The sequence below is a fragment of the Lepisosteus platostomus genome, chromosome 11 (assembly GCF_059453375.1).
Source record: "Lepisosteus platostomus isolate fLepPlt1 chromosome 11, fLepPlt1.hap1, whole genome shotgun sequence".
Taxonomy (NCBI): domain Eukaryota; kingdom Metazoa; phylum Chordata; class Actinopteri; order Semionotiformes; family Lepisosteidae; genus Lepisosteus; species Lepisosteus platostomus.
In genome coordinates, this window is record NC_142621.1 from 8,283,042 (window position 1) to 8,408,402 (window position 125,361).

At 39.9% G+C, this 125,361-nt stretch overlaps 2 protein-coding genes and 1 long non-coding RNA gene across 4 annotated transcripts; 1 reads left to right on the plus strand and 2 right to left on the minus strand.

The window, feature by feature from the left end:
- Nucleotides 1-1,151: 1,151 nt before the first annotated feature.
- hmcn1 (hemicentin 1) lies at nucleotides 1,152-113,572 on the plus strand. 2 transcript variants are annotated; one of them, XM_088598237.1, is made up of 107 exons: nucleotides 1,152-1,742; nucleotides 23,842-23,912; nucleotides 25,388-25,546; nucleotides 26,726-26,848; nucleotides 31,601-31,772; nucleotides 32,269-32,375; nucleotides 36,727-36,847; nucleotides 37,679-37,942; nucleotides 38,368-38,512; nucleotides 39,493-39,614; nucleotides 42,634-42,906; nucleotides 46,284-46,425; nucleotides 46,517-46,644; nucleotides 46,981-47,094; nucleotides 48,207-48,365; nucleotides 48,465-48,659; nucleotides 48,971-49,066; nucleotides 52,145-52,272; nucleotides 54,013-54,157; nucleotides 55,423-55,535; nucleotides 58,225-58,384; nucleotides 58,962-59,142; nucleotides 60,133-60,260; nucleotides 64,174-64,446; nucleotides 65,374-65,469; nucleotides 65,862-66,056; nucleotides 66,317-66,447; nucleotides 67,246-67,393; nucleotides 68,104-68,230; nucleotides 68,574-68,728; nucleotides 68,814-69,092; nucleotides 69,386-69,667; nucleotides 70,149-70,257; nucleotides 70,833-71,002; nucleotides 71,511-71,665; nucleotides 72,127-72,250; nucleotides 72,812-72,913; nucleotides 73,347-73,523; nucleotides 73,796-73,947; nucleotides 74,042-74,165; nucleotides 74,620-74,795; nucleotides 75,299-75,395; nucleotides 77,783-77,905; nucleotides 78,618-78,779; nucleotides 79,225-79,506; nucleotides 79,840-80,007; nucleotides 80,262-80,375; nucleotides 80,575-80,661; nucleotides 81,089-81,280; nucleotides 81,711-81,884; nucleotides 82,052-82,165; nucleotides 82,369-82,514; nucleotides 82,901-83,051; nucleotides 83,302-83,496; nucleotides 83,583-83,696; nucleotides 84,019-84,206; nucleotides 84,424-84,520; nucleotides 84,702-84,863; nucleotides 85,752-85,865; nucleotides 86,284-86,486; nucleotides 86,589-86,670; nucleotides 86,850-86,981; nucleotides 87,159-87,308; nucleotides 87,810-87,969; nucleotides 88,081-88,205; nucleotides 88,435-88,618; nucleotides 89,509-89,606; nucleotides 90,512-90,790; nucleotides 91,405-91,601; nucleotides 91,785-91,866; nucleotides 92,170-92,306; nucleotides 93,107-93,248; nucleotides 93,498-93,642; nucleotides 94,258-94,385; nucleotides 94,937-95,093; nucleotides 95,373-95,494; nucleotides 95,770-95,934; nucleotides 96,309-96,416; nucleotides 96,667-96,804; nucleotides 96,930-97,064; nucleotides 97,345-97,614; nucleotides 97,716-97,906; nucleotides 98,068-98,281; nucleotides 98,666-98,800; nucleotides 98,886-99,076; nucleotides 99,341-99,422; nucleotides 100,186-100,455; nucleotides 100,959-101,129; nucleotides 101,805-101,975; nucleotides 102,645-102,815; nucleotides 103,368-103,538; nucleotides 104,183-104,353; nucleotides 104,600-104,770; nucleotides 104,930-105,079; nucleotides 105,372-105,509; nucleotides 105,895-106,016; nucleotides 106,127-106,364; nucleotides 106,831-106,893; nucleotides 107,149-107,268; nucleotides 107,423-107,557; nucleotides 107,664-107,777; nucleotides 108,159-108,284; nucleotides 108,558-108,686; nucleotides 109,498-109,845; nucleotides 110,741-110,860; nucleotides 111,229-111,355; nucleotides 111,836-113,572. In XM_088598237.1, the coding sequence occupies exons 1-107, from the start codon at nucleotides 1,478-1,480 to the stop codon at nucleotides 112,200-112,202; spliced, it is 16,911 nt and encodes a 5,636-aa protein (XP_088454363.1). In that variant the 5' UTR covers nucleotides 1,152-1,477; the 3' UTR covers nucleotides 112,203-113,572. The 2 variants fall into 2 exon arrangements, with proteins under 2 accessions (XP_088454363.1, XP_088454364.1); XM_088598238.1 differs by lacking the exon at nucleotides 109,498-109,845.
- On the minus strand, nucleotides 81,132-85,192 carry LOC148651920 (uncharacterized). The gene is made up of 3 exons (XR_015925196.1): nucleotides 85,104-85,192; nucleotides 83,441-83,800; nucleotides 81,132-81,238 (listed from the first exon to the last, which is right to left on the minus strand). It is a non-coding gene; the product is annotated as an uncharacterized LOC148651920 (long non-coding RNA).
- A 185-nt stretch (nucleotides 113,573-113,757) lies between the features above and the next one.
- On the minus strand, nucleotides 113,758-118,669 carry arpc5b (actin related protein 2/3 complex, subunit 5B). The gene is made up of 4 exons (XM_088598239.1): nucleotides 118,365-118,669; nucleotides 116,605-116,676; nucleotides 115,980-116,156; nucleotides 113,758-115,788 (listed from the first exon to the last, which is right to left on the minus strand). The coding sequence occupies exons 1-4, from the start codon at nucleotides 118,503-118,505 to the stop codon at nucleotides 115,726-115,728; spliced, it is 453 nt and encodes a 150-aa protein (XP_088454365.1). The 5' UTR covers nucleotides 118,506-118,669; the 3' UTR covers nucleotides 113,758-115,725.
- Between the last annotated feature and the right edge of the window lie 6,692 nt (nucleotides 118,670-125,361).

Genomic DNA, 125,361 nt, shown 5'->3' on the forward strand with positions numbered 1-125,361 from the left:
TGATGCATTTTAGGTCTGCCCAATGAAAATTCAGTATTAGTAAGTATAGATCTTGGGAGACATCAAAAGGGATGTCCTGAAAGAAAAAAAGTTTTCATCACAATGTAAACACAAAACTTTCATACAGTGGATCACGTCTGACACCTTACTGATTATTTGCAGGTGAGTTTAATGTTTTTTTCATTGGACCACTATTAATAACAGTTTTACATTTAACAAGATATTTGTGTATATTTGACGTTTTTATTAATAGCAATGTATTCAAAGCCAAGATCTGCCAGCTGTACTTTTGGAAAGAGTACCAGCAGGGGGCGGAAAAGCGAGGAAAATAAAACAACCTCTCCTCAGGTGATGAAGTTCGATTGAAATTGATACCCTGCCACGAAATAAAAACAAAATGAAATGTTTTCTGTGTATGAAAAATGAATAGTGGTATTTGCAATCGATATTTTTTCCAAGTACAATGAAAAAAAACACAACAATTTATCCTTTACACCTATTTTAACCATTTTTGTTTTTTACAACATCGATCAGCATGCTCAACAAATAGGCAGTACGATTTGGCATTAAAAATGATGACCAGCTGCTAAGATACCATTTGACACAGAGTGCCCCATATTCTCAAAGTATAATATATAAAGATATAAAGTAGTTCCATTATGTTATAATTACGGTAGTTCCAGTAAGCGAGCGCGTCTACAACTCTCAGGCACACTATAAAAGTGCCTATTTTCATCTTAGAAATGTAAGAACGCCCAAGGATAAATCAATGATGTTATGAGTGTTCAATCTTTATGTAAATATATAAAGAGAGAGGTAGTATTTGAGGAAATACTTCCCCTCTCCGTTTCTTTTTAAGTCATTAGAAGTAATTCTCTCCTTTTTTGCGTCTGTGAGAACAGTATAGGCGACTGTTATTTGGGATTCTACAATAACTGGACTGAAATGCAATACTCTCTATAAAGCCTATTTCACACAAAAAAAACAACAACAGTATACTGAAGAGTTACTGGGAAGGGTCTTCAGTACATCCGGAGTGAGAATAGCCTACTTCTTTAGAAGTGGGCCTTTTGAAACCCCAAAAACCACCGGTCCAATCAGAGAACAGCTGCTCTGTATAAGGAATCATCTTGCCTTCTTCAGAGCCTGAGCTGAGTGTGGGTTGCTAATCGGGAGCAAGCGCTTCCAAGTCGGCTGTTGCTGTAGAGCACAAATGTTTTACAGGGAGATCAGCTAGTCCCCACATCGACCGAGGTCAGGCGGAGAAACACAGCCTCATTGAGAACAGGGACAGCATCAGAGATCGGCTTTTCAGCCCCGTTGGGACAAAAGTTGAATTGGCATCTTTTTTTTTATTACGTTTTTAATTAGCAAGTCTGTTGACATGTGTTGAATCAAATGTCCTTCTTCACCTCAGGATATTCACCCTGACGTTTTACTTTGGTGCACAAAATTCCACATCGACCAGAGGTCAGAAATGGGCTTAAGACATTTGTCCCGTTTGTGTGTGGCAGTACCGCTCCTGCTGGCACTATCAGTCGCACAGGATACAAGCAGCGATGGAACAAAGGACGAAATTCCAGAGGGGGCTTCTACCTTGGCGTTCGTCTTTGATGTGACAGGGTCCATGTATGACGATTTGGTGCAGGTTATTGAAGGCGCATCGAAGATTTTGGAGACGTCACTTAGCAGACCAAAGAAGCCTTTATATAACTTTGCCCTGGTCCCTTTCCATGACCCAGGTAAGGGGTAATATTCCTAGTTGTGTATAAATCAAACAATTAAAGTGATATTATGCACGCATTTTCATATAACGTTAAATACAGTTCATCATGCACCCATTATTAATACATGTATATTGTTGTTGTTGTTGTTGTTGTTGTTGAAAATGGGATCAGTTTATAACAACGCCTGTTTTAGGTCTGTCCGAATTTATGTCTACATCGGTGGAGAGTCCAGCAGTAATATTTGCTGTAGGTTTTACGAGCTGTCAAGACTCTCCTAAAAACATAGTCTGTAATTTTTGTTTCGCGAGTTATTGAAATGTTTTATTACCCAAATGAAATCTATGTAAATCTGCGTTTGCGTGAATTAAACTACTGCGTTAAGAGCATACCGACCGGAGAATCGTAGAACAGCTGTTTTCAATGTAATTTAAGTAAAATTGCAAAATACCCCACTCGTGTGCAAATTCACTTCTGCCTTCCTTAGAAAAGCTAAGAGGCTAACAAACACCTTGACACTTTAAAGCCGCCTTCAAAACTCTCGAATCTTTTGGTCTCTCGCTTGTATTGTCTTTGCTGTGAATTTAGAACATAAATAATGACGTTACAGTATATGACTATGAAGTGACAATGCAAATACGCTGAGAAATTACAAAACGGCTTCCTGTAACAGCTCCAGGAACTAAGGTGCAAGGTTTCTGTGCAATGTATTAAATGTTAAACTTAACGCGCCCAGCCAAGCAGGTGACAGTGTGGGTGGCGTCGTCTTGCCGTGTTTGTGAAGAATTACTTCGCAGGTAACTTATTTCCACCGGGTGCAGTACATTCACTTTCACTTCTGTTTACTGTATATACTATAATAATAATAATAATTGCTTACACTTATATAGCGCTTTTCTGGACACTCCACTCAAAGCGCTTTACAGGTAATGGGGACTCCCCTCCACCACCACCAATGTGCAGCATCCACACCCTGACATTTTTCTTGTTTTTTGTTTCTAATTGCGAGTACACATTATCACACAAATACCTTTCAGAAAGACCCTAATAATCATGGTGTTGCAGTACAGCAATGTAAAAATAACCGAAGTAATTTGCCAAATCATCTCACACCTTAGAAGAAACAATAATTGAATCTAATGCTACAGTCAGTCAGGTGCTAACCGAGGTCCCAGATACCTGGCCGTATTGTTGGAAGTTATTAAGGAATGCGCTGTATTGTAAACCGGAGAGCACAGCAAAGCAACAGCTGGAAAAGTGTGAGAAAGGTTTGCTGACGAATGGGCTGGAGCTTAACAGCAGGAAAGTGCGAGTCTGCGAGTCTTTAATTAGAAGACAAACAGGGGGAGGGATGCTCCTATCTATCCCACCTTCCCCAAAACAAAGACCTGGCTTGTTTCTTGTCTTTGGTTTAGGGGAGGAGGAAAGGTGTTGTACAGAATTGCTTTTTTGAACAGCAAATGCATGTCAGCGGAAGAAAGCAGCATGGTCACAGTCACATGGGATGCTCCTGTAAGACATTGCCTTTGCAGAATGCCATCATTACATCCGCCGCAGCACTGAAAAGACAGCTTGTCTCTTGAGAATGTGTTCCAAATTGATTTTCCACCTTGGCTTAAGAGCCATTTGGAATTCCTTTCAAGATGCATGGTATCTGGTTATCACATCAAATAACTCTTAGCTGTAACTGAAGCTGGAGGTTTGCAGAATGAAGAGGTGCTGCACAGGGCTCCTGTCCTTCAAAAAGGGTTATGAAGGAGTATTCCAGATGTGTGGGTTGTGTTACTATTATTGTACTAAGATCAGTATGGTAGATTCCTTAAGCAGTTTTGAATGATTTAATTTGTGTTGAGTCTATAGTGTGCCAATGAAAACAAATTGTTTCAGAGAGGTATGCACAGTATATTCAAACATTTTAGAAATGTAAGTGTCTACAATAGCTTTGTACATGCTTGTCATTTTGGGAAGCTTTGCGGAGTACAATTAAGTAGTGGTCTTTCTGAAGGTTAGGAACCCATACAGTAATGGATTTTTTCAAAACGTTTTTTTTTTTGTTGAACTGGAGTCTTTGGTAATTCTGTAGTGCTTTCATAACAACACCTGCTCCATTTCAGACAAGAAACTGGCCGTCATGTATTACACTTTGCACTAACTTATTCTGTAATCACGGGTTGTGTCAGGCACCAAAAGAAAAGAACAAAGTCCCTAATGGAGTGACTCAAACTTTTAAACATTCATTGTCACTTGGAATTCTGGTGTTCAAAGCCCTAAGGGGTGTAGAAGGAACAGGCTTGAGTTCTCTACTATTTGTCCCAGAATTTGTACACATTTTTCACCCATCCATCCATGTACAAACCGCTTTATCCAAAATCACGGGAGAACAGGAGCCTATCCCAGCAACCAATGGGCGCAAGGCAAGAAGCACCCTGAACAGGATGCTAATCCATCGCAGGGCACATATACAATAGGCACAGACTGAGACACGCACACACTTGCGCCAGGGCCAGTTTTTCTAGAAGCCAATTAATCTACCTGTATGTCTTTGGACAGTGTGAGGCAATTGGAGTACCTGGAGGAAACTAATGCTAACATGGAGAGAACAAGCAAACTCCACGCAGGTAGCAACCCAGGGCCTCAGCACTGAACACATTTATCTTATTAAATATAATTGATGTAATATAGTAATTGCAGTACAGGGGTCCATTAAATATTTCTCAAAGACAGAGTTGCTGTGCTAGCATTGCCTTTCAATAATCTCTCTTATTCTATCAACAGAGATCAGTATCCAAGAAATGTAATTGTATGATTTTTACAAGAAGACACCAAAGTCATCCCTTTGTCCATTTTCAAGAACTTCTTAGTCCAATACACGGTCTTGGACTGAATGTCATTAAGTTTATTAATTGAAAACACATTGGTAAGGCGAATAAATAGGATTGTTTTCATTTTTGTTTCCTAGTAAAGAACCTTGACATTCCTTGTCAATCTATAAAACTATTCTTTAAAAAAATGTGTGCTCTGACTGTATAGCTAAAAATAAGGTATAGAATTCTTATAAGGCATTTTGTTGTTGTTAGAGTTTTTCTTTTAATGTGGTCCCAGTTTCCAAAGTTTTTAAATGTTGGTGAATTACATTAGGTTTCATCCCACACTGTGATAAGGAAGTGAAGCTTGTTTTATTTGGCTCTCCTTTAAAAAGGCACAAAACCACAAGTGTCCCATTTACTTTCTAATCTCAATCAGTAAACACATGGAAAAAGATTCAGGGTAGTGGAGTAACAATATGGAAACATCCGTTAGCTGGGAAAGCTTAATTCAGACTGTCAGATACTTGAGTGTATGGCATGTCTAATGTTAATACCCCAAACCAGAGGAACAGTTTATACATTTCTGAGACAGAGAAAAGGCCAATTTAGTATTTCATCAAAGTTATGCGCATCCAGAAATTCTAGCATTTGTTTTCTCAAGCAAGGGCACATCTCCTTTCTCCTGTAGCTGGTCATTACACAGCTGAAGTAAAATCAATGACATTCGCCCAACCACAGGAAGCACAAAGCAGCTGCTGCTATTATCATTACGGTTTAAAAATACACAGTCTTTTAAGGAAGATTACTGTATAAATAGGTTAAGTGGTGTTTCTTGGTGGGGTGGTGAAATTCTGCAATAATACAAAACCAGCCCAGAGGGGAGGTACTACATGATCCTCAGGCAGTGATCACACATGGTACAACTGGGTGGTAGACAGAATTCAGGGGGGAAACAGATGCTTACATAGTGGGAAGAAATGCAGTCCTCAAAGCCTGGCTTGATGTCCAAAGTAAATAGAAGAGCTGTTAGCCTTAGAGAACATCAGCAAGAATAAATCATGAGTCTGTCATGAGATAACACATGGAAAAAGGTCCAGAGGACAAATGTGGAAACTACAATGCCCTCCAAAAGTTTTGGGACAGCAGAACTTTAATTTTTAGCCAGGCCATGCTTCTCAGATGAGGTGGTATTCTTTGGAGCTGTATCTGAAGTTCTATCATGCGTAGTTCCTTTCTTGACTTTAATAACCTTCCCGTCACATTTCTAAAGGTTTATCTTGGTCTTGCCTGTCCATAAACTTTTTTTTCAAAAACATGGTTTGTCTCTGTATTTCCAAGCACATTCAGAAGAATGGTGGAGGTAATGTCATGGCACAGGCTTGGGCATGGAATTGGCTCACTCATTTTTATTAATGGTATAACTAATGGTGGCAGCAGCACAATCCATCCTGAAGTCTACAGAAATATTTTGCATGTATAAATAGAAGAAAATTTTTTCATACTTATTGGGCAGTGCTTCACCAGCATGACAATGATTGAAAGGGGAACAGCAAGGCTATTTTTATATTATGGGTAAGAAAGAATTAGCATTGATGAGTGCTTTTTAAACCACAATAAAAAGTAACATGTACACAGTAACTTGTAAAACCTCCAATTTACATGACAAAATAGACACATTTTTCCTGGTATGCGCAGCGCCATACTCTGCGATTCAGAACGAAGCAGCAGACTTCCTGTGATGTGAATTGTAAACAAGCAAGACTGTGAATACCTCTGTTTTAATTCAATAGAAATATTGCTCTAGATTTCAAGACGGTTTTGCCCGTAAATACTACTTACTTGTTAACTCTGCATGCACATGACATTGGAAAATTTCTGCTGAAGTGTCTGCTGCAAAACCTGTGCTTATTTGCACATACATCGCATTACATTTGTCATTACAGTGACTAGTGAACGGGAAGGGCTGGTTTAAGTCACAATTCTGGCATACTCTCGTGCTCATGGCGAGACCAGTGTTTTGCGAAAACACGAGGACCAAACAGTGCTTTCACAAAGTTTACAATCTTGTGCTTAACTCGAAATTTGTTAAATATTGCGATACCATCAATTAATTCATTTTGTTACCAAGATTTAAAAACTGGTCTGAGAAATTGGGACCGTAGTTCCCCTTTAAAACATATACTGTAGCTAATGCAACCGAAGAGTTCATCAAGGGGGAAAAAAAGTGGAAAATCTTTTCAAAGTGGAGAGGCCAAGTCAATTTCCAGATTGAAATCTAATTGAGCATGCATTTTACAGACTGAAGAAGAAATTGAAGTCAGGCCACCCCTTGAATAGGCAGTAACTCAAAGTGGCTGCAGCAACCAAATACTGACTTTTACAATCTGAAATTTGCTTCAAGTGAATGTGTCCCAACATATATGGTCACTTGAAATTACAGAGTTGCCCACAAAGTATGGTTTTTGTTCTAATATGTTCACTTATATGCATGTAATTACCCAAAATAAAATGTAAATGGTTATGGGAGTAACCATATGGGAGTAGAATATGCTATTGAGGTCAATACCCTGTCTTCTGTCGAGAAATGGCTGATTGAAATCCTTGGAAATAGTAAGCCACTATCACCGAAAGCTACTTTTATCAAACAGCTGTTGGATTCAATCCTTCCTAAGCCTCACAGGGCTGGAATTTACTGCAGATTTTATAACATTAAGCAGAGGGTGTTCACTTTGGATGGGATACACTAGCTCAGGTTAGCATGCTGCAAACACTGTGATGCTTATTTACACACCTGGGTGGATTAGCACAATCAGAGTAAAGTACAGTATCTTGCTCAAAGCTACAACAGTATTGTTTGCAAAACTTTGATCCTCTGGGGTCTTTCTCTGTGTGTTAATGGGTATTTCATATGTCTGTATTATTCTGTGTATGTGCATGGGGTTAAAATCGGTTTAAAACCAAGGTACCATGGCAGTTTATTTTGGCATTTTAAAAAAAATTCTGAGCTTTTCAGCGTTTTCCATCTTTCTGACTTGTTTTGTAGCTTGAGGTTGTGACTGTTACGCAATTCTGTTTAATAATAGTGAAGCTGAGTATTCAGGCAGGTAGTTAGAAATGTAGCGAGCATTTAGGAAATTTCTCTAGTAATCTGTCATTCATAGTGCATCGCATCTTTCAGTTCTTTAGCTAAAACCTCAAAGGATACTTTGTGGTTTTATGGTGAAACAAATATTTTGAAATGGGAGGGGTGGCAGTGATGGATGTCTTTTAAATCTGTGTGTCTTCAAAGGCTATGGATAGTGTAAATCTTTTTCAACTGTCAACGTGTCTAAATTACAAGGATCTAAGGGTTATCATGAACAAAGTAAGCCATGAGACCATGAAGCTGGAATTCCTGAGAAAACAAAAACTCTGACTGTGCCATTCGCGTGCACAGTAATCATACTGTTTCTCATGTGACCTAGAGCATGGTTGGGTAACACAGTCTGTAATTTTGAACACGGTTCACTGTATTGTGGGTACCTGGGGCATCAAAAACATTTTAAATGTCATTTTCCTTTTATACGGTAGACCTTTAACTCAAATGAAACGAAAGATAGATTATGTCATGTAGGAGATTCCCAAACAACTGATTAGTACTTGTAGTTGGTACTATCAAAGCAAGCTAGTCATTTACTAAACTGCATCAGGAATCAAAGGTGTAATCCTTATTCTGGATGATTATGTACCTAGGGATGAAGTTGGAGCATCGTGTGGATTGAAATGTATCAGTTTTCCTGGTTTTGGGCCTTATGTTTATGATAGGATCAGTGCCTTTTATAGTGAAGTTTTACAAGTTTTTGAGGTCAAGCATCCTCTGAGGAAATAGCAGAGCTGTAATGAAGTCTAATACTGAAACTCAGGAGGAGTGCATGCTTGTGTGTGGAATTTTTAAGAGGAAAGTCCCCAAAAAAACCCGTTAAGAAGATCACATTAATAATGACAAACACCTCTGCTTAAATCCACTGTGTCATGGGGTAGTTTATTAGAAACATGCCTGGTCTAAGTTCTGGGAATTCTTGGCTTAATTTAACATACAGTAGCACTCCATGGACATTTAAGCATATCCATTCCAGAAAAGCACTGGGAAAATACAGTGCCGTTCAAATCTCCGAACCAAGTCAGTGACAATTAAACATTTCAGAAGTTTCATGAACCACCATCATAACATCACATTCAATACTTGCTGATCCAACTCAGGGTCACGGTAGCCCATAGCCTATACAGGGAAGCTTTGGGAACAAGGGTACACCTTGGATGGAACTCCAGTCCATTACAAGGCTATTAGCCTTCGAGAACATCAGCAAGAATAAATCATGAGTCTGTCATGAGATAACACATGGATAAAGGTCCAGAGGACACATGTGGAAACTACAGTGCCCTCCAAAAATTTGGGGACAGCAAAACTTTAATTTTTAGCCAGGCCATGCTTCACAGATGAGGTGGTATTCTTTGGAGCTATATCTGAAGTTCTATCATGTGTAGTTCCAGTCCATTACAAGGCTTTGGACTGTGACAGAAAACCAGAGCACCCAGAAGAAACCCATGCAAACACAAGAAGAACCTGCTAGCTCTAAGCAGATAGCTCTCCAGGGCCCAGTCCCGTGAGACCGCCATGCGGAGACAGGAGTTTACCAAGAGGTAGCTTTAAAGGTGGAGATGGAATAGAGGAGTGATAATAATCCTGCTAAATGTGAAAGGAAGAGGGATGTGTGTATAAAACATAGATCTTTAAAAGAATTATGTTGGGGATGATTATGATTTAAAACAGCAGGGGGAAAAATCTTTATCCCTTAAGATGAAAGCATGTGATTCATATCTAGAAGAGCTTGCCTACAGACCAGGTTACTGCTTAATATGTGCCCTTGTCTTCTTTGGAGAAGTCTCATCGTTAATGAAAATTGAGCGAATAAGGATGAAACATATCAAGATTAAATCCATGCTGTCTCTGCACTGCTGCTGTCTTCAGCCGCTGATTTAGGATGATATAGCTTAAGGGAAACAAAGCAGTAACTGTCCCTTTAAGACCTTTTAGGAGATGTGTATTTGAGAATTGTCACACCCGATTTCTTTCTATTTGCTGTATGCCTCCTCAGTGAGGCAATTTTACTGGCAAAACAAGATACCTAACAAGACACATGTCTAGACATTAGTTACGGAAGCATGTTTTGAGTTATGCACATAATGAGTTTTAAAATGATCTGTGGAAGATTCAGTCAGTGCATCAGAAAAACCTCAAAGGCTCATGCTTTTCATCCACTATGATAAATTTTATTTATGCAGTAATTGACCAAATAAGACACAATGGAGGTATTAGTGGGACCAGCAGGGGGTGATCCCCCTGCAGTCTGTGTGGGTCCATATGCCAAAGTATGGTTATGGGGGCAATTTTTCTTCATACTGCGAAAAGAAAGGTGCCTTCCTTCCGATGAGATGTAAAAATGAGGTTTCTGAATCTCCATGGTCATTAAAAATCCCAGGGTGTGTCTTGAAAAGAGTAGGGGTTTAAACCCAGCGTCCTGCGGTGAGCATTATAGCATACTTTGGCTGGCTGGAGGTTTTTGAGGGGAGTCCCCAGAAAAGTGCTATTTAAGTGTAAGAAATTTGTATTATTAAATGTGTAAAAATGTATTTCAAGCATGTGATCATGTATCACCAAATGATGTACCTGCTTTATCTGAGATATTACCAGACTCCTGGGAGTTTTCAGTGAGGTCTGTAAGAAACACCCCACTCTTCTGTAAACTCTCCTAAGAGGCAACATGGGGCATACACAGATTGTGTAAAACAGCATGAGGCCAAGACATGGGGCATGTTGGAGTAGAGTGTCCACAATCCCTTCTTCACCCCATGGAGAATCACAGGTGTGCGAGATTGATTTACGATTGGTGATTCATAGTTGGGATGGTGTAGAATAATGTCTGTTCCATATTGAAAAGGCAGAGGATACTTGTACAATATAATTTTTTTCCATAATTAGACCAGAGTCAGCACTCGTCCTCCACCTGGAGTGCAGCCTAGTTGAAGTGTATTTCAAATCTTTTTATTTTTCATGTAGGTTAGAGTCCAGAGAGTCGGAAACTCCCTTAAGGTCATAGCTCTCACTTGCCAGAGTCCTGGCATATTGTTTAAATTATCGCCGCAGCCCAGAGGAAGCCATTGTAATTTTCATGGCTCAGACTCTGTAGTGTTTTCTTGAACTGGGGCTCGGAATCCCAGGGGAGACTGCATATTGCTGAAACATTTCCTGAGCACTCCAAAGCTAGTTCATTGGCATGTCTGCGTCTGTTTTTTTTTAACAGAGAGTGGAGGCTTTGTATGAGTGAATTTTGAGGACAAGGGCACAGGCCATTGAATCGTAAAGGCTGTGATGCATTTCTGTTGCCCAAACATGGGTTTTCTGTCAACAGCTGTCCATTTTGTGTCGGAGGTCAGCTCTTCAGTTTGCCAAAGGAAGTAGCTGTTTGCATGACCTGGCCAGTACCGTCCAATAGGCCAGGCACCCTTGCAGATTTGTAATTTCTGTATAATTACACTTTGTTTTCATTATGCAGTACAAAAGCAGAGTCAGTCAAAGCAGTCTTGGATCTGGGGTTTGATAACAGGCTGTGGGATCTGTGGGTTTTCTTTGGGTTCTCCTGTTTTGTCCCACCTCTCAAAGATGTGCAGGTTAAGTTTGATTGGCTATTTTATATTCTTACTCTCCGGTCACCACTAGCTCACCAAATGTGCCATCTTCTGGCCTTTCATGGGTTAGGGATAGGGTTAGACATACACATGAAAAGGAAAGTGATGTTTTTGGATAACGTTAGTGAGGGAGAAATACAAACTCTGAAGCACAGTTTTGAATATTTAAATAGAAGTTCACATCTTGGATCGTGACTAATATGAAGTTTCAAGCTCTCTCTTTCCGTTCAGTGCCATTGAGGTGGTGTGCTGGTATTGAATATATCATAGCAGTCTGAATACAGAGACACTAATTAAAATGAATTGTGAGCTGAGAGCTGAGAGTTTTGAATGCTAGTTTTTCGTACTGCTTTGATAAACCCTTTCATTAAGATATAACATTCCATGATGTGCTTTGCTGTAATATTCTTCCCAGGCCCATTATTTTCTAACACTCAGCAAGAGCTCTGTCATATTTTTCTTTTTCCCGTTATCAGAACTTTATTTTCAGGTGAAAATATTTCAGCCAATCCTTTGAGGCAGTGATTTAATTCTTTCACATTATAAGGCTATGTACATAGATATATACATTATATAAACAAAATTTGTTAGTGTTCTTAGGCTTCATGTGAAGTTAATTATCTGTTTAGAAAGTGTATCTGAGTAACTCCTCGTTTTCCTGATGTGCCAGTGCAAAGCGTGGAGCTGGAGAACCTATCCTAGCGATGGCTGTAATGCATACTGTTCACTTGTGGTCTCCCCTGACTTAAAAGCAAGAGAAAATGAGGGGGCCTGCGCACAGACCAGTCCAACAGTAATAGTTTGGTAAAAGTTAAGTATTAATCAAGGCAGACTTTTAAGATGCCGAGACAGACACAGCTTCAGGCCTCGCGGTGGCTGCTTTGCATTTCCATATAAGCACTAAAGACTGGGGAAATCGCTCACTGGTGCTGCTGCTTTCAAGACTAAACAGGACTTTAATAAGTAGTTTCCAGTGTCAAGCAGAGCATGAAAGGAAATGTGGATTTTTTGTGCTTTTCCATTAGACAACAATGTTGTGGAAGACTGCATTGGGTCCATTGGTGTGTTTAGTAACTCACAGAGAGATCTGCTGAACAGCACCTGACTTGTAATTCTCACACAACAACACCTTGCTGCTGATGCTCGGAAGCTGTGCTGCTAAAGGTTTAAAACAGTGTTTTATAATATCAGGCACATTCTACCTTTTGGAAAAATGTCCTTAATCTCTTTTCAACTGGTGTGTGTTTTTTTCATGCTGTACAAGTGCACAAAACCACTGGTCAATTGTAATCTCTTTAATCTGCTTTGTCAGCTGGGGAGCACGGTGATGCACTGGTTAGCATTGCTGCCTAGCAACACTGGGACCCTGGGTTCAATTCTGGTCCTGGGGGGCTGTCTGCATGGAGTTTGTATGTCCTCCTGTGTTTGTGGGGGTTTCCTCCAGGTGCTCCGGTTTCCTCCCGCAGTCCAAAGCTATACTGGTAGGTTAATTGGCTTCTGGGAAAATCGGCCATGTTGTAAGTGTGTGAGTGTATGCGTGTGTGTGTCTACCGCGTCCAGTGTGTACCCTGCCTTGTGCCCCTTGCTTGCTGGGATAGGTGCCAGTTCCCCCGTGACCCTGAATTGGATGGAGCAGTAAGAAAATGGATTGGATGCTTTGTCAAATAAGGTTTTCATGCAGATGTATTGTGCTGCCTTTATGATGTATGACAAATCAGCATCAGTATTAAATAATTAATCAGTAATTAATACTAAATGCAAACTTTGGGCTTTATGCTTTCCCTCTTTGTTTAAATGTTGCACTGTGGTCCATCTTCTGGTCTTTCTTCTGATGTCTGACGTAATCTCCCATTAATTTGTTGTTATATAAAGCTTATGAAGTCAAAATTCCTCTGTTGTTGATTTACACTCTGATACATGGTGTGTGTTTCTTTTAGAATTTTGCCTCACTGTGTATTTCTCCAAAAACTGACAATGTAAATTTTTTTGTCTTTTGGTTGTGTTTGTAATTGACGTTGTTTGGTATTTTTCACTATGTGATACTCTTCACATTAATTGGACTAGGAGAACAACTTAACATAAAAGCATATGCAAAACAAAGCATTCACGCAGAAGTTTTTAATTTTAATTTGCTGTCTTTTAAAGTTTTGGAGCCAGTATATCTGCCAAACCTGCTTAGGATTTGCCTTACTTTTCAGTGTGCAGCATGGAGGTTTTGTTTGTAATTGCTTACATCTGCCCTCTTGGCTTGTTTGCTGAGGTTGTTTCAATTCTGCATGTATTAATCGGTGAATCAAAGGATGCATTTGATCAGTTCTGTCTTTGTTTTTAGGAGATCAGTCTCGTCATGATCTCCAAACAGACTTCCTATGAACGACATCCCTTCACAAGATGTTGTCTTTGGAATCAAGAGACTATTTTGGTACAGTAAACTTGAAGGAGACCAGAGTATCCTCCTCCTGTCTCAGTGAAGGCACACTAAAACTCATTTTAAAAACAGGCATACCCTTGAACTGTTTTACTCTTCAATTTGAATTTGGACTTTTTGGACCGATTGACATTGGTCTTGGAAACCACTTAATGGTTCAGACATCTTTGCAACAGTCAATGATAGAGGTGATACAACTTTCTAGAAATCCTTTGTTTTGAGTTAGTCATGGATATATAGATAGGTAGAATCATGCTTTGTAAAAAAATCTATTTTACAGACACTTTAATGATGAGCAAGAATGATGACAAGTAAATAGATTTTTATTATTTCTTATAATGTTCAGGAGGCTCATGATAATAGAAAATGCATTATCATCAAAGATAAATCCCTGTTGTTGCTTATTCATCTTAAGCTGGCATTTCTAATTTTGATTTAGCCACTAGTATCTCTGAATACAGTTTTCACACCTTTCATGCAAAATGCAATATTTCTACACAACTGTTCTCATCGTTTATTGCTTGGTTTCGAACACAGAAAGACTTTTTTTTATCTTTTAATGAGTTAAAAGAGTACTCAATAGTAAGTGTGTCAATTTCTAGATTATTTTTGCCTATTCAATATACAGTATATCATAGATTACAAAAGGCGTTAGTATGTGAAGGCTACATACAATATGATGTGTTTTTTAATATTAGAGACCTATGCTCTTTTACAGAAATTAAGTATACTTATTTTTATTGTCTCTGCAGTTTTGTACTCGATTTCGATTGTATGCACAAACCTAGTTTTTGTGCTTCAGTGTTTGTGTGTACTTCCGCTATTCACAGACTGTTAAAATAATTCCATTAAATTTATTCAGGCTCTTTAACAGACGGTCACTCATCCAAGTAGGAAGTTTTTCATGTTGCATAAACATCTGTATTGCCAACATCTGCATTTGTTTATTATCAAGGAAAATCTAAGTTGAGCTTTAGCCTAGTATTCTTTGGGATTCATATCAAAGGATTTGTGCAAACACTACGTGACTTTAGGTTGTTATTAATAGGTAGATGGCATGGTGTGATAGTATTTTTAAGGATTGACAATGAAGAATTGCTCTTTTTTGACCAGTGGGACAAAGTAAATGGGGCACAGATATTGAGTTCTTTATTTAGAATTTATTTAGATATTGAGTTTTATTTATTCATACAGTATATAGACAACTTCAATACTTCATGACCTTTAACATTGTACTAATGCAATGAAGTAAGAAAGCTGAAATTAGTTTAATGATGAAAAACCGATGCATCAAAACCTACCTCATGAATTAAAAAAAGTCTGAAAAATGTTAACATTATGTTTGTCAACGTACATGAGCAGTTTAACTGTTAAAGTTTAGTTAGTTAGGTCAATGTTCAATATTACTTTTGTATTTATAAAAACTGCAACTAAAGGAGATATAAAGACAGTAGTTGTGATCCCTCTGAGAGATCACAAAATGTGGTGCTTTTAAGTACTGAACAAAGCAAGAATTCTGAATCTGACTGTTGAGAATATACTGTTGGTATATTCTTTCACATTATGTGGCGATACTTATACAGGCCTTAGGTTTTTACATCAGCCCCTTCTGTAGCCTGTTTTCTTTTACATGTTTAAGTGTCACATAAACCTCATCTTGTTACCGTCACACCCTGCCTGCTTGCTGACTCTGCAGCTCACCTTACATAATAGGTCAAAGCACAGGATGAAGCTCCAAGCTGTGTTGAGCCGTTCCTTGTGGGTTTTACTAGGTTGTAGTTTAGTGATGGTGGCCTGAAGGATCTCAGAATCATCCTTCCTCATGAAGACCAGAGAGATCCGTATAGAGCATGGCTCAGCAGTCAAGGCCAGACCAGTCATTTGTACACAATTAGAAACACTCTCCACTTGAAGAAACAGGCCCCAGGGCATACCGTGACTGAGCCGAAACCTGCTTCATTTCCTCGTTACTGATCCCCACCTTCTCTGGTAGTCAAGGAGAACCCATTAGCTCTCTTCCCATAATGCAGTTCTTTTTATTTATGTTTTGTTCACAACTAGAAGTTCATACTGATGATGGTAAAAGGATATTTATGAACTAAACAGAGCATCCCACCCGCGTTTTTTTTTTTGCTCTTCCTACTCAGAAAGATCTTAAAGTATGAAGGTCTCGGAGACTTTGCAAATCCTAATATCATGTGTAAACTGTATATGGGTGAATTCAGTAAATCATGGTGACTTGGTAGGTAGTTGGTATACTCCAGCTGAAGAAATCTACATGTCAGCTCTTCCCTGACTCAGAGTTAATGGTTTTAAAGCAGCGTTCCTTAGAAGGACCTTAAGCCTAATCACACAGCTCACTGTGTGGCCATTAGATCTCCACCAACCCTTGGAGAAGGGCTGAATTGCATAACAGCTCATGACTGTTATTTAAAGCTGCAATTTTGATTGCCTGCAATCTGAAGCCTTAAAATGTTTGGCTCTAGAAACACTGGTTTTTACAATCATCAACCCCACAAAATAAAGTCAGATGAAGCAGACAAATTGAAAATTGTTAAAAAAATTTCTAACCTTTTCAGAACATTTTCCATTACAGTAAAGAAACAATAAACGGCATTTTGAAATACTTGAAACCATTCTGGTGAGGTCCCTGTGCTTTTCAGTAAAATCCCAGCAATTAGTGGTTGATGAAGTCAGAGAACAAAAAGCACTCGAACTTGTAACAAACACGACATCCTTGGTCACATTAATCTCTTTAAGGATTTTAATTAAGCCAGTTTCTCCTGGTGCCTGCCTAATTAACTGAAGGATTTTTTAAGTTATTGCACATGAATTGAAGTGTGTCTTCTTTGATCCTAGGAAGAAGCCTTTAGTTTCTTGACATACACTTTATATTTCTGTTACATGGCCCATGTGTGTCTTGTATGTTAATATTTACTTTTGTTTATTGGAGTTTATTTTAGGAGGACTTGGGAACTGCAAAGTGTCCAGGCATTGTTTGAGTTTTATTACTGGTTAGTACAGTATTAAATCACTCAGATTGTTTTTGAGACTAAGCTTCAGTTGTTTCCAAAAAGCAGAAAAAAATCTACAGTAATTCTGATCACTGCATGTCTGTGTTTGCCTCTACTCTTACATGTCATGTCTGTATGTTAAGAGTAATGACAGTGGCAGCTCAGACTTTGCTGAAGTCTTGAATCTACAGCTTTGTGTCTGGCTGGGCTGTGGTATTAGCTGGCTGAAAAGCTCTTTGGGGCATTGGGGCTCCTCTGTTCAAGGAAGCTCCTTTTCACTGTAGTACAAAGGTAACACTTCAGTTTTAAATGAATTTCACATAAAATATATTTTTTGAACGTCAAGAACTGACAGTCAGTTGACTGGCCAACATTAGTTCCTCCTCCTTAGTTCATGTTCATGTACAACACCAGGTGTTTCATGAACCCTGAATTTTGGTTCATGAAAAAAACAATAAGAAAATGTATTAAGGAATATTTATCGATCAGATGGTCATAAGAAATTTGGACTTACCCTGCTAGGCTGAAAAGCTAACCCCACCTGGCCGTAGGATAAGGAAAGAATAAGAGAAGATAAGCAAAGGGTAGGTGCAAAGTTGAGGGTGGAGGAGGGATGCAAAAAGACAAATGCCTGCAAGAGAGAGCTTACTGTAGTAAAGTATGTATAGTTTTACAGGAAGTGACATCATGGAGAATTACTAAAGTAACAGACTGAAGGAGACCTTGGTTGTTGTCATCCTTCCCAAACTTTGTTACAAACTCCATTAGAAGATAAGCAACTGATAACTACAAATGGGTAATTGTGGGTGATTGTCCCACAATCCTTTTATTTTTCACAAAAAGGAACAGCTTATTCTTATGGCCATTTTCATAGCAATTTTTTTTGCACAGTAAGAGAGCCCATCTGTTGGTTAATAAAGTATGACTGTTATAGACTTATCTGAATGAGACAGTTTAGTGAATGGTGTGGTACCATTCGTTAGGTGATGTTTTGATATTAACTGTAGCATTGACTCACATTTTTGTGTGGATGAAATCCATTCATGTCTCTCCTCATTCCATCTGGCCATCTGGTAGGAATCAACAGTACCTCTTATACAGTTCCTTATTATCCTAGCTCATCTGAACAGAATGTGTGCCACCGAAGACTTGATTGTTTACTCTATGGCAAGTGCATGTAAACAGCATTTGTATATCGCTGTGTACTAGGTGACCTCTGGTTACTTTTCAGTGAAATTAACCAGAGCTCTTCCTGTGGGAAAGTTAATGGTCCTGTGTAAGATTTCTGCACCACAGCACAGACCTCATCTACAGTATAGTACTACAGACTGTTCCCCGCACCAGTTCTTCAATTCATTAGCTCCCTGTCTCCAAAAAAACAACAACTTTTGTATAGGCTACATAATCAGCAAAAAAGGCATATCACATTGTGCAGACAGAGGTAATTGTATAAACACATAAAGAATGTGAGCATGCACTGCATTCTAAATTTTACGTCATGCTCATAATGATTAATTGCACTGTCACAGCTCTGTGCATAAGACAGAATCAGGTAATTGCTTTGAGAAAACAGCTTGGGACCTTTTCAGTCTGTGGCAAAGATATCAACCTGCCCCTTGGGATGTGGTTAAGAGTACTTAAGATTATTAAGTGTACTTTAATTTTAAGTGGTATTAGTTTGGTTTATGAGCAGTTGTATTAGATTAGTCATTATAAAATGTTATGAGTTGTTTTCCACATAAGACTTCAGTGAATTGTGGGCTGGCTGCCAAACCCTAGTATCTGTGATTTTCAAATTGGTCATGAAGCTGAACTCCATTGAATTTGGATTTTGTAACATTTTCACCTGGTTTGATTAGAATTTTCTTTGTAAAAGTAAATTATGCTTATAATATCATTCCTTCACATCTAATTTGTAATGCCTGCTTGAACTCCTAATTAAGATTACGTTCCTTGAGCCCAAGAGTACTGGAAACATAGTATCAAAAAACAGATGTTAGCCTTCTCTATATGCAGTATGGCAAGTAAAACTGCATTAGAAATAAAAGTAAGTGTTCACATTTATTCTGGAAAATGATCATTTAAAAATTATTTAAGAATTAAGATCACTTTATGGGCCATATACAATTTTTTGTATTAGGAATTTTTCATTTCGCATACCCCAACTTGCTCTCCATGAGGTACACAGAAAAGGGAGAGAAGCTTGGGGTCAGAGCGCAGGGTCAGCAATTTTTTACGGCGTCCCTGGAGCAGTTGGGTTAAGGGCCTTTCTCAGGGGCCCAACAGAGTAGGATTCCTCTGCCGGGCGCAGGATACAAACCGGCAACCTTCCAGCCACGGGCGCAGATCCTTAGCCACAGAGCCACCTTAAAAGCCGAGTTCAATATCTTCATTTGTGTTAAAAAAACACATTTGCTAAATGTAAGTTAGAGATTTTTTTATGATTTTAGCACATTTCCCCCAACAGTGCTGTCCCGGTTAGTGTGATAAGTGAGAGGAGAATGAACTTGTGTTCTCTAATGGAATTTAAGCCATGTTCCTTTCACTGGCTGCAGGCCCGTGAATTCTTTTTAGTCACCAGATTAAAAATTGTGTTTATGTTTATGCATCGTTCTCCTACACGTTGCACTTTCGGGCCTTGGTTTTGTGTATTTGTTTTGCAATATTACAAGAGGGAACAAGAAAAAACCTCAAGAAAATCACAGAAGACTTGGTTTCTGTCTTCAGGTGTAGGGTGGATGAGGCGGATATTGAGTAGCAGTGGCACTTCATGGTTTCTCTTGTGGACCTCACACGTCACCAGTTGTTAATCTTATATTCTTATTCTTACAATCTTACTTGACCAGCAAGATGTGGGGTAGATGCTGTTTGCTCGGGAGCATAATAGTATCAGGTCTGTAACAAGCACATTCTAGAAAGCTTTTTTTTTTCTCCTCACGTTTTTATGATAGTAAAATATGAATTGTAATGTAATGTGCTAATTGTGGGGATACACTCAGTTCACATTTGTCTATATACCATCCAACAAAATGTACAAAATGAACCTTTTGTAATGCAGTCTTTCCAACTGTTACATAACACTTACCATTGTTTTATCCCATTCCACAGCCATTCAGACCAATGAAATCAAGTTAAAAGAGGCAGACAGAGTAGCAAAAGAGGCTCTTGATTTTATATGTTTTTTGTCACATTTGTCTTTCGAAAGACTTCAGCAGGAGTCTGCCAGTTCAGTTTTAGCCTATGAAATTTACTGACTACGGTTGCCATGGGTAATTAGTCACAGAACAAATGTTATGGATATGAGATTGTTTTATATGTGGTAAACCCTGTTTCTTCCTTGGTAATTGAATTTTATGCCCCATTGCTTATGTTTTAAATTTGAAGTACTAATTTAATGAACATGTGAGAAGAGAGAAGAACTCAGTGAATTAGGCTATTTGCCAATTCTCTATTGGATGTGAAAGTGACATACAGTACAGTATTAGTATCTCACATAAAGTGACATACAGTATACAGTACATATCCTCATATGAGGATGAATGTCTGAATAGAGAAGGCGATTTACAATGTACATGGCATAGAATAAAATGTGAATAATTTGTAGTGTAAAATGTGAAAATGTAGTAAAAGAGAATTTGAAAAATTGAATGTGTTTATTTAAAAGTCCCTCAATTATTAAGTGCTTAGAATCTTAGAATATTACCTTATGGCAATGTAGAAATCTCTTTAATTGGGAATTTCTGTCTGAATCAATGCAAATGGCATGATTTATATGTTTTCACCAGTCATTTGAAAACCAAGTTGACACAATTCACCTTCTTGGACTTACTTTAATGAGTCATTTATGGAGTGCTATAATTACACATTCTGAGGGGCAGCACTTTTGCCTGTGGGGATAAAAAAATGGAAACAAATGTTCTGGGCTGTTAATGTGATTGCTCCAACAGCATGTAAACTCTCCTGCTAGTGGTACAGGGTAAACTAGACACAGTATTTGTTTCCCAGATTATTCCTCTGTGTGGAGCTGGATGAAGGTTGTAGGCTGAGTTTTTTCTTTTGGAGGAATTTCCTGAAATTTTACTTTCTGGAAATTGACCTTTTCAACCAGTCTCGTGGAATAAATAATAATAGTAATAAGACCTTTTTGTTTTTGGGACTGGAATTCCCTTGTATCCACTCTCTAGGGTACAAATACATAAATAATTCCCAGCATTTACATTAAATTTGCATTCATTTAAAAACCAAAGATAATAGAGTGCTGAAGTCTCTTCCCTTCCATCAGAATTAAGATACTGTAATAGTCCTGGCCATGAGATAATTATTAATGGAGTAAATCATTTCATTTTTACCACACTTACTGTATACTTATGCTAAAGACATGGGATAAACTGAACTGATTTTATTTTTTGTTCAGTGCATCTGCCTTGAAAATCTTGAGTGTATTTGTTATTTAAAAGACAAACATTTTGTGATTTATTGTTCCTTTACTGTTTGATCCCCCAGTCTAACTTCTAAGCATTCTTTCAAGAAGAATGGACACATGCTCTTTCCTTCTTAGTTTGCACATAATATATCATTCCTAAAACATACGCCGTTTTTCAGGATGGTCTCGCTAAAATTGATAGTGGTTTACTCTGAATAGTTGAATTAGTTTACTGTTACAAAACTCTACCAAGCTGTATCTGATTTGGGCCTGTGTCTTTTAACTGTGAAAGGGAGAAAGATTATTTGCCCAATGGGTTGAGATGAAAACCATGCTGACTGATCAAAAGAATGTAAAAGCAGAATCAATTTTTCCATTCACAAACAGCAAGATTTTTACTCACGAATTTCATTCCATTCAGAAAGCCAAATGCATTTCCCTGTTAGTTTTAAAATGTCTTTGATCACAGAAGTGTTGCTTGGCTTCCAACACTTGCTGCCAAATTTAAACATTTGGAAAGACTTCTCTTGAGTTATTATATATTGTAGAAATTAGAGTGAATTTATGCATAAAGCTTTTACAAACAGCAGTCTCTTTCTGCTTTTTGGTTACTTCAACAAAAAATTAAGAGGTAATTTTAGGAAGAAACACAAATGTCTATATAAGAATTAAAATACTGTTGCATGGTTTGTCCCTAACAAACATCATACATGTTTGAAATGGAATGTGTTGTGCAGTGACACAAGGTTTCATTGTCTGGACATACATTGAGATTTGGCATGTTAAACGTACTTAAGGAAGCATTTGTCAAGAGATTCACTTAAGATCCTGTAGTAAGGGCAATACTTTAAAAAAATATCTTAATCATTAATTTTTCAGAAGTCCAAAATTATTGCTTTTTAGGTAGATGCAGAAAAATGTTTTTCACAAACAAGAGGTAGCACAGTCTGTGTATAAACACCAGGATTTTAAATAGAGATGTCTTGATAAGGACAGCATTTGTACATTATCTGTGGAAGTGCTACTTATTAACTTATTAACATACACTCAGTCATTATTTTCATTTGCCAGCAGAATAATGACTTATTTCAGCAGAAAGCAACACTAATGCTTCCAAAGCTTGGGTTTCACAGCTGCAATAACTGAAGTCATCCCCTCTGTGAATGGAAATATTTAAAAATCTGACCTAAGAACTCAACAGCTCATTAAAATCAGAATCAAAATAAGCTGTAGAACAGGGCTACTGATACTGGACAGAAAACATTTAACAGATTAAAACTGACAAAATCTCTCTTTGTTATAAATCACTGAACAGTTCTATTTTGCTGAAACAAACAATGTTCAGCATATCTTAGTTGCAGTATACCGTATGGTTCTTAGTCCAAGAATGTGGTGCAGTTACAAAAGAGTAGCAGTTGATCAGTTTAGAAATGATAACATTCATTACAAGGATACCTTAGTCTAGATGAAGGATTCATTGTCAATTAGTACCAGCAGGGTGTATTCTTAAGGGAGTGTTGTGCTGTAGTTGTTTTCTGTAATTTCTAGTAAAATATTCAGGCTAAATTTGATTTAGCTTTACCTTAACAATTTGGGAATGAGGAAATGAAGACCAATAATATGCAAGGCATTCGAAAATATAGAACTGAGGTTTTTCTTTTTAATAATGATGTGCCTTGCTAGTATTTCTCAGTTTCTTTCTGTTTCAGCAAAAAAAAGACACAACAAACGTAATGTAAAGAACATGGTGATTGACCTACAATTCCAATTTGACTTTGATCAAAAAGACACTAGACGCTTTTGCCCAGCGAAAAAGCTGATATTAAGTAACATGAAAAACTCTAAAATCTATAAAAGGCAAATAATAATCAGCAGGTTGCTAGCTCTGAGATGGTGTTTAAATCTTTTGTCTAATCGTGTTTACTGTATAAAACAAACAAAAGTACTGTTATTTCTTCATCTTCATAATTTGGACTGATAGAACAAGGAATGAAGAGGATGAAAGAATCGATTTTCCTGTTCCATTTTCAAGAGAAAGACTTTGGCTGACATCATGAGGTGGTGTTATTTAAAAGGGGCGTACTGAGCAGGTCTCTGTATCCTGAGGTTCTGTCCCCGATGATGCTGGGAATACAGCAATGTATTTATCTCAGCTGAATGATTACTTGAAATTCAACACCGGCAGAGTTGGGGGACCTGTAGTGGTGTAATGTGTGCGAGTGTCTGTAGCTGTCAACCTGACTTTAGAAAGTGATCCATTCTCGAGGCTGTTGTGCCTTCTGTGTAGAGCCCTGGAATTTGTTCTTAGGCAGAAACATATGGTGGACTGACAGACACCTATTGCTAACTTTCCCTATCTCCAAATGATAATATTGGCTTCCTTCATCATGAAAATGGAGATTCCTGACAGAGGAATCTGTGGACTACCAGGATCCTTCATATTTTCAAAGTGTGTGAACTTTGGATAGTTCTGCACAAGCAAATGAGCAAATGTTAGGCATTTTATAGAAAGTCTGAAGACATCATTTTTCCTTCAGATCAGCGTGAATGTTTGTGCTCGTGAAAACATAGCTTCACCAAATAGGAATAATTATTAAAGGAATACTTAATTAATATTGAGTTGTTCAGTTTTGATGAACATCTTGATTTGGACGTTTAAGGTAGTCAAATACTACTGTAAATGTTATTTTATAATGAATGAATTCTTTCTTTTTTGTAGAAATCGGACCTGTTACAATCACCACAGATCCAAAGAAGTTCCAGTATGAACTCAGGGAGCTCTATGTACAGGTAAGTTCTCAATATACAGGCATGTTTTTATAAATGGAACATTTTTATGATATATCCACCCTTGTACAGGTAAGTTCTCAATATACAGGCATGGTCCAGTTTTTATAAATGGAACATTTTTATGATATATCCACCCCAAATTGTAATTTTTTAGTGGATTGGATTTTAGCAATGACTCTTGTACCAGTGTGAGAACTACTGAGGACTAGTAGATATGGTGCCTGGCAGGAGAGTTAGTGCTGATTGGAGGACTACTGTCATGTGTCTTACCGTTGCCACTGCAAGTCTGCAGACACCTGCCTCAAACTCCTGGACTCCAACTAACAATCACCCTGCCCTGGTACTGCTCTGTGAATTCTGCACCATGGCTTGTAGACATAATTTAAGCCTTCTTATCTTACCCACACAGTCTGTTTCATGACTGTTTCAGACATCTGTGTCTGACAAATGTCTCTTCACTGTTGTAAGCTGCCTCTTGCCCACAATAAGAAGGTTAACTAACTTAACATTCTCTTGACCCTTTTCACTGAAACAGCTTCTTCTCTCGAAATAAGTGACAATATACTTAAAAATCTGTTTATTTTTTCATTGAGGGCTTTCAGCTTAGGAAAAGCCAATGACTTGTGTAATGACTTTGTTCTTTATTACATCATGTAATCATCTTAGTACATATTGGCTCACTGACATACATTACAGCACTCCCCAGTTTCTTAGAGCATGTTTCTTTCAAATTTGTATGTTATATTCTTTTCTCCTCAACACAAAACACTTGTTATTGACTGTTGTGGATTTCCAAGAACAATGTTCTTTTCTAAACTTGGAAAAGAATAAAGGAATCTCCGATTAGCGGGAAAATTCCAAGGAATGCATCTCTGAAGCATCTGTGAAATGCTTGTAATTGACTGTGGGATCATTTTTGGAAGTGGGTGCATTTAATGTCTCACTCCAGGGTTTGTTGATGTGTGGTTTTTGCTAGGACTCAGCAGTGATGGAACAGGACAAAGTATTCTTCGCATTCCATGTGTTTTAATAGAGATCACTTGCTTCCAGATGTGTTTTGCCACTTGGCTCATATCCATCAGTTTCCTCATTCAGTTGTAGACCTCAAAGAATGTGAAAAGACATTTCCCTTGACCTTAAAGGACGGTGATTGCCCAGAAATGGAAGGGTGGGTCTTTTTTCAGTACGATGGAGTAAAGAAAGACACAGTGTTGTGTCTCAAGCAATTGAAATTTGTAAAACAAAAAAATGTAATAAAAGTATTATAAATTGTCTTCACGAATTTAAAACATTATTACAGATTATTAAATATTATTCTACAGTACGTCTACCAGTATTATATTAAAAAAACCTAGACGTATCAGTTATTAAGCTGCTTTGAACATAAACATTATAAATGTGAGCAGAAGCACAGAGGTTCACAATTTGAAGATTTTGTTAGATCACTTGATTTAGTGTTCATTTTCTACATACAGGGTGGAGGGGATTGTCCAGAAATGAGTATCGGAGCTATCAAGATCGCTTTGGAAATCTCTCTTCCGGGATCCTTCATCTATGTCTTCACAGATGCACGATCTAAAGATTACAAGCTCACACACGAAGTCCTGCAACTTATCCAGCAGAAGCAGTCACAGGTAACGTTTCTGTTTAAGAGCAGTCATATTATTCTCTTAAACCAAAGCATTTGAGGTTACATTAAATGAGCATGCTGTTTAAGTATGTATATGTTAAATAACTTCTTCCTTGGTTCTTATATGATGTAAATGGAGTTGTGTGGAAAGTAAGGAGAGATGCATTTAAGACAGATCAGGAGGCACTTCTTCACAGGAAGCGTTGTACAGTAGGATGGTGGAACAAGCTATCCTGTCATGTTGTTGAAAATGATATCCTGGCTTCTTTAAAGAAGAATCCTTTAATCCATCAACTATTAGCAACCCAAACCGCTAAAATGGTTAAATGGTCTCCCCTTGTTTGTAACCTTTCTCATGTTCTAACATCATTATGAGTTTTGTGGCCAATGTATACTCCTTTTCTTGAGATGTATAACTGGTGTAATTGGACCCCAGATTTGACTGGACAAGCATCAGATCCACTATTGCAAAATAGTGGGAGACCTACAGGGTAAAATCGCTGTAACAGTCCCATCTTACTCAGTAAGATCTGTTAAACATGTACAGTGGGGTGTTAACTTTTACAAGGTTTTGGTGTAGAGAACCAAATTCTTATACAACCACGTCCACTGCTACTGTATATACTGTACATGTACAGTATATAGTATGTACTGTATGGTTAAAGACATAAGTAACCTTCCTTTATATGATAATTAAAGTACTAATGCATTGGCTTTAAGTTCGATAAAAGAACACTGATCAACTAAAATAAAACAACACTAATTACAAACAGTAATCAGTTAAAATAAACAACATATGTACAGTGGATGCCTACACTTTCTCTGCCTCTATCATTAGCATGCCCCACTGTAATTAAAAGGGCAATAAAACTATCAGTGAATCTGTAAAGTCATCTCCAGCCTGTCTTCCTCCACTCCACCAACACAGAAGCAAGAGTTCGTTACAAACTCCGCTCAGGGTCCTGTTGCACAGTTTGCAATCTTCGGCGCTATTACATTCCACTGTGCTCTTCGTCCATACAAGGCCCCAGACCAAATCCCAAATAAGTGAATTGGCGAATGTTAAATTCACAGATGTGGAGACCCTGCTGTTGTTTTTTAAGACATGTAGCCAAGATGACAGAAAAAAAATATTTTGTAGCCCTAGATATATTCCAAATAGAATGTCTTATGTGCTGTGCAGGTGGTGTTTGTGCTGACAGGAGACTGCGATGACCGGGGGCACATTGGCTACAAAGTCTATGAGGAGATCGCCTCCACCAGCTCAGGGCAAGTCTTCCATTTGGACAAGAAGCAGGTCAATGAGGTAGGCATCCTCAGCTGGCTTCATCTGGACTCGTTCGAACTGTATAGGCATTTATTTGGGTGTGTGATGGTTTTCTCAGGGTCTACAGTTCTTCTCTGTACAGTGTTAAACCTGGTCTTCTTTGCCAGTTTTAGTTTAGGATTGTTGTTTATTTAGATGATTCTTTTTTTTAATCTGTTCTGTTCTACTTTTTCATACCTTCCTGCCAGAATTAAGTTGTATGCCTGCCTAATAAGTGAATGGGTTAATTAACAATTTGTAACATATCGATCTTACCTCTACCATCCGTGCGTGTGTTCCCAAGTCTGTTTTCCATGATAATTATACTGATGGATATGTGGTTTATGGCCATGCCATACTCTGCTTAGTCTATTGTTTTTTCGGGGAAATTACAAAGTGTTACTTGAGAAGACTTGAACAAGTGTTACTTGGATGTTAAAAGCAAAACTCATTCCTTCCATTCTTGTGGTTTCTCCAGGCACTCAGCATAACAATGTTGTTTATATACTACATCTAATTTTCTCAAGAGTTCTGTTAGTCACATTGATTAATTTATTAAATACTTTTACGAAATAATGCATTTGTTTCCCAAAGCATCATTTTAGAAAAAGGAGATACACTTCAGTTAACGTAACCCATACCTGCCATAGAAGTATACAACTTACTACTATGAAATTTCCCACAAAAACATCTTACAAAGCTAAGGAGGTACATTTTTGTGAAGATTTACCACTCATGAGATAACATGTTATCTTGCTTAACACCAGTGCATAAAATTATGCTTCTTCTGAACTTAGTCTTATACAGACTTGAGACAAATCTGAATCATGTATGTTATTGAAATAATACAGCAAGTGAATATAATGCAGATTGCATCTCCTGAAAGCTGATCACCTTGTGCACCCAAATTCCAAATATTTCCCTAGTCAGACCTCCACTGTCAATTGAATGTGCACTTGTGTCATCCAGCCATCTCAGTTCAAAGGTCATTATTGACTACAAAAGCAGATAGTTTGAGTGATACATTTTTATTAAGAATTGATTCTCCATATGGGGTTTGTTTTTGGTCTCGTGATCATTTTTGCTTGGGTGTATAGCTTTCAAAGGATATTCCTAACGGCACAGATCAATCATTTGAGGAGAAAGAAAAACAGATGTTGATTTAACCTCTTTGGTTGTAGGAAATCCTTCTCCCATGAGATTTCCTCTATGCATTGTGATGCACATGTCCAGTTCAGTGCATAACTACTCTCATTTTCCCTTATTTCTTTCTGTTCTTACTGCAGACCATTTGTTAGCTCATGTATATCTCAAAAAGAGTACGATCTACATTACAAAATAACTCATTTTGACGGTGATACTCTAGATCTTGCAAAATGTTAACTTTGAGTGGGCTTTTATGTGTGACTTAAAATGAACACTGTGATTTCTCTGGTATATTTTAAAATGATGTATGAATTAATGGCTGAAACTCGGCAATATTTTCTTTAACCTGAACCTCATAAAACAAGTCCTGGAATTTACAAGGAATATAACGACAGGTATTGCATTAAAAGATCACTACATCTCTGTTGAGTAGTTAAATTTGACAAACAGGTAGATGGATCCCTGGTCCGTCCAGTTCCCATAAGCTTTTAATAATATGCTAGATATTATCTGCTATGTGAAGTTGACCATATCTGCAAAAATGATTTCTTCTTGATAAGAGAGGTAAAAATGTTCTAGACGGCATCACTTCTGAAAGGGAGCCATGTGCAGACGTGAGGGACATTCTTAGAAAAGGGGATTTTCTGCTCAAACCTCAGGTTTTGATCCCAATTCCTTGTTTTGACTCATTTGTGTTTTATCTCTGTCTTTGTAGCGGCTTCTTTTTCAGCAAATAGTTTATAGGTGTCCATGGTTCAGCTAGTGTAGATAAGTTTATTGACAATGCCTGCTCCATGTAGATCACCATGACATATGGGATGGACTTAAATGGCCGGCCTGTATAATTCCTCTCAGGAAAAGCTGTCAAGAGATTCCAGAAATTGTGTGTTATTGAGAAACTGTTAACACCCATGGCACATGCCTGGAATTGACATGGGAGTTTTGCAAAAGACCTTTTTGTGACCTACAGTAACCAAGTGGGAATTAAAGCGTGGTCTCTATGTAGATTCCCGAAATTTGTACACATTCCTGGGATGACCCCACTTGCAGTGAATTAAAACACAAAGGGCTCTCTGACTAAGGATTTCGTTGCATTGAGTCCAAGTCCCACTCTGTCTTCATTGTCAAGGATAGAGACTATGAACTTAAAATGCCTGCTCAGATCAAACTACTTTTGTTATTTCAGTACTGCCAGAAATTGGATTGTGTTCCTATAAAATAACGCTTTCTCAAAATTCTGCATAATTCCATGTATAAATCTCTTATTTAATCATTTATGCATTTCAATCATCATTATAACTGAAGTGGTATAAATCATTGTGAATTGCAAAGTTACTGTTTACAATTTACATATTACTCAAAACACATGCCAGTAGGTGGCTGCGGATGAAGTTTAATATCATCGCAGCTCTGGAAGCTCTTTTCTTCCAATCTCTTCAAGATGTGTTAAAATACTTGTTTTTCAGCACCCCTAAATTGTCTCACTCTGCCCTTTTTAACAATTTACACTGCCTTCTGTGTCTGGAACACACTAAACTTCTCGCAGAACCCCCTGCCTCACCACGACTGGCCAAATCTGTTTTATTCAAAACCTGTTCTGTCTTACTAAATGATGTCATTCCTGACATAAAACTCAACTTTCTGCGCTTGACTGAAAGCTGGCACAGACGAATGACGAATGTCTCCTGTTTAACCAGATTATTCCTCCAAGGTTTGGCTTCCCTGAGTTATCTCACCTCTCTGCCCTTGGTGGGGACCTGATTGTTATTTGTAACTTACTTTTCTGTGCAAGTCTGGTTACTGTACCTCTGTATTCTTCTTTTGAGTGTCCTGTTTTAAATGTCTCTGTTCCTCAGTCTGCCGTCATTGTTACAGTTTATAAACCACTGAAACTCAATGATGCTTATTTAAGCGAGTTGGCCGATTTTCTATCTTAGCTATGTTTCTGATTTCATAAGATCCTTATTCTGGGTGATTTTAATATCCGCACTGATTCACAGCATTGCAATTTTGTTAAGGATTTTCTAGCCTTGTTGGAATACTTTGGTCACACACAACTTGTTCTCAATCCATATCACTAAAAAGGCACATCTTGGAGTCAAATTACTTTTATTTCACACTTATCTTGAATTAGGTCAGGCTTTTGCTGCTTTCTTTGATTTATAGTCTCCTGTCTCATTTTCTTCTACATTACATTTTCCAGCTGGTAATCAGTTGACCAGAATATGTTTGCTAAACATACTATTTGCTGAATCTACTCTCTCTTCCTTGTCTTGCTTTCCTATCTCTGATACTCTGGATGACAAGGTGAAACCTTTCATATCTCTCTTTTAACTACTCTTGATAATCTTATCTTAGCGTTCAAACCCGATCCATCTCCTGTACTCATCGTGCCCCATGGTATGCTGAGCAGTTCAATGCAGTGTCCCGCAAACTAGAACGGACTGTAGGAGGGGTCTTTCTGGTTTGAGTGTACAATACATCTACAGTCTTGATTTAATAGAAGGATGCAATGGAGTCTGCTAGATCCAGCTGCTTCTCCCATATCATTGAGAAAAACCTAAACAATCCTAGATACCTCAACTGAACAATCAGTCAATTGCTAAAGGCTGACTGCCCCACTACAGTACCTGCCTCATCCCATCTTTGTAACACTTGTTTTTACAACCAAGTTTGATAATATTCAGCATCACATTCTCTCCACTACAGTTAACACTAATATACCTCCTCCCTGCATGCCTATTTTTACTGTTGTTTCTCTCAAATTGACACTGCATGCCTTAGTAAATTGGTATTGCGTATGAAATCCACCACCTGTCTACTGTATCCCATTCCTTCTGTTTTATTTCAATGCTGTTTTCCAGCCCTCTTTCCTACCTCCCTCAGCATAATAAATGTGTTCTTGGTGGTACCAACAGCCTTTAAAATGGCTTCTGTTATTCCTGTGAACTAAAAAAACAAACATGACTCTAAACAACCTAAATAATCTTCATCCTATATGTAACTCGCCTTTTTTTTGCAAAGATTTGAAAACATACTGTTGAGATCACCTCATTGCAAATAACCTCTTTGAATCCTTCTAATCTAGTTTCAGATAATTACACAGCACAGAAACTGCCCTTGTTAAAGTTACTAACAATTTTCTTATGGCAGCCGATTCTGGTTCACTAGTTATCCTAGTTCTCCTAAACTTAAGTGCTGCTTTTGACACTGACTGCTAATCATGACATTTTACTCTTCCATCTCAAGACTGTATTTGCGGTTTCTGACATGGCTCTAGTTTAATTCTTATCTTAGTCATCATTGACACTTAGTTTTTTTCGTGGGTTTTAGTTCTGAAGTTGGATTAATTAAGTCTGGTGTTCTCCAAGGGTCAATACTGGCCCCCCTGCTATTCAGCATCTACAGTACATGTTCCCACTTGGTCTTGGTCTAAAATTGCATGATCTAAATGATCATACTCAATATGATAATACTGACAATACTCAACGCATAAAATGCCTTTCAAAACTTACATTTTCTTGGTTCAACTGTATAATGCGGAAATTAGAAATACATATATACTATTCCTGTTACAAGAAAGAAAATATTCCTCTATTTTTGCAGGTGCTGAAATGGGTGGAAGAAGCAGTGCAGTCCTCCAAAGTTCACTTGCTTTCCACGGATCACTACACAGGCGTCTCAAACACCTGGCAGATCCCTTTTGATCCCAGTCTGAAAGAAGTGACTGTGGCACTGAGTGGCCCTGCACCTGTTATTGAGATCCATGACCCTCAGGGTAAGGCTTGTTCTCAACTTCGTCTGACTGCATGGTGGAATTGTCCAGGGTGATCCATTTTTTTAATAAGCATTTTAAATCACCAGTTCTTTTGGTCTTCTGGCTTGATTTGTAATAGATATTCATGTCTTGGCTTACAGTTATGAACCCTGTAACTGCACACAGGGAAGAGTGAATAAGACTCCTCTGATCCATAGACACCTCTTGAATTTCAACACAGCCCAACAGCACCACATTCCTCTAAGCAGGAAATGGCCACAGGGGGCGCTGTGTTACTGAGAGCTCATAGTACCCCACCCCTGGTGCTACTTAATTGTGTGTATCACAGAACTCCACATGACACGGGCCAGAATCCGTGATTACATAGCTCAACCTGCATTTGATCTTCACCATTGGAATGTACTTATATTGAAAAGCACAAAGCAGACTCCAGATTGGTGATCAGAACATTGACATACCGTAGGCTGATCTGGCTTTGATCACGTTATCACTGCAGGAAAACAAATACAGAAGGGTGCTGGACTGAATGAGCTGCTACACATCCCCAACTCGGCCAAGGTGATCAACATCAAGGACCCAGAGCCGGGGATGTGGGTCATAAAGGTAAATCACTGGCTTCTGCTCCCTGAAACACAGGATTCTTAAGCATTCCTCCTTTCAGACACAAAAGGATTTAAAGTTTTTGCTCAACAAGAATGTAAGTGATGCCATTTGGCAGGTCTGGATGTTTTGGTTGTATTGTCGCTGAAACTGCTTTAATACAAAGGAATAAAAAAAATAACGTTTTCGATCTCTCATCTGTATTATATTTAGTCGTAAACAAGGACTATTTATTCAAGGCCATACTATTTAGGTTATGACAGGTCTAGAAGGTGCCAGAGGGTAGCATGTTTCTTTGGTTTTGATGATTTGTTAAATAGTAGATTAGGTTTTTTGTGTGGTTTTTCATTTTGTGGGAAATGCAGCTGAGGGAATGATGTCATGATTCCTGCCTGAATGATTGCACGGCCTGAGGAAGAGAGTCGTGTCCTGAGCCTCCAGCCAGTACACTTTTAACAGAATTTATGTTTCATCGAGACTTTTTGTTAGGAAGATAGTATCAACTACATTATGCCACATAGGTTTACCGATGCCCATTTACCAACTTACCAGTTTGGTGTGCATAATTTCACATAATGAGGCATTGTTCTTGCAATTTGCTTCTTACTCTTTGCTCACATGTCCTTAAGCAGTCTTTCTTGTAACCATGGCAACAGGAAACTAAAATACATTACCCTGGAGTATTTATTAGTTAGTTTACAGTTTTAGTGTTTACCTTTCTTCACTCTATCTTCCACTTTCCAAGTCTGGTGGTGTGTGAATTTCCGGTTTTATGTTACCTGGAGGTGGAACCAATAGGTTGATGAGACTTATGCTCCCTCTTATGTTTGGAAGTAATCCTACAGTATGATGTTATTAGTTGTTTTCTGAAGACAATAAGGAGGAGGTGAACAGAAATCCTGTTTACCTTGAGAAATACTTAACCACCCCAAATAAGCAGCAACATCAAACTGGTGACTGCTAAATATCAAGGAGTCTGTTTTTGCCAAATCTATTTCAGTGACACTTTGTACTCCAAACTGTGCAGTTGTTACTGTTGTCCTGACCATAATGAGCTAGACACTTCAGACATCCTTTGTAATGTTCTTGAATAGTTTTTGGGAATATATCCAGTAAGCAGCAACACATTTCTGTTATAGAAATCATGTATCTTTCATTGTACCCCAAAGCTTTGCTGATAAGTACAAAAAGTATTAAAGACTGGAAGGCAAATATCCCAGTGGAACAAAACATTGTCCTCATCTGCCAGCATGGCTCAAAGGCCAAGTTAATGAGAAATTATAGAATTATTTTTGTCTGCCTCTTAGAGGTTTACAATCCATTCCCTTTGCCAAAATCCAGAATTAGTGCGGACCATTCTGTATGTCTAAAAATAGATTGTGAATCACTGAGTTTCCAAGCAGCAATCATTGTGTTTTTCATTAATAACCTGTGTTGCTGTGTCTCACTTAAAATTGAATGGTCATGCTTTATAATATTTCATCTTAAAGAACAGGAGAATGTGCTGTGAGAGCAAGTTTAATTCCTTTTTTAATCTTGCTTTAAACAGGGGAATCCTTTAGGGAGCATGTAGCCCCAAATTGATCTTTGAACATTTATCTTATCATAGATACTCCTTGAATGGTGGCTACAGCAGATTACAATGTGGTTGTATGCTTCCAACAAGATCCTAGTCCTTACTGTCTTTAGACAGCTTCCACCTAGATCATTGACCCCAGTGATGATTGCTCCTGGCACCTTACTTTACTTAATTTTATGACCCATGATAATAGTTTCGGAAGGCTGTAATTTCGAAAGTATGCAACCATCCCCGAGGACTTGCTTTACGGCATTTAGCCATGTGTCTTGAAGAGGTTTGTACAGAAAGATATAAATGCCTTGTAGTCTCTTTAACACATTTTTAGCATTTTGTTGAAATCTTTATTCTAAACACAAAACGCTTTCTTTTGTCGAAAGGGCTTTAATTTCAAAATGGGTACAATGTCAGGCTTGATTGTAGTTGTGTTCCTTCAAATGTTTAGGAAGAAAATAAGCACATTAGAAAGTTTACAAACAAGAGGTCATCTAGCCTGTTTGATAATTAGCAGTTAATTGATCCAAGAGTTTCAAGAGCTCTTTGAGAACAGTTTTGAGAATGTCTCGGGCAATTTTGAAGGCTGAATGTCCATACTGTGTTACGCTAGTTCTGTGACGGAAGACTAAATATCTGATTCCTGATCCGGTGACTTTATGAAGAGTAAAGGCTTATAGAGAACCTACCCTGAGGAAAAAGAGGAGTCATGTCTGTCGAATCTTTAGGCCCGAACCTGTGGGGTCTTTCAGCTTAATCATGTGCGTTTTTCTGCTGAGCAGCGTTTGTGGTTTGTTTACAGAGAGGACCTCTTTAGCCAGTCTTTCATGAAAAGGATTCCAAGGCAGTACTCCCCACTGGGCCATGTTAACTGCATTCCCACAGGGAGGCTCAGTGTCCATCTGCAACCTCTGAGGAGGGTGTTGCTGTAGAAATTCCTGAAAGCCATTGTCTTTTCACAAGCCAGCACATTCGGGTCTTAATAAGTTCCTTCAAAGGCCTCATTATAAGTAACATCATTTGTTTGGTATTAAGATCTGAATGTGATAAAATAAAAGTTATTAATGGTGCAGGCCCCACGCTAAATACTTTTGCTATGTTCTTGGCATATGCAGAACTGCAAATAATTAATAAGATCTTTTCAACACTTTGGAATATTTATTTAATGCGATATTAAATAAATGTTTCACACTTGGAATGGCAGTATTGTGTTTGTGCATTTACAGTGAGATATTACCATTTTTAATTCTTTTTTTCCTCATCCAGTTTTCAAGATATCAACCTAAAAGAGGTCCCTTTGCTAACAAAACAAATGTTTAGTCCTTTGTTGTGGGAAACGGATATATGAGAGTTTCCCATTGAAACAATCAAAGTTTTGTAACGTTTCTTTCAAAATTGTTTGGCTTATGCTTTTCTGTAAACACAGAATGTATCCTAGCAACAATCAGGATATACACGATTTGTGTTTTAAAACCTAAACAGCTGAACAAAGTAAAGAACTGATTAGTTTTAAATATTTTAAACCTTATTATTGACCAAATTCATGAGCAAATACTCACCACAAAAGAGCAGAACCTTGTTTGCTGTTTAATTGCTTTCATTAAAACTTTTGAAGATCTGAAAGATAACACACTTTGTTAATCACTTCTCCTATTTCGCTGATATATTAAAATTTTTTTATATGCTCCCCCTTCCATAATGCTGTACAATACGTTTTTATTACACTCACTTTAGAATTTGTATTTCACACACACTTTGTTGCATTTTGATTTTTTGTATTAGTGTCGCTGGTATGAATTAGGCTCCGATATTGTTATGGGATCCAGATTACATGGTAAAAAGCACACGCATGTGAGTATGAAATGTAATATCATGGAACAGCTGTCCTGCATTTTGGCACAATCTTTGGATTTGCCTTTGAAAACAGTGAACTGTATACCTCTACTGTTTTGTGTTAACAAAGTGGTCTTCCAGGAACGGTTGAAAATAGATGGAATTGACTTTGGAATGAGTGTGGTTTGACAGAGAAAGAACTTTAGAAACGCTAATATTTGTTTTTAATTAGATGTGAGTATGACTTCAGAAAAGGATGTGAAATGTAATTGCTGTTTATCATGCAGATGGGACAGTACTTCTTGCACTTCTCCTGAACTTCGTTTTGGCCGACAGAAGCTGTCAGGTCAATGTCAGATTCTAAATTCTAACTTCTTTTTACTTTCTTGTTGTCAATGGGAAATGATCTATATACCCCTTTTGAAATGCAGGCTTATATCTCTTCATGACATGAAGAGGTCAGAGGAGGTGAATTTTTTGGGGGGTGTCTAGATGGATAGAGATAAATCTAAGTGGTCATAAAACAAAGTACCACATGTTTGGATGTGAATCATGAGCTACCCTCTCCTGCAGACTTGAATCTGAATATAAACTTCAAAAACACTCTATCATCACATATTACACTATTTACAGATACATACTTCATGATGTATAAAGGCCAGAATGTGTTTAGGAAAGGAGTGAAGTATTATAAATGCCAATGCAGCTATTCATTGAAGGAGTGGGAATCTAAAAGTAAAACAGACATTTTGAATTAAAACTTGTGTCCATAAAATGACTAATATTCCTGTAGATTTATTGAAAATGTCATGCCTACATTTTTTATTTCTATGTCGTTTTGTGACAAAAAATTTGTTTGGTAAATTCTGTCATTTTCCATCTGATTTCCTTTTGAAAATGGCTAAATAATGTAAACATCGATTTATTTTCCCTTCTGTTTTTCATCCACAGACTTCCAGTAGTGGAAGACACTCAGTTCGCATGTCGGGGCTGAGCACCATCGACTTCAGAGCTGGTTTCTCAAGAAAGCCCACACTGGACTTTAAAAAGACTTCCAGCAGGCCTGTGCATGGTTAGACTCTGTTCTGCTTAAAAGGCTTGCGTGACAAAATAACTTCATTTTTACAATCCATTTAAGAATCTGCTAGCCTTAGACACATATTAACTTACGAGGTATTAAAGGGGCCAGCAGGGGCCACTCACTCTGCAGTCTGGGGACACTATACTGTAAAAAGGCGCCATCCTTCGGATGAGACATAAAACAGAGGTCCTGACTCTCGTGGTCATTAAAAATCCAAAGGCGTTCCTCGAAAAGAGTAAGGGTGTTACCCCAGCGTCCTGGCTAAATTTCCAACCTTGGCCTCCTAATTATTCCCCATCTACTAATTGGGTTCATCACTGTGCTCTCCCCACTGAGAGCTGGTGTGTGGTGAGCGTACTGGCGCACTGTGGCTGCCATCGCATCATCCAGGTGGGGCTGCACATTAGTGGTGGTGGAGGGGAGTCCCCATTACCTGTAAAGCGCTTTAAGTGGAGTGTCCAGAAAAGTGCTATATAAGTGTAAGGAATTATTATTAATTATTATTATTAACTTTCATGTTAATGTATTAGTTAGTATGTCATTGACCCCTTTTTTGTACAGCTATCAGGCCTATTGAACATCATGTTTGCTTATTTATTAAAATCCAGGATTAACATATAAAAAAAATAAACAAAGCAGTAATTTTAATACTACAAGCCAATACAAAATCCATATACAGTACTGTATCACCTCCTTCAGTTAGCAGTTCAAACAACCTCAAATATCTTGTTAAAAGTGAATCAGGTAAAATTTGAAATTGTCAGCAGATTGTTCTCCATCATCCTCTAACATGTCCCTCCTTTATGTGTCTCCTTATTACAGGCATTCCCACTTTCATCCTCCTGAACACCACCGGAATCTCGCCCCCGGCTCGAGCTGACCGCCTGGAGCTCCTCAGCATCTCCGGGAGCGTGCTCAAGACCCTCCCCATCCGCTATTTTCCCGAGCGCAGACCCTATGGCATCTGGAACATCACTGAGTTCATACCTCCCGATGAGGCCTTCTTCATCAAGGTCACTGGCTACGACAAAGACGACTACCTTTTCCAGCGTGTCTCCAGCGTCTCTTTCTCCAGCATCATCCCAGGTGAGACCAGCTTATCTTTCACAACCATCTCTCGCTCTGTGTTTTGATGACCATATCCTTGCAAAGATTTATGTTCTGGTCACCAGAAATCTTTCAACAAAACTTAACCTGTGTTGAGTGCATGATCTACTTTTTCAAGATTGTAGACTGACTACGGTTTACAAATGTCTCTAGCATTTCATGACCAATGGACCGGTCACCTCAAGAATACCATCATGTACCAGGAAACACATTAAATTATTCCAATACATTGCACAAAAAAAGGGAAGAGGAGTTTTCTAGTTGTTTCCACTGATGTGGATAAACCTTTTCAACTATAAATGCATTCTGTAATTCTGATTCTTGGCATCGGTCTTGGATTATCAAAGAGTAATGCGTCCTATGTTTTTTCTTATAGCATTATTGTTTTCTTTTGGTTTTTCCAGATGCTCCCAAGGTGATGATGCCTCAGCAAACTCCAGGTTACTACTTACAGAAAGCCTCAATCTCCTGTTTTGTGGACAGCCTGATTCCTTTCACACTGCGCTTCAGCAGAGATGGCCTTAAATTGGGAGTGGACCAGTTTTTCAGGTACCATTTTGCACAAGAATATGAATCCAATAGTCCAATTAAGTTATAAGTGCATAGATTGATTGAAATGGATTGAGGTAGCATAAATGGAGATATTTACCAAAACTGTGGCACAACAAGCATACCATCTCTGAATGAGCTGTTAAGCCATACGGCTTCCAGCAGTGGCCTTCAGAGCATGAAATGCTCATTGGATATTGGTTGTCTTGACATCTGCACACATATTCCAGAATGAGAAGACAAGAGGGCAGATTCTACAGACAACTTTTTAACGTGTAAACATTACTGGACATATTCAAGAAACTGAACTGGAATCATTTTTGAATTTGCATTCTGGTTAGAGTGGAACAGGACTGTACAGCTTTTTTTCATTGTGAATGTAATCTAACACTTTGCTATGTATGCGGTGTATTCTGGAAACATTACAGAAAATTCCCAGTAGACCTTGCATGCTAACAAGCAGTGTCGTCACAGCACTGCCTTGATTAAGGTGTTTCAGAAAGCAATTATTTCCATATGTTTGTATATAGCTTATTGGTTAAGAGCTGCTGATAAATAGTCATTGATACATAACTGCAAAACATAGTAAAAGATGATAAATTAGCTTGAGATATACAGTAGTAAGACATTTCTTCCTACATCTTCATTAATTTCCTACACAGCAGATTTTAAATGATGGCCCTTGTTGATGTCATCATCACAGAGACGTTTCAGACTTTTTTTCTGCTAATAATGTACCTTTTCTTTCAGGCTGCAGTCACATTTCCAGGCATCAATTTAAATTTTTTAGTTGAAAAGTCACATTGAAAGTTGTCAGTTTCATAGTGCTTGAAAAACATTACTCCCCCAGGGCAAAGGGATTTAACATGTTTAAACCTCCCAGTCATTTTTAAATGATTTGGGTTTTGTTGGTATTTTTTTAGCATTAACCAAATCATTTTGTTTTGTATATTTTCTTGGGGTACTTTCTTCATCTGCAGGGAGTCTTCAAATGCGACTTTGGAGATTGAACGTGTGTCTTTGAGTGACGAAGGTTACTATGAATGTATTGCCATCAACAGTGCAGGAACAGGGCGTGCCCAGACCTTTCTGGATGTTTCAGGTAGGAGAATTCTGTGATGTGTCGTTAGATGGAAAGGTTGGGTTGGCCTTCTTGTTAGGATGCTTTGTGTACCATTTTAGAACAGATGATTTAGTATTTTCCTCAAGGTACATGTGCATTACAAGGTTTAATGCACAGTTCTTACAATATTGATATAATACACTTTTTAATCCAATCAGGTTAGGGAGATTGATAATGTTGCTTTGTGTTTTACTTCTGTTTTTCATAAATAGTGCATTTTGTTTAAGCGTTTCAACACCATGACATTCATGACCTGAAGTTAAATTGTGCATCGTCATGACATGTGCCAGGTGACCGATACGATCTTTAATTTCACTTGCTGTGAAACAGCCCATAAATCTCATTTTGTACAGTTAACAGAAAAATTAAGCAGCATGCCAGATGCAAATAAATTAAAATGCATTTTGGAGTTAAATAAATATCATGTAGTCCTGAAAGTAAATACTGTGAAATTGAGGGTAATGGATCACATGTGTCATTTTGGTCGAATATCCATTAGTTTCATGCCCAGAGACTCAGATGAAAGCCGATCTACTCTTTGCCATCTCTGTAAGGTTTTCTGTTTTAGATACAATCTGATTAGGGTTAAGGAACCACACGTAAATACTTCAGCTTAGATAGGGCAGATATTGCTGGGTTTACTTTGGATCAGTCCCAGTATTCGTCTCTCAGTCTGATGAAGATCAGTAAAGGTTTCAGAGCAGAAAACCAGACAATAACTGAGTGTGGTTCATTGGCTATCCCAGTGCAAACTCTTTAGGGAGAAGTGGAATGTGGCAAAAAGAAAAAAAGGCATCTGTGTTATGCTCAATAAAACCTGATAATGTCTCTCAGGGCAGAGCTATACAAATTTAAACAAATCCAAAGTTGGGCTGAGACAATGGGTTTCAAGGTTTAAAGCATATTATTTGATGCAGTCCCTGTCTTTAATTGCATTTTTTCTTACCTGCTGGATTTCTGTTACCATTTTTTCATTATTCTTCATAATAAGTGTCAACCACATAGTAGAATACATGTTTTGCATTTGTTCACAACTTAATGAGGCACAGACTGTAGCAACATCTGGCCTTGAGAATAATCTGGTACTAATATGATTGTTTGGATGGCAGACAATGTGTCATTTGGAATGCTTTCAGCAAACTTCCAAATGTGGACATTCTTCATACCGATTAGTTTTCTAATAATGCATTTTTGGATACTTAAAAAAAATATATATATGTGAATTCAAGCCTCTGAGAAGATATGGTATTGTAGCAATGACACATACAACAGTGAGAATTCTAACAAAAGTGATATTTTTCAGTAATTTCTCTAATGAACTACCTAAAGTAACAGTCTGTGATACTTGACTGTTGCAATATGCATTTCAGAATTTTTAAGGGTAATTGTCCAGTTCACATCTTTTCCACTGCAAGGATTTATAACATTGTCAATAATCAGCTCCAGTCTGCACTTGGAGCCTGATTGGAGTTTTTTTAGGCAGCAAGAACTTCCTAAGAAAGAGCTAATGTTATTTTGGGGAAATTACAGTCATTAGTTCCAAAATTCTGTCGTTTACACAGTAATAAATTTTAAGTGATGTTGGTAAAATTGAGGCATTTTGTAAGTAAAACATTTTCCGTGTTGCCTTGCTGATAATTTAATTTCACAGAAGGGAAAATTGACATTCTGATATTTGTCCTGGCATAACTTTTAATGTTAATTTTTTAATTTGTTAAAAAAGAACATATCATTATGCAGTTCAAAATGCATGTGCCATGTCTAGAGGACTTTTTGTATGGAACACAAATGTTTGGTGTGTCATTTAAAATGAACGCAATCAAGCAAACAAAAAGAACTTCAGTTGCATTCTATTATCTACAGTGAAAAAGTATGACCAGTATTTATAATAGCTGAGCTTAGACCATTATGTGTAAAATATACAACATTATGTTCCAGTTTCTGGCTAGTTTAACCTTAGAACTACAGCCTGTTAAAGTGCCGCCCAAAAGTTAGGGTTCTCCAGCAACAAAACCTGACACCATATTGTACTCAGTAGTGTTTAAATAAACACATAACTGAAACTGTTTGATTTGGTCTTCCTTGGCGTTCATAGAAATGAACAAGAGGATGCCAAAACCTCATAGTACTGCAGACCTTAAAGAGATTCAGTGCTAAAGAAAATAATCCTTCCTAAGTGAGAAACATTGACTCAACTTATTAGCTCAGAGGTCACTTGAACTTCTTTGTGTGGTACACTTGTAATACTTTTCACCTCAATGTGGGTCAGTTCTTTCTTCTCTTTTCTTCACTGTCAAACTCGTATTGTGGACGAAATTCCTCAATGTGAAAGTATTGTACAGTACAGCTGGCTTACATTTTAAAAAATGATTTAAACTAATTGGCAATGTGGCACAGCACACCACCAGGCATGACTGAAAAGTCATTTTCTTTGCTTTGAAATCAGAAAGTTCTTCCACGCATTGGACCACAGTTTGTTCCTTCCCTAAAAATGATAAGCCAAACTAATTTGATAGAAAAAAATGTGATTTATGTGATTTGTTGTTTACAAAAAGGAGGGCAGAATTCTCTGATACAAGTAAAGATAATTTATTGTAGACGTGAGGGCTCTTAATTCATAGTGATTGTATGTTTGGTTTCAAATGTTTATCTTTAAATAAATTATATTTTCTAGTCATTTTTCCTTTATTTTTCTGCTAATTTTATTTTTTCAGAAATGATAACTTGTCGAGTTGTTGTATGAGCTCTGAAAAGAGTAAACTCTTTACAAACACGTTAAAATCCGATGCCGTCGGAGGCCATAATGCCTTCTGTCTTGTCTTGTTTTTTTTTCTAAAAGAATTGCACATTGCCTTCAGTGAACTGAAAAATCACAATATGCATCCTAAAACAATTTTAACAACAGACAGGCCCATGGACATTACTTATTGCTGGCCTTTATACTTCTATTGTTGTCAGAGCCATGAGGCTAATGTGATCCGTGTGCACTGTGTTCCAGAGCCCCCTCCTGTTATCAATGTGCCCAGCAACGTGACTGTCACTCCGGGTGGCAGAGCAATCCTCACCTGCCTGGTAGCCAGCACGGTGCGTTACAACCTCACCTGGCAGCGCAGCGGAGTGGACGCTCGAGTGCTGGATCCCCGAATCCGCCTCATGAGCAACATGTCCCTGGAGATCCACAGAGTGACCACGAGTGATGCTGGGGAGTACAACTGCATCGCTGCCAACGAAGGGGGTGCCACAGTCGCCAGTGTCTACCTCATTGTACAGGGTGAGGGGCTCCTTTCCGTCTGCTTCCTCCCTGTTTCTGTGAGTGACCGACTGATTGATCGGTTGGAATGTGTATTTGCCGACTTTAGCAAAGTGTGGACCATGTCCCTAACCCAGTGGCTCCCAACTCTGGTCCTGCAGGGACACTCCGCCTTCAGCCAAATTTTTAATTGCAGCCAAACTGATTTCAGCTTTCTATTTGAGGCAAATTAGTACATTTGATTTCAGATCTCAAAATATCACCTGGGGTTTGTAATTGGTATTAACCTTGTACCAATTTCTCGTTCCCTGGAATGTAACCAATCTGACCTCTGCAGAAGTGCTCAGTGTGGATAACCAGTATATGATACAGTGTCACTCCCATCTTTGTCTGGTCATTGTTAGTTAATCAACCACCGAGACCGGTTGAGTCAGACATAATAGCAAGCAAGTGGATGAGAGACTGCATGAAGCTCTATATGCTGAACTTCTTGGAAACCTTAAGAGATCAGCTGGTCTGAAAACCAGCCTATTCAGTTTCTCCTGGATCAGGGCTGGGAATCACTGCACTTGTCAACTGTCTTACCAAGCAACAGTACACAACTGGCTGACCACTATTCAGGGTAGATTGGGGGTTACTCACCCTAGGACTACTCAAATTCCACCAAAAGAAAATTACACTGTTGCTCTTGCAACCTTGGAGGCACCTGCAAATTTGCTATGAAAGACGTGCTTCTCCTCTGGTCAAGGCAAAGTCACCTGCAAGGCACTGTCAAGACTGCTGCTTGTCTAAAGATGAGTGGCCAGGTCCTCCTCCACTCTTTGGAGAAGAGGAGCTGAAAAGTCTTACAAAATAATAATAATAATAATAATAATTGCTTACACTTATATAGCGCTTTTCTGGACACTCCACTCAAAGCGCTTTACAGGTAACGGGGACTCCCCTCCAACACCGCCAATGTGCAGCATCTACCTGGATGATGCGACGGCAGCCATAGTGCGCCAGACCGCTCCCCACACATCAGCTATCAGTGGGGAGGAGAGCAGAGTAATGTAGCCAATTCATAGATGGGGATTATTAGGAGGCCATGATTGGTAAAGGCCAATGGGGAAATTTGGCCAGGACACCGGGGTTACACCCCTACTGTTTTCGAGAAACGCCCTGGGATTTTTAACGACCACGGAGAGTCAGGACCTCGGTTTTAAGTCTCATCCGAAGGACGGCGCCTCTTTACAGTATAGTGTCCCCGTCACTATACTGGGGCATTAGGACCCACATGGACCGCAGGGTGAGCGCCCCCTGCCGGCCCCACTAACGCCTCTTCCAAAAGGCTGTGAATACAAGTTGGTTAGGTGTATAAAAAAGTAAAAAAGTAAATTCTTATTTGGTTTCAAAAAGGAAAAGAATCTGTCTCTGGTGTCAATGAGTTCTGAATTGTTGCTGGTGTGTGTAGCAAAAAATATTGAACACCTTTAATCTTTTTTATTTATCAGGCCTCCCTTGTATTGATGATAAATTGTGCCCTAGATTTCCCTCACTGGCATCTTTCACTTCAGTTGGCCTGTTTGAGTTTAATAAACTACTGTAATTTTAGCAAACAGGAATATAAATACCGTTTTTGGAATGAAATTAATCTACAGATCAGTATTTTAATGAAGATTAAATGAAGATCTTGACTCTGTAGAGCCTGTTTTATGTAATGACAGCTCCCTTTCTGGCCTGGATGTGACTTGTAAAAGCCAGGAGATGAATACTGGGAGATAATAACTCCTGGCAGATTTCTGTACTCTCTCAGCAAAATCTCTTCTTTTAATACTGGATGTGTGAAACTGATTTATATCTAGTTTTTTAGGAGGTTATAATATTAGCTTTCCATTCCAAGCAGTTTAGTAAGACCTTATGATACTGAGAAAAAAGCTAGCTTTCTTTGGCAGGTATACAGTTGCGCTTAAAGTCCTAGTTTTGAGCTCATAAATTTATTTTGTGAGCATTTCACATTAAAGAAAACTAAAGAAAACTGCTGTGGCAGAGGCTGCATTTTTTATTGATAGAAGTCAACATGGGTATTATTATAGTATGTACTACAGTTTATGTGTTTCAAAAATTATTTTAACAGCATACAGTAGAATCCTATCTGAAATATGACAGGGGCTCATGTGAAGACACATTTATGTTGTAGCACTGCAAATGTAGTTAACTTTATTTACATACTGTACAGGATTCAGAGGTTAATATACATTTCTTATCTTAATTTAAATTCTTAAATAAAAGTTCATAAGTCATTGGAATATTGCATTGTATAAAAAGGATTTACTTTCAGCTTTGTAGTCTTTAGAAGTGCATTTCCTGATTTTTAATGAAAATGGCTCTTTTAACTTCTGTGTTTACCTGAAACATCATATTTTACCTATCCATATATTGTTGTTTCTTTGCATTTTTATTAATTAGTAGCATTGTAAGAAAGGTCCTTTACATTGTGTATGGTGGTCTGTTCCATCTCTCTTTTACCATCAGCTTTTGTTTTCAAGTAAACGTTGTCGGTGTCAAACATCTTTGATTCCTTAGACAAAGTTGCGATCTAGCCTCCAAAACAGCTGTCCCAACAGCTTGAAGACAGCTAATTAGCACTTGCAGTGATGGCAGTCCTAGTCATTAGCTGGTCTTTGATGTCAGGCAGCTGACACAGGAAGGCAAGGGGTAGGAGAAACGATGCACTCACTGTTCGTTATCGAGTCTAGCAAACAGACTGGTTTTGACACTTGATCACAAAGGTCTCTTTGTAACAGGCACGGAATGTGATTTTCATTGAGTTGAGCCTTCTTATACAGTATGTAGTCTCAGTTATCAAAGTGTGAAAGGTAAATGCTCTCAAGAGATGGAGAGCATTAGTGATACAGAATTCTTCTCAGCTCTTTTAAGAAAAGAGATTTTCGCAAGAAAACACAAAGCCCTCAACTTCGCGGCATAACAGGGGCATCTTCAAGATCATGAAATATAGAAACTATTGGCTTCGGAGCATAGACTTTTAAAACTGAACACTTGAATGATGAAAGCTCAGGTATAGTAATAGGACTCGGACAGAAGATGAGTTTATACAACACAATATGAACACCTTCAAGACATGGGGAGGAACATTACTCAAACAGTTCATAACCAGGTGATAAAATGTCATCACATTTGGACATTTTGTCTAATGTGCAAAGGAGACATGCCTCTTGTTTTTGTTGCGTCACTCAGTAAAATGCTTTTTAATGGAATAACATTCTCCTAGAGCATTTTGTGCAGCAAGAATACTTTATTCAAATGAGTACAACTGAACCAACCAGCACCGCTGTCCAAAAAATAGAAAACCATAACCATCTCACTGTATTCAATGATATCTTTATATTTCCGCCCAGAGCCCCCACAAGTCAGCGTCGACCCTAAGAATCAGACATTCATAGCTGGACAGGAAGCCCGTATTCGCTGCACAGCAAGAGGATATCCCTCGCCTCATGTGGTTTGGACACACAATGACATGTTCATCTTGGGATCCAGCAGGTAATGCTCTCACTTCATCTGAATGCAGAATGGCGCAACTGTTTAGGTGATGGGTTTTCTTCCTGAAATGTTGGTTTTGAAAACTTTTAAGGCACAGATTGACCCTGGACGGGACTCTGATCATAAAGAACATGGTCCGGAAGGATTCGGGAGTCTATAGTTGCCTGGCTAGCAATGCAGCTGGAACAGACAGGCAGACCTCTGTACTTACATTCATTGGTGAGTCTGAGAAGAGATTATTGGTTGGAAATGACCCTGGTATCTAATCAGAAGTGAAATACAGTGTAATCTTTACCCAGTACGTCATGTCTATCCTATCCTTAATCAATATACCCTAAGAGCACTTGAATAATTAAGAATTAAAGAGCCAAGGTTGCCTATCCCTGCTATGCAAATTCTAGAGATATTGTCATTATTAAAAGGTTTTCTAACTACATTTCATATGTCCATCTTCTTTAATGAGTTTATTTTAAACATGTCAGTATTGGTTATAAAGTAAGTTACTAGTTTCTTTTGTTTTGTTTCTTATGAAAAATGCTTTGTCTGTTATTACAGAGGCTCCTCAGATAACTGTTGTCCAGCAGGCAATTCTGATTGGCCTGGGAGACACCACTATCATGGAGTGCAGAGCCACAGGGATCCCCTTGCCTGAAGTCCTTTGGTATAAAGGTGAGTAACATATTATCCACTCAGGGTGGCAACAAGAATATGAAGGTTCTATATGTGGTGCCATGCTGCCCAAGATTGGTCTTTGGTCTATGTAAAAAAGCAAGACTTAATTTGTCAGGGGCGACTGGTGGAATAGATCATTTCAGGGTTGTTTCTTGACTTAAATTGTGTTTAGTTTTTTAGTCCTCCCTTTTACCTTTGAAGCAGTCAGATTTACTGCACCATGCAGCTTGAGCCTGATGTTTACTGCACTCACTGGACATTACGTCTGACAGGAAGGGTAACAGTGAACATAACCACTAGCCCGAACAAATTCCCTTCTTATTGCAAATGACCCTTATAGCTTTTCCCACAAACCTTTGCCAGCAGATCACCTCTTTGTGTCTCTACTTCTTTTGTGATTTTGACCATCTACTGGACATTATTTTCATTTATAGCTACAGAGACATTTTACTAGATTTGAGGGAAAGATAATCTAATTTATATGGGTGCACCAGTTTATATTTCAGTGCAAATTTAAATACAAGATGAAGGGCATAATTAAAGAGATCTTCAGGTAACTGACCCAGGTTGTCCCTGCAAACCCAACTGAATGAGTGCCAACATTTTTATTTACAAAATTATAAGTTGCTTTGGATACAAACATTGGCCCAAACAATGAACATCTTTCACAGAACAAAAGTAATCATTTTTAAGGTTCCAACCTTATTCCAAAGAATAAGCCTCTTATTCCAAAGAATAAGAGGCCATTCTGCCCATCAAGCCCATTTGGTAGCCAACAGCTAATTGTTCTGTGGATCTCATACAGACAGTGATCTCGAAGAAGCCAAGTTACTGGCTGGGTAGCTTGTTCTGTGACCCCTCACCATTTCTGTGCCTCCTGTTAAACATTAAATGCATGCTCGCATATTTTGAGCTTCCTCTGGATTGTGTTTCAATGTTTTTTTTTCTGAAGAAGTTCTCTAGGTTGACTTTATCCAAGCCTTTGAGAGCTTTGAGTACATGGGTTCCTCAGAGGTCCCCTTTGCGATGAGATCCTTTGTTTTCTTTGACATCTTCGTCACCCGGTCTGCCACACTTTTAATGCCCAAGTGTTTATTGCGGTCGTGCAGGGGATCTCCAGCTCAGGCCATCATCATTTGTGAACATTGATGGTCTGCGAGGGATCCTGAGGATCAAAGAAACCCAAGACGAGGATGCCGGAGACTATACATGTGTGGCCATCAATGATGCCGGCACTGCCATGGGCAGAGTGACTTTAGATGTTGGCTGTAAGTCTTTAAGCAGGTGGTGATAAACATCAAGTGCTCTGGAGTTGGGAAGACGTGTGAGGCACTTACAGAATTTGCGTTTGGTGTTTTTTTCGGCAGCCGCTCCAGAGTTCACTCAGGAGCCCTCTGACATCACGGCCGACATCGGCTCTAACATCACCCTTCAGTGCCATGCCCAGGGCTACCCTGAGCCCCAGATCAGCTGGAAGAGGGTGGACAACACCCATCTGTTCTCCAGGCGCTTTGCTTCCAGCACCATCAGTCAAAAGAGGGGTGGGAGTCTCACCATTAACAGTAAGTGGCTTGCTTGTTGGGTAAATCTAACATGGATTTGACATGATAATTCTGTTTATTGGCTTTGAATTTGCCTTCATCTCAATAAATTAGTGCACTTTAAATTTTATTTCAAATTTCTGTATTGTGCTTGACCTGGCTTTCACTATGGTATACTAAACGAAATGCTTATAAGGGAAGTTCAGCCATATTTGCTTATTGGTTAAAAGAGATATTGCTTAATTTTGTTGTACAGCTTGAAAATTGATCTAGACTATTTGACTTGCTGATGCACTCACTCTCAAGATTAAAGCTCTTGTTATTCCTCTTAGACCTCTGGGTTGATGATGAGACCACTTACATTTGTGAAGCTCAGAACCAGTTTGGGAAGATTCAGGCACAGGCCACAGTGACTGTCACAGGACTTGGTAAGAACACACAAGGAGAGCTTCTCTGCAAGTGCCAAATGGGTTATCTTTCAGTTTCACACTCTGCAAAGGCTAAAATATCCCTCTGTTAGGCTTAAAAATGAAACATGTTATATTATCGACCATTGTTCCTTAACAGACCATTACGCAGTGTCTAGTATGACTGTCTGCTAACAAAAACACCCAATTTATGCAACACATGTTGTGACCTGGAGCATTCAGACTAAATACAGGGGTTCCGAATCATAACCGTTCCTAAATTAATTCTGCTGAAGAAAGTCTGCAACGAAAATCTCCAAGGGAGTCATTTCTTAATTTATAGCCAGTTAAACATTCCTCTTTCCTTGTTATGTCTTTATGGCTGTTTGGCAATCAAACTGGAGTTTAGCACACCTCAATAAGCCAATAACATTTGTGACTTTTGACTATATTGTATTTAATACTGAACAGTTTACAGTCATTGAATTTGCTAAATCTGATCTAGAGTTAAATATATGTTTTCTTCATTCAGTGAAGTACTGTATTGCACCTCAGTTTGACCATGGAAATGTAATAGACTGCACGTTATAAAGAAAAAGTTACTAGTTTTCTTACTTCATGACCAAAAACTGTATAAAGGAAGCTCTCACACAAAAGAAATAGATTTTGAAATCACTGTATTTCATGTTTTGTTAAATGTAAGATGTACAGTAGTGCACTGAGCAAAGAAAACATGCAAAACTTGTTATACTGTAGACTGAACTGAAGTTACAGTCCATATTGTCTTTTTTGTCATATGTGGACTTTTTTTACTTTAAAAAAGCAAATGTTTGCGTAGAATCCTTTGTTTGCAGGGAGCTGTACAGAGAGCTTGTCAGTTTTGAATTACCTATAATATGCACTGAATGTACTTAAAATATGGGAATCGTGATGTTGGAATAGACGCAGTAATGAATTTTCCTGGCAGCTTTTGAAGGGTTGGAGAAGTCAGATGTGCAAAATAATGCAAAGAGTGCCATGCTAAAGCTGCAGAAAGAAGTGAATTATCTTCTGGTCCAGATGTGCAAAATGTTTTAAGCTGATATTTCTTTGTTTCAAAGAATTTAGGCTTGATATCAGGTGTATCAAATAATCCAATGGTATGTGTACAGCATTATATATTGTGATGATCAAAGAGCATTATGTGGATATAACATTCACATTTTGTATTTTTGAGAGGTCCTGTCTGACTATCTGCCTCTTTCTTCATACTTAAAAGTACCAATGCTAAGAAATTGTCACGTTTGTAGAATTCTTATATTCTTTGCATTCCAGGTTGATGTGTGTTTCACAGCCTCATTAACTGTTTAACAGGCCACTTGGATGTAGAGTGTAGCATATAGGGTAAAGGTTACTTGCAGAAGACCTTGCTATAAATTGGCATGGTTCCATACGTCTCAGAGACACAGAGACTGTTGACTGAGACCCCGGTGATTTAAGGTTTAATCCAGACCTGGGAAAATCACTTTTTTAAGTTTCAACCAGAGACGTGTTGTGAGCAACAATTGTGTACACTGTACAGCTTATGGATCTTGTAGCTGTTTGTAGACAGGTTGTGTGTTTTGTTAAATCATTTCTGTTTTGATCACAACACTTTTTCTAAAGGGACATATAAATATGGGCAACATGTTTCTATTAGGTAAATAAGGAGTACATCCTTTGTTTTTTTTTAAGATTCATGTTAAAAGGAACGGACTTATTTAAAGCCAGAATTATATTTATGGCTGCATTTCCATGCAATGTACTTCAAAAAGTGTACAACTTGCATTATAGTTCTTTTTAGGTTATGCTCCACTTAGAGAAACTGTGATTAATTAAATTTTTTTAAAGGCTTGAGCCTAGAGCTGTATCTGTTTAACTTACTAAGACAATCATACTAGCTCTTGAAAACATTCCTACAATAACTGGGCAAACTTATTGCACTGTTATTAATCCAAGCCTGCATGCACAACCAATAGTCTTTGCATAGGAAGAAAAACATCATTGTTCATACATCTGCCAGGCACAAAGAGTGATGAATTAGCAGTCCAGTATACAAACCCAGTTTGAACTCTATGAATGAATTCCACATCCATCAATTAATGACTGTATAGGTAATTCATTACATTTAAATGGCCAGAAACCTATAAATGAATACCTTTGCACGTCAGTGTACAGAATTACCCTATTTCTAGTGAAACATAAATACAACAGTGTTTATAGCAACCAGGCATCACAAAACTTAAGGGGATGTTCCTAGCTGGATCTTATCTTTGTGACAGGATGTGGAAACCATATGGAGCCCCCAAGCAAAGAGGGAGTGTCATAAGACATAAAATGCAGGGCTGGAAAATATTCTCCGGGGGGTGATTGGTAGCCAGGCTGAGAGGGAAGGAGAGAGTCCTAGGGAATGCAAAGACAAGCAATATCAATTCCAACTCGAGCGGTCGGGGAGCCCTGGATGGGAAAGGAGGGAGGGGAGTAGAATTTTTCATAACGGGCACAACTTTCTGGTGGCTCCCCCTACTCAACTCGCACACATGTCAAGTAAATTATCTATTGCAAATTAACATCTTGCTAGTCCACAGGAGGATAAGCAGCATTTTATTCTCTAAATGGAAAAAAAACCTAACCCTTTACTGTATTTTCCCCTCAATGCAGTGCGAAACTGTAAAACTGAACATTTCCATTTAAGAATTCGTCTGACTGTACATTGAAATCTAAGGGGACCCCGATGATACTGTTTTGTGGAGGAAAATGTATCATGGAAAATTGGCATAAATGTCCTAAAGTGACTAAAATGTTTTTTCTTCCAATGTCTTGTGGAGAAAAGAAGTACACTGTAAACTGCTAGCTCGATGGATGTGTAATGTTTAAGATTTCCAGTATGTTGCAAGAGGTAAATAAGTGACTGTTAATTCATGTTTTGTAAAATGTTGTGATCAAATATATACACCTGGACGAGGGCCGTTTGAATTATTGACAGTTTTACTTTGTATTGATGTCTTTAGTTCTGTGTAGCCTTGTCCAGGGTGTCTATGAACTGTAAAGTCTTAATGTGCTGTTGTGCTGTTTTTGCAGTGACTCCCGTGATTGGAATCAGTCCTGGAGTAGTTAATGTCATTGAGGGCCAACAGGTCACTCTGCCCTGTGTTCTGCTGGCAGGGAACCCTCTGCCTGAGAGACGCTGGCTCAGGAACAGTGGCGTGGTAGGAACTGAGGAAATTCTGTAACACAAAACCAAGAAGGACTGTGGAATTGTCTTCTTCCACTAGAGTGAAGGGTGAAAATGCCCGTGTCTGTGCAAACTGATGTGTAATTGTGACTATATGACTGTTGGATATACAGTATATCCCTGTGACTTCAGAGTGCCCTTGCAAAGTCTAAAATCTGTCTTGTAGACCCAAATCAAGAAAGGCTAGTCACTCAATCAGAAAAGACACAGGAACATTAGAAAGGTTACAGAAGAAAGCAATCCAAATCATCCATAATTTTGTTTGCTTGTCACTAATTGATATAAGATATATTATATATAGGATATAATCTAGCTGTTTCTTAACAGAATCCAGGATATCAACGACTTAGTTGGGCAGCTTGTTCCAGTCCCCCACAACCCTTTGTCAAAAAGTGCCTCCTCCTATCAATTCTAAATGTGTTTTCCCACAGTTTTCACTGGTGTCCTCTGCTTCTTGTTTCGCTGTTGATTCTGTTTACCCTTGGGCAAACCTTACCACTGCCTTTGAAGAGTCATAGTACTCATAGTCACTCTGCTCAAAACTAAAATGATTCTGTTCTTTTAAGCTGTCAGTGAGGGACATTCATTTAGGCCTAGGAATGTCTCTGGTTGCTCTTCTCTGGACTGTTTCCAGGGCAGGAATTTCTTTCATTAGTTTGGTTATGGAAATTGTACACAATGTTCCAAATGATGTCTTGCAAGGGCAGTGTACCTTTTTTCAACTTTACTTCCCTTTTAATGATTAACTTTTAGCGGTATATCTCAACATTTATTTTACCTTCATTATTGCTTGTCCACATTGTATAAAAGATGTAAATGATGAGTTTGTAGACAGGTAAACACCTATCTTTTTGGAAGTAACCTCATCAAGCTCGGTATTTACCTTTTTGTGCTACCTGCTACCTGTAATCTTCTACACTTCAAATAGGTACAGTAGCTGCATCAGTATGCATAGGCTGCAGAGGAACAAGTAAAGGTTCATTCCATGCTGGAAAGAGAAGAAAAGAAACACAATGTTTTGGCTGTGGAGCCTTCTTCAGGTGTGGAATAAACCTTTACTTGTTCTTTTGCATCTTCTATACTTGTTTACATTTACCGGGTATTTGCTCAGTCTTGAATTTTTAAAAATTTTCTTGGTGGCTTCTACAAGGTAGTAGTCATCTGCACACCTGACAAGTTTACTATCGCTATCTAAATAATTTATATAAATTCAAAATTTCAAAAGAATAGTGGTCCTAGAATCCTAGAATAGATCTGGAGTAACAGACATGTTAATTAAATCATCCCAGGTTGAGCATGAACCCCTTAATACACATAGTACTTTTAATCTGACAAACCTTATATCAAAGGGACACCAAGATTGTAAATTGTTAGGACCAAATATTTAAGACAGAAAAGCTTTTCAGGAAACATAAACCTAGAATCCAGAGAGCAATGCCAAAATGACCGCATCTCAGTTGTGTGTCTTTTTCTGTCTACATCTGCAATGCTGTTTTTTCCTTCTTCCTAAAAAATACTGTAGGAAAAGCATTTAGTGCAATGATTGCATTGACTCATTCCGTAAAGAAATGTCCCTGAATTTTAAAATGAAAGCTTTAGACATTAGAACAACCGCATCTCATTTATTTGTTTGCAAAAGTGGCTAATCTCTGGTCCATTTTAAAACGATGGTCGCCTCAGTTTTCTTTGAATTGTCCCCCCTTTTCTTCCCCAGCTCAATCCGACACCTTATATTACAATCCGCCGAGATGGAAGTCTTCATATTGAACATGTTCGCCTGCAGGATGGGGGAGAATATACCTGCATAGCCAGAAATGTGGCTGGCACCAGCAACCACACCACCACTGTCAACATCTTTGGTACGCCTGATTAGCTCCTAAGTGTCACTGTTTCTTCCACTTCCATGAACAGGGGAGAATATACCAGTCTGCCATTGACAATGTGTCTGATTTATTGGGGTTTAACACTGCCATTCTATAAACCATGAGTGAGCCTCCTTCTGCTTTGCTTATCTCGTGTGTCTGTGCCTTCGACTTGGGTAATTTTACTTTTGTTTGTCCAAGCCTTCCAGTTTCCTTTTATTTTTCTACCACTCATCAGCAGGATGTTCCTACAGTACATAACAGTGCTGTTCTGGAGGCTTTTGAGACTATCCAAGCTCATTACGAACTGAATCATTGCACAAAAGCAAGCAAAACACGGTTGTGGACATCTTGCATAATTCTCATATTTGTGTGCATAGTATAAATCCAATTATGGCATCCATAATCAGTAATAAGGTTGCTGAAGCAACAAAATTGCATTTGTGTTTGAAAAATGATTCTTAAAACAGCAGAGTAAGAACTCTAATTGCATTTTACTTCTAAGGGAAATTCGCAATTCTTCTCCCAGTTTCCACCTCTGATGTTTTCTGCAGATCGCTCTGTACTTATTAGTAAAACAGAAATAGTGACTGACAGTGAGGGGGGGAAAAAAAGGTTGAAGAGATGAGGGAATATCTTGCAGTGTAGTTCCATGTGCTCTCTCATTTGTTTAAGAGCGACATTTAAACATTCTGAATGGGTGTTTAGATTGACAGGGTAACGTTTTCACATGAAACCACTTTGCCCTGGCTAATGTGAATTGCAGCAGATTAATGTAACATTTCCTTGTTTTGGAAAATCTTTAGACTTTTACCACACACAGACCTGATGCAAAGATAAATAGAATCTTGAAACTGTTCTGCAGATACCTCCTAATGACATTTCCTCCTTACAGAGATGTAAGTAGTCCGATCCTTGTGGATCTAGCTTACATGGCTTTCTTTCCAGGAGAGCCAATATTCCAGAGTGGATAAAGCCTGAGAAAATGATCAAAAAAGATGAACAAAAATATTGAATGGATGTTTTGGAAAGCTTTTCTCCAGTGCAAAGTTTATTAAACTTTTTCAGTCTTCATGCAGAAACTAGGTGAAGGTGCAAGTTTAATTGGAAAACATTCACTTGTACAACTGCATTGTACTGTATATCTGCTGATTCGTCTGCAATATCTTTGGGGACAGTTTTGTGTTTTGATGAAAATCAATCCTTGGATATCAGGGGTGCAGCTTGGCATCATGTCACTAGCCTATTGTCTGTATTTCTAGTTATCCCAACCATTCAGCATGGACCGCAGGTATTCAGCACCATTGAAGGAGTCCAGATAACACTCCCATGCAGAGCAAGTGGAGTGCCAAGGCCCGACATTACCTGGTCAAAGGTAAATTTAAATTATGTGATTATTATATTTAAAACATTTTCTCTTTTGAAGTCTTTTTTCATCCTTCATCACATAACAAATATAAATCTAAAGGTATATATCAAATAAATTTGTATGAAATATTTTAAATTTTATTATCTAGATCCAGATGTTCCCATGACAAAATGTCTCTCATGTCTGCAGGAATAAAAGGGAGAGTACTGTAGTTTCTGATGAGGAGGTATTTGTATTAGTATTGGTGATACTTCCTCTGAATGTAAGGATAAATGCACAGACAGACAATCTTCTGGATGAAGTATGTGTTAAACCTTAGATCAAACACAGACCAGGTCATCAGGGACTTCATTCAAGCCAAAGTGATATGTCATGGAGGAAAGCCCTCACAGTTAATAAAACACAAAAGCCATAAAAGCTCTTGGACATGATGTTGAACTTCTTTCACTGAGTTTTTCAGAAAGGTTATAATTACCTGGCCATGCCCGGTAATACAGTTACTAATATACAGAAATGAATGACTAGTTAAGGTCTTCTTTTATAGAAAACAAAATATTAGTTAAATACATACCTTTTAGGATTGGAATACTTGGATGACATTTTCATACACTTGTATGATTAATGGCCCTGGGCCTTCTGGTGTAACTGATAGTATTAGGAGTTATGAAATAATATCTATTGAATGGGAAATTTGGCCATTCAATTCAAAAAAAGTTTTGCATTACATTCTAAGACAATGCCTTAGTTTGACCTATTTTGGGAAGACTCCGAATATTCTTTTTTTTAGTAGTGCTCCATGTAAAACTCATTTCCAGACTTTTACTTTCCCACATTTAGGCACATACTGTATGTCAAAGCGCACAGTTATTGTTCCACTGTGACACCAGTGTCTTATGCAGCTTTATCTAATTTTCATCTCCTAAAGTGCATCCTGTTTGAACAATGGTAGAAGACAGGTTCAGTAATAAAGAGAACACACTGCAGTAAATCCACTTGGAGCAGTAAGAATGTTTTTTTCTACTTAAGCATGCAGGTTTGTTTCTGCGGCTGGTACAAATTTGCACTATTAAGCTCAATGAGACATTTGAGGCAAATGAAACTCTAGACTTTTAAGTTCAGCACCAGCTGTTGAATTGGTATGGTTCTGTTGCCTTCCTTTTTCAGTATAAAAGCCTCATTCCATATGAAATCCTGCGTTGAAAGTTACGATGTATCTCACTCTGCACTGGAGAAGCAAACCAGCATTAGGAACACAAAGAATTAACTGGCTTCCCAGAAAACTCAAATAAACCCTATTTTCGTTTGTTGTTTAAATCATCTGGATCTTTTTAATACCATCTTAACATAAAATGATGAATATTTTTGCTGTTTATTTAACTTGCAGTTTTACATCCGTTATGCTTTTATCAAGCTGCTAACTTCAAGTTAAATAAGATATATGTCTTTGGAGCAAGAAAACGTGTTAGTATGAGTGACAAAACTTATTTAAAAAAGAACAATTGCGTTTGTTGAAAGTTGTTTGCGTGAATGTGATTTTATAACATCTAAAAATCTGTGTCACTTTTTAGTTACTCAGTCGTTTTAGCAATGTCAATAAATGCCCCTATGTTCAGAGAACAGCAGCTTGCTTCTATATAGTAAATGTTGAATGTAAACCACATTGACCTCTATCAATCTGACAGTATAACTCTGAGATATGGAAGAGCAAGTAACACAACTGTTTTTCACATCTCACTGGTGCAGTTTTTAATTTGAAACTAATGCTTTTTTCACTCGGCTGCTTAGTTTACTTGTAACATAACATGTGGGAAGCTAATTTGAGGATGAGGAGTCAGCCAGAGTTAAGAGAACTCAGTAATGTATGGGAACAAGAAGAAAGTCCAGAAATGACCAAACTGATAATCTTTCATATACAGTACATGAACCAAGTTGTAGATTTGAAGCCTTCATAGAATAGATCCAAGAAACAAACGTACATACAGTATGTTACTTCTTTACTTTAGACAATGCTATTATTTATCAGCACGTTGGTATAAACAGTAGAATATTAAGGGTCATCCACTTCTGAACCATAGTATGTTTTATTAACTTCTTTAGCAGTAACCATAGGGTGGGACTCCCATTCAAGAATTTCCCATTTTCAAATAATACAACTACATCAAGTCTAAGAAAATATCGCCTGATATTACTAAAAAAATTGTCTTGCTTAGAAAACACATCTTATTTTGATTAGTTAAAACTGTTTAAGTATTCCAAAACAAACCAAGCAATGGATTGTGTTCAGTATGAGACATATTAAGAGACATATTATCTAGTCTTGGGATTTTGGCATACTAATACTGTAAAGCACTGACACAATACTGCTGTGTACTATGTGTAATACTATAACTGTGCTCTTAATTTTCTCTTGATGTTGTCAGTTATATTGCCATACACCACACTACTTAATCCAGGGAAAATAACCTCCAAAGCACATCTGGATACTCACCACTGAGAAGTTTTTTGCTGAGCAGTAAAACGTCTTGGGTGGAACTCAGTGCATCAGATGGAAGACGCTGCTGTTTATCCAAAGTAGAAGCAGCCACAGAAGCAGGATACATGAGAACATAATGAAACAGAGGAGAACCGACAATGCTTTAAAGTACTGTTTCAGCCTCTCTCCTGTACTAATGACTGTTTCTGTTCTGTTTTGAAGAGGGGGGCACTGATCGACCTCAGTGGCAGTGCCTTTTCTCTGGCCCCGGATGGCAGTCTGCACATTGCCTCGCCCACAGGGGAAGAGTCGGGCGAATTTGTGTGCACAGCGACTAACGCTGCAGGCTACAGTTCCAGAAAAGTACAGCTCACTGTGTATGGTAAGGGAATATTTTCTACCAGTCTCCTACAGATGGACACGCCACCTCACACAAAAAGCAGTCATTTCGGTCCAACTTGGCTTAATCAGCACCTGTGCTCATTCAGAGCACTTGCTTGAACCATTAAGTCCAGATGTGGGTAGTTTGAATCTGGTCATTAGCTGACTGTGATTATGGTTCTCTAAGCTGTAGTGCCCAATTGACAGCCTGCCTGAAAAGTCCCTGTGAGTTGGCAGTTTGATCATTGAGAGCTGCATCCCTCCTCCAATCAGTGCTAACTGTGATGAGGGCACCTACAGTACTGGGGGGTGGGTAGGGGTAAAAGCAAGAGAAAATGCATTTAAAGCAGCAGAAAGTGACTCCTTCCTTTCTCTTGTGCTGATAGAAAGATCACAGCAAGAGGTCAAGAATCTTGACAACGGTTTTTAAAAGGGAGAGTTTAAACACGATTAATATTTTTTTCCCTAAAGTATTCTGAAGGGCGGCCTGCTATTAATGTTCTTTTAACGTGTTCTTGAAAACTTTTTTCCATGCCGATCTTTTTAATGTGTAAGGCTTGCCATGTCTGTTTATCCAGTGAAGCCCAGGGTGTCTGTCCCTGGTGGGAGGCAGGAAGGTGAGGCTGAGGGAGATGGATTACTGGAGATTTCAGTGACAGCAGGAGAAGGTGTGATTCTACCGTGTGAGGTCCAGAGCGTCCCTCCACCCATAATCACCTGGGCAAAGGACCGACAGCTCATCTCCCCTTTCTCCCCTAGGCAAGTTCATATTGTAACAAAATACCATTTCTTGCATGTTGCTATTAAGACATAAATGGAAAGTTATACTTTTTGTCTAAATCTTCATGGCTTATATGGTATTAACTCAGCAGATTGAAGATACTCATCAGAATGCCATAAGCACTACTCTGTACTACAGTGAAAGTATCATGCATTGCAGCTTTATTGTACAACTCTTGCCATATCATGCACAAGGGTTTTCATTGTACTGCAGAAAAATTAACCATTGTGTGAAACCAAACATTTTTTCTCACTGTCCTTGGCTCCAGGTATTTTCCAGTTTGTCTCTAAAAAGTACTGATATTGGATTTATTCATCAGATTGTGTCCATATGTTTGGGAGGGATGTTAAACTGACATCAGAATTCATACAGCTTTCCAGGATTTATTTTAGCTGCCAGTGAAATAAGCAGTAGTTGCTGTTCATTTGGCAGATATGCAAGCGAATAGGTGTGGCTGAGACTAGCATTGTCTGGAGGCTTGAGACATTGATGTAATAGGTAATTGCTAAACCTTTCAAACTTGCAGTAAACTTACTGTGCAGTACAATGTGCTGAGGATGATCAGTCGGCCAACAGAGGCATTGTGCCATACAGTAATTTGTCAGAACACTATCCATTGTATGGTGTTTTACGATGTTGGGTGTTGTAGAATAGTCTTCAGCATTTCACAGGGCACGCATGCTCATAGCAGAAGTTCATTTCTCTCAGTTGAAACTTGTAAAACCCATTTGGGAAAAACTCATATGGTTGCATTTTTAGAAATGTGTAGTTCAACTTGTAAACCTTACATTTTACTTTTGGTTAAAGATATGTTTGTTGCTTGCCAGGAAGCAGAAAACAACTGCTCTAACTCAAATGGTCAAAAGTAAAACATTATCCTTTCAAGTACTGTTCCTTCTCGAATTCGAAATAAATTGTAATTCAAGACAAATGCTATGTAAGTCTTGTGCGTGTGCTTTAACTTACAGGCACACCCAGCTGAGCTCTGGGTCCATGAAGATTATTGAGACCCGGGTGTCGGACACTGGGATGTATCTGTGTGTCGCTACAAATATAGCGGGCAACGTCACTCAGGCAGTGAAACTCAGTGTCAACGGTGAGGATGATCATTTCTGCAATTTTTGATTTTTCTAACTTTTTAAATTTAATTCCTAATAAAAACTAATACATGTTATTCCTTGAAGTATATTTCCCATTCAAATGAGTGAAAGGTTGCGTTATTTCTTTGAAGAAAGTTTGAACCCTAACCCTAACCTGCCCAAATCCTTAGATAAGGTTAGGGTGAGGATTCCTCACGTAGAGAATGTTTGATGGTATGGCAGATATGAAATTTAGGAAATGGCATATTTCAGTGTTCACATTTTTTTTTCTTACATAAATGGCATTGCCCTAAAAGGGAATGATGTCCTTAATTCCCCCAAAAGCAAAGGCCAATGTATCAACAATGGTAAAATTCTGTTTTTTGATAAGTATTCTGTTATTGGACATTTAATGTTGAATAGTGTTCTCAATGAGCATGGTTTAAGGCTTAACCAGGGTAAAAGGCAGGGTAAAACCCAATAACGTTTGGCTGTATGTGTTAATATGCCAGTGCATTCAATGTCAAATGCAAAAATGTGAAAAGTATAATCACTTCCTTTCAAACATTTGCTCTTAGGGCAATTTAGACAACATACCCTTTTAGGGCAATGTAGTGTATAGAGCCATAAACTGTATGTGAAGATAACATTGAAATATCACCTTTCCTAAATTTCATATCAGCACTAAAACACAGCCGTAACATCAGAAATTGTGTATGATTTGTAGGAATCCTAACCCTAACCCTAGCTAAGGGTTTGGGTAGGTTAGGGTTCAGACTTTCTTCAAAGAATTAATGCAACCTTCCTCTCATTTGAGAGGAACATATACTTCCCTGCATTAAATTATTAGTCTGAAATTGGTCTCCTCCAGTGTGGTTCCAGTATGGGACATTTCTCCCTTGGATTTGCTACAAGACAAATGGCTCAGAAGTGGGAAGGTCGAAGGATTCTGATCCAAGACTTCACTCTCAACTGTGTAGAGTCTTGAGCCAAGGTTTGATAAAGCACGCAAATTGCTATTCCAAATTCCAAACGAAAAATAATTGGAAAATATTGAGTTCAATTATTCTTAAAAGTGTTTCGGAAGGTCCATTCATTTCCAACACAATGTCTATGCAGATACTCTGCGGGAAAGGATTATCTTCATAGTTCTTTTAGCCAGCAAACTGCAAATAATAAAAAGCAAAAGCTATGCCCCCTGGTCTGCCAAAACAAAAAGTGGATTACCACATCAAATTAAGTTAAAATCGCTTCGTCAGATCTTTTATTTCATTCTGGGTTTAGTGTTTAAGAGTTTCCATTTGATTTCAATAAGATACTGCACAGTGTATTACTTTTAGTTAACCATTATAAACCTATAAAATTATTTTCTTTTATGCTAATACAGAGTGGGAAAGAAAGGCAAGTATGAGCTAATCTCATTCACTTGGGTGGCCTCATGTGGAAGATTGCTGTGTGTGATGGCAGCAGATCAGGAAGGAAGGAATGGACCATGTTCTCTAATTTTAGAATCAAGCCTGCATATATTATTTCAGATTTTAGCCCTTAGCCCTTAACTGAAGCATTAAGACTGACCTACTTTTAAATGGCTTTAGGAAAACCTAAGGTAGAGTAGAATCTCTTGGTCCCAGCTTTTCGCCAATCTTTAGAACTCATTTTTCAGTAGGACTTTTTCTCTCACCTTAGTCACTTGTTGAACTTCACTTGCCTGAGTGCTTTTCTGTCTCGGCGAAAGGTAATGTTTAAACTGGATCTTTTTTCTGGTTTCTGTTATAATTAGACTGCTACTTAATTTGTGATATTGCATAAAGCTTCTTTTACTGCAGTTTCTAAGAGTTCACTGGGGCTGCACTACAGAACACAGAACTGAATGTCTGTGGATGTCACAGAATCTCAGAACGTGATCTTTAGACACTGACATCAAATCACTATCAAATTCTAGGATTCCTGATTTCACTCCCTTCTGAAGCATTAAAGTTCACATGTACTGTATCTCATACTACTACTGTACATATGAACTGTTTACTGGGCTATTTTCGTGCTAGATCACTGATATCCAGCATCCTTTGTACCATCTTATAACATCTAACATTAACCTGTTGTTTAATTTGCAACACTGAGAATTCAGGAATGTGGCTTATTTTCAATTCAATGAGGTATTCTTGAGGTCAAAACATTGAACCAGTATATTTGGGTTTTAAGGAATTCATACCTGGAAAACCTTCTCATATGTCTTCTGTAGTCTTCTGCGATAGGATCATTTTTAAATGATTTCTGTATGAGTGTTTATTTATCACAAAGGTCTTTGTGTTATGCAGAATATTGCTACCATATTTTATCACTTATGAATAAAGAAATAATAGATATTTCTTTCTAACAATGCTTTTTGAATTTTAACTAGTTGTGATAGCATTTGGTGAGACCATTGGTGAAAACCTAACTACTGTACAGTATGTGAATGGGAGAAAAGAAACACTGCAAATGTTACCTGTTAATGTCTTTTCAGCTTGTGTCACTGGACTCTAAACGAGCTTCCAAACTGTATCTGCTCATAAAACTCAAACAGAATTTTTCCTGTTATAGCAGTTTGACTCAATTAGTTCAATATGGAAAATCTAACCATACATGTTCCAGAAGTACAGTGGTAATTTCCTGGATAGCTATTCATAAAACATAAAACTATTAGGGGGGAAGGATGTTTTAATTCAGGTTTCAACAGTTTTTAAGTTTGCTTGAGTGTATTTTGAGGATACCAGCAAATAATTTAGCCTTTTTGCAAAACTGTACAAATATTTGAAAAAAATGCAGTTGGTATCATGCAATAAGAAAGGTGAATGACCAGTAGATTAAATTCCAAAAGTCTCCATTTTACTGATTTCTTTACAAGACTTTACAATAGCATTTATGCTTTTTTCAAAAGTGGAATCTGAATAGTCACTGCATCTGGTACAACACTGCAACAGCATTGCTCAGAACATCTATGAGCACCTATAAATATGAATTTAAAATAAGCCAACAGGGAAAACATTTTACCTTTCTAAAGTAAAGGAATAATAAAAAACATATACTTGGTCCTCTTTTATTTTTGTTTGAAAGACCTGGATGGAAGTGAAATTCTTTTCGGAACCAAACATCAGCAATGCCAAGTCCTTCTTAGCCTTGCTTTCTTCACACGATGATTGACGGAGTTAATGCTGCTGGTCCATAGCTCCAGGGTCCTAGGTGTGATTCTGGCTTTGGCCTCCTGTCCGTGTGGAGTTTGCTTGTTGTCTCCATTTTCTTTTGAGCTGTCGTAAGGTGCTCCAGTTTCCTCCCGGCTCCTGGAGACAGGCATCTTAAGTTTTATGAGCTACAGTAGCTACGTTAAATGGTTCCTTTCGGGCACGGTTTTCTTCCTAGTTTGCGTACAAGGATATAACATTTACAAATGTGAAAAAGCCTTGTTGCTTATTTTTGGAATTGCCTATATTCAAGTCTGGAGATTCCCAATTCCTCAGCTGCTCTTCAGCCAACAAGTCCACATTTGTGTTCTTAACTTATTTTATTCAGTACAATGTATACACATTGTACAGCTGTGCATTTTACTGAAGCAATCTGAGTGCAGTACTTTGCTCATGGGTAAAACAGAGGCCCCCCCACCCAGGATGTGAACCCTCAATATGTTAGATAGAAGTGCAGAGCCCTAGTTGCTTTTTTCAAATCGTCAACGTTCTCGGCCACAGACAGCTGCTTCACCCTTCGCCCCGGCCTTAAGACTTGATCAGCATGGCGTAGCTACGTATGTAACATTATTGTCATGTGACTACAATTGAAACAAATAAGCATAAAGGGCCAGAGGGGCCTCCTCTCACTTACAGTCAGTCTGATGCTGGCAAAGGGAAAGTGGTTTGAAAACTAATTGGTTGCTTTTTTTCCTTTTGAATAATCCAGTGCCTCCACGTATCCAGGCTGGTCCACGGGTCATGAAAGTACAAGTGGGCCACACAATTGACATCCCATGCATTGCCCAAGGGTTGCCCAAACCTCTGATCAGATGGCTTAAGGATGGCAATGCCCTGCAGCTAGAAGGGACCCAGTACAGCAGCTCTCCAGAGGGGACTCTCACAATCAGTGGGGTCAGCCTGGTAAACGATGGGATCTACACCTGTGTTGCCAGCAGTGTGGCCGGACAGGATGAAGCAGAAATCCAGCTAGAGGTCCAAGGTTGGCAACTCACGTGCTTCACACTTAACTCCTTGGTCATTTTTAACGCTACAAAAAAACAAACAGATTGGGGTTCTTCTCTTTAAAAATTTAAAGTATTCTTACCAGAAACATTCAGTTGCACAAAAATGGGCGAAATTAATATTAATAAGCTTTAAGAAATCTCCCTGTAACTTGTTTTTGGATTCTTACAGTCCAATATCCAATATCAAACCAATATCTAGAAGATAACTTAGAACAAGGAAGACCTTTGGATTTCTATAGAACATCTCCCGTTCAAGATGTAGTTCAATCAATGATATGATCAATCATAGTTAGATTTCTGCCATGCATTTAGTCTCAAATGACCGCAAAATAACTGATATATAGGAGGAACGTCCATTGCCTTTCAACACTAAAACACATTCCACAACTGCAGTAGGTCATGTGAAGCAGAAATCAAGCAGATCAAGTGGAAAAATGATTAGTTGCTTCACTAGTTGAAATAGGGGAGGGGTGTTTGGTATGGTGGATTGTGCAAATCCCGAGTGAACTTTAACTGGGACATTAGGGTTAAAATCTTTCCTTTATGAGGGTCATGGAATCCAGTAACTAAGTAGTTAGGTTGAACTTCCTTCAATATAGTGTTCCCAGCTGCCATAATGCACCACCGTTTTCCAAATTCCACTCCAGAGGGAAGTGTGCCATCTACTGCTCCTCTTACAAAACGTAGCATAGAAGCTTGATAGCCCTTGAGGCTTCCATTTCATTAATGACCAGGCCTGACCTTACTTAGGTCCTGAGATCTGCAAAGGTGGCAACACTTCCTATATAAATTATAAGAAGTGTTGCCACATGAACGTTTCCTTGTGATAAATTCAAGGTCATTATGAGTCTGGTAAAAGCAGGCTACCTAATGTGGATTGTATGACTGTTTTCCTCCTTTAGTTCCACCAGTTGTTGAAGATCTAGAACCTCCATACAACACTCCTTTCCAGGAGAGGGTGGCCAACCAGCGCATTGCCTTCCCCTGCCCTGCTAAAGGTAAGATCTGGACAACGTTATTCCAGATTTCCTTTCTGTTTAATCACATTAATTCTACATTACACCCATTCACTGTTAAAGAAGAGAAACAATATTAAATGAAACATCCTGCAGAACCTGGAACACATCTCACAGGGAGTATGGTGTACAAGAGGTTTTAATCACAGTGACCCAGTTTCTTTTGCTAATTTATGCATTGTCATTTTCTCATGTTTTCAGAGTTGCTTTAAAGGGCAATTTGTAATTGTTCAGGTCCTTTGTGGAATGCATGCCATTTTCTTTCTAAAATGTGTATAGTCTGAACAGGGTTAAACCGGAATAAACCCATTCAAGCCTCTGAGATATTTAAATGTTTTTTTCCCGCTGATTGACATTTCTGCTGGTGATATCAGGTACTCCAAAACCTGTTATCAAGTGGCTTCGGAATGGACATGAGCTGAGGGGCACTGAGCCAGGTGTGTCCATTCTGGAGGATGGGACTCTCCTTATCCTGGCCTCTTTATCCCCACTGGACAACGGGGAGTACACCTGTGTGGCTGTTAATGATGCTGGCACCACCGAGAGAAAGTACCAGCTGAAAGTGCATGGTGAGCTCACTTCCTATCAAAGCAAATGATCAAATGGAACAAAAAAGTGTTATGGTATTTATTGCAAAAGGTAATTTATGGACTGTCCAATGTTTCATGTGTTTAAAAAAAAAGGTCTTTTGTAACAAATTTGTCACCTCCTTGTGCCTTTGATCAGGACTTGATCCAGTATTTTAACATAGTCCGTGACTGAATCTGGAACTGTAAGGAAATTAAATTTGGAGACTGCAGTTCAGAGTTTGTTCCATTTGTCTGTGTAGTCCCTCCAGATGTCCGCGACAATGACAAGCCTGCCAATGTGTCAGTTCTGGCAAACCAGCCCATGACCTTGTTCTGTGATGTATCAGGAACACCCACTCCAGTCATCACCTGGTTCAAGGATGGAGATCCTGTGCGTGTGGAGTTCGTGATGAGTAGAAAGTTCTTACTTCTATGAACTGAAATGCTATAATATCTTTCCGTAGCACCTTAGATTTCGTGAATCTGATCTCTCACAGCATTCACTATGAACCAATCTAAAAAATGCATCAAAAGTCTTTTCACTGCCCAGTACATTACAAGCCAAAAAGATTGCATGGGATCTCACAGTGTATGATGTATCTCCTGTTATGGTGACATCTACAAACTGAGTTATTAACAGCATTCAAATGCCCAGTGTGGAGACAAGTTTAGTATAAGGGTTTGATGGCTGGGCAGCACAGTGGCGCAGTGGATAATATTGCTGGCTTACAGCACTGAGGCCCCTGGCTTAATTCCAGACCTGGAGTGCTAACTGCATGGAGTTTTTTATGCTCTCCCCATGTTCGCATGAGTTTCCATTGAGTGCTCTGGTTTCCTTCCACAGTCCAGAGGTATGCTGGTAATTTAATTGGCTTCTGGGAAAATTGGCCCTAGTGTGAGTGTGTACGTCTGTGTTTGTGTTTGTCTGCCCTGCGGTGGAATGGTGTCCTGACCAGAGTGTGCCTTGTCCCCATCACCTGCCACGTTAGGCTCCAGCTTCATTGCGACCCCAAATTGGATGAGGTGGTTAGAAAATAGATGGATGGTTTGATGTTTGCTTGGGCTCTTGCGAGCTCCGAGTTGGACCTTTCTCTCAGATTGTTCTATACTTTTCTGCTTATTGGGATTTTCTTTTTCTTTGCCTGCATGACTGTGTTTTCCTGAGACTGACTGCTGGTTTCTGCTGCAGGTTGTGCCCAGCAGTTCCATTCAGATTCTCCAGGAGGGGAAAACACTACGGCTTCTGAAAGCAGCCACTACAGACGCTGGGAGATACAGCTGCAAAGCCGTCAATATTGCCGGCAGCACAGAGAAAGACTTTAACCTGGATGTTCTTGGTGAGTCCTCTGTGGAAAGGACAAGTCTCAAGCTTAGACTTACTTTAGGCGTTACATTTTGTAATTAGTCATTACAAAAGTAACAGAAAATACACTCCATTTGAAAAAGCAGAGTAATTTGGATTACCACATTACGAAATTATTATTTTGAAGAAGGCTCCACAGCCAAAACGTTGTCTTTTCAGCCCAGAATAAACCTTTACTTGTTTTTAATTTGGATTATTTTTTAAAATTAATGTAGAATCCCCAATTACTTTGTGTACACAACTGTCCAGTTTGGAGTTGTGCTTTTACCATGTTTTGGTGCACGGCTGTGAACTCTACAACTTCACGTGGAGGAAACTGCAGCAGGCAGACTTCTTGGACCTGCTCACCTTTCATGTTCAGGTTCAGTACTGACTGGAGGAGATGCATGTCTCTCACCAACAGCACCAGAAGCCTGCAGTTGGCTGCAGGGTCACTGGGGAAGACTAGGGAGTCCTGGACAACCCTTTCTTCAGTGGTACTTAGCCAGTCATGTACAGGCACTCTGGTCACATGGCCCAGAATCAAACCTGTCACACCCGAATCAGAGCTTAACCTGCGCCCCAGTGAGGGACTTTACCAAATGAGCCATTCTGGAGCCACTGATCTGAAATATTGAATGTTTCTCCTGCTGTTTATTGTTTTTTGTGATGCTCTGTATTGAGAATGGACTATTTTCTTCCCAGTTCCTCCCAGTATAACTGGTGCCAGCTCTCCCCGTGACATCTCGGTAATACTCAACCATGAGATCAGTCTGGAGTGCAAAGTCAAGGGAGTGCCTTTCCCCACCATTCAGTGGTACAAGGAAAACAAGTGAGTGCTGTGTCCTGCATATAGCCAAATTCAGTGCATATGCATCTTTTTTACAAGGCTTTTCCAGAATAAAAGAAGGCTTCAGCAGACATCCGGCAGTTCCAATGATTTGGTTTCAGATGTAAATCTAGATTGAGCTAAGGTGGTTCACTTAATATCAAACTTAAATTTTGTTCCAAATATCTTTTAGGGAGTGGGTGGCTCAAGGAGGATTAAAAAAAATATATAGATATATACATTTTTAGCACTATCTTCTTAATGGTTATGAGCTCTGTCACTGTGAGTTTAGTGGTCTGCTGTTAGCAGTGAGCTAAGAATTTTAAAACATTAACTTTGTCTCCAGACCACTGTTCTTGGGTGACCCCAACATTGAGGTTGTGAACAGAGGCCAGGTTCTGAAGATCAGAAGTGCACGTCTGGGTGACCAGGCCCGCTACCAATGCAGTGCGGTCAACACTGCCGGCAAACAGACCAAGGACTTCAATCTGAATGTGTATGGTAAGTAAAGTTTTCACCTGGAAGTTCAGTATTTACGTCCTTCAGCCGTTTCTGATTCTCCTTTGTCGTGCATTCGTTTCCCTAGTTCCCCCAAGCATTAAAGGAGGAAACGTCACCACCGAAATGTCGGCTCTCCTCAATTCCTCCGTCACTCTGGAGTGTGAGGCCCGTGGGGTCCCCCTGCCGGCAATCACTTGGTACAAAAACGGGCGTCCCCTCACTTCCAGCCGTAGGACTGCCTATGTGGACAGGGGCCAGTTTCTGAAGATCTCCCAGGTGCAGGTGTCGGATGCCGGTCAATACACCTGCCATGTCACTAGCATTGCTGGGAGCGCAAAGAAATCATACGAGCTGGACATTTACGGTGAGTCTCTAATCCATTCTTCAGCTCTGAACCTGAAATTGCTCTCTATGTTAAAAAATTCGACAAGCTGCTCAAAAGAATACATGTATAGCCCTTCATTTTACTAAACTATACATTGAAAATACTATCCTGCACCAAAGGGGAGTAATGCTTTTAGTGGACTAGCTTGTTTTTGTTTCTAACTGTAGAACATTGCACAACCAATTTTGTACTGCTCCATTATAGTTCTTACTACCTGCTGTTTTATAGGGAACAGGGACATTGAGTAATGCGTGTTTGCTATTCTTCCTCAGTTCCCCCCACTATAGAGGGGGTCCTGGACACCCCAACTGAAAGGAAGGTTATGGTTAGTAAATCTCTGACTCTGGATTGCAAAGTTGGGGGACACCCACCCCCTGCTCTAACCTGGCTGAAGGATGGGGTCCCCATCAAGAGCAGTGACAATGTGAGGATACTTCAGAAGGGGAAGAAGATGGAGATTCTGAATGCTACAGTGTCCGACTCAGGGAGATATGTGTGTATTGCCACCAGTGTTGCTGGGGAAAAGGAAATTAAGTATGACATCAGTGTTTTAGGTATGCTGTTTCATTTTATTCTCTTGAACTCCAAAAAATCCTTTTATGGAAGCTTACGGGTTGTTTTCAAACGTGTAAAACAAAAGGTTGTGAAGCCGATGGCAGCTTCTTTTAAGCACAAAAGAATTACACTGCTACTAAAATGTAAAAAATAATATCTTCATGTATACAACATACTGTATCTAAGCTGTTCAATCAATCGTCTGCCTCACAATTCTGTCTTTCATGTTAGCTTACTGGTAAAATTAAGGGTGCCAGTAGGTTCTTAGAAATCTAAAGATAATATCCACTTAATTGTCCTTCTGTGTAAAGACTTTTAGGCCTAGTACGTATAAGCTAAGTTTAATGGTTTTAATATTTCAGCATTGCTTGGTTTAAACATCTTGCTTTTTGACAGTTGATTGTAAACTACTGTTTGACACCAACTGTATTTGACTAAGTCAGCCTGAAAACATTGCAGTCATTCCTCCTCTGGTTTTAGTGCCTCCATCAATGGGAGGGGAAGATGAAACCACAGACACCACTGTGGTGGTCAACAGCCCACTGGAACTGGACTGTCCAGTCACTGGGACACCGACTCCACAGATCACGTGAGCTGCCTTCATAATCCTCTCACTTCCTGTTATACTGTACTTCCTGTTATCTTGTCATACTTTCAGAGAGAATAAAACAAAAAAAGTCTGTCTGACAGCGCACAGCACAGAAAATGGATTTTAATGAGTGCAATGGAGTTGAATTTAACCTATGGACTTCGAGATGGTTTGGCTACCAATACTACTTACTTGTTGAATCTGCATGCAGATTCCATTGGAACATTTCTGCGATGAAATGTCTGCTGCACATGCTGTACTTACTAGCTCGTTCATCACATTACATTAGTCATTATGGTGACTAGTGAGCAGGAAGGGGCGTCGTCATGCCTTAATTCTCAGTACAGTACTTTCAGAAAGTTAACAATTTTGTGCTTAATCTGGAAATTGTAAAATTTTGAAATACCATCAATTAATTTATTTTGCTTCCAAGATTTAATAACCAGTCTGAGCAATTGGGACTGCGCTTCCCCTTTCATTGAACAACTTTTAATATTTTCTGTATATAAACAGCTGTCAATATGTCCTCCCTTTATTTGTAAGATGCCAAGGCCTGAATTCATTTCTTCCTTTAGGTGGTTAAAGAATGGCCAGCCAGTTGTTCAAGGAAATGGGGTGAAGATCATGTCGGGTGGGCAGAAGTTGGTGATCTCTCGTGCCCAGGTCTCAGATACTGGGCGCTATCAGTGCGTTGCGACCAATGAGGCTGGAGACAAGGAGAAGGATTTTGATGTAGCTGTTCATGGTAAATATCAGTAGCATGTTGTTACTGTAATGTTTTTTTTTATATATATATACAGAAAGCTTTCTTAAAAAGCAGGTCACACTCAATGAAATGATTCCTGTAAATACTGATTATACATTAAAGAGTTTTGGAGTAATACAGTCCTGAAAAAAACACTTGTTTTTTCCAATTGTTACTTCATTAATGGTATTTCTACATTTGTTTCACACTGGCAATGCTATCCGACTGAAGGGACTGAATTCAGGTACTGTAAATAATCATCTGTTCCGTTCACACCAAATTATGTGTTGTCTATCATTTTAGTTGCTTCTTGCATTTTTTTGTTCAGGGAAGTTCTCTCTGACAGGCCACCGTTGTGAGTTCATTGCACTAAAAACACATACGTAGTTATACCACTGTACGTCAATGTACTTCCATTTTTACAGCCTAATGTTTTCAAACAAGCTTTTTGAAGTGCTTAGGGAATTTCTGTATTTTAACATTTCTTTTTCTTGGGCATTTGCCCTAGTTCCTCCAGCAATTCGTTCTGCAGGACCTTCTGAGCGCTCTGTTATAGTTCACAAGCCCATCACTCTGCAGTGTGTGGCCAACGGCATTCCTAACCCAAGCATCACATGGCTGAAGGATGGACGTCCTGTCAACACAGCAAGAGGAAACATAAAGGTAGCAAGGGCTGAAGCTGCAAACGCTGCAGAGACTAAAAGTTAAAAATCGGTTTATTTGGATCAGATTTGAATTCCTTAAGCTTGGAAAAATAAGCCACCCTTTAAAACGTTTTACTGATTGATTTAATAAGATGTGACCAACCTTTTGCACCCCAAATTAAATGAACAGATGGTGCAGAAGTTACACTGTAACCTCTTCAGTTCTCTTTCAGCTTTTGAGCAATTAGTTCTGCACATCACTTTATACAGTATACAATTTCTTATCCATTCTACTTTAGTTGTTTGTTTCTCTGCCTCCCTCTCCAATATCACATTTTTCCCACTTTGTGAATTGATTCCTGTTTTCATTCATAGAAATCGATGAGAATATTTTTATTTTTTCCTCTTTGTTTGGCCTCTCGTCACAGCCAGGAATCTGTGGCAGTACTGTGCTCATGTTGCGTCTGCTTGTGTCTGCAGCTGGAGTCAGCCGGCAGAGTCCTGCAGATAGTGAAGGCTTTGTTAGAAGATGCAGGAAGATACACCTGTGTTGCCACAAATGCTGCTGGGGAGGCACAGCACCACATACGCCTTAGTGTACATGGTATGAACTATTCCTTCACAGCCACACTTTTGAACCTCATGAAACAAGAACTTGAGAACAATCGGTACAGTAATTGTTGTTCTCTAATGATTGTGACACCCCGAAGTGGATATCTTAAACAAACAGCCAAAAGGTGAAGAGAAACTGGTCGTTTGTTTGCAGTGTAAAGGAAATACGCCAGCACTGCAATGCAAAAGTTTAAGCTCCTTATGAGCTTCTCACTAGACTTTTTCATTCTAGTAGCTGGGTAAACTTATCTACTCCAAACACTGTTTTGTTCTCTGGAACTTTCAACACTCACAAAGTTCTGAGTTTTCACTCAGTCGTTTGGATGCTTCTATCACGCCCTCTCTCTGGCCAGGTGACTGAGGATGGCAGGTCATTCCCCACTGCCTTCTGGGAGACACAGTTCAGACAAGAATCTCCACCTTGCCTGCACCTACCGCCCTCTCCCACTAAGACATTAAAAGTCATTAAATCTTTGGTGAAAGTGTTTGACCTTACAGAATAAAATACAATTGAGGACTTTTAATTGAGTGCCTTTTTTCTTCATCTCCTCAGAACCTCCCAGTGTAGAGAATGAAGGAGAGACTCTGAATGATACTGTCATCATTAACAATCCCATCCAACTGGAGTGTAAGGCATCTGGAAACCCTCTCCCCGGTAATTTGCTTCTGTTTTTTGTTTTTTAATTTTAAAAATGGATGTCATTTTTCAAACAGACCTATTGAAAGTTTGCTCTATTTACTTTGCACAGTTAGGTTATCAAGTAGATCTCTTTCAGAATGAAGATGGTCACAATCGGTTGATTTTCTACAGCAGTCACATAAACATCATAGATTTGTAGATATAGTACAAGAGGATTTTTGTTTTCTAGGAGGAAAATTAAATGCATTGTGTAAAAAAAATGTTCAGATTCCAAAGGAGAATAAAAAACCAAATGTCCTTTAATGAAAAAGAAAAATGTTCATCTGTACCTGCCCGCAACCTCTTTTGGTTCTCTAATTTTGACTCAGCTATGTAGTCACACCTGCCTCTAAAAGACATGATTTGCCATAGGGCTAAGGGTTTTAATTTGGGCTATTTTGATTGTCAGCTATCACCTGGTACAAGGATGGCCAGCCCCTCTCAGGTGCTGCTGGAGTGACAATATTGAACCGTGGTGAGATTTTGCAGATTGACAACGCCCAGGTCTCAGATATGGGGCTCTATAAATGCGCTGCCATCAGTGTAGCTGGGACCGCAGAGCTCTTCTATAGACTGCTGGTGTACGGTGAGTAAAGAAACGGAGACGGTCATTTGCTTTCATCTCGTGTTTGGAATCACATGTGTTTCTCAAGACAGCTTAAATGTACAGTACTGTGTTAAAAACTTTTCCAACAACAGTCAATGAAAAGTTCAAATGAAGATTGCTTCTGCTTGTATATGCATGTGTTTTAAAAAATTGTTGATGGAAACCTATGCTATGATGCTATGATGACCTGCCAGCCATTTAGAAGACTCATTTACAGTGACACTGTCTGATGCTTGTCTATGTCCATGCAGTTCCCCCCTCCATTTCTGGCAGCAGTGACGTGGTCACAGTGGTGGTGAACAGTCCTGTGAGGCTGGAGTGTGAGGCCAGAGGCATCCCAGCGCCCAGTCTGACCTGGCTAAAAAACGGCAGTCCTGTTGCCAGTTTCTCTGACGGAGTTCAAGTAAGAAAGCAGCTTTCTCAGCTCCGTTCCCCGGCTGGTTTCGTTTGTCTTCAGCGGGAGGCTGAGTTTTGTTTTCGTGCACCTCTTTCCACAGGTGCTGTCAGGAGGGCGCTCACTGGCCATTTCAAGTGCTCAGGTCAGCGACGCTGGGAGGTACACCTGTGTGGCCGTGAATGCAGCTGGAGAGGAGCAGAGAGAGATTGATCTGCAAGTCTACGGTGAGGACACCTGCATAAAAAAGGACATCAGCACTGAGGCTTTTGTTTTGTGTCTAATTCTGATGGACATAGAAAAGATAGCTGTTAATCAAATGTTAAGAAGGTTAACTGTGTCATTTTATATGTTATTAATTAACATATTTATATATATATATTCATACTGTATAATGCATTGCCCAGTGCGTGGTTTGGTCAACATTTTGAGAAACTGAAACAATTCATGCCTTTAAAGAGAGCAAAGGGACAGTGCCCTCAGAAACAAAGTCCCCAGTGAAGTCAGAGTTGTAGTGCTTTTGAGCAGTGTTTCACCCTGATTGCATTCACTGAGGGATACAGCAACAAGGCTTGTTTATAGATAGGTAATTTAATGCTACAGAACACAACTTAGTATCCAGGCTTGTGAACCTGTTGTCATGTGAAGGACTACAAAGCCTATGATTTGCTTTCATGGCAGTGCCACCAAACATCATGGGAGAGGAGCTGAACACATCCTTCCTCCTGGGCCAGTCGGCCGTGCTGCAGTGCCATAGCAATGCTATACCTCCACCGACCCTTGTCTGGTACAAGGATGGCAGACCGCTTTTCAAGAAGCCTGGTCTCAGTGTGTCAGAAGATGGAAGTACCCTGAAGGTAAAACGTGATTAAACCTGTGTCACGTCTCCTCTGGGAGGGTGTATTATAAAGGCAGCAAATCTGCAGTCTTTTTGAAGTATCTTTCTCCCGTGTGGTGCTAATGTTACAAACCGTGAAATTTGACATAATGAGCAGACGTGCTGCCTGTCTCTAAAACATATTTCATTTTACAGTAAAAAGTCCATCTTTGCTGTTGCTACTGGTTCGAAAAAAAGAAAACTCTTACTTCCAGTTTTGATACACTGAAGTTTCAAGTCGCACAGCTTGATTCAATGGAACAGTTTTCTTTTCAGTAGCTTTCAGTATTGATATTGTATTGTCCAGTATTATAGAACTTAGAGCCTCTGCACAATGAACAAATGCCGTTAACAAATCTGAAAAGCATCTTAATGGAGGTCATTGTGTTTAAGCCATTTCTCAGTCCAGCATTTCGGCAAGGTGGACCTGCCCTTACTAACTAATCAATTCAGCTTTAATTTGTTTTTTGTTTCATATTTTAGATTGATCGTGTTCAAGTACAAGATACGGGCAGATATACTTGTGAAGCCACAAATATTGCTGGTAAAACAGAGAAGAACTATAACCTAAATGTCTTGGGTAGGTTTTTATCATTTCATTGTTGTTTATATCCTGTCAAAGACCAAACCCCAACAAAGAATTGACAATGTCTGCAAACGGTTTCACACTCCTGAAGAAAAAAAAAATCTAAATTTATAGAAAAAACAACAATTTACCATGATTTTTTTAAAAAATATATTTTTACAAATTGTAAACATGTTCTTTTAACTTAAGGACTTTAATGTTTTTCTTTAATGTTCAAATATGTCTTCAGACAACAGATTATTTCTCAGTGAGCAAGAAGAAAGTTTCCATTTAACTGACTTGGGTCTCTCTGGTGTAGCATGTGTACTCTAACCTTAATCTACCTGTAAGCAGAATAATATTATTTTTTTATGGCAATACCACAAGACGTGCTTCAGTAAGCAACTAGAATTGAGACATTGACCTGAAACACACAGACCCTTTACTGGATGCAGATGTTCTTAGAGGGGGTGGACGATGAAGTTCCCCAGCATCTGCAGTGCATCGTCTGAATGATGTCACCCCATTGCTGTGTCATAGCCATTTTGTGAGATCATTTCAGTCGGTTTTAGAGCAGTAATGGTTGAGTGTTCATTTTCTAATCATTACTGGGGGGTTTCATTGGCAGGGATTCTTAGATATTACTCAGTGAGGTCATGCTGTCTCCAGTTTTATACCTATCTGCTGGAACTAATTAGGAAACAGCAGATCAGTAGTTTATTTTGATTGTATATTTCTTAAAACTCTCCAGTGTGTGCATTACTTGAATGAAAAAACTCAAGCATAGGGAACATACAGGCGAATTGAATATAACATGCTGTAATTGGTGTTACTATATTGCTTCATGGTTATTACATCCTGTATCTTGATCAACTATAGTTAAAATACATTTTTTAAAATACCTGAGTTATAATAATAATAATTAATTCCTTACACGTATACAGTGCTTTCTGGACACTCCACTCAAAGCACTGTACAGGCACTGGGGACTCTCCCCCCCACCTGGATGATGTGATGGCAGCCAAAGTGCACCAGTAGGCTCACCACACACCAGCTATCAATGGGGAGGACAGCAGACCAATAATTCTAATTCATAGATGGGGATCAATAGGAGTCCATGATTGAGAAACGCCAATCAGAAATTTGGCCATGACAATAGGGTTACACCCCTACTCTTTTCAGAAACGCCTTGGGATTTTTAAGGACCATGGAGAGTCAGGACCTTGGTTTTATGTCTCATCTTGAACGATGGCGCCTTTTTGTCCCCATCACTATGCTGGGAGCATTAGGAGCCACACAGACCACAGGGTGAGCGCCCCCTACTGGTCCCCTAATACCTCTTCCAGCAGCAGCATTAGCTTTCCCATGAGGTCTCCCTTCCAGCTACTGACCAGGCTCACACCTGCTGAGCTCCAGTTGGACGCCATTTGTGAGTTGCAGGGTGATATAGTGCCAGCACAAGTAAATCTGCTGTAGTTATCTACAAGAGTCCAGATGTCAGGAGGGATGGCAAACATGGCAGTCTCCTGTATACATCAGGAGTAGCAGGATAAGGTTCATTTTTCTCTTCAAACAGAGATCTGTCTTGAGGGATTGCTGCTACCAGTATCTAATTTCACTCTTCCTCTGCTGTTCAACCCAGCTCCTTGTCTGTCCATCAGCAGCTCATTCATTATTCTCCCTGACTGTTCCCGAAGCCCAGCCCCTCGGTTCAGGTGTTTGGCAAGCCCAGTCAATGCAAGTCAAGCAAGAATTAATGGTCTTTCACTGGGGGTAGCTGGGGGTGGGTTTTTGCTCTCAGAGACAGAGAGAGAGAAAAAGCGCTTTCTCTAGCACTTTGAAGGGAAAATCAGTGAGATTTTAAAAGTGCTTTTTTGTGGCTTTGAAGCATGTGGACTATTTTATGCTGGAGACTTTTACAGGCGTGGTGATGCCACAAATCTGCACTCTCACTGTGCGTGTGGAAAAATGGAACGATTGCAAACATATTTCTAGCTAAAACTATAAAATATACATTTGGACATGTGCTATCGGACTGGTCTTTCTGTCAGCGTGCTGTGACTGTTTTAGAATGGTTCCAAGCTGTTCCTATTCTTGAGCTGTGTTTATATTGGCATTCTGCAGTCTTGGGATTCACTGAATGGAAAACGATAGGACTGACGTCTAAATGCAAGGTCCTGTTGGCTTTGTATCAGTAGAGCGTTGTGACTCTCCCCATTGTTTTTTTTGGATCTTGAGGTGAAAAAGAAATTAGGATACTTGCAATAATATAAAAAAACAAGCCTTAATTTCAGGTAAGTATTGTTTTCCTCTTTCATGCCCATACAAGCTGTGTGCTTATAAAATAAGAATCTGTAGAATGAATAAATATGAGCAAAGCTTCTGTTCTCTTCTGTTCTCAGTGCCTCCCAGTATCCGAGGCTCTGACGAAGCGTCCCCACTCACTGTGATTGAAGGAAGCCTCATCACTTTAGTTTGTGAGTCCAGTGGTATCCCACCACCCAACCTCACCTGGACAAAGAATGGTAAGTAATACAGCACAGACAGCACCATTAAACCCATGCAAACAACTCACACAGAGGCAACAAATCTTCCTGCGTTAACTGTGATGGGTGCACATTTATTGTACGGCTGCAGATGCATGTTTTGGACAAACAGGCACAGAAAAGACAAAGAAACTCAATTCACGGTATGGAATTCAAGCAAGAGCGTATCCTTTATACTCTCTCACTCTCCCCTATATTACTATTTTATCCGAAAGTCTATGGTCCTGACATTATGTGACACTGCACAATCAAGAAAGAGCAAACTAAAACATTAATAGGAAATGTACAGTATGAATGATTCACTAACTAGATGCCAGATCTCAAATTCTGGGCATCAAGGCCCTCACATGTAGAATTTGTACTTTAGTTGGTTTGTTTATAGCATCTGAATCATATGACCTGTGTGAACCAGCCTTTTAAATTCCACCTTGATGTGGACACAAAATCTGATGAAAGCACCAAAGATTGTAGAGGCAGAGTTTCTAGAAAATATATCTCAAATAGGTGGTAGTTAACCAACCATCAAAAGCTTAATAAAAGTATTTGAAAGAACTGGGAGTGGTAAGGTTTTTTCAGATTACTGTGAAGGGCATGGAGGTACCTGTTCTTTTTTAAACATCATTTATAATGAGCCTTTCCTGCTGTATTAGCCACTCACTGACGGGCTTTCCATGGCTGTGACTGTGTACAGGTGAAGCCTTAAATGTGGACCCACGAGGCCGAGTACGAGTGCTGTCCGGAGGCAGGCAGCTCCAGATCTCCAGTGTTAACAAGTCCGACACTGCCTCTTACTCCTGTTTGGCATCGAGCGTGGCAGGGAAGGCCATGAAGGAATACACTGTGCAAGTTTACGGTACTGAAGACCACTATGTATATAGAGATATGTAATGCAGGATACTGGAAAAAAGGAGGTTTCTTCCTTGCAGTTCCAGATCAATTGACTCAATTAAATTAATATGCAGAAAGGAAAGAATATTTATTTGTTCTGATCCATAACATATTTAATGTGAAATATACTACTGTACATTGTGGTATTTTTGAGGTCTTGGGGGAATATTTGCTTTTCCCTGTTAGCTTGAATTTAAGTCATAAACCGGATTTCTACTATATAAACTTCCAGAGATATTACACAATGTTTGAGGGGACATCATTCCAAGTGGAAATTGGCCGCTACAGGTCTTTGACACCACAGGAGCAGGAAAAGCAGAGGATCCGTAATTGGTCTTTTTTGTCTTGGGTGAACATTAGTGTAGAAGAAGGATGCGGTCGATGACTCGCTTTCTGTTTTCTCAATTCAGTGCGGCCTACCATCTCGAACAGTGGGAAGATCCCAAGAGAAGTGACGGTGACGCGTGGTACCGATGTCACCCTGCAGTGTGAAGCTGAGGGCGTCCCACGCCCAGCCCTCACGTGGCTGAAAGATGGGCACCCGCTGGTGAATGGCAGGGGGTTGCAGGTGTTGAATGAAGGAAGGCTGCTGCAGATCAAGAACTCCAAGGTGTCCGACACTGGGCGCTACATGTGTGTGGCTGTAAACGTGGCAGGTCAGGCAGACAGCAAGTATGATGTCAATGTGCATGGTAAGTTTCACCGGAAAATACTCAATATTTAGAACAGCAACAGCCTATTACCTGCAAAAAAAAAACAGGCAAACCTCTTAAGTACAATTTAAACACGCAAACATTTTTTTAAAATTAATAAGGCCGGTAATGTTGTGTTTTTTGTTTGAACTTTTAGTTTTCTTCCTGTGATGCTAAATTGATTTTTTTTTCTTGTTCTATCCTTAAACAACAGGTTTTTACTTCCAAAGAATCAGTGTTGGGGAAAAAGAAAAATGCAAATGTATGTCTGTAGAATGAACATCATACGTTGAATTAACATCAGACTTTTTTTCCCCCTTTGTGCTCTGTTAGTTCCTCCCAGTATCAGTGGCTACTCTGGGACTCCTGAGAATGTCAGCGTGGTGGTAAAGAACCCAGTGGCTTTGACTTGTGAAGCCTCAGGGATTCCTCTCCCAGCAATCACCTGGCTCAAAGATGGGCTTCCCATCAGCTTGTCAAACTCTGTCAGGGTCCTTTCTGGTAAGTACTTTGCAGCAGGCATAGGAAACAGTGAAAATGCATGTTCCCTCATTATCATCTCTGTTCAACAAAAGGGATGTCAATTTAAAAATGGTGCAAACTGAACCTAATAGTACATCAATAAAAATAAAACCCATTTCGGACAGCCTAAATTTCAACATCTCTGTGAAAAATCCAAGACAAAGGCATTTCAATCCTGTGCAGCTAAGATAAATGTGCTTGGTTACCGAGTGGAACTATGTGCTTGTGTTCAGGTGGTCGGACTCTTCGGCTTCTGCGCTCAACAGTGGAGGATGCTGGGAGATATACCTGTGTCGTGTCCAATGCTGCTGGAGAAGAGAGGAAAAACTTTGACCTGGACATCCTAGGTAACTGATTGATCCAATTCCATTGAAGAAACACTCTTATAACTGTCAGCCACAGCTGCTACAGAGAGGGATCTGTGAAGGACCTGTAGCATCTCCATGTTGTTGTCATGGTGCTATATGGTAATTCTGACTTTTTAAAAAATTAGCTGGAGTTTAATGCATTTAATGAAGTTTCCATTTTTTCCCTGCTCTTTTCCAGTGCCCCCGAGCATTGCCAATGAGGGGACAGTGGAAGATGTAAAAGTGAAAGAAAAGCACAGTGTGACGCTGACATGCGAGGTCACAGGTTTGTGATTCAATAAGCTTCTTGTACATGGACAGCAGAAACTTGCGTACATATGATTTGAGTGACTTTAGAGTTTTTTATTAATCGTTATTGAATTCACATATTTTTCTATTTTGCTCGCATGTGGAAACTAGTGTCACTTGATTAAAATCCTTCATTTTTGCATGTATAAACTTTGGAGAAACCAAAACAAAGGCTTCCCTTTTAATTATTTTTTTTTCGGGTTAGTATACTTTCTTTCATTTCAATCTGCACTTTACATTGGATTTCATTCGTCTTTCTCTCTTCTGAATGCACCATTGTGTGAATGCTGTACGTATTACATTTACATTTCTTCATTTGGCGGACACAATTATCCAAAGCAACTTGCGACTGCATCCTGTCAAGATACAAAGAGTGCATAACACAGTAGCTTATCGTCTGGCAGGTAATCCCGTTCCCAGGATCAGCTGGCTGAAAGACGGACAGCCCCTGTCTGAGGATGAGAAACACCAGATCCTCTCCTACGGTCGCTTCCTGCAGATCTCTGGAGCCCAGGTGTCCGACACTGGAAGATACACCTGCCTGGCATCAAGCACTGCAGGGGACAGGAGCAAGCACTTCAACCTCAATGTGCTGGGTACTAGTCATACATAAAAACTGTTTATAAACCTAATAAACCTTGCTCCGGTTACACTATGTAAAGACAGTGTAAAGATTTTTTTGGGTGAGCAAGGGGCATATTAGTAATAATTCAAGTAGGTAGCTGTGTCAGCATGCGTAGGCTGCAAAGGAACAAGTAGAAGTCTATTCCATGTTGAAAAGAGAAGAAAAGAAACACAATGTTTCAGCTGAGGAGCCTTCTTTGGGTGAGCCTTCTTCTCCTGGTTCCTGGCTTCTACCTGGTTCCACAGCTGAACCGTTGTGTTATACTAATACTTGAATTATAATTGTGTTTCTTTTGCATATTAATAATAGTTTTCTATGTAAATGTGGTAAAAGCACTATAGACTGTCTGCTGGTAAGGTAGGAGCACTTAAAAAACTCAACTAATGTGTTTGTCTTATCAGTTTCCCCTACAATAGTGGGGGTAGATGAGGAAGGCACAGCGGATGATGTAACTGTGACCTTAAACAGCCCCACCTCCCTGGTCTGCGAGGTGCAGTCCTACCCTCCTGCCACCATCACTTGGCTCAAGGACGGCATCCCATTTGAATCCAGCAGTACCGTCCGTGTTCTGCCAGGTCAGGAAGCCCCTTACTGCGTTATCAATGCATCTTATCGCTGAAGGTGCAGACGCTGCACCCCTGATAAAATAAAAGCCTGCTGGTCGCTTGCTGTGCTCAGTGTTCCTTATGAGATAATCTTTTAGCCCTAAAGGTAATCTGCTGTGATTTTATAATGATCCCAGGTGGACGCACGCTACAGATTCTAAATGCCAAGGAGGAGGATGCAGGCAGGTATACCTGCGTTGCTACCAACGAAGCTGGAGAGACCCTGAAAAACTACGAGGTCAAAGTTTACAGTGAGTACTCTGCCTTCTGCTTTACTGCTAAATAAGTAGCCTCATGTCGAGAGGCTCTTTCTGGTCAATTGCATATTCTTTACAACTGATTTTTTTTCAAAGTCGACATCAAATAACCTTTATGCATCTCTGGTGACTTCTATGTATTATACCTATGAACCTGGTGTGCAGTATAAAGTTTGACTGGAAGTGTTCTCCTGCAGTCCCTCCTGTGATCAATAAAGAAGATGTTCCTGGAGAAGGTGTCTCCCCAAAGGAGGTGAAGATTAGGGTCAACAACAGCCTGACTCTTGAATGTGAAGCTCAGGCCATCCCTACTCCCAGCCTGCGCTGGTATAAAGATGGGCAGGTACAGTACTGTATGTGCACATTCTGGAGAATCATGAGAGGGATCTGGGATCTGCCAACAGTCAGTTTGCCTCTTGGGTTTTGAAAATAAGTGGTGGTCAGGGCTCTGGACTGGAAAGGTGTGGCTCTGCATCCTGGGTGAGGCATTTTGATTCAATAAAAATGCCTGACTGTATAAACGAATATAATAAATCACCTTTTAAACGTAGTACTGTTATTTTACATTCAAGAGATAAATGGGTCGGTGGACGGATGAATGCAGTGCTCAGAATTTCTCCATCCAATAAAAGAGTCTACAAGGCTTTGCAGCTTTTGAATAACAAGTTTTAAAACCTCTAAATTGGTACCAAACTGTAAAAACTTACACTGTTCCATTTATTTCCACAGCTCCTACATGCAGATGGGCATGTGACTATCACCACTAATGGCCGTATAGTCCAGATCAAGAGAGCTCAGGTGTCAGATACAGGCCGCTACACATGTGTGGCCTCCAACATTGCCGGGGAGGATGAAAAGGACTTTGATGTAAACATACAAGGTAAAATATTTTCTTATAGTCGCTGCTCGTTCGGATTTCTTCGGCCGTGCCTTTCATTTCTGGTGCATGAGTTCCCCCTATGGGCCTTCTGCGGTAGTGTTTTTGAGGGGCTAGATCAGACGAAAAAGAAGACTGTGTGGACTTCTACGTTTTCAAGATTTGTTTCTCTTTACACAAATCTATTATGTGGAAAAAGGACCATTATCCCAAACTCTGTTGACATCTGGGTTCTGTCTTCTTTATTCTGTAGTTCCTCCTAGTTTCCAGAAGCCTACGAGAATGAATGACAGGGATTCTTCAAACAGCAGCAGTGATACCAAAGATGTGGTTCTTAACAACCCCATCTCCCTGTATTGTGAGACCAATGCTGTACCACCACCCACTCTTACCTGGTACAAAGATGGCAAGCTTTTAACCTCCAGTGACAAAGTGCTGATACTGCCTGGTAAGACCCAGTGGTGCTTAAACCCGATGAATGGAGGAAGCAGAAGCAGTTTCTCTCTCTGAAATGGCTGATCTTTCTCTCGCCAGGGGGGAGAGTGCTGCAGATCTCCAGGGTGCAGGCGGGGGATGCTGGGAGATATACCTGTGTGGCTGCGAATGAAGCTGGAGAAGATTTCATTCAATATGACATCAGGGTCCTCCGTGAGTAAAACTGGGGACATGGCTTTGCAGAGCTGGGACCAGTATCAGTAGTCATCGTAGTACCACAGTCGATTTTTAGGACAATCTTGGTCACCAAGACAGCTCTTTACAAAACTAGACATATTTAAAATTGCAAATTAAAAATAAGTAATTTAGTAAATCCTAGACTCTCAGGAATTCCATATTAACTATTTATCCAAGTAGAGGTTATTTCTTATTAAATGTGTTGTTTTTGTAATGAAATCCTGCCCATTTGACCAGTTTCTTCAGTCTATTGGGCAATTATATAGGAAAAAGTTAGTTGTTCTGTTTGGTTTCACAGTTCCACCCTCCATTAGAGGTGCTGAAGAGGACTTGCTGAGTGAGATCACAGTCCTTGTTAACCACACCACGATGATTGAGTGTCTGGTTGACGGAAGTCCCCCTCCAAAAATATCCTGGCTGAAGGACAGCCAGCCCCTGACTGAAGGCAGTCCATACAAACTGCTGTCAAATGGCAGAGCCCTGCAGGTGAGGAAACGCCTTTACCACAATTAATACACATGAAATGCTGCAGGCATTGAGCAAGGCTACACATATTGTAATACGTCTTTGTCCCATTTAAAAATGTGTTCACTGTCATCTAGGTGTTTTTAACAAGAAAACTTTTCATTTAGATTTCTGTTGTTTCAGATGACCGTACAATGTCCTGATTCTAGCTGTTGTTAAACTTGGTATTTTCTGTTAGGTGGTGAATGCTCAAGTGACAGACACTGGCCGATATGTCTGTGTGGCAGAAAATGTAGCCGGGAGTGCAGAGAAATATTTCAACCTGAATGTACATGGTAAGTAAGGACTTCATTACTGTATGGGATAACGTGTAGCTATTTTTAAGGTTTATTTTTTTAAGAAAACCTCAAAGTCAATATTCGATTATTATAATAAGTCAATAGACAATTAGAATTATGTATAAAAGGGTAGTTTTCAGGTGGATGGTTAATGGATATGATGTGTTGTGACTTGCAGTGCCTCCGTCCATTGTGGGAGTTAACCCAGAAGAGGTGACTGTGGTGGTGAACAACTTCATCTCTTTGAGCTGTGAAGCCACAGGCTTTCCGCCGCCCTCTCTCAGCTGGCTGAAGGACAGAAGGCCAATCCAGGCCAACACCAATGCTCTCATAATGCCCGGTGAGTGTAGGTCTCACTGTCACTTTCACTGGGGAAGCTGTGTTATATGTGCCATATTACTAAAATATCCATCCTCCTAAAGGAAATGTTACTACTTTTCCATTCACTCAGGTATATCTTTAATTTAAATCATGGGTTCAAATGCAATAATTCAGACCAAAACTGCTGTAGACCTACTTTATATCCCTGTGATGGGCCTTGTCCCATATACTGTAAGTTTGAAGTTAATATCATTCTTACCTTTTTGTAAGCAGTTTAGTTGGTTTGTTTGTTGGTTGCAGTCACTTCACCTCATTTTGGTTTAACAGTCAAAACCCCATTCAGAGGCGAGGCCGGATTTAAAGCCTGGAAGGCAATCGCCTGATGGTCACCAGCTTGTTTCCCCTTGTGTGCCCTCTTGTGGACTGGAGGGGAGTTGGTCTATCCATCCATTTATAAACACTGGTGTTTTAAAATAATAACTCAAATGTTTCAATTAGGTATTCAAATATTGTTATTAAGGGAAACGTGAAATATAATACTGTATATGTTGGTAATGGATGCCTGTTTTGATGTCTGTGTTTTTATTGAGGTGAGTGGGTCTGTTTGGTAGTAGGGTCTTTTAGGAGTGTTGTGGGAGTCTGTGATTTTTTTTATATTTCCATTTAAAAGCATGCTGGAGTTCGTTATAATTCTATTAGGCCAACCAAAACAAGACTATAATAATTGGAATTACATTTGAAGCATTCATCCTGTAACTCAGATAACAAATAATACTTTCTCATGTCCTTACTGGTGTAATTTCAGTTATAAGTTGAAATTTCACACCATTCATGCTAGCTGTAAAGCAAGATGGCCCATTTAAGTTAGCAGTCCAGTTTGTTTACTAGAGATTCATGTTTTTTACAGGTGGGCGAACTCTGCAAATTCTCCGAGCAAAGTTGTCTGATGGTGGAAGATACAGCTGTGTGGCCATGAACAAGGGTGGGCAAAGCGAGAAGCTGATCTTTCTCACGGTCTTTGGTTGGTATTTTTTCATTAAACATCTTCCTCTTGCTGATAAACCTCTGGTGCTGAGAGCAATTCTGTTTTGCAGTTGGAGAAGCTAGACCTTGACTACATGAATAGATGAGTGTGTCACTCTGAAAAAGTTTGAAATCCTCACAGTAGTTTTAATTTCACAGTATTGTATCATTTACTGTATGTTTGCCTGGCTCATATTTGTGCATGTAATGTGTGGCATTTCAGACATTTAAGGTTGTTTTGTGATAAAGGAAAATATTCCTTCACTGACTCAAGAATCTTACATTTTGAGTTGTGATCATATATCATTTTGCATGAAGATGACTGTATAGATGGGTTGATGATTGTAACTAAGTTCTACTTAAAAACCTCATTTTTTACTATGAATATATGAAAAAATCTTTTCTTCATGTTCCAGTTCCTCCCAGTATAAGAGACCACAGTGGAGAGTCCCCTGTAGTCGTGAGTGTGCGAGTGGGTAACTCGGTGACTCTAGAATGTGAGTCAAACGCTGTGCCTCCACCTGTCATCACCTGGTATAAAAATGGCAGGGCCATCACCGAATCAACCAATGTTAAACTACACACGGATGGACAGACGTTAGAGATTAGAGAGGCCGAGGTAGGGCTTGAAAACCTGATAAACGTATGGACTGCGAATTTGTCAGTTACGACTGTGAGAGCCCGGTCCTCACTTTCGAATAATTATATATTTCACTCTCAGGTGTCTGACACAGGCCAGTATATCTGTAAAGCCACCAATATCGCCGGACAAGTGGACAAGAACTTCCATCTCAATGTTTATGGTAAGAAATTGGTGACTGAATATTACAAAATGGCACTGCGACGTTAAAAAGTTTTTGCCTATGCTGTCAGAAAATGGAACTGCTGTTAATGGACACTGTCATGCGAGATGTGTTGTGGAGAATAAAAGACTATTAAAACAGATGTTCCAACGGGACATTCTGATTTTGTTTTGTCTCAGTTCCTCCCAGCATCGACGGCCCAAAAGAGGAAAGACATTTGGAGACAATCAGTAACCCAGTGACCTTCGCCTGTGATGCCACAGGGATCCCTCCTCCCAGTGTCACATGGCTGAAGAATGGCCGGCCTATTGGTGAGCAACGTTCAATGAGTTTGTGAAAACTGGATAAAGCAAACAAAACACTGTATATGGTCAATATTAAAAAAAACACAAATTCAGTGTTTAGGAGACTGTAATTTTTTTGGGGGGGGATCTTTTCGGAATATTCTATCTCAAGTAACAGTTTTGGTTAATAAATTTCCCTTTCAGAAAATTCAGAATCCCTGGAGATGCACATTCTCTCAGGAGGCAACAAACTACAGATTGCTCGCTCACAGCTCTCAGATAGTGGTACCTACACCTGTGTGGCATCAAACATTGAGGGCAAAGCACACAAGAACTACCACCTCACTATCCAGGGTAGGTCACTTATTGCTCCTTTATGTGACGTTTAGGTTTGCTGGAGAGTTTTGGTGGGAAAATTGACCGGGAATCCCACAGTTGGTGGGTGTGGGAGCTCAGGGAAATGTTGTTTTTACTCTGCATGATTTGCTATGTGCAGAAAAAATAAAACAAGAAAAAGTGGGGAAAAAGTGAAATAACCTGAAGGAGGCTCCACAGCCAAAACTTGATGTCTCTTTTTTTTCTTTCAGTATCAAAAAAACCTTTACATCGTCCTTTGTAGCACCTTTCTACTCAAACGTTATAAAAAAAAAGTGTTCACCAAATATTGTCAAAATAAACAATACCTCAGATTCCAAGACATTGTAAAAATTCACCACTCACCCATTCCCAACTCATTCTAGAGTAAATACTTTAATCATCCTTTTTGTGGGGGAGAAGAACTACATCAGTAAAGAACAAGAAACCTGGAACCAGGATGCCTTAAAAACCTTTTCTGTTTTGTTTTACTCAACCCAGTTCCCCCCAGCATCTCTGGCTCTGAGCTGCCCAGTGAGGTCAGTGTGCTGGTCAATGACACTGTCCAGCTGGTATGCCGAGCTGAAGGAATTCCATTACCCACAATTCAGTGGCTAAAAGATGGGAAGCCCCTGAACACAACTGGAGCAGGGAGCTTAAGGTATTCTCACTTGTGTAAAATAGACCTTAACAATTCACTTCAGCCCTCAAAGATGCAAATCTTTATGTGACCTTCCCTCTGAGTTAGGATCAATGTGCTTTATCTCTTCAGAATCAGCCCAGATGGCAGCACACTAACTATTGCTAGTGCTCAAACATCTGACAGTGGGAAATATACTTGTCTTGCCAAGAATGTTGCTGGAGAAGAGGATAGGATATTCAACCTCAATGTATATGGTGAGCTTTGCTGTGTGGATGTCAAGGTGAAAATGAAAATGGTTTAAAGTCTTTTAAGGTGTCAAGATGATAAAATTAAACAAGGTTCAAGCCAACTGGAACTTAACTGGTTAAATACCACAAAAGAAATAGATTGGAATCTAATTTGAGAAAGGCCTTCTAAAAATTGGTTAGTGATATTAATGAACCTGAGATTAAACCAATATGTCTGTTTCAATTTTCTTTTCAGTTCCACCTGTAATCCTTGGTAATACTGAGCGCGCGGAGGAGCTAACTGCTTTACTTGACAGCTCCATCAATATTGAGTGTGTGGTAACAGGCTCCCCTCCACCGCAGCTCAACTGGCTGAAGAATGGTCTTCCTTTGCCAGTCTCCTCACAGATCAGGCTGCTGTCTGCTGGCCAGGTGCTCAGGTGGGTCTTGTTAGCTGATTTGTTCTTGTGATTGCGTAAGAGGTTTGTCCACTCAGATCTTGACACTGAGCAACATACAGTGAGACCACCGTTCAATGGTGGCATATTTTGGAAGGAGGACTTTGGTAATCCATACTTCCATCCGTTCACTAACCACTTTATCCAGTTCAGGGTCAAGGAGAAGCCAGAGTCTATCCCAGCAAGCAACTGGTGCAAGAAGGGTACACCCTGGACAGGGTGCCAGCCCTTTACAGACACACAGAAACACACACTCACACCAGGGCCAATTTTCCCAGAAGCCAATTAACCTACCAGTACAGTATATATTTGTGTGTGGGAGGAAACTGCAGCATCCGAAGGAAACCCAAGTGAACACAGGGAGAGCATAAAAACTCCACTCAGATAGCACTCCAGTTCTGGAATGGAACCCAGGGCTCCAGTGCTGTGAGGCATTTAATGTGTTATTTTATACTTGGTAAAATGTTTGGGTTTTTATAACTAGTTGTTATTTTTAAAACAACTTCTATAGAAAATAAGAAAAACCCAATTTCCCAGATGTAATGAAATGACAAATTAAGCCTTTTAGATTTACAAACATAGTGTATTGGGCAGCAGTGGTTAGGGTTCTAGACTCTTCACAGGAAGGTTGCAGGTTCAGATCCCAGGTGAGACACAGCTGTTGTTCCCTTGTGCAAGATACACCTGAACTGTTTCAGTGAAATGCCCAGTTGTACAAAAGGGTGTGAATGTAAGTCACATTGGATAAAAGCAGCATCAGTCATATAAGTTAGTGAGTAGTATATTTCCTCCTGCTGACTGATATACACATGTACAGTATATACAGATATACACATGTGTATGTTAAGACTTTTCTTCCATTTCATTTTCAGAATTGTTAGAGCACAAGTTTCAGACGGGGGTACTTACACCTGTGTGGCTTCAAATCGGGCTGGAGTTGACAACAAACATTATAGCCTACAGGTTTATGGTGAGTCTTATACTATACTGTGTTACTGTATAAAGCAGAAAGATTAGAATGTATCTATACTTTCGAATCTTGTCTTTATTTGTAATACTATACATTTTAACTTCGTTATAACATTAAAACTTCTGATAGGTTATTTGAAGCAGCATGACACAACAGCCTAGGACAGTAAATGAAATATTGACTTGATGACTTTAATCGGCTATGATATAAATTTAAATTTAAGACATGCACAATAATGCATCTTATCATGGTTGTTTGCCATTGAAAGTCACACCTACAGAATGTTACTTCTAAATCCTTAGAATCCTTAGACTTGTTTAATATTTTTTTAGAAAATCTTCAAACCAAAAATTAACAAGTTCTCACCAGCACAATACAATAATTTCAGAGAAATTAAAGTAAAAAAAAAAATTAAAGTGGGTGAAATAACAGCTCCTACAAATGAACACAAGTTGAAGATCATTGATGTTTCCATCTCTGCTTAACCTTAGAGAACTGTCTTTTTAGCTGAAGCTAGACTTTGCAGTAAAAAACGTTATAGTTTCTTGGAAATTCTCATTTAGTAGGAGCAGCTGAGTGCTAAATAACACAATAATATCTGAAAGCCCATTTGCCACATATACTCAAAATCACAGGCCACTTCCAAAGCATTTTTAAGTAAGTATAACCTTTCTATACTATGATGAAGGTGTCATTGGGATGGGAGCAATCATTTGGAGGATGCACGTTTTTAAAAATTAATGATCAGGTGTGCTAAAGTTTTAGAGGAAGAAAATGAATTATTTTCTTATGCTTTACACCTTTTGTCAAATGTGAGGGTGATTTGTCACCCAAGCCTCACCCTGTGTACTTCCTTATAATTGAAAAGGAACGCATATCTAAATCTCCTTGTTGCTTTGTGTCAGTCCCTCCCACTCTGGACAACGCTGGTGGGACCGAGGATGTGACTGTCGTAAAAGGAAACCCCACTGAGCTGCTGTGCGTCTCTGATGGCACACCCACACCCATTATGTCCTGGCTGAAGGATGCTGTGCCCCTCCAGCTTGGTGCCCACACCACTGTGCTGAACCAGGGCACTGCCCTACAGATCACTCAGGCACAGGTGGAAGACACTGGCAGGTACACCTGTGTAGCAACCAATGAAGCCGGGGAAGCCAGCAGGCACTTTAATCTCAAGGTGCTCGGTGAGTATGGCTACAAAAAGCAGTCGAGATGCAATGAATGAGCCAGATCACTCCTGTCTGAGGATGGAGTTGCTAAAGCGTTTAATGTTAGTAGAATCAGCATTAGGCTACAGGACCAGTGATACCACCCAATGACACAAATGTTCATCTCATCCCTTGCTTCTCTGAAGAAGCCCCAAGCCATCTCGTCCCAGTAGCCGCCAATGCAGTGCAAATGAATAACGCTCACAGAACAGAGATCAAAGTGCCATGAATAAAACAGGCACAAGACGCAGGGAAATGTTCGTGGCCAAACATAGCAGTTCTATTTATGCCACCTGAGGTCTACAGCCATGAAAATTCAGAAACCCTTTCCCTGCGTGTTATGGAATAATTGCTTGTCTATTTTAGCCAAAGACCTCCCCTTTCTTTTACATATGACTATAGCATTATCTTCATTATTCTTGGACCAAATCAAACAGTACATAGTTATTTGCAACCAGATGTCTTTGCTTGAACCATTTAGTTCAGTCTTATTTGATAACCACCGGCATATGTTCAAGTGCAGAAATGAAATAGGCCAAGAAACAGCCCAGATTTAATTTTGTGTATTTTTTACTTATTTTGTTCCTCAGATCCACCTCAAATCAATGGCTCTGACTTCCCTGAAGAGGTGTCTGTGGTGGTAAATTATGCCCTGGAGCTCCACTGTGTCTCCACAGGGATCCCTCTCCCCACGCTGACCTGGATGAAGGATGGGAGGCCTCTTCCTCAGACAGACAGCACGCGGGTTCTGCGAGGGGGAGAGGTGCTCCGGATCAGCAGTGCACAGGTAACAGCGCCAGATTCAGAACACATCGAGCTTCCCGTTGCTCTCTGTCCAGCTGTCTTTTATGCATCTGTTTATTGTTAGCTGACTAAAGGGCAAATTCCATGGCAGTCCCAGTGCCACTCATTTCAACATCATTCTCTTGAAACGTGTCAAGCTTTTAAGACTGTTGTTCTGTGTTTTCAGGTTGAAGACACAGGAAGATTCACATGTCTGGCATCCAGCCCCGCTGGGGATGATGACAAGGAGTTTCTGGTACGAGTTCACGGTGAGTTCTGGGCAGATGTTGTATCGTAGATATTTGACTTCATAATAATAATACATTTTACTAGAGCCTTTGAAAGTGCTTTACAGTATCTGTGACAAAGTTACAAGGATAGGAAATTACAAAGTAACTACATATAAGAAAGACAAGGTTAGAAGTGCAACAGAAGTTAAAAAATGGAGCAGACGTAGGCACTGTGTCTTTAATGAAAAGAAAGGTTTTGAGTCCAGACTTAAACGCCCTCAGGGTAGGTGCCCACTATATTTTTCACAAACTGTAGCATCTGGGCCTTTCTCATTTTTGCAGTTCCTCCTAACATTGCGGGGGAGAGCAAGCCTCAAAACCTCACCGTGCTGCAGAACAGGCAGGTGACTTTGGAGTGTAAATCTGATGCAGTGCCACCTCCTACACTCTCCTGGCTCAAAGACGGACACCCAGTGCAGGTGAGCACAGTGGGCTTCTTGGAGCTGCAGTCTTGAGAAGACTTTACCTGGAGGAGATTCACAGGGTGCACTGTGAGCATTTCCAGTGTTAATGTTAATAATGAAGAGCACTTGATTAATAATCTGAGAATCCTGATCTGAGAAGAACGCAAAAGCTATTTTTTGGGGGGCACGAAGGGTCTGCAAATAGCATAGCCTATATTTACAGTATGGAGATGAAGTGGTATCTAATTCATCAAGGTGTTGATGACTGTTTTCTGCAATATAAAATGTATTCCCTTAAAGGAATGGTCTGCATTTGAACAAAGAAGACTATAAGGGGAACTGATCCAGGTATTCAGAATACTCAAGGCATTGACAAAGTCTACCCATTTTACATTTAAAGGATGAATTGGGAAACAAGAACCAGAGTACACAAGTGGACGTATGTGCACGTACATTTAAAACAGAGAGCAGAAGGAACATCTTTACACAAAAGGATTATGGGAATACAGAACAAGCTAATAATGCATGTTTAGTCCAATATCGTTAATTCAAGTAACTGGATGAGATACCTGGATCAGTTTCCTAATACCAAATGGACCAGATAGGCCCAACAGCCTCCTCTCATACGTAACCTTTCTTAACCATATTTTCTTCTGTATTGATGAAACAACTTATACTAAGAAAAAACACAAGATATAAAATTCTGCATTTTGGTGACCAGGATTTCTCCAGACATTTCAAGGCCATTTCTGTATACTTTAGTTCTCAATAAAAAGTTCAGTGTCTGACAAAGGATTTTATGTTCTGTTCCACAGGCAACTCCACGTATTCGTATCCTGTCCAGTGGGCGTTACCTCCAGATTAACAATGCAGAACTTGGGGATGAGGCCCAGTACACCTGTACTGCTAGTAACATTGCTGGAAACACCACCAGAGAGTTCAACTTAGTTGTCAATGGTATGAAGTATAGGAATGAGTAAAAAATTATCTGGAATTGCTAGTTCTTGAACATGTTCCCACCATTTAACACCTAGAATCTTTCTACACTAAACTTATATGCATTGGGGCAGTCTGGAGTAAAATCTGATCAGACAGTTCCATGTTGGACTATGATGTTTTATTTTGTCTAATGTACAGTATGCATGCAGACTGTTTTTTGGCTAGAACACTAAATCAGATTTTGTCTGGAAATCCTGGTTCTCTCAGTGGCCCCGACGATCCAGGAGGGTCCGAACACAGTGGCAGTGCACATCGACAAGTCCGCTGTCCTGGAGTGCGTTGTGCATGGGGTGCCCCAGCCACGTGTCACCTGGAGAAAAGACGGAGTTGTGCTAGCGGGCAACAGTCCTCGGTAAGTGCTGTTGCTGAAGGAACAAAGTAAGAATCACCAGCTTAATGTGTCTTAGACTACTTTCTTGGAAACACAACCTATCTCACAAAAACATGTTATAAGTATTATATTATTTACAGCAGCATGTACAGTATGTGTAGTCATTGCTGCTCCACATTGGTTGGCTTCTGCTTATAAGAACACAATATGTTTTGAATACAAACTACAATTTAGGGGCCCTCCAGAAGGGCCAGCATCCACCCAGTCTTGTATGTGGTCCTTAAGTCAACCCTTTTTAGGCTGGGTATGCCTTTGTGCTTTAATTAATTTAGTAAACTTGGTTGGTTGCTTGGTTAAGTTAGTTCTAGAATGGCCTTTGTGAGGTATGGCGAGGTTCATGATGTTCATTTCAGATTATCTCTATTCTCTGTATTGAACAAATGAACCATTTCTCTGGTAAACACCTTTGTTCCCAAATGTTTAGAAATGTATTATCTAAGACTTTTTTTAGGACTCATAAAGCCTGCCGGGTTTGTGTCTCTCCAGAACCCGGCTGGTTATCCCTCCTATGAGTGGAAATTGGTTATGTTACAGAAGGTCGATCACATGTGTTGATTTTATTGTTTGTTCGTGCAGATACTCCTTTGCCAAAGATGGGTCTTTGCACGTCCACTCTGCTCAGGTGACAGACACAGGCCGTTACCTGTGTATGGCCACAAACCAGGCAGGAACCCAGCGCAAACGGATTGACCTGCAAGTTTATGGTGAGAGGATAACAAGGATTAACCACCTTTGGTAGCCATGATTGGCACTTTCAATAAATCTCTCTTTGATTTTAGCGCAGGCAAACATCATTCAAGCCCTATTCTGGCTGAACTTACTGTAAATGCAATGATTACTCTATTAGTCATTCTTCTTAGCAGTTGTGAATTAGCAGCTATACTATAACCTGATTTTATCAGATCTCAGAAGTTCAGTAAGGCTGGGACTGGGACATCTCCAAGAAATTCCAGTCTGCCGTTGTGTGGCGGTACTGGTGAAGCTGTAGTTGAAGCTCTTCACTCTGGACTCGAATCACCAGACCAATGCCCCAGTATGGTCATCAGGAATACTGTTCTGTAACAGCACATCGTTTAACTAAGATGTTACGCAGAGGTCCTGGCTACTTTGTCAATAATATTACACTATGCATACAAGTAGAAATGTTAATCCCAGTGTCCTGGCTTTGAGACTGCTCAACATGGCCTACATTTAAATATAATAAATATTTAAATGCTATTAATTGTTATTATTAATTGTCATTCTTGTCTTGCAGTGCCTCCTTCCATTGCCCTGGGTCCTACAAACATTACTGTCACAGTTAACGTTCAGACCACCCTGTCCTGTGAGGTCACTGGCATTCCCAAACCCACAGTGACCTGGAAGAAGAGTGGACATCCTCTGAACACTGACCAGAACCAGAACATGTACAGGTTATTCAAGGTTTTTCTCTGCTTCATAACAATTCAATAGCTTTTTCAAGGTTACAAAGCTTCCATGCTCATTTAATTTTGGTACACATAAACTAAAGTTTCTGCCTTTCCTTTATACATCACATTCTAACACTTTTAATATCAATCAATCATATTACATGCTTGTATCTTCCTAATTTGTTGTCATCTATTGCTCTTGTGTGTAGGGGCTACAACATGGTATTTGTTTTTACTGTTGATCTGAGCTGTATTAACTGTTACCTTCTGGTATTCTGGTAGGCTGCTGTCTTCAGGATCCCTGGTTGTGATCGCTCCCACTGTGGATGACACTGCTACCTATGAGTGCGCTGTCTCCAATGAGGCAGGAGAGGCTCAAAGGACCATAGAGCTGACTGTACAGGGTGAGTATGGGAATTGATCGCATTTTCATTTTAGGTACTGTCCAATTAAGGTGCTGCCAAGTGGCAAGTGTTTAAAACTTTGATATAAGCACAAGATGCAGCATGCTTCACAGATTTATCTATCTCTAAGATTAGTCTATAAAAACCTGAGTCAAGCAGAAATCAATCATATTATAATCTTTAATGGTTGTGCAAGAATTGGTATTCACTTGTACTCGATTATTGTGTTTTTGAAGCATGATGTTCTTTAGATAATGCAGTATGTTTTTTGGCAGTCCCTCCCTCCATCGCAGACGAGGCCACAGAGCTAGTGGTGATTCGTCTATCCCCGGTGGTGATCAGCTGTACTGCATCTGGAGTGCCAGAGCCCAGCATTCACTGGAGCAAAGATGGAGTCAAGCTGCCCAGCAAGGCAGAGGGATTCCGTATCCTCCCCTCAGGTAAAAGCTGTTCTCGCCTGTCTTTTTTTGTGTTAACCAAGCATCTACAGACAGGCCCAACCAAGATTTTTCTAGTGTTCTTAGTCTTTAGTTTTTAATAACATCTATGCTGTCACTCCTTTCAGTATAGTATGGGTTTTGTCAACTATATGCAAGCTGAAGCCACTATTTGGATTCGTTTTGACATCAAAATGCAGGCTGAAGTCTTTTGTGGAGAAATCCTTATTTATGTAGTTGATCCTAGAAAAACAGCTAAAAACCACCTGTACAGGAAATCGACCTCTTGCAGTGGCAAAGAAATGTTGAAATGTTTTGCGTGTTTGAATGTTCTTGCTTCACTGTTCACCCCTTTAAAACAGAGCCTTTCTTTCCAGGCCCAGTTGAGATCGCTGCGGCTCAGCTGAGCCACACTGGTAGATACACCTGCACAGCGAGGAACACAGCTGGCTCAGCACACAGACATGTGCAGCTGGCTGTCCAGGGTCCGTATCATTACAAAGTGATGGTGTTGTACTAATTTGCAGTATATCCTATGTAGTGTATACCATCTGGCTTTAGTTGGTCTATTTTTTCTTGATTTGCCGTGCATTCAAATTTTTTCTTATTATTTTATCTTAAAATAAATCACTGTGAAGAAGGGGATTTAAGATTTGATTTGAAATTGAAGAAGCAATGTGGAAAGAGATGTGAAAAACAAATCCCATGTGATGTTCATTTGTTCACTCCCTCCAGAACCTCCCATGATTCAAGTTCACTCCGACACCCAGGAGGTTATCCTAAATAACCCTGTCACCCTGCCCTGTGAGGCCACTGGCACACCACGGCCCACCATCTCTTGGCAGAAAGAGGGCATCAGCATCCTCACCACAGGTCAGCTCTACGACTATGAGTAAACATGAAAAAAAAAGACCGTTATTCTTACACAATTCTTACACAATGTGTAAACTTTGTCCCAAGCCAGCAAGAAGCAGACATTCTTGATGTTTCCATTCCAGGAAGTGGCTTCACTGTTCTGCCAAATGGTGGTCTTCAGATAGCTCGGGCCAGAGTGGAGGATTCTGGGACCTACATGTGTGTAGCACAGAACCCAGCTGGGACTGCCCTGGGCAAAACCAAACTAAAAGTACAAGGTACAGTATATGGAACTACTATTTTATTAACCAAAGGACGAGACTTTTTAGACACTAATTTTGTAGGTGCTTCATACAGGTTAGTTAGTGTGCTTTAGACTATTTTTCTGTTATCGTATTTCAGTATTTTTGGTCTAGGAATAAGTTACTGCTATTTATTACTCGGTCAACTATAGCATTTCATGTCATGTAGTTTTATCTTTTTAATATAGTGATCATGGTTCTCTGTACTATAAAAGAATCCTGTGAGGCTACCTAACAACCTTCTGTATTTCTGCAGTCCCACCTGTCATTACGTCTCAGACGAAAGGGTACATTGTCGCACTGGACGCATCTGTCACACTACTGTGCCAAACAGAGGGCTATCCCACTCCTGAGGTCACATGGTACAAAGACGGGAATCAGTTGACAGAGTCAGTTCGCCAGAGAATTCTCAGCTCGGGGTCCCTGCAGATCGCTTTCGCCAAGCCCAGTGACACAGGCCGGTACACCTGTACTGCTGCCAACCTGGCAGGGTCCACCAGCCTAGAGATGAGCCTCACTGTCCAAAGTAAGCGCACCTCTACATGAATTCTGGCCTCGGCTGCTTTTTCTAGGCTTATACTGTACGTATTACCACTGGGGCTCATTGACTGCCATTTTATTTTCTAGTTCCACCAACAATCCGTAGCAGTGAGACTGAATCCTCTGTGGTGGAGAACTCCCAGGCTTTGCTGTTGTGCGTGGCTGATGGGGTTCCTCAGCCTGTCATCTCCTGGGAGAAGGAAGGCACAGCCCTGTCAGACACAAGTGGCAGATATACTGTTCTACCATCTGGGGAGCTCATTATACATAATGCTGAAGTAAGTCACTGTAAAGGGTAACCTTTTTGGCTTTTTTCATCGTGGTGGACTGCTGATGATTTATGAATTACTCTGTAGTGGTCATGAAAGATAATTTGGCGCAGGAAAAGACATCAGGGTGTATACTTTGTCTCATTGCTTTACCTGTTGTCTCCTGGCAGGCAGCTGATTCTGGTAGTTTTACCTGTGTCGCGAACAACGCTGTTGGGCAAGATAGCAAAACAGTGAGCCTTATAGTCCAAACACATCCTGCTTTTACTGAGTTGCTGGGGGATGTGTCTCTGAATAAGGGTGAGCGCCTCGTGCTGACTTGTGCAGTCATTGGAGTGCCTGCTCCCAGGGTTTCATGGGCTTTCAACAACAACATTATACCAGGTAATGTCCTACTGACTCCTTGAAACTGTAACTGTCCTTTATGTGCTGTAATATTGCTCTTTTTAAAGAGGATGAACAGGTTACACATTGAGAGGTAATTAAATTAAATAATTAAATTAATTAATGTTAAAAACAAATTAGGAGCAAATTCAGTCTAGAAGTCTTGATTTTCACCATTTTGTGTCAAGGAAGTATCAATTAACAAATTAATAGTTATGCTCAATCATCAACAAAAATGTGTTTAAAAAATTGTTGTTTCTGATTAGCATCGAAGCCATGCTTTTAAGAAGACGGTTTTTGGTGACTTCTGTTTTTCTCAAATGGAACAGTACTCAGTTCTGTCTTGTGTCTACTGTATGTATAATCTATCATACTTCTGCACAGCGCACTATGACCATGCAAATGGACGCAGTGAACTAATCATTGAGAGAGCGAGCAAAGATGATTCTGGCACATATTCGTGCATTGCTGAGAACGGTGTGGGGTCCATCAAGTCCCTGGGCTTTGTGTATGTCAAAGGTTAGTTGAAAATTTGCTTATTATGTCACAAGCTTGTGTTTTGGCTAAAGTGTCTGAATACACGCACTCCTGATGCCCTCTACAGAGCCTCCGATCATCGATGGAGATTATCATTCAAACCGGATCGAGCCACTAGGGGGGAACGCAATCTTGAACTGTGAAGTGCGGGGAGACCCTTTGCCCACCATCCAGTGGAGCAAGAAAGGCATCAACGTTCAGATCAGCAATCGCATCCGCCAACTGGACAATGGCTCTCTGGCGATCTACGGGACTGTGGTATAGCACACGTAGAACAGAACAGCTGTTGAACTCTGGTGCTTCTCTGTTAGCTCTGATCTGTATGCTGATACACAGTAATGCTTTACATTGATTCTGCGATGATTGATAAATGGGTTTTGAATTCGTTTTTATGCGAACTTGTATAAGTGCAGATTTAAAACTAGTACAGATGTTTCCAAGATGTGTCTGCCCTTTCAGAGTTCTGTTACAGTGATGGTGGACTGAGTTTAACTGAGCATGGGATTGCCTTTGTATTTCCAGAGTGAAGATGCTGGCAACTACATGTGTGTTGCAACCAATGATGCCGGAATGGTAGAACGCAGTGTCACTCTAACTCTGCAAAGTAAGGTTTTTCTTATATAAATAAAGCTGTATAAACCTGGTAACAACTAAAGGTTTAGTCAATGCTGGAAAGAGAAGAAAGGAAACACAGTGTTTCGGCTGTGGAGCCTTCTTCAGGTGTGAGAAAGAGAGGGAAGTCAGCAGCTGATATAGCATAGGAGAACAAAAAACGGGAGTGTAGAGGAGGCTGGAGCAGGAGGGAGTGCAGAGTGGCCACTCAGGTGGTGCGAAGTGGGGAGAGGTGAAGAGAGGTGTGAAGTTGAAACCTGCAAATGAATAGAGAGGATTAGAAGGAAAGGAGTCTGTTGTGTAGAGAAGGGGGAAGGTGTGATCCTAATTTCAGGATAATTCTGGTTTTGGATGTCTTTCTGCAATAGGAGTTGAGAAACCCTTCCTTGAGAACGCAGACAGAGAGATCAGTGTGATCATGGCTATTAGAGGTGAAATGAGAAATCTTTGACCCTCACAGCCCTAACATGTTCTCTAAAGCGGTCTCCCATTCTACACACCTCTACACTCCCCAGCTTTTGTTTTCCTATATCAGCTGCTGACTTCCCTCTCTTTCTCACACCTGAAGAAGGCCCCACAGCCTGAAACGTTGAGATTCTTTTCTTCTCTTTTCAGCATGGAGTAAACCTTTACTTGTTCCCTTGAAGCCTATGCATGCTGACGCAGCTCCCTACTTGTACTACTTTTAAACCAGGTAACATCCTTTGGCAGTGGAGATTCAAGAGAGACCTCTGCTTTTTTTCCCTGCTTACCAGGTTCTCCAACCATCACAGTCGAGCCAGTGGAGATGGTGGTGGACGCGGGCACCACTGTGGTCCTGAACTGTCAGGCAGATGGGGAACCTCCTCCAGTCATAGAGTGGTCCAGACAGGGCCGGCCCTTGCTAGATAATGACCATCTCACCATCCTGTCCAACAACTCCCTACGCGTTGCAGCCGCTCAGAAAGAAGACACTGCGGAGTACGAGTGTGTGGCCAGAAACCTCATGGGCTCTGTGCTTGTCAGGGTTCCCCTCACTGTGCGTGGTAAGTTTGCAGACCCTCTTACTTGGCAATGTCAATCTTGGCCATATGGTCCTTTTCCTTCTCATGTAGATTCTCACTGTACTGTAGGTACACGCTATGTTGAAATCTATTGAAAAAGTGAATCTGATTTGATTCATTTTATTGTAGAGTCTTGCTTGATGTGATGCATAGTAACATAAAAAGCTGGACATCTTGCATTCATGTGGTTGTAAAATAAAACCAATTCTTTTTAATATTCCACTTTAAGATGTACTGGAAATAAGATTCATGTGTTATTAACATTATGGTTACAGTGGTGTTATATACAGTAAGTATACTGTAGGCATTCCTAAAGCAATATTAAAATGGGCACTTTTGCATTTGAGTAAAATTCAGTTCAATCTCTAAAATTAAAGTGTCATTTAATTTTGGTATTTGATAATATGCAGAATTATGTTTTTTGTTAAATGTTTTACATGATTCAAAATGTTTGTGGTGTGTGACCATGTGTTCCTGTCTTCCAGTGCATGGAGGGTTCTCCGAGTGGCTTGAGTGGGGGCCGTGTAGTGTGACCTGCGGGCTGGGAGCCCAGAAGAGGCTGCGTCAGTGTAACAACCCCCTTCCGGCCAATGGGGGGCGCCACTGTGCAGGAGCGGACAGCGAGACTCGCAGTTGCCAAAGCAAGCCCTGCCCTGGTCAGACTAAACACTAAGCTATTGAATCGGCAGTACTGAACATATAAGAAAGGCCACTTGGTCCTTCTAACCCATTAAGTAATTAGTAGTTAATTATTCCAAGTGTCTCATCCCGCTGTTCCTTTAAAGAAGCTAAGGTACTCCCTGGCTGGTTGTTCTCTACTCCACACACCCTTTGGGTCCAGAATTCCCTCTTGTTCTCCCTTTTAAGCACACTTCCAGCTAATTTCCACTTCTGCCCTCTGGTTTGCGCTGAAATGCGCTGGGTTGAAATGTTAATTTGCAATATCATGGGGCTTGAATCCACAACCATGAGAGAGTGGAGTCTCAGGCTCCATCCTCTGAGCGAAGGATATGACCCGTTGAGCTACCGAGCTATTTGAGCAGCAGAAATGAGGAGTACTAATGTGTAATATGAAGAAAAGCTTTATTGGGGTTTATGGCTTTTTTTGGATGTGACCCTTGAGCTCATGTTAAGCTCATTTTAACCACACTTTTCTTCCCTTCTATTCTCACATCTGAGTACATCAAAAGTACATTAATTTTACATATGTGTGTGTATGCATAGTGTTGAATGACTGATATACAGAAAATAACAGTACAGTAGCATAAAAGAGTCATCTTTCCTTTGTCGCTGTGACGTGACGCCTGGCTTCGGATGGCTTTGTTTCGCAGTGGACGGGGGCTGGTCTGAGTGGACTGCCTGGGAGGAGTGCTCTCGTTCCTGTGGCCAGGGGAACAGGACCAGGGTGCGCACCTGCAGCAACCCCCCAGCCCAGCACGGGGGCCGGCCCTGTGAAGGCAGGGCAGTGGAGGCCGTCGTGTGCAGCATCAGACCTTGCCCTGGTAACTACGCGCTCCCCTGCATCATCATCCTTTGAGCATTGTAGGGTAGCAAGAAGTCACTTATTCTGTATGGCTCGTGCATATGTATTTAATACACAGAGAATGCCATATACATGACAATAGTATTTTTGACAACACATATCTCCACCTTCTAGTTGCTCTGAAATACCTAATACTCTCTCTGCAGTTATTATTTACATCAGTCTTCCTCAGCATGTACAGATCATACAAATCAAATCCTATAGAGTCAAGGAGGAGTAGCTCCTTGCTCATTTTTGTGTAAGTTTATTGACATAAAATTCTGTGATGCCATCTATATGTTTTCTAACCACTTTATCCAATGCAAGCAACAACAGGTACAAGGTACACCCTATACTGCAAGCTACGCAATCAGAGAGTACACACAGACACAAACATGCACACACTCACACCAGGTCCGGCTTTCCCAATTAAACTACCAGTACTCTTTGGACTCTGGGAAGAAACAGGAGCACCCAGAGGGCACCCCCATGAACACAGGGAGAGCATACAAACTCCATGCTGATAGCAGCCCAGGAATTGAACTCAGGACCCTAGCGGTAACCACATGCTAACAACTGCACCATTGTGCCTCTCTATTACTTGATACAGTAACATGGAAATTAGCCAGTTTTATATCATATATTCCAGTTGCTGGCAACTGGGGGTCCTGGCTGCCTTGGAGTCCATGCAGTGAAACATGTGACAAAGGGACCCAGACCAGGATCCGGCTGTGCAATAACCCCCCTCCCTCTTTTGATGGGCCACACTGTGAGGGTCCAGACACACAGACTCAGGTGTGCAAGGAGAGGCACTGTCCAGGTGAGAGAGTCTACACCTAAGTTATCTTTCCACAGTATTATCATATGAGAAAGCTGTTTTTTTTTTACTTTCATTCACTGCTGAGAAATCACTAAAATGCAGAAAATCAAAGTGCAAACCATATTGTTCTGGTCATGTGTGCAGTTCTCAAAATCAAATGGTGCATGTACTTTTTATCATTTATAATAATGCTGCCTAATTAATATAATTCATGGATGATGGTAGAAGAGTCTTACAGAAAGGTGACAGAATTCTTTTAACATTTTTAGGCTTGTTTGCTTTATTGCATTTTCTGCTGTGTACCAATGTATCCTTCAACTAAATCTGCAAGGGCCAAAAAATCTTATTTCAGATATTTTTCAGCAGCCCTGACAGATTTTTTCCCCTTGTGAGCCATCAGGTTCAAATTCTAAGTGGTTTATTATAGTTTAAGCCTTTGAACAGAGAGTCATTCTGACAGGATGAGATTCACACTGACCTTTGCTGTGGATGAGCCACCGGAATTCAGTTTGAAAACGGAAAGTAATGCTCGTCTCTCCCATTCTTCCACAGTGGATGGAAAGTGGAGTTCCTGGGTGAGCTGGGCAGCGTGCAGCGTGTCATGCGGTGGAGGGACGCGTCAGAGAACTCGGTCGTGCTCCAATCCCGCCCCTCAGTACGGGGGGCGACAGTGCGAAGGCAACAATGTCCACATCGACTTCTGCAACAGTGAACTCTGCCCCAGTGAGTCTCATCCTTTTTAGAAACTAAATGGATCCATCTCGGCCACCGCAAATATTATTTTTCCGCTCTCTGTCTTCGCCCAGGTTAGATTGTCACAGATCTTTAGTCAATCAGCTGAAGCGGAGCATAGCAGAGTCAGGGTTTCCCCTAGCACTCAATCACGCTCAGCTGCAGTTACCATTCTCCTCTTCTACTTTACATGCAGGCAAGACTTTGTTAACATATCAAAGGCACATACAAGGCACAAGACAATTACAGAAGTCTGTCAAACACAAACAAACAGGAAAAGAATATTGCATTTGGCATCCAGGTGAGTGCTGCACCTAGTGAGTGGTGGTGGAGGGGAGTCCCCATTACCCGTAAAGCGCTTTGATTGGAGTGTCCAGAAAAGCGCTATATAAGTGAAAGAAATTCTAATTAGTGTCCTCCAATCTGTTTTTCTTTCTGATCTAACACACGGGCGTGAAAAATCACAGGCTTTAGCTGAAGAAACGCAGTTTTCTTAGGCGTGCAAACAGACATCATCTCCCACGAATAGTCACAGTCCTGACCTTTCCCAAGAGTTCGTCTCACCCAGTCTTCCACAAAGTTTTTGGTATTTGAACTGCACTGTATTTCTAGTAACAGTGAGCCCTGTCTTGCAGTCCACGGCAGCTGGGGCCCATGGAGCAGCTGGGGCAGCTGCAGCCGGACGTGTAATGGTGGCCAAATGCGCAGGTACAGGACATGTGACAATCCCAGGCCTGCCAACGGGGGTCGAGCCTGCGCAGGAGCGGACACACAGATCCAGAGGTGTAATACGGGCGTCTGTCCTGGTGAGTCCCGGACCTCACTCTGCCATGAATCACCTTTTTAAATCAAGGAATGCTTCAGGAATTCCTTCACTTGCAAGTACTGTACTTAACACCACGTTCTCCAAAGAGAAAATACGCGAGGCGTCTTCAGCCCCTGCTGTACCATATTCACTGGGCATGCTGCAATCTAGTTACATCTTAGGATCTTAAGATACAGTCTGGAAATAGGAAAGAAAGTGTGATCATGGTCCCTTATGTGGTTCACAGTGGATGGAAACTGGGGTCCCTGGCAGGACTGGGGTGAGTGCTCATCATCCTGTGGTGGGGGGGAACGGACACGAATTCGGCTCTGCAACAACCCCCCGCCTACCAACGAGGGCCGCTCCTGCCCAGGGGACTCTTCTCACGTATCGAGGTGTAACACCCAACCGTGCCCAGGTAGGCAGGCTATCTGTATTCTACTGATGGTTTGGAGAAACCAGGTGACAGGTGTAGAAGTAGATCATTGTGTAATGAAATGGTCAGATGAAGCTGTTTTGTAGAGGGCAGGTGAGCTTTACTCCGTGTTGGCACTAGCTACAGAATTCTTGGTTCCAGGTGGGCCTCACCGCGCCAGGGGAAGTCTGATTGGGAACATCAATGACATTGAGTTTGGAATTGCGATCCTTAATGCCACAATCACCAATAGCGAAGAGTCTAACGGCAAAGTGATACAGGCCACAATCACTAATGTTCCCAGAAGTCTTGGTAAGTGAAACATATGCTTTTGCTTCTAGCATCTAGGATCTTGCATGATCTAGGAAGTTAAGTGCAGTACAGTAGGTGGAAGTCGGTTATATAAAAGCAGTGCATGAATGGCTAGTATTTCAAGAAAAGGTCCTTGAATGTTTTTTAACCAGTTATTAAAGTTATGAGTCCTAGTAATACCATCTGACTGCCATTCCAAAGCACCATTAATAACTGCAGCTGCACCACAAAGAGACTTCCTTAAGGCTCGCTGCATTGCCCTTGCTAAGTTCTTGCTGTTGTTTGGAACCAGGCCCCGCTATGAGAAAACTCATCTCCATCCTGAACCCCATCTACTGGACCACAGCTCAGGAGCTAGGGGAGGCGGTGAACGGACATAGTCTCACGGCGGGAGTTTTCCGACGAGAGACGCAGGTGGAGTTTGCAACAGGTGTGGAAAGTCTGGATTGCATGGGAATTAGGGAAGGAGAAATCCATCCTACCAAAAGTGCACTGAAATACAAATGTCCACTTTTTAAGAACCTTTGTGGCGTTTCATCCACTGAGAATTTGGAATTTTGACTTCATTTGTCAGTGTCACACCTAGAGAGGTTCCATGAGAAAAAGAAATATTTAAAAGCCTGCAATGAATTTAGCAATTGTGACTGTCCAGCATACTATCCCCAAATAGCTTCTGAGATGTTGACTTTCAATAGCCCTATCCGAAGTTAAAACCTGACAGCACATTTCATAACTTGGTAATATGGTCAAAGAACTCAAATAACAAATAGGTTCTTAATATCTATATTTTGTTGATTTTTGGTTTTGTGAACCAGGTGAAATTTTGAGAATGACTCATGTTGCCCGTGGATTGGACCCAGATGGTGCCTTGCTACTGGACATTGTGGTGAATGGATACATCTTACAGCTGCCTTCCAACTCGGAAATTAATGTCAAGGTACGTTTCTTTTTTTTTCAGTAGATTGTTTAAAAATTAGAACTACATTGAATTATTACTCTTCATCCTCATGCACTGCTGTCTGTTCTGCCATTGTGATGTGTTTCTAGGACTATACTGAAGACTACATTCAGACAGGCCCAGGGCAGTTGTATGCCCTGTCCACACGGATGTTCACCGTTGACAAAGTGAGCGTACCGTACTCATGGAATCATACCATCACGTACGAGACTTCTAGAGGCAGGATGCCTTTCCTTGTGGAGACTCTCCATGCTTCCTCCATCAACGCTCACTACCACCCTCTAGAGGAGACTCTGGAGTACAAGATCCACGCCACCATTACCAAAGGTGTCTACTTTCTCACAGCCTTCGCCACAGCAATTCTTTAGCACAAGGCATCACCATCAATTTAATTCTTCTGTTTTCCAAATATAATTAGAGAAATAAAATACATTTCCATACATTGACTGAAGAAACAAGACGCTTTAAGAATATTAAAGGGGAACTGCAACGCTATTTTCATACTTTGTGTTTAGAAAAAATCAGCACTTCACATTGCAATTCATAGGAACGCAAGTTTGCGACAACTTGGCGACCTACAGTACTTCTACAAAGTTCATGATTTCGTCCTTAAATCAAAATTTGTATTTTTTTCTATAACATCAATTAATTTATTTTGTTACTGAGATTTAATAGCCAGTCTGAGGAACATTTTGCGGCGTGCAAACATGATTTTATTATGATGATGTAAAGTCAACATCGTAGAATACTTAAGGGGTCCTTCTTCAGACTAGTCACATTGTTCTTTTTATAGGTGACCGAAGCAACCAGTGTCCTAATGGCTTTCACTTGGACCCTGCTGGTCGCTATTGTGCAGGTAATTCATCTTGAGAAGACAATTATTCTTTAACTCGGAGATCACACAATAGAATTTCTTCCTATTGCAATTTAGAGGTGTGCCACAGATTTACTGACTGTCGCTGAACTGTACAACTAACAACATATTATATTGAGTTTTTGAATTACTTGACAGAGATCTACAATATAGACACATCCGAGTTTTTTGTGTTAAATAACAGTGTGGACAATGAGGTTGCTTCCTAATAACGTTTTGTGTGTCTCCCCGGAACAGATGAGGATGAGTGTTCTGCTCATAACCCCTGCTCTCATACTTGTCACAATGCCATGGGGACATACTACTGCTCCTGCCCTCGCGGCCTCACGATCTCTGCAGACGGGAGGACATGTCAAGGTACTTCAAAACCCCTTCCACTCATAGAGTGAGAAAGAAATTTGAATGCCCTGCCTGCCAGAGTTGCTCAGTACAATAACTGACCTCTCTCCTCTTAGTACCCAGTACTGTTTGACATTGGGCGTTGTGGATTGATGATGCTGTTTGGTTTCAGATATTGATGAGTGTGCTCTGGGAGCGCATTCGTGCCATGTGGGCCAGGACTGTGAGAACACCATTGGCTTGTATCGCTGTGTCGTGCGCTGCGGACATGGCTTTCGCAGGACTGCAGATGGGCTAAGCTGTCAGGGTAACTGGTTTGGCTTATTTTCATCTAAAACTTCCTGCATTGCATCTCTTTTCCTCAGTGATTCTTCCCCCCCCCCAAATGAAACATGGCACAAATTCTCTTTCAGACATCAACGAATGCCAGGAATCGAACCCGTGTAACCAGCACTGTTTGAACACTATTGGCAGTTTCCGGTGCACTTGTGAGCCTGGGTACCAGCTGAGATACAGGAGATGTGTTGGTATGTGACAAGCTTCTCTGTAAATGAGCAGCGTTGTCTCTGTAGGTCTCCAGTTTTAACTTGAGATGTGAGGCAGTCTATCTGTTGTCCGTGTCTGTGTGTGACTTGTGAAATTGCTAAATTAGTTATAAAAAAAAAAGATGAGAAGAAACGAAAAATAATAAAGACACCTCCAAAGTATATTTCAAAAACTGGCTGTACTGTATTAATAGATAAAAAAATATATTACTATCCTACATTTCATGGGTTTTTAACAATGTACAAACCCTTGCTTGTTTTCTGAGTGTAAAAGAAAGTTTCTGTTCTTTCATGAGTTGATTGAGAGGCCTACTGAACATGTTCTTTGGCTGAGGTACTTGTATGTACTGTGTCTATCCTCAGACATCAATGAGTGCCGACAGAGAGTCTGTCGAGCAGACCAGCAGTGTAAGAACACCAGAGGAGGATACAGCTGCATTGATCTGTGCCCTACCGGCATGATGAAAGGTGTAAATGGAAGCTGTGTTGGTGAGTTTTTAACACAAAAACCAAGCTAATTGTATTTAATTGGGCAGAATTCTGTCCAGTTTTTTATTGTATATACAGTATATTTATTCCAGGTTTTGTAGCTGCAGAAAAAGCCCAAGTTACTGAAGTGACTGAATTAATTAATAGCTAATATTACACTCTAATAGATTTTTATAATATCAAATTAATCTGTGCTTGTTGAGCATTGTAAAGACGGTGTTTAGAAAGATGCATGGGCTTTGCATTCAGAAGTCTTTTTGGTCTAATCCGCAGATATTGATGAATGCAGAGATGGGACACACCAGTGCCGGTATAACCAGGTCTGTGAGAACACTCATGGCAGCTATCACTGTACCTGCCCGCGTGGCTATCGATCTCAAGGGGTGGGCAGGCTTTGTCTCGGTATGTACTAGTCTCCCTGCTGCTGCCCTGCCACTGCATGTACACCTTCATGCTTTCCCTTCTGCATTGAAATCACATGCCCTCCCCCTTGTCCTGTGTGAGTCCATCCACCTTCAGACCCCTGCTTGGCATCTGTGCTTCTCCAGCTTGACTTCTCAGTCAGCCTTGGAAGACAGATTACCGTCACGTTTCAAAATAATGAAATTGAGCTGTTGCCTTTTCGGAGCCACGTGAATCCCTCTTTACCATTAATATCAGCTGAAGGAACTGCAATCGACTTCTAATCTTTGATAACCTACATCTCTCAAAGAACCATTTGTGGAAGAAATGCAAACATATCCGCTAACACGTTTTACTAAACCTGGTATTCTACTAAATCAAGTAAGGAATATCATTTATATCATATCATACATGGCTAAGTGGCTTGGCTTGTAATGAAAAATGTGTTTTCCCACGTTGCTGTGTTGCTTTTGTTTGGCTTTTCCTTTAGAGGCAGTGTCCAGATTTGTCGCTTTTACCACTGCTTATTTCTACCACTGATTCCCTGCTATCATTTTTAAGTGGGGATCTTTTCAGGCTTATAAAATTATTATATTTTAATATATATGACAAAATGGCACTGCCATATCATCATTTCCAATCACTCCACACTCCTGGCCTCTCCTCTGCCTCTTTTTTGCTTTAGACTCAGTTTAAACTCCAAAATGGGCGTCTCTGTCGGTGGGTCTGCTGTGTTCCACTGACTGACCCCCTCCACTTTTCTTTGTCTTTTGTTTTTCTCACCATTTCATGGAACTTGTGGCTTGGGCAGATATTAATGAATGCAAAAGGGTGCCGACACCCTGTGCCCACCAGTGCCTCAACACTCCTGGCAGCTTCAAGTGCCTCTGTCCTCCTGGACGACAGTTACTAGGCGATGGGAAGTCTTGTGCTGGCCTGGAGAAGCTGCCCAGTTATGACAGCTATTCTTTTGGCTATAGACCAGCCCAGTCCTCAGCTGTTGGAAACTACTACCAGCGACAATATCACAGCCTGGCTTCCCAGACATATAATTCCTATTCAAGCTCTAGCAACGTTAGAACACCTTTCCTCCGATCACGCAGGGACACTAAAGAGACTTGTCCCGATGGCTTTAAAGCAAGGAATGGCCGATGCATAGGTAATTATCAGCCAAAATCAGGGTTTTGCCAAGTGCAATGGGTATTGGACAAATCTGGCTTTCTAAATTGTAATTTTGTGTGGTGAGACCTAGCACACAAAACATAGCCTTAGCTCCATACACCAGCTTATGGCCTTTAATTAAAACCTGCATGTGTAATTTGTTCAAAATTGACCCCCGATTGTTCAACCAGATCTTTTTCTTTTCTTTCATCTGAGAGCTAGTGATCAACATTACTGCAGTTCGCTGTTAAATCTGTACAAAGACATGTGCAGATTCATTTTTTGTTTATGCCTAAATTGAGGAAAACAAATAAATGTGGTATTATAATATGCAAGTAAGTTACTGTTGTTGTCCAATGGTCGAGTGGTAAGGAGTGCTGAGCAAACACATTTGTGCATTCTGATCGCAGTATCCACATTTCTAAAAAGAAGAAACAATATTTAGTTTTCTTCTAGAAAAATACGGGTTTGCTCTATTGTCTGAAAATGTACAAGCCCTTACTAGTATTTAGTTGTTAAACGTTTAGTTTTTAAAATAATCTACATTTGAAAATCCATTGGAAATCAAAAGCCTTTCCAAAAAAGCTTTATATTTTAACCCTTAAAAAGTAGGTCTTTGTTTAATCCAAAATATGACCACCAGAAAATGGACTAAACAGATAGTAACATTGATATAAAACCTCTCTAGAAAAATCTAAAAATATAATATGTAAAAATATAGCCCCTTCATAATTGCCTGTGTTGCATATAATTGCATTTGTGAATGAGGCAACATCTGATATCTTTTGTAAAATCCAGAATCTTATAATTACAAGTCCGGAAAGTCTTAAAATTATGAACCCTCTGTCCGTTTTGGGATTCCTAACTGCTGATTTTATTTCCATCATACTTAGATATCAATGAATGTGAAAACAAAGATACTTGTCAGCATGAATGTATGAACACTCAAGGGGGTCATAAGTGCCTGTGTCCCAGTGGGTATCGACTTATGGCCAATGGGAAAACCTGTCAAGGTGAGACTGAACCTTACCAGCCCTAACACTTTTCACAGACTTCACAGTAAAATTTGTCTGATCTATCACAGAGCAATAAAGGTTACAAACGAGTAGACGCCATTTGGCCCATTTTGGTTGCAAGTTGTTCATTATAATTAATTATTGCTAGTAGTAATGAAGCACCTTACTCAGCTGTTTCTTGAAAGACATCAGGGTATCAGTTTTAACTGAATTTCTTCCAGAATCCCCCACATTTTTTTTATTAAAAAGTGCCTCCTGTTCTGTTTTAAGTGCACCTTTGTGTAGTTTTACAAGAAGCATAGTGGTTTAAAAATGCACATGAGAAACAAGAGGCCCTCTTTTACGTCTCTCTTGCTTGTTTCTAGATATTGATGAATGTCTCGAGCAGAACATTCAGTGTGGAGCCAACAGAATGTGCTTTAACATGAGAGGGAGTTACCAGTGCATAGACACACCCTGTCCGCCAAACTACCAGAGGGATCCAGTCACAGGGTAGGTCATTTTTGGGTTCACTTAATATAAAAAAAGCCCAAAATGTGAGGTAAAATAGGGCTGCACACAAAATTTAGTACGTCAAAAAAGTACGTCAGTTCACATGACAGAATTATTGTTCATATTGTTGTTGAAGGAAGTAACTTTAAAATAACTGTGATGAACAAAACCGCAGAGCTAAATGCAGATGTTCCCTCCCCTAGACCACAGATGTGTATATTTATGCTTTGCCAAGATTAGAAGATGCATGGTCAAAAATTCAGTTTTCGGGATTGCGCTCCAATGTTTATTTGGTAGCCTAACTGATAAGATGAGAAAAATGAATAGCTCATTGCGTGGGAGCCTCAGAATTCTTGGAATATCTCAGAAGACATTGCCCTTCCGTGCTTAGATCTTTTTTCATCAGTTACGTAGATTAAATTCTTTGAGTACTTTTCTAATGAAACCCCCCTGCCTCTTTATCAACCCTCTGTGCTCTAGGTTTTGCCTCAAGAACTGTCCACTGAACGACCTGGAATGCACTCTAAGTCCATATGCACTGGAGTACAAGCTGCTGTCACTGCCATTTGGAATTGCAGCAAACCAAGACTTGATCCGACTAGTTGCCTACACTCAGGATGGCGTTGTGCATCCCAGGACTACCTTCTTGGTGGTAGATGAGGATGCTACCCTCCCCTTTGCCATCCGGGATGAGAACCTGAAGGGCGTCGTGTTCACTGTCCGCCCACTGCGTGAGCCCCACACCTATAGGATGAAGGTTCGAGCCTTGTCTTACAGTGTAGATGGAGGGATTGAGTATCAGACTACTTTTATTGTGTACATTGCAGTGTCTGCATATCCATACTAGAGCACTTTAAGTGGGATGAGGTATGATACAGCCAGGGGAAAGGCATACCACTGGAAAACTAAGACTTTGTACACACAAGGCAACCTGATCTGGAAAACATCTATCCATGAGACAGCAGGACTTTGGAATGGTCATTGCATCGTGTCACAGGGTATGTGTGTTTACAATGAAAGGTATTTTAATAATGGAACTGATAGGGAAAGCATAGTTCCGCAATGTGTATTTCTGTTTCAGCTGTCTACAGTATTATACTAGTATTTCCACCCTGGCATTATAAAGGCAATGAAACATTTGCACACTGCTAATACTTTTGTCCCGCCACTGTCGTGTTCTTGCACAGAGGGAATCGGCCAGTACTTGCCTCGATCTGAAAGCACCCTTTCAGGTAAAACAAAGTAATGACTGCAAGAACTGGCAGTTATGTAGCAGTTATGTATTGAACAGCGCTTTAAAAATGTAGACGTCCCCCTTCTGACAGGCCTCTACTGATCACATTTATTAAAATATTCTGCACTTCTCCATTACTATCAAGACATAAAATCTTTGAAATTCTGAAATCGTAGACATGCAGAAAAAAATGGAAACGTTGCAGTACCCTGTTAAATAAGAAAAAAAACTGGTCTGAGGGCCCTTTAAGTTCTTCAGCAGAAGTTCAAGATGTCATGGTGGAGTTTCCATTTAAGAGAAGGAGCCCCGTGGATGCCTGAGTGGCTCATCCAGCGCTCACTCCAAGCACAGGTTGAACTCAGTATTAAAGATGCTGCAGCTTCAGGCCTGGACAACGTTCCTGATTGTTAGTGACTGGAATTCCCCAAGAAGCAATGCACAACTGATCCGCTCCATTGGTGGCAAGGGTGGGATTAGTCCTCCACATCCCACTTGACACCAAGCAAAACGGCTAGCCCTGCGACTTCACCCTTCTTCCTGCAGTGACAACACTAGGGGGACACATCTCTACTACAAACAACACTGAACCTCCTACTACACTGGTGCAGAGCCTGGGCAGGGGTTGGAGAGGACCTTGTCTACACTTCTTCATTCTTCCCCCATGGGTACAATGGCTGTAGCTGTGAGCCAAGGTGTAAATGGGACTAGTATAAAACACAATAATTGACAACTGTAAATTAAAAAAGACAGTGGTCAGAACGGCTGTACAGAAAAGTAGCTGCTTGATGGACAACATTGATAACATCCAGTACTACCGGTCAACGTTCTATTGGATCAGCAGCTTTTCAGGTTTATTTAGCTCAGTTACCAAGATGTATTCTATTTTTCTGATTTGTATATACATTTTTTTTTACAGTAACCTGACAATCACATAAAATAAAGATTTCCACCCCATCAATTAAATATTTTCAATACTAATGAAAGCTGTGATTAATTCACAATGCAGTTTAATACATCTGACTTATTAAAAAAAAAACTTTTTACTTGAGGCTACACTGAGACTAAATGCATTTTTTTATTGATCCTGTGTCAAGAGATCACATCTTTAAGAGGTGGGAAGTTCAACTAATGAAAACAAAAGTATCAGGTAACAAGAGAAAAAAACATGTTGCAATTATATATTTGTTTTATTGTATCACAAAAGCACATACATAAAAAAGGAATATTTAATAAGGCAGTCTGTAAACCAGTTATGAAGATATATTTGCACTTGGTCACAAACAAGAGCAACCAACATTACTGTAACTAAACCTCATTATGATCCGTTTGGTTTCATTGGTTTGTAAATAACATTCTATAAAACAATCTTAAAAAATCCTGTGAAATATTTTTTTCTGGGAATTTTACATTAAGGTATGATTATCTCAAACTATGATACAGAACATAACTAGTAAAGAGCCCATGGATTCACAGCTAAACCCCTGTTTTCATATATTCATTAGTCTTAAGTGCTTGGCTAGACGTCTAAGCTAATTAACCCATTATAAAACTGATAACATCAAACAAACAGTATCAGTCTTAAAACAGCAATTGAATTTGTAAAATAAAGTCTGGGAATCACCTTTTTCACCATAAAAGTAGAACCCTAACAGTTGGCATGATTACAATTTATTGCACTGTTCTATTCTAGATGTCCTTTTGAGGCAAATCATGTACAAAACACACCGATTTATCAGAAAAACATGAAGAACGAAGAACTTGCTATAGTCCAATTTACTAGAGGAATTTTGGTCCAAAAGAATCTTGAGAGTTTTAAAGATGTGTTGCAGTACATTTGCTTTTGGCTAATATACATCAAGTACGGGAATACTGAATTTACAAAACACTTCATGTACATTTCATTTGAACTGAAGGGGGTTTGACCAGTCAGTTTACAGAACTGTAAAATCAGCTGTTGTGACACTCAACATTATTTAAATAGACTTTAAAAATGCTTGAATATCTAGATGAAAAAGAATGCCTTTGTTCTGACGTAATAAAACATTTGATAGCAGGCTGACGCAATACTTAAATTGTTACTTTACAATATCACCTATACTGAAGAGATTGGGATCATAGGGCACAGAAAGCGTAGTAGCTAAACATGAAAAAGTAAAAAAGCAAAGCAGGTAACTCATTAAAGATGTTTGGAAAAAAAAAAGATGAAAAACAATTCTCATTCTCATTAGGGTGACACATTTTTCAGATAGGGTAGGGAAAGGAAAGAATGATAAGCCAGATGCAGGTGAGTGTTTAATTTTTGTCATCCACAAGATCACAGCATTTCAAAGAACTATTGTGCAAAATCTGGCCTACTCTCATATGATCTAAGAATTTCTAAAATCAGTCAGTGGTAATTGGTTTATTTGTTCTTAGAGTAATCCCTTTTTAAGGCAATACCAATAGATTTTGCAACAACAATTAACAACTAATTTCTTTGACAGCCTGTGAATTAAGATGTATACATGTGTGACTTCTCTGTCGCAGTGAGAGTTGCTTTTTTCAGGCATAGGAAGGGTTACTCTGTGGCAGAACTGATACTACAGCTTACACTGTATCTGAAGCTTTGACTCACACCCCTGACAGTGGAATGGCTAAGCAAAATATTAACAGACTTCCTAGGAAATGCAAATGTAATCCTCATTTGATAGCCAGTCTGCTATTAAGAAAAAATCCAACACCATCAAAGGAAGCTTGATATTTTTTTTTAACAATTCCTGAGATGTGGAAGCAGCCTTTCAGTTTACGCAAGATACACTAAACCAAAACAAACGAATCTCACTGAAATGTTAGCCGACTGACCGATATTCAGTTTTAAAAACAGGTACAATGTGATTTTCATACACAATGCAGCGCAGTCCTCATATAAAAGGCATTCGGGCAGTCAGCGAATGACAGCGGTGCGCGGGCCGTAATACAAAGCAGACGTCATGGTCTCAGCTGCCATGTTGACGAGTAAAAGAATGGAAAAGACATTAAGCACGCAAAGATTAAAGAAGAACCAAAAGGAAGGAGTACTCCACAGTGCCCTGTGAAACAACTCTTGGTTTTTGTACCAGCAAATCCCTCTGTAAAGCAGAGCTGTCCCGAGTCTCCATTAAACGGTTTTCCTGGCAGTTAACACTCGAACAATGGAGCCCACACCACCAGCAGATAAAGCCTAGAACAGAAACAGGGAAATCTTAAGGTCAAGCTAACCTTTGGGAGTTAATACCGAAATCCAACCGGCTTTTCAGTTGAACCCCACAAGTACTTGTTAAACCTGTTGTTGTGAAAGAATTCATCATAAAGAGTTTCCGGAAAACGGATGTTCGGAACCAGAGGGAAACAGGTGAGACAACAGGTACTAACCTTTTCGTGCCACTGCAGCAACACCGCGCTGCTGTTTTCTGAGGGATTCTCAAAGCCCTTGTAGATGTACTTCATGAGGAGATCCACTCCATTCTTATCCAAGGACTGGACGGCTTTCTCTATGTCGCCGCTCTTGAACGCGCTCAGCACTTTAAGAACCAGGCCTTCCGCCCGATCCTGGAGACAACAGAATTAGGGATGAGACTGCAACACTACCTCAGCCACAACGCCAACATGAACAAACACTGACCGCACACAGAGAGGCGATTTATTCATGACAAACTCATTTGATATAAAGTGCACGAGTGCCAAAACAAAATCGAACTGGGAAATGGGAGCCATTTTTGGTAAGAAAAATACCAGTTTTGATAAAACCTAGGCAACTTGGTAAGAAACTGTAGTTATATTAGTGTTGGCAACCTTTTCTCTTAACTAGTTTCAATAACCTGACTAGGAATTTTCAAACAGAACATTATTGTCCCTTATTCTCTTATGCTTTAAAAGTTAAACTAATGGGCCTTCTCAAAGCAAATACAAGCAAAATACTTTCATGATCAAATTCTCAGGTCATAATGGTCAGGTCAGGGCATAATAACAAGAGGAGCCGCAAAAAATAAGAACTTGCCTTGACATTTTGGTTCTTTGTGTTGATTGGTGGGTTTTTAAGGACAGCTTGTAGGGCCCCCATCAGATTCCCTGTGCAGAAGGATGTGAAGGAAAAAATGCATGCACACAGCAGCAATACAATATCCCACCCTTAAAGATGTATAATATTTCCTAATGACAAATGTAAAAAAAACAATTACACACGTTTTACTGTTAACGCATCCAATAGAATTGTATATTACTCAGTTGTCATTTTCGTTACTGTGTTACGTTAAACTAGGTGCGTGGAAAATATCTTTTTCAACGACAAACATTTTTTATTTATTTTTTCCCTGTTGGAAAGGAAAATAAAGGAGGAGGAGACTGTGAATACATTAATATGTGGAATGCACGCTTCTATGGTGTTCATTCAATTACTGTTGGCTTTACTTTCTGTAAAGACTAGGCCTCAGCTACACTTTTGCAAATCATAACTGAAGCGCAGAAACAGGAACTAGTGTGGTAGAGAAATTACTGACATATATGGCATTAACACAACTTCCCATCGTGACGTATCAGTATCGCTATAGCTACTGGGACAATTCTTATAAACCTGGCGATAACATTATTTAGTGTACTTAATGCCGCATCTTCTAAATTGGGCAATAATTTCTCGTGTTTTTTTTTCTTGAGAGAAAGTCACACTGCGCTGCTCCCTGGAATGCAAGAATAAAATACCTTCAGCACAGACAAGCCCAGACATACTAAATTGCAGTGCTGTGCACAGGAGTAAACCTCTTTTGTGCTGCAATAGCTATGTACAGCAAATTGTACAACTCACTTCTCAATCAACTGCTGAAATATTTAATTCTATTCCAAAAATGGGGGCAACTGTACAGGGTTTATTTTATCACTCATATTCACCACCTTCCAAAATGATCACTGAGGCATTTTTCGCTTCTTCAAAACCCGTACAAAACGATCCCTAATGAAATAATATCTGACCATGTCAAGAAGCTGTGAGCTCGCTTTCACCAAACTTCTAATTAGTGGTGAAAGAGATTGTAATGACAAAGATACAGGTCTGAAGCCAGCCCATTCTGAAATTACAGACAGGTAAAGCAACTGTGTAATGATAAATACCGATGTACAGATCTCTACATTCGCATACCGCGTAAATGATTAAACTGCATTTACAAGACTCCCGTGTATCAGCAAACTACAGCCATATGAAGAAGAGACAAGAAAGTGTTATGTATCGGCTTGCGTGCACAGACCTCGCCCTCGGGGAAATTTCACATTGTGCAAAAATTAAATTATTATTAAATATGGGCCATTTCTGCTGATAGACTCAAGTGGCAGTCAAGGTTATACTAACGTCGTTGAAACAATACAATGTAAATGCAAATACGATTCTCGCTTTGAAACGGCTAAACCACGACTTGCGTGCCATTCATTCCCCAATTTGGTTTGAAAGTCGTACTTTGCTTTCCGTTATTTCTACATCATCCCCCGCTTCCTACAGCTTTTTGCTCTGTTGTGCAGAACGTACCAGATAGGACACCTCAGCAATACGGTGCCAAAACACAAGTAGAAAAAGAACGTAAAGTTCACAATGACTAACTCCCACCACACCCATGAAATTGCAAATCGGTGTGAGCTGCAGACAACTGACGGTGCACCGATCAAATCATTCCTAACTTCACAGCATGATTAAAACAGAAATTTACATCTGTAACCCGTGCAGCCAATCTGATTATATTTACAGTAAAAAAAAATAAAACCCTTTTTTAAAGGATATTGTCTAATTAAAGAGTCCACTTCCCCTTCGTCGGGACCCAGCTGGTTCTCTCCACCATCCTCCTCGTCTACAAACTTGTTCTCGTCGTACTCGTCCACATCTACCTTCCTGAAACGGTCGGACACGGTGTTTTTCGACATGGCGACTTGCGCTTCTTTGCAAAGTCTCAACTATCCTTCCACCCGCAGTGAAAACGCCGCACTAGCGTGAACGACAAACCCGGCCTTCAGCTGGTCTGATTTGGAGGAATCCTCACGGAGCTCCTGCTTCCTTCCTCTCAGTCAGCCACCCATTCACTTCCGCAATGCGGCGCCCTCTGCAGTCCTCTTAGGGAAGTGCACCACAGTACCTGAAACCGCTCAGAAGGTACAGTAGCAGCCAGTATCCCTCAAGCACGGAAGGCTGATTCCTAACTGATGATAAGTTTACAGGTTTTCCCGTCATTGCAAAGAGGTGTGAGCCTGGCCAGTACCTGGATGGAAGACCTCTTGGGAAAGCTAAGATTGCTCCTGGAAAAGGTGTTAGTGGGGCCAGTAAGGAGTGGTTACCCTGCGGTCTGTGTGAGTCCTATTATCCCAGTATAGCGATGGGGACACTGTATTGGTTATTAAAAATCCCAGGGTGCTTTCAAAAAGCTTTTCCCCCCTTCCTCAACCATGGCTTCCTAATAATCCCCATCTATGAACCCGGTCCTTTATTCTGTTTCCTCCTCACTTGCTGGTGTGTGGTGAGCTTACTGGAGCACTAATGCTGCTGTCACGTCAGGTGGGGCTACACATTGGTGGTGGTGGAGGGGATCCCCATTATCTGTGAAGTGCTTTGAGCGGAGTGTCCACAGAAGCACTGTATAAGTGGAAAGAATTATTATTATTTTAAATCATCAGAACAAAAGACAACAGTTCAGTGGGCCTCCAGGACTGGTGAACTGCTGTTTTAGGGTCGGTTTGCCCAACCCCTGGAAGTATAGAATACTGCAGGATTTACAGGTCTGTTTAAATTGGCAGCACTGTAGTACCTGGGAACTGCTCCAATTAAGATAATAGTTCAATTGTGTTAAACCGATCTTGAATGAAATCCCAGAGTAGTTGCTCTCAATTCAGGCAAATTATAAATCTTACTGCCAGGATTCCCAATTCTGGTTGTGAAGGCCCAAACACCTGCTGGTTTTCACCCCAGCTGAGCTTAAGCCTTCCTGGATCTAAGAAACTGGTTGATTGGAACATATTTGTTTTTAACGAAAGAGCTTGGGATTTGATTAGGAAGTGCAATCGTTAAAAGGCTACCTCCAGTAGGTCGGACATCTGAATACAGTCACATCAAATTAATCCTTGTTATTAAAATTCAATGGTGTAACTGACAACTCGTCTTGAACAAAAACCGGCAGGTACTGTATATGGGTCTCTAGGATCTGGTTAGAGAATTCCATTACATATTCCACACATAAATACTAATATATGTGTTTTTCTAATAAGTTCCACTTGGTGTAGCTGTTGCTTAATAATACACGGACGCTTTAAAACTGCGCTATCTTTAAGGAAGTCATTTGACCTGAATCTGAACTTTATATGTATGTTGTCTGCTCACTTGTTGCATGCAATTATTTTAATTCACACTCTAGAGCAGATTTACTGGTGCTCTACAGGAACAAAACTGTAAAAAAAATTAAAAGTGCTCGCATAGAGTGAAACAAATTGTACTCTGACAATAAGATAGTAGCCTAACCCCCAGAAGGTTTTATGAGTTAACATTGAATCGTCATACACTTGGAACAATCTCATTTTGACCACAGAAGCAAATAAAAGTGGGTAACCAAGGGAAATATTGGGGTAAAACCCACTGAAGCAAAGCAGGTGCGAGTCTGGCCAGTAACTGAATGGAAGGCCTACTGGGAAACCTGAGCTTGCAGCTGGAAGAGGTGTTAGTGGGGCCAGCAGGGAGTCTCACCCTGGGGTCTGCGTGGGTCCTAATGCCCCTGTAGTGATATTGTAAAAAAGGCACTCTCCTTCAGATGAGACATAAAACTATATCTTGACTCCCGGTAGTCATTAAAAGTCCTAGTATGCTTATTCAAAAGAGTAGGGGTGTTATCCCAGGCATCCTGGCCAAATTTCCCTGGCCTTTGCCAAATCATGGCCACCTAATAATCCCCATCTATGAATTGTGAATCAATTCACTACTCTGCTCTCCTCCCTAATGATAGCTGATGTATGGAGTGAACTGGTGTACACTGGCTGCCATCGCATCATCCAGGTGGGGGCTACACATCAGTGGTGGTGGAGGGGAGTCCCCATTACCTGTAAAGTGCTTTGAGTGGAGTGTCCAGAAAAGTACTGTATAAGCGTAAGGAAGTGTTGTTAATTATTGTTATTATTATTTAAAGTATTCGAGATCACAAACAATTATGTCCACACCCTGTAGGTCTTAATATCTACTGGAATTAATTGAACAAACTGACTTGCTAAAACTGTAAGGTATGTAGAAATTAAGGATTAAAATGGTGACCTACAGTATGACCATGAGCTCAGGCTCGGTCTGCCTGGCTCTGATGCCTTCTTCCACTTTTTGTGGTCTATGAATCACAAGCATTTTGTTTATGCTGACGTTTTGCAACCAAATCTAAAAGAAGTCTCTTCCTCCTTCTTTTTTAACAAGTGTTTTTTACCCCGAATGGAGGCATCTAAAACAGCAAAAATACTACCAGAAAAAAAACACATTTCTTTGTGATTCTGTGTCACGCTGATGTCACACACTACAACAGGGCAAAAAAAACGTAAAAGAAGTGGTGAAGTCCTTGAGTTAGTTTTGTACAGTGGAGCATAACTACAATCCTTCAGGGTCATAATTGAACTGTTAGCTTAATGGGGTCATTAACTCTTTTAAAAAGGTTCTTCATCCATTGATGTTTTAAAAAGACCTAGAAATCCTACTGGATTTTGGATCTACTGTATATACTGATGACTCATCTCAAGTACCAAGTGCCTTATTATGCTTCTCTTCTCTCACATGTGGAAGCTGAGTGACTGAAGAGCTTTCACCCACAACATCCAATTGTGTGAAGATTTTGAACATGAGTCTTATGCAAACCACAATATTCAATCTTCCCAGTGTTAAGAAAAAGGTCTGAAGAAAATAACCTCAAACTACCATACACACATTTACAGAGCTTCTACCACATGTGTTGTTAAGCTTGTGGTTCAGTTTGCATATTTGTATGCAAACCTGGGCATACTGTAACTCCACTCTTTAGGAACAACAGTGTGCCTGTTTCCATGCACTGAACTTTGTATAATGAAACATTCTTTCCTGTTTATCACTGAGGAGCCTACAAGCAAAGGATAACATTTCACTAACATAAATTCTAAATAATCTCACCATAACCTCCATAAGCATCAAAATAAAGGAATGACTTTGTCTATGAAGCATCTCTGTATCTATAAAATCAAAATCTTCAAAGAAATCTTTGATTTATGTGACTTTCAGCTGTAGGAAAAGCAGTATTTTTTTTGACAGAAGTAACATTACATCAGCACACGTGTTTTTTTAGATGACGTTTGTGCAGGAGAAACTGAAATACAGTACTACTTTCTCTTAGGATGTATTAATTGCAAATTAGAACGGACAGCACAAATCTTATAAAATACCTTTACCTTTACTTTTTTAATTTTTGGATTAAACGTAATATGAAAATTAAATTAACAAAAAAAGAATAATACAGACAATGCAATGCAACGTTTAGCTACCAAATCAATGGCAGTTTTTTCGAACAGGATTTGTCCAAAAAGAGTCCATTAAAAATTTTCTTTGTCGTGCGAACCGATTTTGGCTTTGAAATTTGAATTTACATACGACGAATCTACAAAATAAGGGTGAAGAATATGCAATAGCGATTGTTTCGTTTTCTGTAGTGAAAAAAACATGCAGCGAGCGGTGAGACTAGAGGAAAGATAATGCAGTGTCTGTTATCCAATAAAGCCCTTGTATACGGCGTCGAGTGAAGATTGTACCGAGACTCTGTGTAGTTGCACAACATTTGTAAGCAACTTAATAACGCCTTGCTTTTAGACATTAATGTTTTTGACACTCTGGATTGTTGACAATTTTGGTAATGGTTTTTAAGGCAGTAAAATTAGGTCTATATCGTGGATGGTACTGCAAACGCACTACACTCGAGTTCTTAAGTGATAGTACGCATGCGCACACGTGGCAGCTTCCAGGGGACCGAGCAGCTGTAGGGAGATGAAGACTTTGAAAGAAAGTCTTCAACTAATTCTTGACGTTGACTGAGAGATTTATTTAAGTTCTTATGTATGAATCCGATAGCTTTAAAATAGTTACTATATTGACTTTTTTGTTACTAGTATTAAAAATCTGTATATTAAATAAACTGGCGTCTTATTGCTGTAAATTGGAACAAGTAGACGAAATTGTTCAGAGGTAGCAGGTGAACACGTTTCTTTTGACTCTGTAGTTGGACTGAGCATTATTGTTCACTTCGGAATAAAACTCCAGTACTCTTTTATCTGAATATTAAAGTTGCAATTGTGTTATAGAGGCCTCTGTAGGCATTAAGAGTTTAATGCTTAGTAACAGTCTGGGGTTTTCTGGGTGACCAGAATTTTAGGCCTCTGAAGCGCTTTGTGAATACTGTACATAGAGTAACTTGCGTGTTGTAGGTTTTGTTGTGTGTAGTGTAGTTTGTGTCTCGTCATTGTAATAAATATTTGTTTAACCAAGTGTGTCTGGATTATTACTCCTCTAAACTAAGATATGCCAGAGAATAAATAATTAACGCACCTCTAATTATACCAGCCACTCTGGTATATTCTAGAGAAATTATTCTTGAATAATTTTACTTATTGGCTAAAGCACTCGGTCAAATCTTGATTTTACAGTGCAAAAGGTGCTTCCAGTTTTCAGTTATTAAATGCACATCCCCATTATTTCCACTTGAATCCTGCAGTTCATGTTTCACTTTTAGGGTGGCTTTGTCATTACCTTTGATTTTTTTAGTACTAAATCAGATACCTTGCTGTCCTCCTTAGTCAAGGCTTAAAAAAATAATGTGTCAATGTAGGGCATTCCTTTAAGCCTGTAAGGTATCTGGGGAAGGTGTTGAATGAAAACTAATCTAATGTTTCACTCTGTAATTTCTCTGTGTTACAATAGGCCATCATAGCCATTATGGTGAGAAAATGGATAACCCAAACAACTGTTTCTTCATTGTAAACATGAAACCAGTTTCTAGGAAAGTGATCCCCAGTGACAGAATCGAACAGGACTCATCTGGTACAGGTGAAAGGTAAGTTTCAAATGATGCATGGCATAGCTAAGAGGCCTTTGCATCACTATGCAATATACAGTACACCCACTGCTCAATTTGTACATGGTACAGATAATCATTTAACTAGTTTAACTATTTTGTCTTTAATTTATACATACATGAACACTTAAATGATGATGCAAGAAAGGATGTGGGATTCTTTTAGCCTACTGTAGTGTAGTTTAAATGCATTGATTGCCAAGAAGACTTTTCTTCAAACACACATAAAAGTTAAGTACACGAATTGAGAGACAGGGAGTCGATTAACTTTCATGTCTAGACAGCATGTATCAGCCCATGACAACAAATGAGAAAGTGACTCAAAGGCTAAAAACAAATTGTGCGTTCGTTCCAGTCTGACCTGTTACATATAAATGCAGAAACTCATACCATTAGTTTACATTTCTCTTAGTGGTGTAAGAAACTATTACTCATTCAACACAGTATAGGTAAAAAATCGTGTACGTGTATGTCTGTCCTGCCATGATGCACTAGATGATGTCACAGAAACTATGAGTAGAAGCTAATACAACCAGTGTGCAAAATACCTAATAGTACATCTTTTGTTCCCCGATAGATAAGTTCTGGGGTTTATGGCAGGCATGCTCAAAAGTCTTTGGTTGAAATCCTGTTTTAAGTCAGTATTCTGTGAGTGGGACTGAGTGGAACCTTATCATGCTTAGGTATTACATCGAAACTGTGGTATGTCGATGTGGTGTTTCTCGGAAAGAGCTGTGAGAAATAGATAACATTCCTGTACTGGCTAGCAGAGGAAGCTCTTTGGATCAGTGAGATTAAGCCCTTTTCCTTTTATCAACATAACACAAGCAGAAATGGAATTGTTTTCCAAAATACATCCCCATGAACTGGGAATAAAAGTGCTCAGTCTCACTGAGGCAAAAGACTGATGTGAGCAGGGACAGCTGTATTGCAGTGGGTACCCTCCTTGGTAAGCTATTCCAATTTTTGTGTCATGTTGGAGCATTTCCAGTCAGGGTTCTAATGTTTTTAAATCTCTTTTATGTTTTTATACATTTATTCCATAAAACTTAATCTGCAGTTCATAATTTCAGAATTTTCTTGCTCACGTTTATAAGAGTAAGAAACAGATTGAATGCAAAGAATGCATCAGACTAGATTCCTGCAGTGAACATTACGTGAGAGGGTAACATTTTTGAATGTATTCAATAAAGTACTTCTGTTTTCACAGTCCCTAATGATGTGTTCATTCATAGTCCACCTGATAAGCCAAAACATCTGTTGCAATGAACAGTTGGCATGAATGAGCCACCTCAATGTTTAATCAGTAGAGTTACTTACACAAGGTTAAGCCAATAACGACTGTGAAGTTATGAATGATCACAGAAGTTTGAGCATTGTTCCCTAGCATAGCCACATATTTGGCACCATCTGTAATGGGAGCTGGTCCAGGCTCCTGGGAAGCGTAGTTCTGGACCCTATGCAGACAGTATAATCCGGAAGGAAGTGGAAAAGGACGACAGGGAGGAGATGGCGAGGATCAGGAGGGGTTGACAGACAGGGGCACGTGACAATGGTGACCTGGTGCTTGGGGGGCGTGACCAAGGCAAACTAGTCCAAGGGGAAATCTAGGGTGAAGTCAAAAAGTCCAAATCCGGGTGATCCAATTGAGACAGGACAAAACAGTTAAAAGCTGG

Excerpts from the sequence above, each read along its gene's own strand:
- hmcn1 (XM_088598237.1), top strand. The coding sequence starts at position 1,478 with ATGGGCTTAAGACATTTGTCCCGTTTGTGTGTGGCAGTACCGCTCCTG. Across the intron at positions 91,867-92,169 it reads GTTTCTGGTACGAGTTCACG|TTCCTCCTAACATTGCGGGG; the intron begins GTGAGTTCTGGG and ends TCATTTTTGCAG. Across the intron at positions 96,417-96,666 it reads TGTGCAGCTGGCTGTCCAGG|AACCTCCCATGATTCAAGTT; the intron begins GTCCGTATCATT and ends CACTCCCTCCAG.
- arpc5b (XM_088598239.1), bottom strand. The coding sequence starts at position 118,505 with ATGTCGAAAAACACCGTGTCCGACCGTTTCAGGAAGGTAGATGTGGAC. Across the intron at positions 116,677-118,364 it reads TGGACTCTTTAATTAGACAA|GGGAATCTGATGGGGGCCCT; the intron begins TATCCTTTAAAA and ends TCCTTCTGCACA. Across the intron at positions 115,789-115,979 it reads TGCTGCAGTGGCACGAAAAG|GCTTTATCTGCTGGTGGTGT; the intron begins GTTAGTACCTGT and ends TTTCTGTTCTAG.